Source organism: Lacerta agilis, chromosome Z, assembly GCF_009819535.1.
Source record: "Lacerta agilis isolate rLacAgi1 chromosome Z, rLacAgi1.pri, whole genome shotgun sequence".
Lineage (NCBI taxonomy): Eukaryota > Metazoa > Chordata > Lepidosauria > Squamata > Lacertidae > Lacerta > Lacerta agilis.
The window spans coordinates 45,968,759-46,112,937 of record NC_046331.1 but is presented as its reverse complement, the minus strand read 5'-3'; the positions used below and the strand labels follow the sequence as shown (position 1 = coordinate 46,112,937).

General features: G+C 45.3%; 1 protein-coding gene across 1 annotated transcript; it reads left to right on the top strand.

The window, feature by feature from the left end:
• Nucleotides 1-28,193: 28,193 nt before the first annotated feature.
• GPC4 (glypican 4) lies at nt 28,194-130,914 on the top strand. Its single transcript, XM_033137336.1, has 9 exons — nt 28,194-28,584; nt 90,976-91,134; nt 105,376-105,767; nt 118,902-119,067; nt 126,180-126,310; nt 126,796-126,942; nt 128,178-128,314; nt 129,071-129,246; nt 130,626-130,914. The coding sequence occupies exons 1-9, from the start codon at nt 28,383-28,385 to the stop codon at nt 130,838-130,840; spliced, it is 1,725 nt and encodes a 574-aa protein (XP_032993227.1). The 5' UTR covers nt 28,194-28,382; the 3' UTR covers nt 130,841-130,914.
• Nucleotides 130,915-144,179: the final 13,265 nt, after the last annotated feature.

Genomic DNA, 144,179 nt, shown 5'->3' with positions numbered 1-144,179 from the left:
ATTATGAAAATGTTATATAGATGGTATCTAACACCTGTTAAAATTGCTAAGATGAATCCTACAAGCTCTGATACGTGTTGGAAATGTAAATCTGCAAAAGGTACCTTTTTTCATATGTGGTGGTCATGCCCGGGGGTAAAGGCCTTCTGGGATAAGATTTATAATGAATTAAAGAAGGTAATGAAAATTACCTTTTGTAAGAAACCAGAGACATTTCTTCTGAGCATGACCAATGGAGAGATACCCAGTCAAGATAGAGTGTTTTTTATGTATGCCACAACAGCTGCTAGAATATTGCTTGCAAGAAACTGGAAAGGTGAAGAGATTCCGACAGTGGAAGAATGGCAGATGAAATTAATGGACTTTATGGAACTCGCCGAACTGACCGCGAGAATCCGAGACCAGAGGGAGGAGAAGGTGTCGCAGGACTGGAAGAAGTTCAAGGATTATTTGATTAAAAGTGTAAAATTGGACATTTAAAGCAGAGTTAGCTAGTAGAATTGGCTTAAGCTTGTTAAGATTTGTTAAAATTGGGTAGATGATTTAAGTATGAAGGATATAAATAGCTAAGAATGTTAATATAAAATGGAGATGGAAATGGAGTTGAAGTTTATAAATATATTCGTTTGATTGATTTGAAGTTTGAGATATGGTAAATGTTATGGGAAAAGATACAAAACTACCCAGAGTCCATAGATAATTTATGAATGCAGTGGGGGGAACGGGGGAAGTCACAATGTTTGAAATAAGATAAGTTTGAATCAAGAATAAGATAGAGATGTATGTTTGAGGTTTGTATATGTTTTATTTCTATTTATGTTTATTGTTATTGTTATGATTGTTGTTCAATGTTTGCGTGTTATTATGTATTTTGTGTTATTTTTTGTTTTTGTTTATAAAAGGGAAAATTAATAAAATCTCAAAAAAAAAAAAAGATATTGCTGATGCCCTATCCTGTTTTCAGATGGAGTGCTTCAGATCCCTGGTGCCAACTGCCCAGCAGCTTCCAGAATATTTTCCACTCCAACTTTGGAACCTTGGCAACTGATAGTGATGCAGGGAGTAGTAGCATCTATTTCACCTTCCACTTTGAGGTCTTATAAAAAGGCCTGGATGGACTTTCTAAACTTTAGGGCACAGCTCATGCTCAGCTCAACCACAGGTGTTGCAGTATTTGGCACACCTGTGCCTTATGGGTCGTGCTGTAAAGTCCATCTGAATTCAGTTGCTGGCCATTTCATTTTTCTGCAAGTCCCTTTATTCCAGGGAACCTTGCTCAAAATTCGTGGTGCGTAAGGCCCTTGAGGGCTGGGCCATGCTTCAGCCTCCTAGAGTGCCAGGCAGGAGGCCAGTCACTTTTGACATTCATCACGGGACAAGGTTTCCAGGGGCTTGCTTTGGCAGGACATTCAGTTGTTTGATGCTGAGCTGGTGTTCACTATTCGCAACTCAAAGACTGACCAGATGGGCAGAGGTGCCTTAATGAGGCTGCCTGCCACTTGTAAGCCGGGCCCTTGTTCAGTTAAGGATACCAAGAGATATTTGTCCCTTTGCCTGCCTGGGGATGGTCCCTTCCTGGTTCACGAGGATGGGTCTTTGCTAAAGAGCCATCAATTTGCTGCAGTAATGCGTAAGGCAATCACAGCATGCGGCCTGTCGGCCAGCAAGTTTGCACCTCATTCATTTCACATTGGGGCCTGTCCGTCAACAGGATTAAGGATCTGGGCCAATGGAAATCCGAAGCCTACACAGGTTACGTTCAGAAACGGTGCTGAGGTGCAGTTGCTAACATTATTTTGTTCATTCCTAGGTCTGCCTCCCTTGCACATTTGGATAGTCGAGCACAGCATTGTCCACTGGGCCAGCAAACGGGTGGCAGAGTCTGGATTTGGGTGGCAGCTTGGGCTCCCTGACCACATGAGGCTGTCCTGGATATCCAGACGAGGAATGCGTTGGGAGGAGCTTCTTCCAACAGTGTGGGCAAAGGTGTCTGCGGGAGGCACGCCTTTGGCGATGGTGGTGCAGCTGGGCGAGAATGACCTGTCGGAAGCTCCCGGCTTGCGCCTGCGGACCTGCACGCAGGAGGACTTGGAGGAGTTGAATGCAGCTCTTCCTGGACTCAAAATATTCTGGTCACAACTTCTGCTGTGATGTGAATGGAGGGGGAGTAATTGCCCAGCTGCTACAGAGAGGGCCAGGAGGCATGTCCAGAGTGCAGTGGCCAAGAAGGTTCCGGCTTTGGGTGGGGCGGTCATCCGCCACATTGGCATTACCTCCCGCAATGCGTCCCTTTACATCTGTGCCTGGGAATGATTTGTGGCTGACCGCCATGTCAGCGGGGTTAAGGGATTGGTTACAGGAGTGAGTGGTTGGTGGAGAGCACTCGCACTCATGTGGTGGATAGGCTCTGGTTTGGGTGATAGGGGTGGCAGAACGCTCTAGCCATCCCTATGTGAAGGGTATTCCATTAAAGGAATCCAGGGACTCAATGATTTGGTAAACCCTGAGAGGGGGTTGTGCCCCATGCCTGTGTCCAGGGGAACATCTGGATGATGGACTAGTATGACTCCACTTTCCGCTGTTCCGGGTGTTCACCCTAGGCTGACCTATGCTGGTGCCCTGGGTCAGTGCTACCTGCCATGGTGCAGGGAGCTAGTCGAACCAGAGCCTATGCAACCACTCACTTGCTGTAATCAATAAAGTTGTGGCCTAAATTCTGCCAAAAACCAAACCAAAAATTTGAGTCTTGTCTGAATTTATTTAAGGGGGAGGTTAAAGGTCTAAACATGCAAAAGCCATTCCATTTGAACCTGCTATTTACATGAGCAGAGAGCCCCCCATGATTTCTTCACATGGGAATAGCAGCTTCAAATGAGGGTTTCAACTCAGATAGTTATCTGCACCTTCCACCAGAGACTGCTATCTGTCATACCCTCTGTTGGGCTTTTGGTTTTAACTGGAAAAGCCTCAAAACCAGTTTAGCACTTGGAGTGGTGTCCAGCTACGCTTCCTCTGTGTTTTCCTGCTTCTCCAGTGCTTCTGCAGAGTTTTTCAAACTTCAGACTTCTTCTTTTTGCGCAATGGTATGTGTACCTTTCTTGCTGGCAAATAAACTCCCACAACATCTGGGTTGTTTCAAAGCAAGTACACTTTATTTACAAGCATATAAATCACGGAGCTTCTCCAGGAGATTCGGACGACATCTCCACTCTGGTTCAGTCAAAAGTGAAAGTAAGACTGACCAGGAAATAAACGGTGCGTCACATAAATCACAAAGACATTGCATACAGCAGATACCCCGGATGTATGACACACATATTCCCTGTGGGAGGGGCGTACTGTTGAACTTCTTTAACCCTGAAAGCTCCAAACCTCACACCCTCCTACATTTCTCCCATGAAAATAGGGACATCCTTTTTCCCATCAGAATTTATTAAATTTTTACTATAAAACATACACAAAATACAAAATACAACAAAACACTACAAAAAACAAACTACAAAACTACAAAAAATACAAAATCTTAACAAACAAACATTTAGTTATCCATATCTTATTCCTAACATTATTTTGGGACCTCCTCGCATCCTCTCTTCTGCATTCATTCCTAATCTTCTTTAGTAACTTTATAACATTATAAAATCCTCCTTCTCATCTAATCTTAATCTTTATAAACAATACACATCATTTATCTCTAATCTTAATCCTAATAAAAATAAACATAACATATTTCTAACTACTTCTTATAGCCTATCTTAATCTAACTTCTGGCATTCCTGTAGCCTTATATGTCCTCTGATTTTAATTTCAAATGTCTACCTTTTCACGTCGTTTCAAATACTCTTTAAATTTATTCCAATCCTCCTGCACCGTTTCTTCCCTCTGGTCTCGGAGTTTCGCGGTCAGTTCTGCGAGTTCCATGTATTCAATCAACTTCATCTGCCAATCTTCCACTGTTGGTAGCTCTTCAGTTTTCCAGTTTTTAGCTATTAAAATCCCAGCAGCTGTTGTGGCATACATAAAGAACGTTCTATCTTTGTTGGAAATTTCATAGTTGGTCATGCCCAGCAGAAAGGCCTCTGGTTTCTTACTAAATGTGTTTTTCAACACCTTTTTAAGCTCATTATAAATCTTCTCTCAGAAGTCCTTTACCTTTGGGCACGTCCACCACATATGAAAGAAGGTACCTTCTACTTGCTTACACTTCCAGCATTTATTACACAAACCATGATACATCTTAGCTAACTTAACTGGAGTTAAATACCATAAGTAAATCATTTTCATGCTATTTTCCCTTAACACATTACATGCAGTAAACTTAGTACCCTCCTTCCACAACCTGCTTAAAACATTTTTATGTAGGCAAGCCTACCCATTTTTCATTTCATTTCAGATAGATAGCACTTTGATAAGTGTTTTAATTTATTGTTCATTTTAACATTTTCAGTGCTTTTAAATAGTTGTTTTAAACTATTTTTACCTCTAACATCATTTCACTCATTTTGTAAACCACTTTGAGGGGTTTTTTATATAATCAAGCAAAGTATAAATTTTATGAAATAAATAAATTGAATAGACCGCACCAAGTTCATCCAGTGAGCTCGGTGGCTAGGTAGGATTGGAACATGGATCTGTTTGGTTCTAGTCTAAGACTGTATGCCATTGGTTCCCAAAGGAGGTGGTACCACTACCTGGGGGGCTGTAGGGTGACCATGGGGGGCATTAAGAGGCAAGGGGATAGCAGTGGGGAGCTGGAGTTCTAAATGGCTATCAGACTTTGAAAAGTTGGTATAATTGAAGTTCATCAGTTTTGTTCAATTAATTAAACCAAATAACTTTAACTGGATTTCGAATAAATGTGCAATAAACTGCTACTGTTTTGAATTTTACTGTGTTGTTATTTTCCTTAAAGAGGTCATGCAAACAACTATTGCGAATCATGATTTTTATAGAGTAGGGTAGAGTAGCAGGCACTGGGGATCAGTTTATGAACCAAGGGAGCAGTGCCCTGAAAATGTTCAGGAACTTCTGCTCTAAACACTAAACACCAAAGTGTCTCTCTACTCCAACCCTGCATTGTCTGAAGACAAGAGTGTGGTCAAAATAAAGGGCCACAATGAAACAGGTTCAGGGACAAAAAGACATGGATACATAGCTGTAACAAAGAGTGGTGACATTTCTTCTTGTTTTGCATTCCTCTTACACTTTCAGGGTGCAGAAGAATCCACCGCCTTTCCCCCTCTCCATTTTCCTCCTCTGAACATTGCTCCTTTTGATCTGTGGCTAGACGAGGTAGATGAAAATTGATCTTGCTTGCCGTGGAAAAATAGATCAAAGCCTTCACCCGGGTTCCACGTGCTTTAAAACTGGCACTTTCTCTTGCAGTGGGGGTGGGGGCTAGAGAAAGGGCGAAGGGCCTTCTGGAGTATGCCATCATGATTCCCGCATTCATCTACACAAGTGATGACTGCCTGGGAGTGCTTCAGAGGCTGCTGATCTTCCCAGCTGAGTTCCTAAGATTACCCTCTGAGCAGCTGCCAGGTGTGAAACCAGGCCTCTGTGGGGAATGGATCTCCCTTTCCTAGCGAGGGTGCCTGCTGCCTGGAAGAGGATTCTCAGGCATGCACACACTGCCTGTTTTCTCCAACAGACAGATTTCAGAACCATGCAGGGTAAGGCAAGCACAAGTGAATAAAAAACATGCTAGGCAATTGGTGTTGCTTCTTCCATGCCTTGCATTGCAGAAGCATCCTTGCACCAGGAAGCCAACTGCTGCATTGCATGCCTGGGAAGAATGCAATGCAAGACAGGAAAGAAGATCCCTTCCACTTCTGTTGGCGATAAAGAATGCCCTGCTGCGGCGGCTTTCTGCTTGACTCCAAAGCTTCCCATAATCTTCCGACAACAAAAGTTGGCCCAGTAAAGGGTATCACTTTACCAATATGCTGCTGCCTCTCCAAATTCACTAGCTGCCCCCTCGGCCATGTCATCCTAGTTGGCCCCCAGATCTTAAAAGGTGCCAGGCATTCACCTCCATTGCCTGCTGCTCTGTAAGCCCTTCGGTCATTTTCTTCCCCCCACCTTTTTTCTTTTTGCTCAACCTAAAAAGCAAAATCTGGAATGATAAGGAAAAGAGAGGCAGGGGGAATTGAGGGAAATGGGCCCAAAATTTTAGAAACCAAAGAGCTTGCAATGGCTTGTAACTTTGATAAAGGTTACGGTCCAGTTCCGCACTTTGCCGTGCAGTTACCTGGTTCAGTCTAATTGTAGGGCTGGCCCTCCTCATGCAGCTTGTATTGTTCTTAGGTTGGGTTGCCAGGTCAGGAGCATCCCAGACCTTGAGATTTCATGGCCCAAACCTGAAACCTAGGGCTAACCCCTGATGGTGTCATGAGGTGGGCCCTGCTGATTGTTCTTCTGTGTTCCTTACCAGTGCTGAGCCCTGGAGACAGAAGAGGGAGTGGAGAGGAGGGAGGCAGGGGGAGCTTACCTGGAGATTCAGGCCCTCCCTCTGCCACCTTTTGGGCCCAGGAAGTCCTAGAGTTCTTATGAATTACTATTCATAAAATCTGGAGACACATCCAGATTGCAATGGAACCTGTCCTGCAGGCACAAATTCCTGCCTTCATCTATCCTGCCACCCCCAACCTCATGGTGATGGCTGAAGCAGGTCACTGTCACCTAAATGAGACTGCCAGGCCAGCCTCCCTGCCTCCCAAAGAACCCTGTAACTTGTAGTTTTATTAGGGTGGTGTGTAGACTGCTGTTAGGAGTAACTAACTATAGTTCCTTCCTACGGCTTCTGTGTGGGAGCTAAAGAAGGTTATTCATCCCTCTGCCTGCCTGCCTGCCTGCCTGCCTCCAAGGACCTCCACCATTTGATGTGAACCCTTACACACAGTGTTCCCCCACACCTCACTCCCAAATGGCCAACACTTCCAGATTTAAAGAAGCACCAGCTGCTTTGTGAGGTACAGTTTCCGAAACTGTCTGCTGTGTGACTAGGGTTGCAGCTTTTGCCACTGGTACCAAAACAGTTGGTTTGGAAAGCAGAAGAGAGGGCGGGGGGTTCCAGATGACCTGCTTATGGGCATTCATCCTCATTTGTTTGCAGGAAGGTTAGATGATGTTGGCTACTTAATGAGCATTGTTTCTGATTTGTTTGTTAGAAAGGAAAATGAACTTGCATCAAAGCAACATTCTAGGTTGTTTTCACATTCCTTTCATTACTGCAAGAAGTCCAATCTTTTGGGGACTTGGGTTTGCTGTGCAAGAGCTTCCAATCAGCTATAATTGCATAACAAAAGAAATAACTTCTTCATGCAGTACATACTTAAACTGTGGAACGCACTCTCACAGGAGACAGCAATGGCCTCCAACTTAGATGGCTTTAAAAGAGGATTAGACATATTCATGGATGAGCGGGTTATTGGTGGCTAAGAGCCAGTGTGGTGTAGTGGTTAAGAGCGGTGGACTTGTAATCTGGTGAACCGGGTTTGCATCTCCGCTCCTCCACATGCAGCTGCTGGGTGACCTTGGGCTGGTCACACTTCTCTGAAGTCTCTCAGCCTCACTCACCTCACAGAGTGTTTGTTGTGGGGGAGGAAGGGAAAGGAGAATGTGAGCCGCTTTGAGACTCCTTCGGGTAGTGATAAAGCAGGATATCAAATCCAAACTCCTCCTCCTCCTCCTCCTCCTCCTCCTCCTCCTCCTCCTCCTCTTCTTCTTCTTCTTCTTCTTCTTCTTCTTCTTCTTCTTCTTCTTCTTCTCTGCCTCCATGGTCAGAGGCAGCAATATTTCTAAATATCAGCTGCTGGAAACTGCAGGAGGGGAGACAGTGCTCTTGTGTTGGGGTCCTGCTCTCAGGCTTCCCATAATGGGCATCTGATCAGCTACTGTGAGAACGGATGTTGGACTATGTGGGCCACTGTCCTGATGCAACAGGCTCCTCTTGTGTTCTTAACCTGAATTTACCAGTATGTGACTGAATTTAAGCCAGTTGGCATCCACCTGTCTCTTGGGTGACAATAGAGGAGTGCACCTTTGGAGGTAAAGTCAAACCATTGGAGAGTCGCAGCGCCTGCTGTGGCTGTAGAGACTGATAGGGGAGAGACTTGTTTTGTTGCAGCTGGGGCAGAGGAAGGTGTCCCGTTTTGCTGCTGCAAATGCACCATGGGGTTTCTTCTCTCTTTGCTCCTCCTAGCAGTCACTCCTCCTCTGACCACTGCTGTGGATGCACAACCTGACTGAATTCCATGTGAAAATTGCATGTCTGGAAGGGGGGGGAGGGAGAGAGAGAGAGAGAGAGAGAGAGAGAGAGAGAGAGAGAGAGAGAGAGCGCAACTGAGAGATCACTCCTGACTGGCAAAAAGACCCAAGGAAAAGTTAGATATTGGAGGGAGGTTATTACCCAGCAACACTGTGACTGGCCTGCCTTGGATCAACTTGCTGTCATGGGCTGTGAGGTGGGTGGGGGGACAATCTGTGGCCACCCAGTAGCAGCAGGAGAAGCCTGAGAGCAGCTGCTTGGCATGGCACAATCCTCTAACAAAATGGCACAAGCCGGATTGTTGAGAATGGCCATAATCGTTCATGCTGAATGAGCCAGCATTGTTTTCTGCAGAACCTCAGTGGAGGAGGAATGCAAGAGCATAGCTAGCAGTTGAAAATGCAGGGGGGGTGGTGGGAAGGAGAAGAAAGACAGAACCTGGAGAGGACCAATACTTCCCTGGTCCCAGTTTTGTTCCCCACACTTGCAAGGTTTAAGTTCAGCTTCCATTCAAAAGCCCTCCAGTCCTCTCTTTCTGACCACACTCCTTTGCAGACTTCTGAGTGTTTCTGCTCAGCTGTAAGGTCTCTTTAAACCAGAATGGAGGGTGGAAAATGGGGTGTGGAAAGTAGCTTCTCAATACCAAGTGCTGGAACATCCTCTGGAAGAGGGGCTGCAGCCTAGGGGCTCTGCTTCTCAGAGGCATCTGGTTGGCTCCTGAGCAGAGCAGAGCAGAGATTCCCAGCTTGGCCGGGCCTCTTGCAAAGTTCCATTCCAGCAGGGCTTTTCTGTTTGACGACCCAGAGCTGAATCAGCCACAAGAGCTAGGATGGAGCCCCGGCATCCACTTTGCTTGGCTCATGGGGAGCCCATCCTGTTTCTCCTGGAGCCACCAATATCTCACTTCAGCTGGCTCTCTCTCACCCTTGATTTGGTGATCTGCTCAGCTCAACCCCTTTGTGTTATTCAGTATTCAGGTTTTCTGGTAATCCTCTCTCTCTCTCTCTCTCTCTCTCTCTCTCTCTCTCTCTCTCTCTCTCTCTCTCTCTCGTTGTATCAAGCCACAAATGGCAAGCTGCCTTGCATGATTCTCTCCCCCCCCCCTTGTCAACACCCCACCCCTTCCTCTCGCCCTCCCTTTTTATCTCCTCCTCTCTTTGGAATGAAAAATGTACTACACCCTGCTGGGCAGTCTTTAAAATTCACATTGTCCCTGGGAAGAAAGGCTGGGATGGTTGTAGAGCTGAGAAAGCAGGGCTCACTCAAAGTTGGCAGGCCAACAGTCTGAAAGGCTTTGCTCTTTCTCTCTCTCTGAAGGGCTTTGCAGCCTTAACTTCATGAGAACTTGGAGCTCGGTTTCTCCCCACACAGGAGTGTAAAAGCTGCCAATGAAGCAGAGAAGGGCTTTTGAGCAGGATTGGGGAAAACAATAAGCAGTCCACCCACCAGTCCAGCCTTTAAACACACACACACACACACCCCGAGAAGCAACAAACCTTCAGACCCCCTGCTACAGGCTATGCTTCTCACTGAAAACTTAAATGAATTTAACTGAAAGGAGGGTGGGGGGTTAGGCCTTGGGAATCTTCATTATCTGCAGATGACAGAGAAGCAAAAATATCTGACATTCTGAAAGGAGATGGCTTACAGCAGCCTTCCTTAAACTGGTACCCTTGGGATGGCTTGGACTTCAGCTTTCCCATCAATAGTGACCTTGGGAGTTGTAGTTGTAACCATGTGTGTAACCATGTGTAGTTGTAACCATATGTAAGATAACCAAGCAAGTGCTAGAAATCACCCCAGAATTGGTCTTACTAAAAATCTTCCAAGACAATAATGCCCACTCACACCACAAAGAACTCATAACCCACCTACTCTCAGCAGCCAGAAACATCATAACCAGACACTGGAAAGACCTGTTAGGAGTAAGCATGGACCAATGCTACCAAGTAGTATGGGAAACAGCCCTACTAGAAAAAACTAACCAGTAAGTTGAAACTGACACGGGGACAAACAGAAGAAGACGACTTCACCCTGGTATGGCCCCCCTTCATCACACACACAGCCCAACAAGAGAATGACAAAAATATACCGACAGCATACAAATCAATATGGCTAGCCTGATCAAAAACATCCACCAACCACACTCACACAGGAAACCAAAAATCACCACAGCCAACCACAAATGAACAATCACACCGTACGCCAACCCCAACCTCTCTCATCGCCAAAGAAACACAAGCGAACAACAGAGAACCTACACAAACAACACTTGACACCAAACCCTACATATATTAAGTAAAATAGAAACATCGTCACCACACCACACCCACCTCTTTCCCCCTTTTCTTCCTAATGTCTCTACAACCAAAACTGATTTGTAAAAATGTTACATGGAAAAAATACAAGAGAGACATTGCACGACCTTTGTAAATCAAGAAAATCCTTAATAAAAAAAATACTTTAAAAAATGGGTTCAGAATATGTATGCACTGGGTGGTATTCAAAGCTGTGCAGGATGGAAATTTTTCTATGCAGGGTTGCCAACTTACATGGGGGGAAAATCAGGCCTAACTTGCTCTTGTGCCTTAACAGCCAACTGAACAGTGGCAAGGAACAGGTGGCCATGCTTGTGGCCATGGTGTGAAAGGGCTTGCTTGCTGATTTCTGCAGAGTTGTTGTCTGCTATAAAGGAACAGCTAATGAGGATTGTTTACCAAAACAGCTATTTTGACATATTATAAAATTAATATTTGTTCTAGTGAAGTTTTGTTTCCTCCTTGGCAGTTCCCTCTGGGATGATTTAGATGTGTATCGAATTGCTTCGTTGTTTTTAGTTCCTTTTTTCTTTTAAAGAAAGATTTGTTATCATTTTCTGAATTATTGCTTGCTTTCTTTCTTTAAAAGTTGTACACTACTTCAGGTGCTCTTCTGACACCAGGTACTATGCCTAATAATAATAATAATAATAATAATAATAATAATAATTTATTTGTACCCCGCCCATCTGGCTGGGTCTCCCCAGATATTTTATTATCAGTAAATAACACATGATCATTGTTCAGAGACCTTCGTATGCATTGATCTCAATAATCCTCGCAACAACTCTGTAAGGTCCTTTGTTGTAATTATCCCAATTTTGCAGGTGGGGGACTGAGACTGAGAGAAATCTCAAAGGCCATGCAGTAAATTCAGCCCAGAGCGAAGTCCAAGTCTTCCTAGGATGACTTTGGTCAGAGGTCTCCCAGTGCATGTATCCTCAAGGAGGCTCCAGTTCAAAGAAGGTGAGCTGCGTTTTATACCTATTGAAAACAAATGCATCACAACTCACTTAAGACCCCTTAGTATCAGTGGGGTTGAAGTATCCTGTTGCCCACCACCCCAGTCTCTGAGTGGTGCAAGATTCCGGGGCTTCCAGGCACTCACCCAGGGTCATGTTTCCGTTTGGAAATGAGGGACAGCAGAGCCTGTGGAGTCTTTATGATATATGGTTTATTTACACATATATGCAACCTGAGCCTATGATGGAGGGGCTCCATAGCTGTCAAGTATCCTGTATTGGCCGGGATTCCCCTGTTTTTACACGTGTTTCCCGCTCCTCTCCTGGATGCCTCAAAAACCCGTATATTCCCGGGTTGTGTGGAGGTGGAGGAGGGCCGGGAATGCCCAGGGGGAGGAGAGACAAGCCGTCAGTGCTTCCCTCAGCTGCAAGCGGAGCAGGAGAGCCAGGAGAGCAAGCAAAAAGCTGCTGGGGGGAGCGCTCCGTCGGCAGCCCGGCCAAGCGCTCTCTCTCTCTCTCTCCTCCCTGGCTGGCTGCTACGCCGGAACTGGCAGTGCTTCCAGGGGCCGGGTGTGCCTCTCGCCCAGCGGGCGGGCGAGCTGGCCTGCTTCGCCCTCCTCTGCTCGCCGGAGGGACTGCTTGCTTGCCTGCCTACCTGCCTGCCTGCCTGCCTGCCTGCGGTGACCGCCACAAGCCCAGCCCAGTGCAGGGCGCAACGGGGCAGGCGGGCGGCGCTTGGAGCATTCCGCTGAGCCAGCCGGGCGAGGGAGCGGCGAGCAGACGGGACGGGCGCAGAGCCGACGCTGGAGCGCCAGCCCGCCACACAAAAGCGACAGCCAAGGCACGTTCTAGCTGCTCCGCCCACTTTTGCTTCTGGCTCCGCCCACCACTGCCATGTGACTGTCAGGTGAGGCTGCTGATCCCTTATTTTCAGATCTGAAAGTTGACAGCTATGAGGGGCTCACAGCATCAAAACCCCAAAAGGTTCTTGTGTATCCTTTGCTGCAGCCTTGGATTCAAATTGAAATCTGTCTGGCCCTCTGCTCCAGCTTACTGCATTTTACATCCCAGCAGAAACACTAAAACTCTCCTTCAAAGGGCTTTGTCTTTGTAACTACGGTAACTTTGAGTTGAGGGAGGGGCCCCTCCCATTTGCTGTCTGACACAGAGTCTATCCCTTTGTCACCCTAATGACCCATCTTCAGCAGGCTGGCTCCTGGGTTGGATTTTAATATGCTAAATCCAGCATCTGACACCCAGAAATTAGAAGGAGAGTCCTAGAACCCCATAAATTCTTGGTCATACCTGCAGAGGCATTCTGAGGTATCACCATGCTGAGCAAAACAGGCCAGCGCCACTATGGGTTCCAGGGGAGGGGGGTGACACTTGGGCCAGCCCCGCCCTGCCAGCGGGCCGCGAGCAAGCCGCGGAGCGAAGCCACTCTGCGCTGCAGCCTGTCCGGGGTCCGCCTGCCGGCGCCGCTATGGGGCTGCCCCGTGCGATCGGGACGGGGAAGCCCCAGGAGCTGGCACTTGCTCGGCGGTTTGCCGCTGGAGCAGCAGCGCCGGCAGGATGGACTGCGTAGTCCATCTCAGCTGGCGCTGCTGCTCCAGCAGCGATTGAGCGCTGGCTCCTGGGGCTTCCCCCTCTCTGTGCTGCATAGTTTATCTCAGCCGGCACTGCTGCTCCAGTGGTGACCGAGAGCTGGCTCCTGGGGCTTCCAGAATCCCCAGGAGCCGGCACTCGCTCGGTGGGTCACCACTGGAACAGCAGTGCCAGCGGGATGGACTGTGCATGCCCAGATTTCCGTGCATGCACAGTCTGTCACGACGCATACGTCAGGCCAGGGAGTGCCGTGGTGTGGCAACACCACCCTGGGCACCCGAGAGGCTTCCTTCGCCTCTGTCCTGAGCTACAGCCCGTCCACAACCTAGAGTAAGTCCAATTCAACTTAATGGGTGCTTCTCAGTAAGCATGCATAGGTCTGGGTTGTAACTAATTGTGCTTTGTAGTTGCCTGAAGGGAAAAAGAATGTGCTGTCCACTGGACAGAGGCTGCTTCTTTGTTCTTTCGGACAGGCAGCCTGGTGCCAATTTCATCTCCATCTGATGAAAGGGTGGTCAAGAGACTGGCATGTCCTCTTCACAAATGCTTCGCTGGATCATACCAAGTGAAAGTCCATCTTTTGCAAAGCTCACAAATGGAATGAAGACAGCCACCCTTTCATGTTGTTTATTCTTACAACTTGGTACACAAGAGCACTTCAGTGTTTCTGTAGGTGGAACTTCCAGAAAGGATTCAATGGCAGGTCTACTTGTAGCAAAAACAACGAAGAGGGGTGTGCAGGCTGGTTTTGTTTGTTTGTTTGTTTGTTTGTTTTGCATCTTAAAGACCAACATGGCACAATAAACTTCCACAGACTATAGTCCACTTCATCAGATGCACAAAGTGTTGTCCTGAATCGCAAGTATATCTTCCTATATACATAGAAATGTAATGTTCTCAGCACATTCTGCATTTGTGTGGCTGCTGATAGGCCATACCAACCACAGTGTGATGAACAGCAGGCAAACAGGCAGAGAAGCAAGGAAGCAGCACGGGGCAGGCGCCACAGGCAAGCTGCTTAACAGGGGGAGGACACACTTTACAAGGCAGCTTAGCAAACTGCTCCCCCCCTTTAAAAATGGGTGGGACTTTGGGCAAGTTGTTAGGGCTTGGTTGGGTGTGGAGGAAGGGTGGTTTGAAAGGGGGTAAGTGGGGTGGGTGAGTGGAGCAAGCAGTGGCCAGACGTGTGTGTGTGTGTGTGTGGGTGTGTGTGTGGGTGGGTGTGTGTAATAGCTGCTATAAGTACCTATCCTCTGATAATCATCAGATTCACTGAAAGGTACATTTGGCATATGCACCATAGCTCAGCGGTAGGGTCTCCTTTTGCTTTCCTTCCCCAGAAGCATCTCCAGCTGAGGCTGAAAATGACTCCAGTTGAAACCCTGGGGAGCCACTGCCAGTCAGAGTACAGCATAATGAGCCAGATGGGCAAGTGTTCCAACTTGGTATATACTTCCTATGCATTGCCTATAAGAATATTCTCTTCAGCATCCTGTTCTCACAGTGGCCACCCAGATCCTTGTGGGAAACTGGCAACTGGCACCTGAAGACAAAAGCCCTCTCCCCTCCTGCGGTTTCCAGCAACTGGCAATCAGAAGCATTGCTGCCTCCAATCACTGTGGCTAGTAGCCATTGACGGCCTCCATTATCTTCTCTAATCCTCTTTAAAGCCATCCAAGTTTGTTGCTATCACTGCCTCCAGTGGGAGTGAGTTCCAAAGTTTAAACATGCACTGTGCGGAGAAGGACTTTCTTTTCCTTGTCCTGAGACTTTCAACATTCAGCTTCATTGGATGCCCATGAGTTCTATCTGATCCCAGAAGCAGCGCCCCATTTCATACATGCATCTGGACTCTGGCACTGAAAACAGAAGCAAGCTTTGCTTGATGAAACCTGCTCTCTCCACCTAACCCATCCTTGTCCCTTTGTCTCCTCAACCCACCAGGATACAGAGGCCATACTGAGAAACCTGTTTATCCCAATCCTAATTGTATGACACATTCTGCAGGAAGATCAGTTTACTTTGTTAATTCCAAAATGGGGAGGAGTGGCGCGGGGGGGGGGGGAGAGAGAGAGAGAAACCAAGTGTTGTTCTGGTGACATGAAAACCAGCTTTTTGTAGCCCTGGCAGAACCTGACATAAGGTAAATACTGCTCTCAGTTTAGGTTTGCTAGTGACTGCTGCTCTCTCTCTTTCTCCCCACTTCCTGCCAAATTGCACATAGGTTTTAATATCATCTGATCACTTGGGGCAGAAAAGACAAAAGTATCTTGTTCATTTAGGAGGTCACTGACAGGTAACAACAATGCTTGTACTGTGGCACCAGTTCAAGTCAGTCAGATGAATGGGGAGGATTTCAACTTCTGATCCAATCTGAGGCATTGTTTTATTTTTAAAGCCTTTCACACATCTTATGTTTCACAAACAGAGTTTAAAAGCACCAGTGGACTTGGAGGACAAATGGGATACCCCCCCTCTCACCCATTTTGTTCAGAATATTTGTGTGTGTTATACCTGAAAAGATATCAAATGGGCACCATCACTTCCCTGTAATAATGAAAAGAAAATACTGAGAATCAGCAGCGACAACCAGAGAACCTGCAGATTCACCAGCAAGGTATGTGAGTTTCTAGGATGTTTAACAGCAAAGAGACTTGACATCAGGGACCAGTGCCCGGTATCTTTGGAATTCTCTGCTGCTTCATTGGGAGCCTGTGAAGAGAAGCAGAACAACCAGACCTTTGTTTTACATTTTGTTAGCTTTTATTTTGTTATGTTGTTCTGGTCCAGAAATTTTTCTCATGTTACTGCTCTTATGATTTGCATTCTGGTCTTTTTCTGAAAATAATATTTTTTTTTAAAAAAAAAAATCAGTATCACTCAGAGCTCAGTGAATAGTCTGTGAAAAATAGCAGCTGTTCCAAAGCAAAACAGGTGCAGACCTGATCAGTAAACTGTAAGACACAATGTGTAGCTACAATGAGGAAACTTTTCCAAGTCTCTGTCGCTTTGTAAAAAATTCCCCAGATACATAAGTCATTGTTTCAACATCACAACGACCCTGTGAGACAAGTCAGTTTGCCCAGCCACTCTCGGCGGCTTCCAACAAAATATTAAAATACAATAGTCCATCGAACTTTAAAAGCTTCCCTAAACAGGACTGCCTTCAGATGCCTTCTAAAAGTCTGGTAGTTGTTTTTCTCTTTCACATCTGGTGGGAGGGCGTTCCACAGGATGGGTGCCACTACCAGGCCCTTGCAGAGCCAGGCAGAGGCCCAGGCCAGATAGATAATGTGGCCCATTTAAAAAATATATATTTCAAGGCTTGAACCGTATCTGCATATAAAGACAAAATGGAAATTATAGATATACAATGCCCCCCCTCCCGGTTTGAGCCTGGCCACTACCGAGAAGGCCCTCTGCCTGGTTCCCTGTAACTTGGCTTCTCGTAGTGAGGGAACCACCAGAAGGCCCTCGTGTGGTGAGAGCCAGTGTGGTGTAGTGGTTAAGAGTGGTATACTCGTAATCTGGGGAACCGGGTTCGTGTCTCCGCTCCTCCACATGCAGCTGCTGGGTGACCTTGGGCTAGTCCCACTTCTCTGAAGTCTCTCAGCCCCACTCACCTCACAGAGTGTTTGTTGTGGGGGAGGAAGGGAAAGGAGAATGTGAGCCACTTTGAGACTCCTTCGGGTAGTGAAAAGCGGGATATCAAATCCAAACTCTTCTTCTCTTCTTCTTCTCGGCAGTGGACCTCAGTGTCTGGGCAGAATGATGGGGGTGGAGATGCTCCTTCAGGTATACTGGACCGAGGCCGTTTAGGGCTTTCAAGGTCAGCACCAACACTTTGAATTGTGCTTGGAAACGTACTGGGAACCAATGTAGGTCTTTCAAGACCGGTGTTATGTGGTCTCGGTGGCTGCTCCCAGTCACCAGTCTAGCTGCCACATTCTGGATTAGTTGAAGCTTCCGGGTCACCTTCAAAGGTAGCCCCATGTAGGGCACATTGCAGTAGTCCAAGCGGGAGATAACTAGAGCATGCACCACTCTGGCGAGACAGTCCGCAGTCAGATAGGGTCTCAGTCAGTGTACCAGATGGAGCTGGGAAACACCTGCCCTGGACACAGAATTGACCTGCATTTCCAAGGACGGCTGTGAGTCCAAAATGACTCCCAGGCTACGCACCTGGTTCTTCAGGGGCACAGTTACTCCATTCATCACCAGGGAGTTCTCCACACTTGCCCACCTCCTGTCCCCCCAAAACAGTGCTTCTGTGTTGTCAGGATTCAACCTCATTCTATTAGTTGCCATCCATCCTCCAGTCGCCTCCACTCACACTAGACCTTCACCGCCTTCACTGGTTCTGATTTGAAAGAGAGGTAGAGCTGGGTATCATCCGCATATTGATGAACACCCAGCCCCAACCCCCTGATGATCTCTCCCAGCGGCTTCATGTAGATGTTAAAAAGCATGGGGGAGAGGACAGAACCCCGAGGCACCCCACAAGTGAGAGCCCAGGGGTCTGAACACTCATCCCCTACCACCACTTTCTGAACACGGCCCAGGAGGAAAGAGCGGAACCACTGTATAACAGTGCCCCCAGCTCCTGAGAGATCCAGCAGAACTAGGAAACAGGTCTCACCTTTGTCCCGTTTCAGTCCCATGATGAGGCCAGAATCCCGACTGGAAGGGATCGAAATGGTCCGCTTCTTCCAGGTGTGCCTGGAGTTGTTCAGCAACCACTCGCTCAATCACCTTGCCCAAGAATGGAAGATTTGAGACTGGGCGATAGTTGGCCATATTGGCCGCATCTAAAGATGGTTTTTAAAAAGCAGTTTGCTAACTGCCTTTCAGTGGGTCTGGGAAAGCTCTCTCACAGAGAGAAGCATTCACCACACCGCAAAGCCCATCACCCAGCCCTTTCTGGCTAGCTTTTATAAGCCAGAATGGGCAAGGATCAAGGAGACAGGTGGTTGGTTTCACTCATCCAAGCAGCCTGTCCACATAACAGAGGTAACAGATTAGAATTGATCCCATGAAACTTGACTAGACAGGACTCTAACACTCTCCCACCCTGGCCCTGCTCCCACAGTGGAGTCTACCTCTTCCCGAATCTGAGCAACTTTATCTGCAAAAATCATTGCAGGAGATCATGTGGCCCATACTGGGCCCCAATGGAGCAGGTGGTTCCACTAAATTGTGCACCACCTGAGTCTCCTGCTGCTGTTTTCTGCAGATGCAATAGAGGCGGTGAAGAACGTCTTCTTCACTGTCACTATCACCACTTGGTAGGCTCAACATTGAGCTCTAACCCAGGGGTCCCAAAACTAAGGCCCAGGGGCCGGATGTGGCCCAATTGCCTTCTAAATGCGGCCTGCGGACTGTCTGGGAATCAGCGTGTTCCTACATGAGTATAATGTGTCTTTTTATTTAAAATGCATCTCTGGGTTATTTGTGGGGCCTGCCTGGTGTTTTTACATAAGTAGAATGTGCCCTTTTATTTAAAATGCATCTCTGGGTTATTTGTGGGGCATAGGAACTCGTTCATTTTTTTACCAAAATATAATCTGCCCCCCCACAAGGTCTGAGGGACAGTGGACCGGCCCCCTGCTGAAAATTTACATACACCCCCCCCCCCCCCGACCTTAGCCGACACCAAGACCAAGCGCAGAAGCAGAAGCAGAGGGAGGGAAGGAAGCCCGAGCCCCACTGCTTCTGCCTTCACCGCCGCCAGCGCAGGTGGCGGAGGGAAACTGGGGTGCCCGGTGCGCACACCGAGAGAGCCGCAGCCCCCCCTCCCCCCCCACAACCCAATGGAGCCCCGAGGCCGGAGGGACCATGGAGCCAAAGAAACAGGGAAAGAGAGGGGGGAAGATAAAAGAAGAAGAAAGGAAGGAGAAGAAAGAAAGAAAGAGAAGAACCCTGACCTTTGCCGCTGTGGAAGAAAGAAGAGGCTAGGTAGGAGAGAACTGAGAGGGCGGGGGAGGCCGCACAGGAGCGCATGCAGCCGAGCCCAGGCTCAACCGAAACCTACCTCCCGGACGGCTGGCGTGCTGGGAACAGGCCGAAAGCCAAAGAGGAGAAAGGGGAAAATACCCTTTCTTTGAAAGCACTACCGCGCCAAGACCACCACCGCCACCGTGCGAGGGTTGGGGGTGCCTGCGGGATCAATCGGGGAGCCACCAGACCCCCCCCCCCATGACCCTGCCAGATCGGAACCGAGGACATCCAGCCGGAGACCAGGCAGAACTCAGAGGGAAGAAGAGGAGGCCCTAGCCCTTCCACCCTGCCGCTAGACTGACGCCACAGCTGCCGAGGAAAAGATATCGCCCCAAAACCCTTTTCCAGACACTCAGCCTCCTTTACACTTACTCTTCACCCCCATCTTTGTTTTACACCTTTTTGTCCTTAAAAAAAAGCATTTCTTGCTTTCTTTTCCCTTCTCAACCCTAAACCTACACACATACACCTCCCCACCCACTTTCAAAACAACCCCCATCCCTTAACTCATACCATAATCAGAACCTCCACTACAATATATTATCATTGTTACAACTTCACTCTATCTCTTCCCCCTCCCTCCCTCCCTTCCTCTCTCTCCCTCCCTCCTTCTCTCTCTCTCTATCCCTCCTTTTCTCTCTTTCCTACCTTATTCCCTAATCCAGTGTTTTTCAACCTTTTTTGGGCAAAGGCACACTTGTTTCATGAAAAAAATAACGAGGCACACCACCATTAGAAAATGTTAAAAAATTTAACTCTGTGCCTATATTGACTATATATAAAGTAATTCTCTTGAATTTTTCAATTTTTCCCACGGCACACCAGGCAACATCTCGCGGCACACTAGTGTGCCACGGAACAGTGGTTGAAAAACACTGCCCTAATCTCCCTTCCTTCCCCTCTTCTCCAAAAACCCCTTCTTCCCCCTTTTACCCACCTTTTGCCCCCTTAATTGCTTTGTTCGGTTCTGTCCTAAACACACCCTTGCCTGGATTAATGAGCTGTATAAAAAATGGATAAGAAATATGGTTTTCAATTAGAGAAATCAAAGTTGGAAACAGAATTGATAGAACCAAAGACTAAAAATTTGTCTAGAATGTATAATTTGCTGCTGGAGTGTAATACAAAAGATGAAATGGTCAAATCAGTGATGATTGATTGGGCAAAAGATATAGGGCACAATATTATGTTGGAAGATTGGGAAAGATTGTGGAAGACGGGTATAAAATTTTCAGCATGTAATAGCCTGAGAGAAAATGTTATGAAAATGATGTATAGATGGTATTTAACTCCGGTTAAGTTGGCAAAAATGTATCATGGACAGTGTAACAAATGCTGGAAATGCAAACAAATAGAAGGGACATTCTTTCATATGTGGTGGACGTGCCCGAAAATAAAAGTCTTCTGGGAGAAGATTTATAATGAATTGAAAAAAGTGTTGAAAAACACATTTAGTAAAAAACCAGAAGCCTTTTTACTGGGTATTGTAAACCATGAAATTCCAAGAGAAGATAGAATAGTTTTTATGTATGCCACAACAGCAGCAAGAATTCCACTGGCAAAAAATTGGAAGACAGAAGAAATACCAACGATTGAAGAATGGCAGATGAAAATGATAGACTATATGGAACTCGCTGAACTGACTGGGAAACAACGAGACCAGAGGGAAGACGCGGTGGAGAAAGATTGGACTAAATTTAAAGTTTATTTGAAGAAACATGCTAAAATTATTATGTAAAGCAGACAGGTTTAAATAGTTAGGCTACAGAGGTAGAAGATAGATAAGGATTAGTAATATAGGAAGTAATGTGTAAGGTTATTAATGGTGAGGTATAATAGGCACGCCATTTTTTGCCTTTATTCTATATTTTAGGCATGACAGGTGTGGTTTTTTTTATTTTTATGCTACCAGATCCTTCCTTGATGGTCATGTTACGCTTTGTACTAATTTGATGAGATTTGGTCCAGTGGTTACAGAGCAAGGTGGTGTCACGCACGCACACAATGGGAACATTTTTAAATATATAGATGAATTACAAAGAAAGCAGTCGTGAGGAAGTCAACTTACAATGAATTATAGAATAATAGTTAGGTTTAGATAAGTATTTTGGTGGGGTAGTGGGGTATGATGTTTTTTCTTTTTATTGTTTGTTGTCTTTGTGTTAGGTTTGTGTTTTGTTGGTGTTATGATAAAATTAATAAACAAATTGGGGGGGAAAACACCCTTGCCAGCCTTATATTCCTTAACTATTAGCTACAAACCCCTAACTATTAGCTACAAACCCCTAACCCCACCTACCACCCCTAGCTGGACCCCAATACCTCTTCTGAGTTTATGAGTGCACACAGCTGAGACAACCACGGAAACCCCAGAGAAGTTATTATAACACAGCCAAGAAGAGACACAAATGGCCGCCTAACCTGAATGCTCTGTAAAAGCCACCAGCCAACAATGCCTGATCAACTCAACAACTCAGCAACACCCAGGAACCACAAATGCCACAACTCCTAACTGAAACACACCACACTCCAAGAGGACGCCAAACAGACCTCAAACCGAAACCACCAGGGAAATTGAGATGACACCAACCAAGGAGATGGCGAACAACACTGACACCGCAACCCCCCTTCAAGATGCCAGCCACCCAATAACACTGTGAGATATGATCGATATGGAAGCAAGACTAAAAGCATCATTGGAGGCCACAGTGGAGACTGCAATGGCTCCCCTGAAGGCACTGATCAACGAACTAACCACCAAAGTGGAAGCTCTAGAAAACAAGAACCAAATGCAAGAAATAACAATAAAACAATACCGGGAGGAGAACACACAAATGAGGAAAGAACTGGAGGAACTGTCAAACCACCTGGAAACAGAAATCGCAGAGATGAAAATCAAACAAGCAGACCTCGAAGACTGAAATAGACGCTGCAACATCCGCTTCCGCAACTTTCCTGAAAAGCAGAGAAAAGCCCAGCAAATCTAATTGTAAGCTGGCTGAAATATACAATCCCAGGTCTGACACTCAAGAAGACGACCTGGAGAGAGCTCACAGAGCCCTAAAAGCTGTGCCGAAATTCAACGCCCCCGCAAGGGACATCGTGTGCTTCGCATGCTACATAAAGAAGGAAGAGGTATGGAACAAACTGACACCACAACAACCCATCAAGATGTCAACGGCCCAATAATATTGCGAGATATGATGGAAATGGAAGCAAGACTAAAAGCAACACTGGAGGCCACAGTGGAGACCACAATGGCTCCCCTGATCTGACACTCGAGACAGATGACCTGGAGAGGGCTCCTAAAAGCTGTGTTGAAGCCCAACACCCTCCTAAGGGACAACATCATGTGCTCCGCACACTACAAAAAGAAGAAAGGGGTATGGAACAAACTCAGAATCTCAACCGACCTTCAATACAAAGACAACTCTGTACTGGTCTTACAGGATTTATCCCAGGACACCCTGAATCAGAGAAAAACCAGACTGGCAGCATTCTGCTCACACAGGGTCTGATCCCTTCAGTGGAATCAACAAACATAGGCAACATCAAAATCACAGATCACGCCCCAGTAGAAGTCACTGTTAAAATAGGAGAGGGAACGCAAACCACCCCATCATGGTCCTTCAGCCCCATCCTACCACAAACAAACAAATTAGAGAGAGGCTCACAAAAACTCTCCAAAACTACTTCAAAGAAAATGATGTAGACAATATAACAACCCCCCTCTTATGGGACGCATGAAAGCGGTCATCAGAGGAGCTTGCATAAAAGAGAAAGCACTCCTTAAAAAAACAAACCTCCTCAAAAATTAACAAGATAGAACAAGACATCACCACCCTCTCATCACGCTACAAACAAACAGTATCTAAAAAACTCCTTCAAGTCATAGAACAAAAAAGAAGAGAAATAGACTCCCTATAAATCAACAAAACAATGATCAACATTTTATATTCTAAACAGCGCTTCTATGAATATGGAGGGGAGAACTCTAGACTATTAGCAAATAGATGTAGGAAAAAAGCACTCAAAGCAAGAATCCACTGCATCACCAAAAAAGATGGCAACATAACATTCTCCCCCAAAGAAATAACTTCAGAATTTGCAGAATTCTACGCCAACCTATACACCTCCCATAACCCATCAGAGAATTCCTAGCAGGACTGACCATGCCTACCTTAACCGATGAGGAACAGAAATTCATGGACAGACCTATCACCCCAGAGGAAATAGACACGGTCCTCAAAAACTTGAAACCACACAAACCTCCAGGCCCAGACGGCTTCACAGCAGAATTCTATAAGAAATTCAAAGAACCCCTGATGCCCTACATGACATGCCTATTTAATGACATCATGAAAGGGGGGGGCATCCCCAAAACCTGGACCCACTCCAAAATAGTCTCCATCCCATGAAGGACAGCCTCAAAGTAGAATCATGCCGCCCAATCTCATTAATAAACCAAGACTACAAGATATTCACATCAATCTTGGCCAACCGCCTAAAAATCTTCTTATGCAAGTTAATAGCTCCAGATCAGACTGGCTTCATCCCTGGTCACAATATTACAGACCCCATCAGGAAACTACTGAACCTCCACTGACAATTATGTCCCTAGACATCCTCAAAGCTTTTGATTGCTTAGAGTGGAAATACCTATTAGCAGTACTAACTATCATGAAATTCGGCCCTCAAACAAATATACTCCTAAGCCTCAGCAAAATGCAGAATTAACAATATGGACTCAAATGCCATAGCAATCCAAAGAGGCACAAAACAAGGATGACCACTGTCTCCCTTCCTATTTATCCTGGCTCTGGAACCCCTAGCAATCCGAATCCGAGCAGCCACAGACATCAAGGGGGTGGAAATAAAAGGCAGGACCTATAAATTAGGGCTCTTTGCAGATGACCTAATGGTCACAACACCAGACCCCATAAGCACAGCAACCTCCCTAATCAGAGAACTCAACACATTTGCATTGGTGTCGGGCCTACAAGTAAATTTTGCAAAGTCAGAAGCCATGTGCTTCAACAGCCCTCCTCACATCCAAAGAGAACACACTAATATCACCAAGATAAAACTCTGTCATACCAAGTTCAGATATCTAGGAGTACAAATAACCAAAAACCTCAATAAATTATACTTCCACAACTACAAGCCCCTGTGGCAACAAATAAACAAAGACCTAAGGAGATGGAACAACATGAATTCCACTCTCTCAGACAAAATAGCCATGATCAAAATGATCACCCTCTCGAAACTAACCTACCTGTTCCAAACCCTCCCAATCTGGATTCCCCCAGCCCACCTCCGCAAATGGCAGAGAAAACCACACACAAAAAACAAAGAATAAGCACCAACTACCTGTACCTCCCCACTTCAGAAGGAGGATGGGGAACCCCCAACATAGAAGCATATTACACTGCCAACCAAATATGCCACATAATCCCATATATACTAGAAGATCAGACAAAATAATGGATACACCTAGAGAGGGACACGATTGAAAATATCTGCACCACAGCATACCCACTCCCCCCAAACAAATTAAGTAAAATCCCCACAACACTTAACAGGTACACACAAACCATGTTCAAAGCATGGAAAACAGAAACAGGCAAACTATCCCCAACCCCAATCCCACTAACTCCCCTGGCCCACCACCCATTATTCCACCATGCAGCACAAAACCTCCAAATAAAAACCTGGCAAACCAAAGGGCTATACTGTATCGCCTAACAGACTTTTATAAAAATAACAAACCTCTGTCAACACAAGAAATACAGGACAAACTAGAAGACACCCAAATGCCCTGGTTAGCACAACACCAATTACCGGTACATGCCCTCTTAAACAATCCAGCAGTAAAATCAGCAGCAACTAGGCCCCGGACAACCTTCAAAAACCTCATCCTAATGACAAAGGGACACAGCAAAGGGATGGTATCCGCAATATACAAAATACTACTCCAAAAAACCCCGAACTCCTTAGACGCAATCAAAAAACAATGGGAGGATGACATAGGATATGAAATCAACCCCACCCAATGGACCAGAATGTGGTCTAAACCCCCCTTTAAATCCATATCAATGAAAAAAACTCACCCTGAAACTAACCTACAGGTGGTATCTAACGTCAAGAAAATTAGTGCTAATACGCCCAGGAACCTCACCAAAATGCTGGAGAGGGTGAACCTCCACAGGCACATACCTCCACATGTGGTGGGAGTGCCCCATAATCCAACCATTCTGGACAACAACCATGCAAGTAATATGAAAGATAACCAAGCAAGTGCTATAAATCACCCCAGAATTGGTCTTACTAAACACCTTCCAAGAAAATAATGCCCACTCACACCACAAAGAACTCATAATTCATCTACTCTCAGCAGCCAGAAACATCATAACCAGACACTGGAAAGACCTGACAGGAGCAAACATGGACCAATGGTACCAAGTAGTATGGGAAACAGCCCTACTAGAAAAACTAACCAGTAAGCTGAAACTGACATGGGGACAAACAGAAGAAGACACCTTCACCCCGGTATGGCTCCCCTTCATCACACACACAGCCCAACAAGACAATGACAAAAATATACTGACAGCATACAAATCAATATGGCTAACCTGATAAAAAACACTCACCCACCCCACTCACAAGGAAACCAAAGATCACCACAGCCAACCACAAATGAATAATCGCACCCTACGCCAACCCCAACCTCTCTCACCGCCAAAGGAACACAAGTGAACAACAGAGAACCTGCAAAAACAACACTGACACCAAACCCTACATATATTAAGTAAAATAGAAACATCGTCACCCCACCCCACCCATCTCCCCACACCACACCACACCACACCACACCACACCACTCACCTCTTTCCCCCTTTTCTTCCTAATGTCTCAACATACAAAATTGATTTGTGAAAATGTTATATGGAAAAAATACGAGAGACATTGCACTACCTTTGTAAATCAAGAAAATCTTCAATTAAAAATACCTTAAAAAAGACAAGAAAAAAGACAGCCTTTCACCTGGTAAAAATGTGTGTGTTTTGTCCCCATGGCTTGGAAAAATCCCTACTGCTTAATTCTAAAAATGTAAGGAAATAGATCATAGAATCATAGGGCTGTAGCAACTTTAAAGTGAAGGAAAATGTGTTTAGGCATGACTGGAGATTGTCTTTTAAAATTGCTATAGGTAAGTTTACATCTATTTCTTTTTTTAAAATGGGCATGGCCAATTATGGGAGGGGTGTGGTTAAAGACAGAGAGGCGGGGCTCCAGGAGATACTTTGTGCAAGCACATGTGCGAAGACAACCAATTAACTTGAATTGGTTTACCTGCCAATCAGAAATCGCCACACGGAAAAGATCTGCATCAAAATCCATTTGGGTCACTGACTTTTAACCCAGGCCTGCAGGAAAACAAAGAATGTTGGGAATACCAGGAATCTCCCCCTCCCTCTTAATAAGCCTCCAATAGAAGGAGTGTAGAAATTGCAAAACTGATGGAGTTAGTAAATAACAGACAAGACACACCACTGAGAATAACACCTGTTTATTATTGTAAAGGCATCTGGTTCCTTAGCTGTTGTGTCAGCACCACAGAAATGTCAAAGTTGCCAGTAAAACACACACACACACAAGAGGGTAAAGATGAGGCCAAATCTGTTTGAAAAACAAATGAACTTGTTACAAAACACAGCTGAGTTAAAAACAGCTGAGTTAATAAATTTGAACTACCGGTAAATAGTGTACAGCCCTGTGCACTATGTGTTTCCACAGAAGTACTGTAAGTCCAAAGGGATGCAATAAAACTTATTTTCCAGCTACCTGTAGTCTGAAATGTGTGTTTTCAGGGCTCACCTTATTTCTGGGACTGAACTCTGTTTTAACTGTGCTTAATTCTGGATATATTATTGTAATCTGCTCTGGGATGTACTAGTGAAGGCTGGATGGTAATAATAATGGTAATTTTTTTTATTGCATTTATAGCTCCTCCTCCTCATTCTATCCTCACAACAACCCTGTGAGGTAGGTTAGGCTGAGACACTGGCCCAAGGTCACCCAGTGAGCTTCCTGGTTGAGCAGGGATTTGAACTCTGGTCTTCCAGGTTCTATAATGTCACTTAGCTGTAATGAAGTAAGCCTGGGTCTGATTGGTACCTGGATGGTAGCCTGCCATGGAACCACCACCGAAAGGAAATAAACAGAATTGTAACCTAAACATGTTGCAGGATACATATCTAGCTGCTGGTGGTGTCAATAAATGCTCTTTTTCTTTTCTGTCATTGTATAACAGTGCCCCATCCATTCTCCCCTCGCACGTCTGCTCAAAAGTAAGACCAGTTGCTTTCAACGGCACTTGCCTCCAGGTGAGAAACGACAGGCTTTTCTCCGCCTCCGTCAGAGCCATTCTATGCACGTGGCTTCGGAAACAAGTCCCAGGAAGGTTACGCGCGAGGAAGCGCATGTAATATTTTTGCAGCCTACGGCGCGCCCGCGAACACCCACCCACGCACCCCTCACCTGTTCCTTAGGCTCTCATTGAACTCAATGGGTCTCCCTTCTGGCGCAGACGGAGGGGGAGGGGCGTACGGCTTGCCAGGATCGTAGAGGCGGCCAAAAATCTGCTTTTGGAAGGGGGGCACCCTAGGGAATGGAAGGGAGACCCGCACAATCTATTTTATTTTTTAAAAAGAGCCCCTGCGAACTCTCAGCCGCTTTTCACTTATCTTCTTTATGGGTAGGGTCGGACTGTAGGGCCTAGAGGGAGGGAGGAAGAAAGATTCGCGATTGGGGCCAGCCCACCCATTCACTGCCCCCTCTCCGCACTCCCACTCCCGCCCCCGAGCGCGCCTGCCGGGTTCCCCCGCGCGGAGGGAGGCGCGCGCGCGCTTGGAGAGGCGGAGGCGGAGGCGAAGGCAGGGCTCCAGCTCCACTCCGCCCCGCCCCGCCGGGCTGACCCTGCTTTTCCTGGGGGCCGCCGCCGCTGCCTGTCCCGACTGGTGTTTCTGCTCCCGCCGCGCCGCCGCCGCCGCCGCCGCCGCGTCTTTCCCTCCGAGGCGCCTAAAGTTTCTTCTCCCCAGCGGAGCCGCCGGGGACTCGGCCGCGGTGGGGAGCCTCGCCGCGCGCGGCAGGGCGCCCTCGCCGTCCTCCGCCGGGCCGTGTGGCCAACGGCGCCCTCTCCTCTCCGGAGCCCGCGCGCCTTCGTCCAGCATGCTGGCCCGCCCACGGCTCCGGCCCCCGGCCACCGCCGCCTGGGGCCGGCCGCTCCTTTGGCTGCTTCTTGTCGCAGCTGCCGCCGCAGCCGCCGCCTCGTCGTCAGCCGAGCCCCGCTCGCGAAGTTGTTCCGAAGTCAAGAAGCTCTACGTGGCCAAAGGTTTCAGCCAGAGCGAGGCGCCCAGTCACGAAATCAATGGTGAGGGGCAGCGGGGAGTTAGGGGGTGGAGTAACCGTGGGGGACCGGCTTTGGGTCACTTTCTGCGGGGTGGGGGAAATAGAAGCCTTCTTTGTCGTAAGTTCTGGAGAGCTCGGAGTTTAATTTTATTATATTCCACGACTCTTTCTCGTTCTATCAAGACTTTTCCAGGGAGGCTGTCGCTTTTCTCTGTCTTCTCCCCGAGGTTTTGCCAAGAGCTTTCAGCCGGCAACTGGTATCCTTGGACACTCCCGGGGCTTTACTCGGCCCCCCCAAAAAAACTACGTCCAAAAAAAGTTCTGATTTGGCATTCCCTGCTGTCTGAACTGCCTTGGAAAGCAGGGCCTCGTTGGGGTGGGTGCGGGAAATGGACCCCATACTCCTCGATCCCGGCCCCCTCCCCCTTTACAAACTGAGGACAAGGCTTGCAAGACCTGCGCCGTTCTTCTGTGGTTTGGAAATTCGATTTGGAGCTCAACCTCAGGAGCGTCTACTCGCATGTAAGCCTCCTGGAGCTCAGTGGGACTTACTTCTAGGTAGGCGCGTGTATCCCCAAAGAAAGAATTGGGGAATGGGGATTTGTGTGAAGGAGAAAGATTTCTCTCTCTCTCTCATTCTTTGTCAAGTTGTTGCTTGTGTAAGGCTGGGGGCGTGCGGCGGCGGCCGTGCGGGGAGAAAGTCTCCAGTGAACAAATTGGCAAAAAGCTGTAGCGTTTTATTGCAACCCCCCAACACACACACCATTACAATTTAATTGTAATCTGGGTTCCTGAGTTTTCCAAACACACTTTGCAACAGAGTCCTGGATTGCAGACATCTCATTCTTTCTTTAAACAACTTCATTTTCGGAGCAGTTGAAAAGTGGAGGGGGTGAATAGAGATTATTTGGTGAGGAAATCACCTCCCATCTCTCTCCCCCAGCCCCCCTTCGAAGCTACTAAATGAATTCAGGCAAACCGTGGAGGAATTTGCTGATGGAATTCGCAACAATTGATGCCTCCCAAACCATGTGGCTGATGCTCTCTTCTCTACCTCCCCCCTTGCAGTGGGGTGGAGTTTCTAGCAAGGGAGCTGAACTCAGGATTGGTGGGAAAGAAGGTAGACTGCATTTACATTTCCTTGGCAATTGAGAAGCCTCTGCCATTGAGAAGGCCACACAGTATTCCTACCCCCCCCCCCGCCTGCTTTTTTTTCATAGCAAGAAGAAAGAATTCAGTAACTCCTAAGTAGTTTTGGGAGGCAAACCACAAAGTGGAAACGTGGCTGGTCACCTTTGCCATTGCCTTGACCCGCGTTTCAGGCAATTGATGAAAACTGATAATGGCCCGGAATAGCCAGGATGCCAAGAAGGATGGTGAAGAAAAACTTACAAAGAGCCTGGCCAACATGGTCAGGCCAAAGGGGGCCCAACTAGGCTAGCACCCTGCCCTCACAGTAGCCAAGCAGATGACCCTGTGGGAAATAGCCTCTAAGCAGGACCCAAGGGAAACCGCCTTCTTCCCACAAGCAGCCCCCAGCAACTGGGATTCAGAAGAAATACTGCCTCCAACAGTGGAGTGGAGACTCTACCGGTAACCACTGACACTAAGCCACAAATTGCCTCCTCTACCTCCTCCAGGAACTTGTCCAATCCTCTTTTAAAACCATTGAAGTTGGTGGTCATCATAGGAGCCAACTCCTGGGGGGTGAGTGGTCTCCCCCCGTAAAATGTTTGCCCCCCATCAATAGGCATTGCCATTCAAATGGTGTGTATGTGCTCCGTCACGTGAACAATTATATGGGGCAGGGCCTACCTGCCCCCCCCCAGTATTTTATTCAAGTTGGCATCTCTGGTGCCCATTGCTACATCTTGCGGGAGGGAGTTCTAGAGTATAACTGTATTGTGAAGGAGTCTTCTGACATTCAGCTTCGTTGGATGGCACCTGGGGATACTCAAACAGCCCTGCATGCTCTGCCCCCCCCCGATATATTTATCTATTAAATGAAAGCAATTAACATGCCCTCTTTCGTCACATTGCGAAAGCCACATTTAACTTGTTTGCTGCTTGCCAGATTGTGCAGCTAGGTAGCCCCCCATACGCCATGTTGCTGTCACCCCCTTGGGATAGCATCACCTTAACTGGCCGATGAATTTTGGCGGACTTCTTGTTGAAATGTGAGACACTCTCTGCAGGAAGTTCTTGGCCTTTCTCCGGGTTTACATTTGGACCCCAGTGCCCACTAGGCTTTATAAATAGGCATCCTGACTTTTGCCTCTTGCCCTTTAGAAGAGAGTTATTAGCAACACTTCTTAGAGAGGAGGGGTGGGAAAGAGAGGTGTTGATTCCTTCCCCCCTTAAGAATCAAGAGAGGCTGCATGCATTGTTCCGAACTTTTAAAGCTCATTCAAAACAAATCCTATTCCTAAAAAGAATTATGGGCAGTGTAGTTTTGCCTCACACAGTTACTGTTCCCAGCAACTTTTAACAAGTTGCAGTGCCCAGGATTCTTGTGAGGAGGCAAAAATGTGTATTGAATGTGGTTTAAAGGTATAGTGTATGCCCAGCCAGCTGTACTAAGGGATGGCCTTCTGCATAAAGGACCCCGTTTTAGCTGTCCCATCAAGCCCAGGACTGTGTGTGCCAGCCTCCCTTCTCTCCAGATTGCACCTCCATTCAACCCCAGGTCAAGGATGATGGGAGTTTTAGCATACCAATATCTGGATGACACCTGATTGGTCTTTGCTGACTGGTGGCAGCTAATCAGCAACTCTCCAGGATCTCTGCCAGAAAGGGGTCTTCCCCAGCCGATATTCTGCAAGATTGACCCTGGGAAGATGTGCATGCAGTGTTGGCCCTCTGAAGGGTGAATGAAAGAAGAGGCCTTACACAGGGTCAGCCTGCTATTTAGCTCTCCCACACTGTCCAGCCTTCTTTGACTGGCAGTGACCCTGCTTACAGCCCAGTTCCTTTAAAGCTGATGAACTTTGGGTCAGTCTCTGTGCATTCCATTCTTGTTCTGTGTCAGTAAATGGGTGGCGGCAGCAAAAACCTACTTTTTAGGGGTGTTAGAAGCTGATGTCTGTGGAGTTTGGTCATTTGGCATTTGGTCATTACTGTCTGCATGCTGAAGGGCAGCCCATAGAGTCTTATTCCATCCCTACAAAGAGATGCCAAGGGCTGAACCTGGGACCTTTTGCTCTGCTGCTGAGCTGAGGCATCTGTGGGAATAAAATGGATTGTAAGGCACTGCGTAAGATCAGTACAGTCCTGCTATAGAATAAGAATGACAAATCTCTGAGGTGCATTGGATACCCTGTGTCTTATCCTTACAATGACCTTGTGAGGTAGGCCAGTGTTCTTATACCTGCCCCCCCATTAGCATTTTGGACAGCTTCCCCCAACATATAAATGGAACAGTCCTCTGTACAGAGGTTGAATCCCACCACAGGGCTTTCTTTCAGGTGGGTGCTCCTTGGGTCTCAGCTTTTCCAAGTTTATAATGGAGGTGAGGCTTGAATGGATCCTTCTGGATTCACAGCTCAGTCTCACTGTGATGTTTCTCAAGACTACCTTAGAATGGGCCACATAAGCTTAGTGGCAGAACATTTGTTTTGCATGCAGAAGGTGTCAAGTTCACATCCCAGCATCTCCAGGTAGGATCTGCTGCTTGAAACCCTGGAGAGCTGCTGCCAGTCAGTGTAGACAGTACTGTGGTAGATGAACCAATGGCTGCTGATTCAATATGAAGCACTACTGGCAAAGAAGGGTGCTTTCTTTTTCTAGAGTTCAGAATTGCTGTGCCCTTCCAGATGTTGCTCGAAGATAGCTCCCATCTTCTGTGGCCTTTGGAGGGCCACTGATGTTCTTCTCCACCACAACCTTTGAGCCAGTGCCAAAACCAAGGAGGCAACTTTACTCCACCAAAATGCACCACTGGGAATGTTCTGGATGGCATTTGTGCAAATCATATGCTCGCAGGTGACTTTGAACAGGCTGCTCCTGTTGCTGTTGTTGTTATATTTAGTTATATCCTGCCTCTTTCCCTGACAGGTGACTTACTGCTAAAATAGAAGCAGCTAAAAATACAGGGAAAAGCATTTTTTTATTATTAAAAAAAACACATTTAAACATCAATAGACTATGGATACTTTAGTTGAGATTACTGAATTGCAGGGGGTTGGACTAGATGATCCTCATGGATTTCTTACAGCTGTACAATTCTATGATTCTATACCCACCCACACCCAACTATCCATCATTACAATAAAAAGTCTGGGAGCAGCCACCAAGAAGGCCCTGTCCCATGTCCCCACCAAGTAGAACTGTGAGGGTGGTGGGACAAAAGCCTCCCAAAAATCTCAGAACCTGGGCATGTTCATATGAGTGAATATGCTCTATCAGATAGCCTGGACCTAGGCTGTATAGTGCTTAATAGATCATAGCCAGCACAGTTTGAATTGTGCCTGGAAACAGACCGGCAGCCAGTGGAGCTTTTCTAGCCAGGGAGTCGTCTGCTGCCATGCTGCAGTTGTCCGTCTCCCATTATCCAAGAGCCAAGCTTCTCGTTGCTGTTTCAAAACTGCAGAACACCCCCTTTGCAGCTTTGCCTTGGTGCATTTGTGTGTCAAAGGTACCTTGCACACTTTAAGCAAGCAAAACTGTCGCCACTGCGCTTGCACCAAAACGTTTTATTTCTCAACACAACAAGCCTCTTTTTCACAGTTGGTTGTTTCAAGGTTTTCTCCCCCCACCCCACTCCAAAAAGAGAGAGACTGCTGCCTTTATTTTCCCTTCTGAATGACCTACTGGACTGCATTCTCCCAAGGAACAAAGGATGTGCCTTTTTAGCCGGGCCTTTGAGAGACCACCAAGGACTGTCACCCTGGTGGTGCCATTTTGCACTACCCCCCACAATAACAAAAATGCATGACTGAATGACTAAAAAATGTGGAGGGTTCAAGGCATTCATCGAAGTCTAGGACACTGTCACAACACAGACAGCCCCTAAGTAAATACCTTTACACAGCAGGAAGTAGGGAGTGGGAGTAAATCTTCACTGTTGCAGGTGCTCTCCAGGTAGCTGTGGCATATCCCCTTTCCTTGCCATGAACAAATACAGTTTTTTTTGTCAGGGTATGTGTGCCAGAGTTCAGAGGTAGAGCATCTGCTGGAAGACCCAAGGTTCAAACTCCACCCCCCCTGCATTTCCAGATAAGCTGGGAGGGAGGACTGCCTGAAACCCTGGAATGCCAGACTCTGCAGACAGTACAGAATGAGATGACTCTGTGCCTTTTATTTATTTCTCTTTAATAATAATAATAATAATAATAATAATAATAATAATAATAATAATAATAACTTCAATCTGACTTCCCACTCCCCTCAAGGAGCTCAAGGTGACATATGTGGTTCTCCCCTTCATTTAATCCCCACAGTGTAGGGGTAGGCTGAGAGGCAGCGGCTGGCTCAAGGTCACCCAGTGAGTTTCATGGACAAGTGGGGATTTGAACCCTGGCCTCCCAGGCCCTGGTTCAATGCTTTATTTTTTTTTTTTTTATAAGAATTTATTGACCTTTTTCTTATAACAACATATACCCACACCCACACCTACAATTAAACATATACAAAACGAATACATTGATAAAACAAATACAAACAGTGTCAAGTTTTCTTGTTGCATCTTTTCTTTAAAAAGAAAATTTCTATTTCCATATCTTGACCATTGACTTCCCCTGCCCTTTCTCCTTCGAGTTCATATCCTTAATCTATTTTATAACCATTTCTCCTGAAATTCAAATTCAATTATATAGTTACACACAATTATATATTCAACATTTAACTAACAATGCATCCTCGTAGTAATATCTCATCATAATTCTTCTTCCATTGAAATCTTCACCAATCATTTATATCATATCTATCTCTTCTATCCTTTAAACTGCTGCTAATAACATAGTAACTCAAAATATCTCCTTTCATATTCAACCAAAAAATAAAACAGAAAGATTGTTGACAGTATTCACCCTCCGATTTCAAAATTCCATGACAGGCTACTTCAAATTTTACTTAGTGTTTCACCCCACACCCCCTCTGTCCATTATTCTTCTCCTGGTGGCATCAACACTGAATTTCCCTGTGGCTTCCCTCTCCAAGCGTCCACAGATCCAGGCACAGTCCAAAACTCTCCTTGCCACGAGCTCCAGGATGTCCATCTCGTCGTCTCTCAGCTTCTCCGGTTCTTTGTAGCATTCCTTTTCTTCTTGTAAAAACCATAATTCTCTGTCCCTGGCCCCCGAGCTCACACCTCGGGGACTGGATATAACAAATCTTACCGTCGCCTTGGGACTGCCACCCCCAAAAGGCGAGTTTCTTCTCCGAAGTAGCTCACTCATTTCTCTCCATCTTCCCAGACATCCTCTCAGCTCTTTGGCAAGACTTTCTTCCAAAGTGTTAAAAGTTTTAAAAGCCTCCTCTGTGGGCAATTGGTTCTCTTTCAAACCCCCACACAAGACTTTGACTTTCCTGTACAGCAGTTCCACCTTCAAAGCAGTGAGCCTCTGTTCGTCCGTTAGTCCAGAGTTCAGTACCAGTTCAAGGACGAAGCCCAGCATACTGGTAGAGGGGGAGGAAGTGGGTATCAAATTTCTACTCCTGCCTCTCTGTTCATCGCCATTTTCCTAAACTGGAGCGCAGATACCGCAACTTTAAATGGAGATATTTTCCACTAATTTACTTCCCAAGAAAAAAGTTTGCCAGTCTCATGTATCAATTTTAAGCACATTGTAGCAGTCCTGTAGCAGCAGTTGCTCAAATTGGTTAGCTTCTTTAACTCGAAGGGAAGAAGGCAGGCTGCCTTTCTCCTTCCCCCCGGATCGTTCCAAAAGCTCGATTTCTGGTCAAATTAGTTACTCACGACCACCGGGTTCCTTTGGCTCCATTCTTCAAAGGTAGAACTAAGACGCTCACCGCGGGCTTTGTCGCCGCATTTGCATCCCGGTTGGGGCATATCCCCGTAAGCCCGGCTCCGTTGTCCCTTCACCCCCACTCCCCCTTTACAGGGGGGGCAAGGGAAGGGTTCGGAGCCTCCGTGGGCGCAGCCGGGGAGCCCAGGGTGCGGGACGCTCTTCCCGCACCCCACTGGTTCAATGCTTTAAAGTGCTACACCACAGGGGCTCTGTCTCATTCATTCAGCAGCATGGAATGTTGGAAGGTGACCACTGCAAGGGCAGGCATCCTATCTTTCTGTGTCTTAAAGGAAGGGCCATAGATCAGGGATGGAGCCCAAGCTTTGTGTGACAAAGACTACAACATTCAAGGCCTGGCATCACAATTTAGCAGGACCAAGTAGGTGGAGAGAGGCAAGTTGCACAGAGCGCCAGACAGACAGTAACTGAACTAGATTCATTTATTTCATTCAATTATTAAACTTCTCACCCAAAGGTCTCCAAGTGACTTACAGCAAAAAAAGAAAGGGATATACAATACATAAAGCCATGGGGAAGGGGGGGGGGGGCAGGCGGGCGGGCAGGGAAATCCTATACCACATGAATATAAAATAACATGGAAATAAATATGCCAGCCGTATAGGTAGTGGCGAACAACATTAACAATGTTCAAAAAATAATCAAAGCAATTTTCTGACCACAAATTAGCAAATAAACTAAACCTCAACCTCTCCCTAGTCCAAAAATCATTCACATTGAACCAATATCCTGCCCCCATTTAATCTCCTCACTCAGATGTCTGGTGCCAAAGCCAGCTGTTACAAATCAGTGGTGGGTGGGGGTGTCCAGTGTCCTCCAGGAATGGTCTGCAAAGCAGGAAAATGGCAACAAAACTGCTTTGCAGTTGACCCGGCTCCTCCTCCTCTCCTCCTGCTGGTGGGGTTGCAGATCAGTATAGTTAAGAAGTAGATCAGCATAGTTCAACTTTGGAACTCTGTGCCCCAGGAAGCTGCTACAACTTGCACGGCTTTCAAAGAGCTTTAGACAAATCCTCCCTGTAGTGAGTGCTGTGGAGACGTATTGGAAGAACTTGAGGCTGATGATCCTGCGGAGGGGCCCAGTGGGGTGGGATGAACCAAGCTGGGCCCTGGGAAACATCAGAGTTGTCTACAGAGGATGTGGCAGGTGAGGAAACCGATTCAGGGGAGGGTCCCAGTAAGCCAGCCTTTCTCAACCCTGGGTTCCCAGATGTTGCCCAGTTCCACCTTGCCATATGATGAAGTGGCAGAACCAGTGCACACAACGTCGCTACAGAGGGCTGGCTGGCTATCAAGGCAGGGGGGCAAAACTGCCTTGGAGAAGCAGACTTTGTGATATATCATTAAATCGTGATGTTTACCTGCTGATATATCATGATGTTGAAAACCAGATATCGTCCACCCTAGTGGCAGGAAGTGAACAAGGAACCTTCTGAATGCCAAGCAGGTTCTCTGCCACTGAGCTATGGTCCTTCCCTGCTGGCATCCCCCCCCCCCGGTATCTTTTTTTCTTCACCCTGATGCTGCTTCTCTCTGTTCCTTGGGATCTCCTCGCCTCGCTTCCTAATAAGAACATAAGAAGCACCCATCTCAATCAGTATCCTGCTCTCATTATATCCAACCAAATCCATGTAGGAAAGTCACAAGCAAGGCCCAAGGGCAAGAGCACTCTGCCCACACTGTGGTTTTCAGTTATTGGTTTCTGGAAGCAGGGCACAACCATGGATTGGTCCTGTCCATGTTGAAAACCATCCAAGCTGGTGGACATCACTGCCACTTGTGGGAGTGAGTTCCATAGTTCAACTGTGCGCTGTGTCTAATGCTCCTTCCTGCAGTTGTCATTCATTGGCAATACCAGTCATTGCAGCGTCGGTGCTTGTTGATTTACACATTTGTCATTGCAGCCTTGGCTTCTTGCCGTTTGCTTCCAGGCCTGTTGGGCAAAACTTTGACCCTTTCTGTTCCATTGCTAGGCATCCAAATCAGTTGTCCTTGTTTTCCAAGCTTTATCTGCATTTCGGAGATGCTTGGTGGTGGGTCAGGTCAGTCAATATGAAGCTCAGAATCTTTCCTGAAGGGAAATTAAGCAAACGCCTGAGAATGTTATCTGGGGAATCCAGCTTTATTTCAGAAATGCATTTGATTATCCTTGTTCCTCTGAAGTCAGGGCTGCAGCCGCAGATTAATCTTCCACTAGCGTCAGTGGCATTTCTGCAGAGGTGGCTCAATCCTGGTGCAAGCGCATAAAATAACGAGAGTCCTAGTGGATCAGACCAAAATCCTATTTGTCCCATGATTGCATTGCCCACAGTATCCAGCTAGCTCTGGGAGCTCATAGGCAGGGCATGTGAGCAATCTCTCCCTCTCCCTCTCCCTCTCCCTCTCCCTCTCCCACTCTCACTCTTGTCCCCCAGTTTATATGAAGAGCACTGAGGGATCAGACCAATTGCTCATCTAATCCACCATCTTGTTCTTACAGTGGTCAACCTGATGCTCATTATGGGAATCATACAATGCACAGAAAGCTTTTAACATGTCTATAGAATTATATTGAACAGATACTAATTATTGCTTCATGTGTTTGGCCTTACAAACAATATACATAGACACTGATGAAGAATGTATTTGGAAACAGATGATTTATGCTAGCTACTCCATTTGTTTTTTCTCCTCAGCATCTGATGCTGAACACATGACTATTCACATAAATTGAATTTTCAGATCAGCCTTTTTGTGCACGTTTTGGTTTTCTTTTGCGTTGTGGGAAGCCTGCAAGCAGGAACTGAGCAAAATGGTAGCCTCCCTTGACTTGTGGTTCCTTCATTGAGTGCTCAGCTGTTGATAGTGTTGTCCTCCAGGAATTTGTCCAATCCCCTTTTAAAGCCATCCAAGTTGATGGCTATCATACATCTCCTGGGAGCAAGTTGCATGCCCTGTGCATAGAAGTACTTCCTTCTAGACACCTTTGTCCTGCACCTTCCAACATTCAGCTTTATTGGATGGTCCAGAGTTCTAATACTGGGAGAAAGAAAAGCTTATCGCTATCTGCTTTCTGTGTGTAATTTTATACACCTCCATCTTGTTCTTGGCTGGTCACGAGACTCCAAGAGCATAGATTTGAAACTGGCATTCAGACTTTGTGGCATTTCCAGGACGTCTCTTCGTTGTCAAATTTTGCAGGGTGAGCTATGTGTCTGTCTGGGCCCTGTGTGAGGGTCAGGGTAGATGCCTGGAGTTCTGGGGTCTGAGAAGGGAGGTATGTTAGTAGGAGAAGTAATTGATGTTGTTATATATTTATTAACAATTTATATTACTGTAGCATCCATGCATGCAACACTGTATTTTTGTAACGTTCCCTTATGTTATCATTGTTTTAGATACTTTTACATGTTAAGCAGTATGGAAATCGTCAAAATAAGAAAATAACATAGGTGACACTTGTTCCCCCCACCCCAAGTGTATATCAGTACATGTGAAAAGGATAAAAGGGCCTTAGATCCTTGTGACACGGAAGCAAGAAGCCTAATGCAATTATTTGTTGTTCAGTCATTCAGTCGTGTCCGACTCTTCGTGACCCCATGGACCAGAGCACGCCAGGCACGCCTATCCTTCACTGCCTCCCGCAGTTTGGCCAAACTCATGTTAGTAGCTTCGAGAACACTGTCCAACCATCTAATGCAATTATAGGCTGCAATAACTGAAGTATATTGTCCCAATCAAGGTCATGGTCATATCACACCTGGAGTCCTGTGTCCACTTTTGGGCACCACAGTTCTAAAAGGGTATTGGCAAACTGGAACGCATGCAGAGGAGGGCGACCAATATGATCAATAGTCTGGAAACCAAGCCTTATGGGGAACGGTTGAGGGAGCTGGGCATGTTTAGCCTGGAAACAAGGAGACTGAGAAGGAGATATGATAGACAAATATCTAAAGGATTATTACACACAGGGTGCAGGAAACTACTTTTCTCCTGCTCTGCAGGGTAGGTCTCAAACCAATGGCTTCAAGAAAGGAGATTCCAACTAAACATTAGGAAGAACTTCATGATGGTAAAAGCTGTTTGATAGTTGAACAGTCTTCCACTTCCATGTTTCTATGGTCACTACATGAAATAGTGAACACTATTTCATTTCAAAGCATAACATGACAAATCAAACAATGTGTTTTGATAGTACTAACACCATAGCCATTTAAATTTATTATGAAATTTCAGTCATTAAGACACATACCCATTGATCTTACTTGTGTTGAAACGTACAGGCCTGGCATGACACAATATAACTTTGCAGTGCAATTGGGCATTAATAAATAAGATAACCAGCAACTTGTTCCTCAAAAGTGCCAGATCCAGGAAACAGCAGCCAGATTATTTGGAGCCTGCAGCAGAAGACCTCCCCCGCCCCAATATATTCTAGTGCAGTTATTTAAGGGTCCGTCAGTAGCAGAGAAAGGGTAGGGGTGCCATACGTCTCTTCCCCTATACTCTGGGAGTCCTGCTACTTTTGGCTGCAGTGACGAGAATTGTCCAAAGTGAAACAGGAAGGCAGCTCTGCCTGCAGAGCCACCAGAGCCACTGGACTGGGAGCTCTGTCTTTTCCATTCCCTTGCGCCCTATGGACATCTTCCTCGGGGCCTTAAGGCTAAGACACAGCTGCCACTGCTCTGTCATAAGAAGATGCCTTACACTGAATCAGGCTGTTGGTCCAGCATTGTCTACACCAGAGCTTTTCAAACTTTCCCTGTTGGTGACACACTTTTTGGACATGCATCATTTTGCGACACAGTAACTCAGTTTTACAGTGGTACCTCTGGTTGCGAACAGGATCCATTCCGGAGCCCCATCCGCAACATGAGCAACACGTAACATGAAGCACCGAATCTGCGCATGTGCGTGATGCAATATGGTACTTCTGCACATGCGCAATGCGCCGAACCCAGAAGTAACCCGTTCCGGTACTTCTGGGTTCGGCGCGTTCGTAACCCGTGCCGAACGCAACCTGCAGCTATCGTAACCCGAGGTATGACTGTACTAGGAAACCAGAGGTTAAACTAACCCCTTTCCAGCCCCGGGAGGAGCGCGGGGAGCGTTCATGTGACACACCTACACACTGCAGCTGACACACTAACGTGTCACAACACATAGTTTGGAAACCTCTGGTTTACACTGATTTCCATCAGGGGAACATTCTCAGCACCATTTGGCAATGATGGGATTGAACCTGGGACCTTCTGCCTGCAAGGCAGGGTGGATTTGATTTAAATCACTAGTCAGTAAGGCTCAGGATGGATTTAAATCAAAAATATCCGATTTAAAGCAAAAAAAAAAAAATCCGATTTTTTAAAATTTAAATTGGATTTTTTAAAATTTAAATCCACCCTGAGCCTTACTGACTAGTGATTTAAATTGTGATTTAAATCAGTTTGATTTAAACCAGTTTGATTTAAATCAAATCCACCCTGCTGCAAGGCAGACACTTCCCACTGAGGTGTGGCCCTTCCTCTGTGGGAGCAAAGGAAACTGCTCAGTTCAGTTCAACCACTGATCCATCTAGCTCAGCAGTGTCTACACTGACTGGCAGCAGCTCTCCAGGGTCCTGTGCATGTGCACATGTGCATTCCTTGAGCTGCTTTTCCAGAGGTTGAAAGGGATAGGTTCACTTTTGAAGAGAAGGGGCAGCAAGACGTGTTGAAGTTGGTAGCTCCTCTCCCCCACAGCCCTGCCCAGATTTCCTTGAACAGGAGTGTGAGCCTCCCTCTTTGCTCTCCCAGCTGCTCATCTTTGCCTTGCTTCCTCGAAAGCTCCAAGAATAGGGTTTTGTTTGGCTGCAGCCGGGACGTTGGGTCTGGGCAATCTGCAGCATTAAGCATGCAGTTAGCCAGAGCTGCTTAGCGATGGCCCAGTGTGAGTGGGAGGACCGTTTTGCTTGGCATCCACTTCACACAGAGCCCCGCTTGATGTGCCAGAATAAGCAGTCATTACATTCCACGTCATTTACAGTCAAATTATTATCTATTGTTGAAATTGCCTCAATTAGCAGATGGCTGTCTTCAGAAATGCAGAAGACTACAATCTCCCCTCCCCACTCACCACCCAGATCATTGTGGAAGACTAAAGTCATTCCCAAAGGCAGATAGGAATCACATTTTAAAGTATGTTTGGACAATGCAAGGAACATCTCTGTGTGTGAGTGTGATACTTGCAACCAGGGTGGATAAAAATCCATGATTATTTTTTTTAAAAATCGGATTTTTTTTAATTTAAATTGGATTTTTTTAAAAATAAAATGCTTTTTGAGGAAAATATATTGCCATCCAAAGGTTATTCAATCATGAAATAAAGATTAGTTTTTTAATTATGTAGAATAAGGCTGTATATGTTTATTTTTTTTGGTAAATAAATTCCATTAATCCATTCACAATGTCATTTATGCTCTTCCAGAGGTTTTTGTATCGGGCAGTTTCTCTGCCTACAAGATATTATCACAGATGCTTGGTTTACTTTTGCAGTTCTCAAAACTGAATTTGACTCAGCAGAGATCACATGCCTTTTCTTCACAGCAAAAATGTTATAACATGAACAGAGTTGAGAAAAAGACCTTAATCCTATTGTTCTACAAACCTATGAATACAGAATCAACCCCTTCAGTGTTAAGTTTCAAGAAGTTCAGTGAATAGAATAGAAACAATATTTTTCTGATTGTTTGGAGTGGAATGGATCTAATAAATCTATTTAAATTGCTATTATTAAGGTAATGATTATTTTTCTCCTTCCTAAGTACAACAGAAAAGTTGTCCAAATATGAATGATTAACCTATTGAACTGGGGATAAAAAAACTAATATGAAAAGTTGTTATTCTAAAAATCTTCATCTACTTGCATATTAAAGTTATACCAGCAAGCATTAGTCTTTATGTAGAAAACTGTGATTTAAATCAAGCCTTACTGACTAGTGATTTAAATTGTGATTTAAATCAGTTTGATTTAAATCAAATCCCCCCTGCTTGCAACACTGTGTTGGCAGTTCCTTTCCTTCGAAATCCTTTTTTTTTTTTACAAATCATATTTATTGTGGTTTCCAATAAAACAATATCATATGAAACATTCCAAATTACATTCCAAATTACTTCTCCAATTATAAAACAAAAAGAAAGGTTCCAAATTGTCCAGATTATTACTTTAAATTTTGTTTTAGGGTTCCCATGCTTCAAATTCCAGAGGCTATATTATCATAACTATTACTTTGCTTTCACTTCCAAAATATTTTCACAGTCACTGATATATCCAACAAGTAAGATAAGTCCAAACAAACAGTATCGCTGTGTGATTATAAGTCTGTACTCCACATTCCTTCTTTCGCCCTTGCTGGTTGAAGTCCAAAAGTCACATTTTGATGGTCGCCATCTTCTTCTTTATTATTTTTCATATATTTTTCCACTTTTAAAAGCCCCGATCTGCACCAGCTTATAAATCTTCGGAGGGTTAGCCATCTCACTTATAAATCATCACGTAAAAGAAAGGAATGCGGCAAAATCCCCCTTCGATCTCACTTTGCAGTCCGGGCATAATTCTAGCTGCGTCATTTCTGGGCAGTCAACCAAATTCTTCCAATTAAAGTCCGTCAATGTCCAAGGGGTTCATCTTTTGCCAAAAATTACAGATAAGAACGCTCTTCCCTCTTTCAAATGTTGACAAAAACTTTCCACTCGAAGGGGGTAGCGTCTCTTTTTCATATTCACACATTTATAGATTAATACTTCAAATATTTTCCTCCATATTCAATTTTTCAGTCCTTCAAATCTCACTTGTTATATAAACATTGGGTCTTCTGGGGGGGGGGGGGTATTTGCCCAGTATAGAATCATACAATCACATAGTCCAAGGCTCCTCCCCCCCTTCTGTCCCGTTTCACATACCGATACAGTCGTAAATTCTCATCCTCTTCTTTTCAAACAGTGGCTGGATTCTTTAGCAAAATGCTTTCTCCTCTTTCGTTTGAAGCATGCCCAAGGCTACTCACTAATTTATATTTCTTAGCGTTGGGAATCTCGGACGGACAGGCCGGTCGCAGGAGTGCCGAACCAAAAAACCCATGGGGGCTTTCTGCCCAGACTCCCCTGCTCTTTTTCCCAAAGGGTCAGAGCAGGTTTTGGAGCACCGCGGGCAAGCTGCCCTTCCCACATTCCTGGGAAGGTAGGGAGGCTGCATACTCCCAAAACAGCCTCAAATTTCCCCATGGGGGTCGGGGGCAGATGGAATTCCGACCATACCAGTCCGTAACCGGAACCGGAACCCTCGAAATCCTTTTTTTAAAAAGAAGTGTTCCTCAAATGAGGCAGGTCTCCCTGAGAGGCAGGCAGAGCTGGCCTCAAGAGTCAATCCTCCTTCCTGATCCTCCTGTGAGGGTCCACTGTACGGAGAGGAGCATTGCTTTGTCTGTTCTGCCATTTCAGTACATTCTGAAAGCCAGATGGAAAGAGTTTTGGAGTTGACTTCAACCCTCTCTGGCGGCCTGTTTTTATGACATCAGACAAGGGCGTGGACTCTGAAAGGCACACTTGTGTTTCACAGCGAGGCCTGCTCAGCTGGATGGTTTTACAGCACACAGACCTGGATTCAAAAATCCTAAGCAGCAGCTGCAGAATTTGGAAGGCCTTTAGCGAAAAGGTGTGAGTGAGTGACCTTAATTTGGAAGTGGCGAGTGGCACCAATTTGATCTCTGGCTGCTGGGATGCCTATATCAAACCAAGGGTGCTTTGGGCTGCTGGGTCCCTTTATCCATCTGTTTTGGTCTTGTCACCCTCTGGAACCACCCTCTGGAACCAACTTTAGATAGTCCAGACCCACCCCTCTGAGTCTAAACTTGCTTTTTGTTCCTTGCAGGATATTAAATAAAGAAATGTTAATTTTTGTACATTTGGCCTTGGTTCAGGTATGTTTGAGAGAGATTCCAATGTGCACAGCAGTACATTTTCAGGTATATTTCCTGATAGCCTTCTAAGCCCGCTTCACCAGCCTGGTGCTCTCCAGATGTTCTGGGTCAGTGGGAGTTGTCCAAAGCAAGTTGGTGAAGGTGGCTATAAAGAGCCTGATTAGTCCAAGGACCATCTAGCTGGGCATCGTGTTCTAACAGTGGCCAACCAGATTTCCCAGTGGGAAGCCCATAAGCAGGACCTGAGTGCACTCTCCACTTGTTATCCTCTGCAACTTGCATTCAGGGGCTACTGCTTCTGGCAGTGGAGATGAAGCATAGCCATTGTGGCTGGCAGCCATTGACAGCCTTTCCCATGGATTTGTCTTTTAAAACTGCCCACGTTGGTGGCCATCACTGCCTCTTGGGGCAGAGAGTTCCATAGTATAACTGCACTGCATGAAGAAGTCCAACTTCATTGCACACCCACAAGTTCTAGTGTTAATGAGATACAGAGAAAAATGTTTCTTAATCCACTTGCTCTGTGCAGTGGCCCACAAACACCTGCAACATTTGCTTCTTTTATCAACATTTTATCAACATTTGCTAGAGTAACAGAACTGGAGGCCCCTTGACTGTCCTCAGGTCCAGTATTGGACCACTTCGATCAGATACTCCTTGCCGATATAGACAGATTCCTCTGAGCTGGAAGGCCCACCACTTGCCCCCTTGACCTGTGCCCTTTCTGGCTGATTAGATGTGCGGCCTCCCTGGGTGAGATCATCAACCTGTCCCTTGGCATGGGGACTTTCCCAGGGGAATTGAAGGAAGCAGTGGTGTGTCCTCTCTTAAAAAAAAACATCTCTAGATCCTTTAGATCTATCCAATTGCTGCCCAGTTTTGAATCTTCTGTACCTGGAGAGAGTGGTTGCTGAACAGCTTGGTAGGTTTCTGGATGAAACATCGGCTCTGGATCCATTTCAGTCCGGCTTTCTCCATAGACAGCTGGATTGAGGTGGGTCGGGACTGCTGATTCTTTTAGATTTGTCAGCAGCCTTCGATATGCTCGATCATGAACTTTTGGACCACTGCCATGCCGATGTGGGGATTCAGGGCACAGTCTGACAGTGGCTGCTCTCCTTTATCTCAAGTCGGGGACAGAGGGTGGCGCTAGGGAAGGAGTTGTTGCCACGGCACTCCTTGGTGTGTGGAGTCCCGCAGGGCGCAATCCTTTCCCCAATGCTTTTCAATATCTTTATGCGCCCTCTCGCCCAGATTGTCTGGAGTTGTTTATTGCTGAAGTTGGTGCTCGTAACGCACAGTTGTGAGTCCATGGTTTCCGGATTATGCTGAAGATGTTCCAGTTGTCCTGCCTAGGAAAAGGGACTCAAGATGTGGACAGATCCTGGCATAAATCCACAGGCTGCCCTGACTCTGCCCCAGACACACTGACCAGATGCTTGGAAGCTGTGGCTGGATGGCTGCGTGGGAGCCGGTTGAAGTTAAATCCTTTGAAGACAGATGTACTCTGGCTGGGTCGGGACGACATGGGGTTGGGGGGCCAACTCCCATCTCTTGGGGGGCTCCATTGGTGCCAGTGCCTTCTGTCAAGAGCTTGGTTGTAACCATTGATGCCTCCCTTTCCACGGAGGTGCAGGTTGCAGCCACAGCAAAGGTGGTATTTTCCCATCTCCGCTGTATCAAGCAGTTGGTCCCTTACCTTTCTTGCCCTGATCTGGCCACAGTGAGCCATGTGACAATCACCTCCAGGCTTGATTATTGTAACTCGCTCTACGCGGGGCTGCCCTTGAAGCTGACCCAGAAACTCCAGCGGGTGCAGAATGCTGCGGTGAGGCTCCACATTCATCCAGTGCTTTACCAGCTGCACTGGCTCCCGGTGGAGTATAGGGTCAGGTTTAAGGTGCTGGTTTTGACCTTTAAAGCCCTATGCAGCCTAGAACCCTCGTACCTATGGAACTGCCTCTCCTGGTATGCCCCGTGGAGGACCTTAAGGTCCACAAATAACAATACTTTGGAGGTCCTGAGCCGCAAAGTGGTTAGATTGGTCTTAACTAGGGCCAGGGCCTTTTCAGTACAGGCCCTGACTTGGTGGAACGCTGTGTCACAAGAGACCAGGGGCCCTGCGGGATTTGACATCTTTCCGCAGGGCCTGCAAGACGGAGCTGTTCTGGCTGGCCTTTGGTTTGGACTCAGTCTGACCCTTATGTTTCCCTCCCCTTATGGTTTTGATTTATGGGTTACTACTAAAATGAGGCTGCATTTTAAACTGTATTTTAACCTGTATTTTAATTAACTTTTTTCCCTATTACATTTTATTCTAATTTTATTGGTGTTAGCCGCCCTGAGCCCGGTTCTGGCCAGGAAGGGTGGGGTATAAATAAATTATTTATTATTATTTATTATTATTCTTTGGTGGCACCCGTTTCCTACGTACGCATCCTTAAGCGCTGTCATTAATATGAAGACACCATCATGCCCCCTCCTCCCAAATTAGAAGCTTGCTGAAGTTTCTTGTCATTTTCCAAGCTGCTAAAAATAATTCGTGGAACTTTAAGTGTACCTAAAAGCTGATGCACTTGTGTGTTTTTAAAACTGCATGCTTTATTTCAGCCCGTAAGTAGCAATAACCCAGGATCCCAACTTGCAACTCTTTTCTCTGTGGCAGTTGATTTTAGCTGAACTGTAAACGAATGCTGAGACCTGCACAAAAGTAAGGGTGGGGTTCCAATCAGAAACTGCCAGCTGACTGCTTTATGAATTGACTCTGTTTATATATTCAGTTGTTTCACTGTGGGCAGTAATGCCTGGAATTGTAAATGAAACTTGGGTTCATCTTGCAGATTCTAATAACAGCATTCAAAAGGGATCATGGGGATTTACCCTGTGAAATTCTCACTATAATGCCCCCACTGTGGAAGGACGTGTGGATCTGGAATTGGCCTCCACAGTCACTTATGGACTCACTGTTAAGACCGTGTTTATGGAAGACAATCTTACTCAGCTACGAGGGATCGCCAAAGAAGAAGAAGAAGAATTTATATGTGCCTTTTCAAAATAGTGGGGGTTCTATGAAAGTCAGCATTCCTGTACTGCTGTATAGCGTTATATATACTACACAGTAATGTCATTTGAAGGAAAAAATGCAAGCTTGGAATGCGATTTCAACTAAAAGCACGGAAATCTAATTTGAATCTGTAGAATTAGTTGCCTGAAAATGTTAGAGGGTGTGTGTGTATGTGTGTGTGTCTCACAATTGCAAACCTATTTGATTAATGGGAAAATGGAGCTCTCCCTCCTTCCCTGAAGTCTATATATTCAGATTTTTTTAAGCGCATGGTGTGGTCTTTGGTGCAGACTTCTTTAAAATAACACTTTTATGATTGTGGGGGAAGTAGAAGAATTTTCAACTCAGTGCAAAGCAGTTAAAACAACAACAACAACAACAACAACAACAACAACAACAACAACAACAACACAGTTGCATGCTAGAAAGCACCGCCACACATAGCCAGTGATATTTTGTTCTTCACTTTGTGTGCACTTTTGTCAGTTTTTACACACACACACACACACACACACACACAATATTATGGTGCAGGGGGGATAATGAAATGAATGTCTCAGCTTTCTAGTATATGTGTTTGGCAGGAGTGGCAAGTCTTCCACCTGAGGCCTTTTCACTCAGCTCCACAGTAGAAGCTTAGTTCTCGCCGAAGTGGCATATCCATGGTCCTTGGCTGTACCATTCCAAGCAGCATGGGAGAACCCAGAGGACTGCATGCTCCTTGGAGGGGGGGGGCAAATAAAAAAGCCTTGCATATATAAAAATAGTGTGTCACAGAGAAGGGTTTTGGCATCTCTGCCTCCATTATATGGTAGTTTTACTTATGCAGAGACTTATTTTGCTTGTAAGGAAGAGCACCAAGATCTATAGTGGTAGAGCCCAGACACAGGATTACTATATCTATAAAAACGTAAGCAGCAATGGGGATCTTGCAGCCCTCCTGATGTTGGTGTACTCTCAACACCCATCAGCCCCTGCTAGCACGGGCGTCGCGAGGGGGGGAGGTGGGGGGCGGCTGCCCCAGGTTCCAGGGGAGGGGGGTGACACTTGGGCTAGCCCTGCCCCACTGGCAAACCTGAGCAAGCCGCGGAGCGAAGCTGCTCTGCGCCGCAGCCTGTCCGGGAGTCCGCCCGCCGGCGCCGCTATAACTGCTGAACAAGGTGTGGTACATCACCAGGAGGTTTTCTTTGTGTATGTCATTTTTAAGATTCCATAAATTGGCTCTAATTTTAGGGGGAACCAGGGACATTGACTATTCCATATCATAATGACAGTGCGATTTTGTGTTTTGGAGCTGAGATGAGCACCTGTTTTCTGAGCCAATGGGGCACATTGCTAGAGGCTGGTAGTGTGTTCAGATAGTCTGCTGGTGACTAGACTGCAGAGTAATGCTTTTGTAGCCTGCTGAGTCAGCAGAAAAGGCTGTGCTTTGTTTGCGTGCTACATCCCTGGCTTGAGGCAAACGAATTATGTTTCTGGGTGTGCATCGCTTAAGAGTGTGTGCAGCCAGCTTTAACACACCTGTTACTAGCCTCTGGGCAAAATCTTTGATCCCAGCAATAACTATCGCTTCACTTGAGCCATTTGTCATAGAGTTAATGAGTTGAGGCTTGTAGAGTGCTTTGCACATTAACAGTTACTGTGTAAATGGTTAAGAACGAATGGCACTTACCAAGGTATCTATTTCCTTCAGAGTAATGCTTGATTGATTTTTCATTTTTTTAAAAAGAGAGCTTTATTGGTTATTCTTTGTGTCTACAGTTACAGATCCCTGGGAGCAGAAGCAAGTTTTGGACTGTGGTAATCCTGTTTTAATTTTAAGCCGCTAGCAAAACTCCCATTGTTTTTGTTATTTTGCAGGAATTCAAGCAAAAATGAATAGCCACAAATCTAAATGATACTGTGTTTGTGACTGTTTGTGTTTAACGGGTTTGCCTGAGCAAATGTTCTCCATGAGCCTCTGATCAATGTTTATACCTGCCCTCTAGACTTCTCACAGACTTCTAAGAGTTCGATGACTTTTAATCAGTTGGAGGAAGTCAGAAAAGGGGGAAATGCAATTTTTTTATTAGGTTGCTTGAAAAATAATTTGGCAGGATTATGACTTGAAGCAAAGCAACTTTGCATTTTTGTCCCATACAATGAATGACTTGGTGCTGACTCATCTCCCCCCACACACAGGGGGAGGGGAGGGGTAGAAAGTGGGTGGAAGTCTCTCCCTTTTAAATGAATCACACACACTCCTATTGTTGATTAGGAGGCTGTTCTATAACTTCTAAGTCTGGATGTGCCAGAGTGCTTTGTCTTATGACAGTTGAAAATGCTTTTGACTGTCTGGAATTGGTTTGGTTAATTTTCCATTAGTCTGGGATGTGCGTTTTCCCATAGCACAGGTGTGAGGGATTTTTGCACTTTTGGATGTTGCTGAACTATAGTTCCCATCAGCCTCAGCAAGCATGACCAATGGCCAGGGACAATATGAGCTGCTGTTAGGAACATCTGGAGGGCTAAATGTTCCCCACACCTAGTGTAGCGGCCGCACCCTGATGGCTGTAGGGCCTAGGCAGAGTGCGCTTTCTCATGCTCAGAATAAGCCTGTGTAGACCACAACTCTCGACCCCTCGGACAGTTCCCTTCTGGTCTAACCTTGTATTTATACTAGACCTCCCCAATCTGGAGGATTCATACTATCAGCCAATCAAAGGAGCTGATATTGATTGGCTGATCAGCCAATCAAAGGACGCGCTTATTCAGGCACACAGAGAAACAGAGCAGTGCTTTACCGGACCTTTTGATTGGCAGATAGTATGAAGCCTGGTATGAACTGGTCAGGTGTGGTATTAATAAAAGGCAGGGTTGGACCCACATTGGCTAAATTAGGCTATGCTCTGTCTGGAGATTTCAAGCCTTTGCTTGCATGTATTGTTATGATTTATTGAATTTACAGTCTGCCCTTCATCCCAAGAAAGGTGTTTAGGACAGGAAAAGGATATACAATTTAAAAACAAAGAAAAATCGGATCAAAACATTATGAGAAAGTTAAAGTTAAAAACATCCAAAAGCAGTTACAGTTAAAAACATTTTTAAAGGCAATTACAACTAAAAACACACTTCTTCTATCCAGTAACCTCAAGGTTTCCAGAAAAAGTATTCTTCTGCCTCCAAATGCCTGGGTAAAAAGGAATTCCTCCTGAAAGTTAGTAGTGATGGAGACAGGCACACCTTGTTAGGGAGGGAGGGCGTTCCACAGCCAGGGAGCAACAACTCTTTCTCTTTCCCTCTCTCTCTCTCTGGGTCATTGCAGTTTAGGGCCAAAATGGTTGTTTCAAAGGAGAGTTGAGATTGGATCTTTTCTAATATATATTCCTTTTGCTAAAAGTGTCCCCTTGAGGAACCAGTTTGGATCAATGCAGGGGCAGGGGACAGGCAGGGGGGGCCCTAATACCCATACTTTCCTCTGGTGCCAGTGCCTTGACTTCGCTGATAAGAGTGAGGAGATTACTGGGGACTAGTTTCTGACTCTTTGTTTGGTTTTTGTGTGGGTGTTTGCTTTTGTTTTCCAAGGATTTAGAAGGGCAGCAATGAGCTGAAACAAAGAAGTGAGATATAGGTTTTGGAAATTCACTGTAAGAAAAGGTTGAAAGCTTTTCTGAGAGAGACATTTTAGCCCAGCTCAGAAGATGGGTTGGGTCAGCTATCTGACTCAAGCTGGGGGCAAGTTTCTTAAAATGCAAGGAGCCCCTGTCTGTAGATTCGAGAATAGCTGTTATGTGGACTGCATAGGAATGTGTAGATTCACAGAAGTTGCCTTGGGCTCTGTCTCCATGGTACAGCTAAATGCCACTCTCCTGAACTGTTTCGAACTCATTCAGACCAAGACCAGTGTTCTTAGAGAAAATCTCTTCCAGTTGCTAATGTAATTAGTTAAGTTTCGTTTATTTAATGAGTCACATTGAATGCAAGTCAAACACAAATAGTTTATTGAAATTTATTGAAATAAATTTATTGAAATAAATTTATCTCAGTGGGTCTTCTCTGGCCATGTTGGGATGCCACCCATGACTTTTATATATAAGTTTATTTTATAATAAGCTTATTTTACAATAAACTTAAAAAGCTAACAGTTTCTATGAATAATAATCTCAGTAAAAAGAATATAAACTTACAACAGTGAAATAAGACAGTGAAAGAAAACACCCATAAAACAACAATAGTTAAAACTTCCAAAGGCAACTGAATTAAAAATCAGGAAAAAGCATCATGAAACAACAAGCCCATTTGAAAGTGTGCCTGAGTTAGAATAAGAACCAATTGAGAAGGAACCTGGCATTGACTGTTAGATGAAAAACAACTCCAGATAAGATACAAGGAGGGCCCTGTATGTATAGTAGAAAAAAGTCAAGTCAGCATTTCCAAGGACTGTGGTTAGAGGAAGAGATACCGGTAGGCAATGGGCTAACAAAAGGTGGTTCGCCATAGGATGGTATGTATTTCCTATATAGTCAGAGGCATACCTAGGGGTTGGCAATACCCCAAAAATTCGTCTACAGTTAACTGTGAAATTCGTGAGTTTAGGCTTGAGCTGGAAGTGGAGCGGTGGGAGAAATGACAAGGCGGGGTGAAGGTAGATTGCTGGACATATGTTGCCCAGGACATATGCATGTGCAGCAATGCACTGCAGCTGTGCTGGTGAGACCAAACGCGGGAGAAGCTTCCTATCATTGCTCTAAGGCACAAAGGCGTGAACATTTTTTTCACTTATCCTCCCTGCTTCACACACACTCTGGATACTTTGAGTACTTTGGTTTCATAAAATATAGTAATTTCTAATGTAGTTATTGCTGTAAACGAAATTTGTTTTGGAAGGGGGCAAGAGACCCTTGGCACACATATGTATATAGCTTGGATTCTAATGGAAAGTGCTAGCAAGAATCTCTGTTAAGCATTACTGAACAAAGTCTGAGCAATTGGGAAGCCTCTGTACTGAACCCCACAGGCTCCCAACGAATGTGATAATGGAATCATAGAATTGGAGAGCTGGAAGGGATACTGAGGGTCATCTAGTCCAACTCCCCCACAATGCAGGAATCTTAACTAAAGCATCCCTGACAGATGGCAGCATCCAACCACTGCTCAAAAACCTTCAAGGAAGGAGAGACGACAACTTCATGGGAAGTCCATTCCACTCATCCTGAATGAGTTGTACTGCTGCATCAAGAACTAAAAGAGAGGGACAGCATGCTCCGTTTATTATGACTAGTAGCCTACAAGGATCCACCGCTCCTCCAAGAGCTTGTAATTAGCAGCCATGGGACTCCTAAATCTTGTCTGCAGACTGAGCAGACTGAGAGCTTAATTCAGGTGGCCTGTGGTTGCCTCTGAAGGACAGAAGCAGGAGGAAGCAACTTGAAGGGGGCGAAGAGAAAGTTAGGAGGCAGAAGAAAGAAAATGATGAGAAAGGGAGGTGAATAGGTTCCTCCCAGTAAATCACTTTAAAAGTGAAAAAGGCATCTTTATTTTGTGAACTGATTTGCTAGAAAGGATGGAGGAATGGTGGTAAACGAGAAGAACGGGGAGCAGGAAGGTATCTTTTATAGAAGAGAAGAGGTCAAGCAGTTGCAAATGACAAAATTGCCCATGGCAAAGTATTTCCCCATGGGGGAGGGGACCTTTCTGGTCTTGTCAGGCCAGGTCCTTTATCTCCCCACACTCCGCAGACTAACTGACAGGTGGGTGGGATCACACACGTCAGTGTGTCATAATGATGTCAAGCGCTTGATAACTGGGTTTTCCCATTCACCTGTCAAAGTTGGCCTGTTGCAGGGAGATAGCGACCATAGGGAATGAAAACTCTGCCATTCAACTGTGTTTCTATACACACACCTCTTGTGTGGCAGGTGAAGAAACCAAGGTTGGCAACCACCATTTAAAAACCTCTGTGTTAGTCCATAGTTATTACCATTTCCATTTCAAATGTGTGTGTTTCTCCTCTCCTTGCATTCTGGAACAAGTGACTTGTAAGAGGAAGCTGCAGTCAAACAATGTAGCTGAGATCACAGAATCATAGAATTGTAGTATTGGAAGGGATCCTGAGCGCCATCTACTCCAACTTCCTGGTGAATTGACAGTCTGCTATGGCAACTGTAGCCTAGGTTTAAGGTTACAGGTAGGTAGCCATGTTGGTCTGCCATAGTCAAAACAAAATAAAAAATTTTAAAATTCCTTCCAGTAGCACCTTAGAGACCAACTAAGTGGCTTCTATGTCTGAGTTTCTAACACTGGTTCCAAAGTATGAGTCTGGTGGGTGCCATTTGAGTGATGGTCCATTGTGTGTGTAATAAAAGGATAATTTTATCTCCCTCTCCTTTTCTGGCTAATGCCTTGAATTCCTTAGTTAGCGTAATTTTTCAGTGTGCTAATATCCATACTTTCTGTTTCCACTGTGATAATTGCAAATGTTGTAAAGATTTCCAGTTTCGAGGAATGAGTTATTTAGCAGCAGGAAGGTGAATCGTGTATTATAGCTCAAGTTAACATTACCATCTTAAATTCTTAGTAACACTAAGGTTGGGGTGCAAGTATCATTTTGGTTGATAATCAAGCTTATTTCATTAACATTCTTCCAAAATGGGTAACAGTATTTTTTAAAATGTTCTTTATCTTTGGTTCATTTCATTTCATTTCATTTCATTTCTTATTTATTTACTACTACTACTACTACTACTACTACTACTACTAATTTTATTTTAAAAATACCAGCCCGGCCAGTGGTCCGGGGTGATGAGCATTGGAGTCAAGGGGCCTGGAGGGCATCAGGCTGATGGAGAGGGGCTGCTGTGTGCCCCCATTGCACCCACTGCTGCTGCAAGACAGGCAGCCTGCCCCTTTCTCCACAGATCTCCTGCTGCTTGCTGCCCTTGCATATTTTGCATGCACATTCTTAGGGCTTCAGTGCAAAGATTGCTGGATAGTTTCAGAGCACATAGTTTATTTCCAGTACTAAAAGCAGGAGCTGGGCTTTGTAGAGGCCAAATACACTTCAGCAGCCCTGGGGATAATGAGGGAGCTGACAGACTGGAATGCAGATCTAGGGGGGGGGGGGGAGGCCTGGCAGAATTCCTCATTCTTCTTTCAGAAATAGCCCTTTCACGCTCTGGGCTGGCTGCAGCGGGCCACTGGTTTCATCCCTCCCCCCTTCCAAGTGTCTGTTTGTTTCAAATACAGCATTTAATTAGAAATGGCAACACAACCTAATAGGTTTCTCTTTTTAAAAAAAGAAACGGTTGCGCTCTAATGTGAAATATTCAAGGCAAGCTGATCTGATTCCCAGTTCCATAAGGGGAAAAAATAAATAAGACTGTCATGTTCTAAAGATTAGGCCCCTGCATTGGATTCCTGTGGCAGTGAGTCCTAAATTTCCAAATTGGATTAAAAAAAATACTTAAAAGCCAGTTGTTTGACTTCCGGCGGCGACGCCATCGCCGGGTGGTCGAAGGCTGCCTCGGTCTCGAGGCGCCTTGTCCATCCCGGGGGTCAGGAGCCGCGCTACCGCAGCGCGCGGCTCCGTTTGGGGTGCGGGAAGAGCGTCCCGCACCCTGGGCTCCCCGGCTGTGCCCGCGGAGGCTCCGAACCCTTCCCCTGCCCCCCCTGTAAAGGGGGAGTGGGGGTGAAGGGACAACCGGAGCCGGGCTTCAGGGGACATGCCCCAACCGGGATGCAAATGCGGCGACAAAGCCCGCGGTGAGCGTCCAAGTTCTACCTGCGAAGAATGGAGCTAAAAACCCGGTGGTCGTGAGTAAAGATTTGGATTAAAAATCGCGTTTTTGGAACGATCCGGGGGGAAGGGGAAAGGTAGCCTGCCTCCCTCCCTTCGAGCCGAAGAATGTAACCAAATGAGGGTTTACTGCTACAGAACTGGTTTCAATGTAGCTAAAATTGACACATGAGACTGGCAAACTCTTTTTTCGGGCAGTTAATTAGAGGAAAATATCTCCATTTAAAGTTGCGGTGTTTGCGCTTCAGCACAGAAAAATGGCGTTGAACAAAGAGGAGAGCAGAAATACAACACCCACTTCCTCCTCCTCTGCCAGTATGCTGGGTTTTGTCCTTGAACTGGTATTGAACTCTGGACTAACAGATGAACAGAGACTCATTGCCTTGAAGGTGGAACTTGTTTATAGAAAAGTCAAAGTCTTGTGTGGGGATCTGAAAGGGAACCAATTGCCCACAGAGGAGGCTTTTAAAACTTTTGACACTTATGAAGAATGTCTTGCTAATGAGCTGAGAGAGTGGATGGAAAGATGGAGAGAACTGAGTGAGCAACTTCGGAGAAGAAATTCGCTTTTTGGGGGTGGCAGCCCCAAGGCGACGTTAAGATTTGTTATATCCAGTCCCCGGGGTGTGAGCTCGGGGGCCAGGGACAGAGAATTAAGGTATTTACAAGAAGAAAAGGAACGTTACAAAGAACCGAAGAAGCAGGGAGATGATGAGATGGACACCTCTGAACTCGTGGCAAGAAGAGACATGGACTGTGCCTGGATCTGTGGACGTTGGGAGAGAGAAGTTACACGGATGTTCAGTGCCGATGCCACCAGGAGAAGAATAATGGACAGAGGGGGTGTGGGGTGAAGTCTTAAACAAAATTTAAAGTAGTCTAACACGGCAAATCGAAAGTGGAGGGTGAATACTGTCAACAATACTCTGTTATATTTTTGTTTGTATATGAAAGGAGATATTTCAAGTTTTTATGTTATTAGCAGTAATCTTAAGGATAGAAGAATTAGATTTGATGCGAGGAGCAAGATTAAGACTTAGATTAAGTTAAGAAATTGATAAGATTGAATTAAGAAGAACTAGGATGAGGTATTATTATGGTGATGTATTTACTAGTAAGGTGTTGAAAAGATAATTTGATGTAATTAATTTTTTTTTTTTTTTTTTTTTTTATTTAATAAGAAATGGTTATAAAATAGATTAAGGATATAAAATCGAAGGTGAAAAGGCAGGGGAAGTCAATGGTCAAGATATGGAAAAAGAAATTTTTCTTTTTAGAAAGATACTATAAGAATCTTGACACTGTTTGTATTTGTCATATTTGTTTTGTATTTGTGGGTGTGGGTGAGGGTATATGTTGTTTGGAAAAATGCCAATAAATTCTTATAAAAAAAAAAAAAAAGCCAGTTGTTTGCCTGCCATTACAAAAGAATCTGTTGCGGCAGCCTGCCACTGTCCTTGGGGAGTTTGGGGTGGGGTGGGGTGGGTTGCATCTGAATGGCAGTGTCTCTGGTTTCAGCCCAGTGAGGTTACCTGTACCATCATTCAGCCTGCCATCCTGTACACCTTTACTTGGGAGTAAGCTGCATAGAGAAGGGACCCAGGTGGCGCTGTGGGTTAAACCACAGAGTCTAGGGCTTGCTGATCAGAAGGGTGGTTCGAATCCCTGCCATGGGGTGAGCTCCGGTTGCTCAGTCCCAGCTCCTGCCAACCTAGCAGTTCGAAAGCACGTCAAAGTGCAAGTAGATAAATAGGTACCGCTCCAGCAGGAAGGTAAACAGCGTTTCCGTGCGCTGCTCTGGTTCGCCAGAAGTGGCTTTGTCATGCTGGCCACATGACCCGGAAGCTGTCTGCAGACAAACGCCGGCTCCCTCGGCCTATAGAGTGAGATGAGCGTCGCAACCCCAGAATCGGACATGACTGGACCTGATGGTCAGGGGTCCCTTTACCTTTACCTAAGCTGCATAGAGGTCAGTAGCCCTTGCTACACACATGTTTAGGCTTCCATTGCAGAGATAATAATGTGCAAGATTGTTGTTAAGGCTGAAACCCATCAATTTGTGCAGCCTCTACCAACATTGAAAACACCTCTTCCATGTCGTTTGATTCCAGCTCCCATCAGCCCCAGTCAGCCCAACCAGTAGCCAGGAATAATGGAACTGGTGTCAAAGAAAATGATTGCCAGGTTGGAGAAGATAAGAATGGAGAGAGCCCAGGCATGGCAATGGTGTGGTTTACTAGAGTGTCTGGAGTAGGTATAGGGACGCCCAAATGTGAATCCCTTCATATCCATGAAGTTCATTGGGTGACGGTGGACCAGTCACTACTTCTCAGTTTAGTCTGCCTCACAAAGTTGCTGGGAGGGTAAAAAATTGGGGAGGATAATACATGCTGGCCTGTCCCCTTTGGAGAAAAGGTGAGAGATTTGTCATGTGGTTAGATTATGACATGGTTATAATGGACCCAAGTCTGGTTGGCTAACTCTTTATTTTAGAAGAAAAGGCAGAGAGCCAATCTGTGTTTCGACTCCTTCTAGGTTCAAAGGAAATGTTCCACGGAGCATTGTACAATGCCACAATCTGCACTCTCCAAATAACCCTTTTGCAAACAATTCATAGGAAAGGTTGTGTGAGGAAGATTTTCTTCAAACTCTTGGAGCCAGGTAAATGCCTCCCTTCTCTAAGTTGCTAAACTTTGTCTGCTAAGCTTCTTTGATGACTCTATAGAGAGGTGGCCAGATGGCACCAGTCCTAATCTTCTATAGCAGGGTGGACAGACCTCAGGCTTATAGGATCTACCGTACTTCATTTTTTACTAACCCTCAACAACCACCAGTCAGCACCATTTGCAAAATACTGGTTTTCAAGTAACACTAAGCCATGGTTAACTGGTTTATTAACTGTGGCTTAGCATTATAGCTGTGCCCAGCGTAGCAGATTAACTGTGGGTTTTTAACTATGGTTAAAGGTCACTCATTAACCAAGGTGTGTAGTTGTTTTGTAAACCTTAGTTAAATTTAGCATTATGTGTGAACATGGTCCTCCCCCATCACCACCCAAAAACTACAGAGCTGTGAGTGAAGATCAACACAAAATTAAAACCATGCTCAAGTCTTGTCTCCTTCACTGGAGCTTTTAACTGTTGGGTGATCTAAGGTTTAAGCAACCATTTGCCAGGTGCCTCAGCCTTAAGAATGGTTTACTAACTGTGGCTAATGTTAACCATGGTTTAGTGTTATCCGCAAACCAGGCCAGTGGCTTGGCTGGGTAGATGTATCCTAAGAATAAAAGAATGTGCCCAGCCCAGGAATCAGTATCAGAAGCAAACTCACAAGTCCTTACACATGAAAATTGACCCCCCCCCCAAAAAAAAATCTCTTTTTCAACAACCAGATTTAGGAAGGCTAGAAGTTGTGTGTGTTTTTGTTTAGTTATTGCTATTGTGAGAGCCTTGGGAGCAAGAAACCCCTTGCCATTTTATTGCTGACCAGCCAGAGATCCCTAAATAGATCCTGTTCTAGCTTCTGTGCACTCCTGATCTAGAGCCAGGGTAGGCACCTTTGGTCAGGAAGAGCTGGATTCACTGTAGCTCCTTTTCATGGCTTCATTCTGCACATTCCAAGGGTCTTGCTGGAAATTTCCTTGGGTTGTTTTGCTGGCACTTTTCGGTCTCTTCCTCTACTGGTGTCATTGGCCTTCTCACAAAAGTGCTTCTGTGCTGGAGATAATTGTCTTCACCCTACTGTGTGGTCCTTTGTTGCCTGCTTGGGTGGGAGTCAGCAAAGGTAAACACAGTACTGTAAGTACTTCCAGGGACCGACCTTCCAGACAGCCTCCCCAGCTCAAGACAGTGGGATGCAACCACTCTTCTGCCATGATGTTCTTTCTGAATGTCAGGGCTCCCACTGAGGGTTGGATAATCTGCAACACGGAATTTAACTTACAGGTAGGTAGCCGTGTTGGTCTGCCATAGTCAAAACAAAACAAAAACAAAAATCCTTCCAGTAGCACCTTAGAGACCAACTAAGTTTGTTCTTGGTATGAACTCATACCAAGAACAAACTCAGTTGGTCTCTAAGGTGCTACTGGAATGTTTTTTTGTTTTTTTGTTTTTGTTCTGACAGAATTTAAGGATTGTCATGAGATGCAGCCAATGCCTCTAGAAGGTCTGTCAGACAGATGTGCGACAAAGGGAGTCTGGTGGCTCCAAACCTATAATAAAATAAGATACTTTCTCTTGACCCTCTTGCCGGCTTCTCTTCAGGCCAGGGTATTTGCAAAACATAAATATGTTTACCTTAGAATTACTAGCCCATGCTGAGGCTAGAACAGCGGTTCTCAAACTTTTTCCTCTGGGCCACACTTTCAGAATAAAAATGTGTTTGCGCCACAAATATTTTTTTTTATTTAAAACAAAAAGAAACAACAACTAGCAGAGGATTGATTTATATATAACAAAGCACAACTACTGCATAATATGATCATGGGTAAAACAGTTTTTATACTATACTATACTATAATACACTGAAATGTTGAAATGTTTTATGGCTTGTTCTTGAATCTTTCTGCCGCACTCGCCACCCTCTCCTGCCACACCTTTTGAGAACCACTGGGTTAGAATTATAGTTTAAAGGGGGGTGTAGCTTAAATAGCTTAGTTTGCTGTTTATATTCTGCTTTCTTCTGTTAAGGAAACTACATCAGAATTAAACAGCAACAACTGAATGCATCAGAATAAAAGCTAAGAGTAATGTATCAATAACACCACAGAATTCAACCACAGTCAGCATATGTCAACAGGCAGTCAGAATCTCTAGTCTAGTAGGTAGTTTTAAAGCAACAGACCACATGTTGAAAGCCAGGTGGAAGAAGAAAGCTAGACATCTAAAGATAGGCAAACAGCAAATTCAGCAGATCTCAATAAAAAGGATTTCCACAATCTTTGAGCCACCACTGAGAAAGCCCTGCTTCTCATAACTGCTCACCTGGCTTTGTGAGCAGACAGGAGAAATAGCAGGGCCTCTGAGGCTGTTTGCAAAGGCCATTTCAAAACAAAATTTGGGAGACTTTCAGGTACTAACCAATGCTTTGACATAAAATGCTTCCTTCTTTACACCTGAACTTCTGTTAAATTTCAGCAGTTGAGTGTTTGGGGGCTCACACCCACCTCTTTTAGTTCAGGTTTGATCAAGATTGTTGTGAACCTTTTTAGATTGCTCTCAAAAAGCACTTCTAGTCCCACGTATCAGTCTTCTGAAGTTTCTCTGAGACCCAGATGATAGTTGGAGATGAAGTGTGGGGTGCTGTATTACACAGTAGTCAGGCCATTGGGTCTGACTGGCTCAGTAATTCCTGCTCTAGGGTTTTGAATTCAGGTCATTCCCAGCCTTACCTTGAGATTCTGCCGAGGATTGAACCTGAGACCTTCTGCATGCAAGGTTCTGCCGCTGAGCTACAGTCCTGAGATTGAGAAGAACCCCTATTGTCTTTACATACAAGAGCTCCATATGGAGGGGCAGCCCAGCCAGTTCCTTATCACTGCTACTACTGCGGCTTTGCAGAGTATAGTTGCTAGATGGACTTCAGGCACTGGGGTTAAATTAAGCTTTTGAAGGAGGAGAGGTGGTATCAGAAAGCAGAATTGACATCTTTTCTGCTCTTAACCTGCTGTTCATCATCATCATCATCATCATCATCATCATCATCATCATTATTAAAACCTCATTCATCACTTCTTACCTTAAAGGTCTTCAAATGACCAACATTGATAAACAAGACTACATTTTAGCATTGTGGTGTGTGGGTATGTAAATTCATATACAGGCATACCTTGGAGATCATAGAACCGTAGAGTTGGAAGGGACCCTGAGGGTCATCTAGTCCAACCCCGTGCAATGCAGGAATCCTGCCCAAAGCCATCCCTGGCTGGGCTTGAGCCACCAGCCTTCAGGTTAACAGCCAGACACACTGACTCATTGCACCACAGATATTGCAGGTTCAGTTCCAGATCACTGCAGTAAAGCGAATATTGCAATAAAGCAAGCTACACACAAAAATGTTTTGTTTCCTGGCCAACTCCACTGCTGTGGCCAGAAGAGGGGCAGGGGGGAGGGGGGCTTCCTTCCTTTGGAAGTGACTGGGCTGCCTGCAGCTGCACCCTTGTCCTCACAAGAAGCAGTATCTGTGAAGTGCAATAAAGTGAGGTGTGCCTGGACAACAGTTTCTGTAAACGCTTTTGAGGTTTTCTACAACCAAGGGAGATGTGCATTTTATAGAATGAATGAATGAATGAACGAATGAAAGAACATAGAACACTTCTTCATGCAATATCCAAAAATCAGAGCCTCTCACACTATCTATAAAAGGAGCAGCATGCCTCCTCCAGTTCTTTAAAAGCAGAAATGGCAATCAGGGCAAACACCATAATTCTGCAACTTGCACCCCCTGTGTTTTGACTGTCCTCTGGTCATCTCTGTAGCTCCCCTTTCATTTGCAGCCTGGGAAAGGTATTTCCACTTTGGGCAAAGAGGCAAGCATTCTACAGGTGCTGCTCAGTCACACATACGTGCTAGAAATATTCATGCTGCAGTATACAGGTGAAACTCAAAAAATTAGAATATCATGGAAAAGTCCATTTATGTAAGCAATTGTTTTCATTAGCTACTGGAGTTTAATATATGAGATAGACTCATGACATGTAAAGTGAGATAGGTCAAGCCTTTGTTTGTAATAATTGTGATAATTATGGTGTACAGCTGATGAAAACCCCAAAGTTGAAATTGTTAAGATGGGGTTCTCACCACATCACAATTATAACAATAAAGGCTCGACACATATCTCGCTTTGCATGTCATGAGTCTATCTCATATATTAGTCTCACCTTTTAAGTTGAATTACTGAAAGAAATGAACCTTTCCACGATACTCTAATTTTTCGAGTTTCACCTGTATGTCTGTCACTCTGGGATTATTATTATTTTTTAAAACTTATTTTTCCACTCGCCTAAGCTCCAGCACCACCAGCATTCTTGACCCTTTCAGGTCTTCTGGCTTCCCCAAGTTCCAAAGAGCAAAGAAGGATGTTGTCTCCACTGGATCCTTCTGAAGGATGGGACATTACTTCAGCTCTCTGAACACCTCCCAGGGCCCTCACACTGTCTTATGCAGATCATTAAAAGTGCTTCCTGCTGGGTCTTTCTTCAGCGCCCCCTCCCTGCAGTTGGTCTGACCTCCTCCACTTTAATAGCCGAGGAGCTGAAAACCTTAAAATGAGGAAAATCTGGTGCCCCAGGGGTGGAATTCCATTTCAAGAAGAGGGTAGCCTCCCCCCTTTATACATCAAGATTGGGTTTCCATATTCCAAAAAGTGAAAATCCAGACAGAGTTGTTGAGTTTCTTTCTTTCTTTGTTTCTTTTTTTTGGTCAAAGTTGATGAGCCTTTTTTGGGAACATATCAGAAAACCCCCACAACCCCCCCATTCATTTGAGGGCTTTTCTTAGATTTATAAAAATAAATAAAAATAGCCCTACTTGCCATAGGTCTGGGTTTTCGCAAACATTTTTGCTGATTCAGCAAAAATCTGCCTGGATGCCATTTTTCTGAGTGATTCCCAGATTTATGGCAGCCCTAATTAAGCAGCCTGGCAAGAGGCAAACCAAACGAACATAAGGCAACTAAATACCTGATGTTCTACAGCGGGGGGGGGAACCCTTCCTGGACCAGTGGGTGCATTTTGGATTTTGAGAGAGTCACAAAACAGCTGCTACCAGGGTTTGGCATAATACAACAATTAGAGTAGCTGGGAAAAAGACTTTGTGGGTGCCATAGCTCCTCCAGTAACTGGGTTGGCAGCCCTTGTTCTGCAGCCTGATGCAGTCTATTTGATGATGACGACTGTAATATTTTTAAAATTAACTTTCTCCTTTGTTTTAATGTTCCAAAAATGTTTCTGCATTGCTTTCCGTTCAGACAAGCAAATGTTTAAGTGTTGAGACCCCAAGATCATAGGATCATAGAATCTTAAGAGTTGGAAGGTACCCCAAGGGTCATCTGTTCCAAACTTGTCCAATGCAGAATGGGAACTTGGTGGTATAGGACATCTTTTTAAAAACAGACAGCCGTTGCCAATCTTGCTTCAGACAGCAGGTGAGATGCAGAAGAAGCAGGGGGCTCTGCTGTTGATCAGCCAATCTGCACAGGGCATCCTGCTTTCAGGCTGGCACCTCCAGCTGCTTTGAACTCCAAGAACTGTACTGGCTTGAGGGGATGATGGCCTTCCAAAACAGCTAGAGGGCAGACACCAGATTGGGGCAGACTGTCAAATAGCTGGGTTGATCGAGTGTGGTTTGCACCCAAGGTGGTGGTGCCCTGATTCCAGAATGCTTTCTCCAGACCTGCCTGCTAGGAGGTGCCTTTGATGCCTTTTTGGGCTCAGGCAGAGGCCATTTTACTTCCCCTCCCCATCCTGATGGCCTTTTGTGAGTCCGCAAAAGCTTAGGACATAAGTGTGCTAGTCTCTAAGGTGTGACAATACACCTTGTTGTTGCTGTCTTCAAAAGGCTGCTGTTCTGTTTTATCCTGCTTTTTAGTTGTTGCTCAGGTTTTATTTTGGATGTCGTCTATGCCAGGGGTGGCCAACTCCCAAGAGACTGCAATCTACTCATAGAGTTAAAAACTGGCAGTGATCTACCCCCAATTTTGAGGTTCAGGTCAAAGTTGTTGAGCTTTTATTAGGAAGGAGGAAGGCCCATGGGGGGGGGGTTCGGGTCAAAGTGGTTGAGTTTTTTCAGGGAGGAGGTGAAATGTTGAGGTTTTTCAGGGGAGCCACAGATGTTCAGCTACTTTGGGGGGAGCCAATGATCAACTAGTGATCTACTGCAGACGTCCAGTGATCTACCAGTAGATCACGATATACCTGTTGGACATGCCTGGTCTATGCTATTCTATTTGTCCTGAGAACACTTATATTGAGGGGCTGCATGTCCATTCTCCAATCAGTCAGTCAGTCAGTCAGTCAGTCAGTCAGTCAATGCCCATTATCTTTCTGCTCCTTGAAAACAAGCTCCATCTGCCACTTCCAAATCTCTGGAAGAGGTTTGCCTTCTCCAGCTTTGTCAAAAGCATTCTTCAAGATCATATTTTCTCCCAGCAGTACTTTGATATGCTTCTCCTCTGCTGCTTACAGTAGAATGCCATTTGGCTGATGTTCCTCTTTATTGGTAGATTTCTTTTTAACGGTGCTGAGATTTTATATTTACTGTTATGAGCCACCCTGAGTTAGTTTCACCATAGAACATGCAGGATATAAATGTCCAAATAAATCATAACGAAGCAAGTATGATGTGTAAATTGCCACAAGGCTGCTTTGGGTAGAGTTGCTGTAGAGAAGTAGAAATTCTGGTTTTCTTGGGCCTCCAAGGAGCAGCTGTGAGCAAGACTCCACCCTTCATCTCTAAGTTGTGCTGGCATGTGCAGGGCCGTCTCGTCATAGATGCTGGGTGGCGCAGCGCGCCAGGGTGCCGGCCCCCCCAGGGTCGCCCCCGCGAGCCCGCCGGCATACCGGGCGCCCCCTCCCCAACCCGCCCCCGCCCCCACGGGCAGGCAGGCGGGCAGGCGCTCGCGCGCCGGCGGGCAAGCTGCAAGCCGGCCGCCCTCCGGAGCCCCAGCTGGAGCGCTGGGAAGGGCACACAAAGCCCCGTGCCGCTCCAGCGCCGCGCCCCTCATCCCCCACTCGCCCACCCCCCTCCCGAGGGGCGGCCAGCGCGGGAGGGAGGCGGGCGGAGAGGCGGCACGCTGGGGGCGCCGAGGGATCGTTGCGCCACGGCGGCCGATCCCTTTAAGACAGCCCTGGGCACATGTTCTGGAGGTGGAAGAAAAGATGGTGGTCTTAAAAAGAATAATAATACAGATGTTCAGAGAAGGCCTAGGGAGCTACCTTAAACTGAGTCATTCCTTTGGTCCATCTAGCTCAGTATTGTCTGCACTGAGTGGCAGCAGCTGGCCAGGGTTTCAGGCAGGGAGTCAGCCTCAGACTTACCTGGATAGATGATTCAACCTGGGAACTTTCACCTGTAAAGCAGATGTTCTATCCCTGTCCTATTTTTGTTCAAGGGCTTTTGAATAACTCCCTATGCACAGGCCAAGGAGCAATGGCACAAACAGGGTGCAGGGTTGTCTTTTAATCTGGAGGCATGCTGGCAGAGCACTGGCCACCCAGATTTTGTTGGAACTCCAGTCATATCTTGGACTGATAGAAGTTGGGAGTCTGACAACTTCTGGAGGGTCACAGATTCCCCTCGGCCTTGGCAGCAAGCAGGGATGGGGATTCTGGCCCTCCAGAACCCGCTGGACCCCAGCTTCCATAATCTCTGATCACTGGATAGCTCACTTGGTTAGAGCATGGTGCTGATAATGCCAGGGTTGCAGGTTCTACCCCCATACAGAACAGCTGCACATTCCTGCATTGCAGTGGGTTGGACTAGATGATCCTTAGGTGATCCTAGATGATCCTTCCAACTCTACCATTTTGATTCCATGGTCATGGGCTGGGGCTGATGGGACTCTGAGTCCAGCAACATCTGGAGGGCTACAAGACCCCTAGTATAAAGGATACAGCACTCATTGATATCAACTGTGGTTAATGCTGTCCACGGTGCACTCACAACTACCATTTGAAACCAGGATTAGCAAACCTCAATTGAGAAGGAATCTGTTTGCTTTATTCAGCATGCATCAATCCCACCCTTCAGTTTGAAAACTCCCAGAGCAGACATTAAAGCAATGCACATAAAAACCCAACATCAAATCAGCAACAAATACAATCATACCTCTTGTTACGAATGCTTCAGGATGCGTGCAACACGGGTTACGAACGCGCCGAACCTGGAAATAACGGAACACGTTACTTCTGGGTTCGGCAGTTCGCACATGTGCAGACACGTCAAATGACGTCATGCGCATGTGCAGAAGCGTCGAATCGTGTCGCGCAATGCGCAGACGTGGCACTTCAGGTTACGCACGTCACGGGTTACGAACGGGGCTCCAGAACGGATCCCGTTCGTAACCAGAGGTACCACTGTAACTTAAAGCAGCAAGGCAGTAATAAAACTAATTTACTGATGAAATCAAAGTTCTGGCTGATTATTAAAAAAAACAACAACCCAAAACCCATGTCTTTGCCAGGCACCAGAATGAGACAAGATTTGGCAGCAGGCAGCCCTCCTTGGGTGGGTGGAGTGTTCTCTAGGCAGGTGGCACCACTGAAAAGGCCCCTTTCCTGGTTGCCACCTTATGGTTCCTACCCCTTTTGAAGAGAACATTGCTTCAAGGAAAATCAGTTGGAGAGAGTGTGTTGGAGGTGGCTAGCAGTTGACGGGGCTTCCTTTTCTCTCTTTTTCTGCCACCGTCACCCTTTTTCTGGCTGCATACACTTGGCAGTTTATACCATTTCCTTAATGAAATTTAACATGCCATGCTGGTATATCAGTGCAAAGGCCACAGTTCCATATTGCAGCAGGTACTGCAGGGTAAAAGGAATGTTCAAAAATGGAATACAGTGGATGCTCGGGTCGCGAATGTGATGCGTGCGGGAGGCACATTCTCAACCCGCAGTGTTCTCAACCTGAGGTATGACTGTAGAGGTGCTGGCATTATAGTCCAGCAAGCTAATGCAGTATTCCCCATGTCTGAATGCACCCTCTCTCTGCACCCCTCTTCTGACCTGCTCAGTGGGCTGCCAAGGAAAGGGACACAGAGCACCCCTGCCAGAGGTCTGAACTGATTGCTTGTGTTGGGCTCTCCCCCCTCCTCCTTCCATTGCTCCATCTCCCCACCACCACCGCTTCCTTGGTTCCCCCATCCTGCATGAAAGGAGACTGAGAGCCCACAGATTAATCTTTGAAGCAGGGGTGGGCAATGCAAGCACTTTGGATTGCCCTTACAAATAAGACCAGTAACCTCTTTGGGAACCAACAAAGTGTGTTCCCAGTCAGCTGGCTAGTGGTTGTCTTTTGGACCAGTTGCTGCTTCTGGCTGCACTTCAATGGCAGCTCCACATGCATTGCATTGCATTAGCCTAGCCTGAATGCTAGCAGAGGATGCGCAACAGTGAGCAGGCTTATCGTGGTGCCATCGTAATCCTTAACTGCTGTAGAAGTGGATGGAGGTTGGCACCCACAAGGAAAGTGAGGGGGTGGAGATTTTTGACCTGCTCCTGATCTCATTCACTGTAGGTAAGAGACCCCCAGGAAGGGGAGAAACTACGAAGAGCCTAGTGTGGGGCACCTTGTTTGCTGGTGAAGTTTGTTGTGCAGCCGTATTGTTCTGGGATTAATAGCTTGGTTGCTTTGAATTGAACAGCGGAGGCCTTAGGTTGCAGCCATGACTCCTAGGATACCTGCCTTCTGACTGGGCTTCCCCTTGCTTTGCTCAGCCTGAATAAACTCTGCCTTTACTTTCCCAGCAGAAGTGCTTTTGGTTGGGGCCAGAGAGAATACTTTGCCGGATAAGGGTTGGTCTTTCCGACAGAGGTTACATTATGCAGTGGCTCATACAGTACAGTGAGCAATTTGTGTGTGAGAGTTGGATGGCTTGCTTGGCTGACGTGCGGAAGCAGTGTTCAGAGCGGCTGGCTGGCTGGCTAGTGAGAGACCGGCAGGAATTTAAACACAAATAGTCACTTCAGCACAACTCCTGTTAAGGATGACCTGGCTCATGTGGATAGGAGCTGGCAGATGAAATGAGGGAGCAGAGGCTTTTGGGGAAGGGCTCTGTGCGCGCGCACTGGAATGCACAGTTTGGGTACAAAGCCTTTTAGGGATCTTGTTCAGGTTGGGGAACATTTATGAAGCCAAGGGCCATATTCCTTTCTGGGCAGCCTTTTGGGGGCCACATGCTAGGTGCAGGCAGGGCAAAAGGCAAAAGTAAATACAGCAGTTGATGTGAAGTTTTTCTCTGTGTTGTCAATTCTACACTCCCATTTCCACGACCCTCTTTAACCCCCCACTCAGGCAAGCCATAGTAAGAGAGGCATGTCACTTTTATTCGCCTGAGGCAAAATTGGAAGGTGCTGTCCTGCACATATGCCCCCTTTGCCACCCCTGCCGAAGCCTTGCTTACCAGGGTTGTGCGGCTGAGGCTACCAGCAAGATCTTTCAGAGGCCTCACACAAGTTTCCCAACACCCCAGTAAGTGAGGCACGCTGGCAGGAACCCACTGCATCTGCTTTTTGCTTCTCTGACAGCGGGGGGGGGGGGGATTCCCTGAGACACTGCTTGGATTCTGCTGCCTGAGATGGCTGCCTCAGTCTGCCTAATGGACAGGCTAGCCCTGAGCAAGAGGCATAATATGAGTTCAAGAGTATATTCCAGTTAGGTGAAAGCACTCAAGGAGGGTGCAAATCTGGTGAGTGTATGTGACCTGGGGGAGAGGGGGGGACATGGCTTCCCAGGGGCCAGTTAGAGAGACCTGGAGGGCTGCATTTGGCCCATGGTTCATGAGGTCTTTCTATTCCTGATCTGCCCAATCTTTTCAAAGTTTAGTCCAGTGTTTTCTGCTCTCTGGGTTCTCTGGCCAAGAAAGTTCTTTCCCAGCCTCTGCTACTGGAGATGGAAGGGATGGAACCTGGAGCCTTCCCCAAGCAAATCATGTGCTGTGCCAAGGTTGGAAGGTACCTTAAGGGTCATCTAAGTTCAGGCATGTCCAACAGGTAGATCGCGATCTACTGATAGATCACTGGTAGATCACAGGCTCCCCCCCAAAATGGTCAACAACATTGCCCTTAAAACAGGGCTTTCCACCTCCCTAAAAAAGCTGAACAACTTTGACCTGAACCCCCCAAAAGGGGGTAGATCACTGCCAGTTTTAAAGTCTGTGAGTAGATCACAGTCTCTTGGGAGTTGGCCACCCCTGAATTAGTTTAACCCCCTGCATGGCAGGAATTACAGCTAAGGGATCCCAGATAGATGACCATCCAAACTCTGTTTAAAAACCTCCCAGTGGATGGAGGTTCAGCATCTTCCAGGGCCATTCATTCCACTGTCAAATAGTTCTTATTGTCAGAAAATTATTCCTGATGTTGAGTCAGAATCTCCTTCCTTGGCATTTGAATCCATTGGTTCTGGTCCTGTCCTCTGGAGCAGCAGAAAACAAGCTTGCTCCCTTCAGATATTCGCAGTTGTCTATCGTATCACCTATCGGTCTTCTCTTATCCAGACTAAGCATACCCAACACTCTCAGCCATTCCTTGTAAGGCTTGTTTTCCAGACCCTTGATCATCCTGGTCACCCTCCTCTGCACATGTTCCAGCTTGTCAATAGCATCCTTAAACTGTGTTGCCCAGAACAGGACACAAGACTCCAGTATTCTTGATTTCTAGGACTTTATGGCTGCAAAGAATCGCTTGTCTGAGTGTGGGCAACCCCTTCAGAAATCTTTGAAGTCAGAAGGGCACCTAGAACAAGGTTTTCCAGTGCCCTTCATAGCCCAGTCCCATCACTACTGAAACCATAATATATTTATGTGCATTTATGTTTAGCCCTTAACAACTCGAGGCCCATTTACCTGTGAGATGACCTTACCTCATAGATGCCCACTAACTGCTTTGATCTGCAGAACTGTCACTGTTATAGGTGCAGCATAATACTCACTCCACATCTGTAAGAAATCTATCTTTTGGTTTGGCAGCCCCTGCATTTTGGAACTCCATCCTGTTGACATCAGGCAGATACCTTCACAAGACGCTTTTCAGTGCCTGCTTAAAAAAACACCCATATTTTTTAAGGCCAGGCTATCCAGACCTCTATTTTAACCCGGCTTTTTAGCTTACCGTTGCTTTTTATTAGTTTATAGGACATTTAAAATAATTGTTTTTAACTGTTTTTATTTATAGTTTCATTGTTTTATTCCTTTTGTAAACAGTGGGTGGCTAAACCACAGAGCCTAGGGCTTGCTGATCAGAAGGTCAGCAGTTTGAATCCCCTCGACGGGGTGAGCTCCCGTTGCTCGGTCCCAGCTCCTGCCCACCTAGCAGTTCAAAAGCACACCCCAAAGTGCAAGTAGATAAGTAGGTACTGCTGTGGCGGGAAGGTAAATGGCATTTCCGTGCGCTGCTCTGGTTTCGCCAGAAGCGGCTTAGTCATGCTGGCCACATGACCTGGAAAAACTGTCTGCGGACAAACGGCGGCTCCCTCAGCCAGTAAAGCGAGATGAGCACCACAACCCCAGAGTTGTTCGCGACTGGACTTAACTGTCAGGGGTCCTTTACCTTTACCCTTTTTAACTACTTTGAGGGTTTTTTTTTAAAAGAATCAAGCAGTGTATAAATTTTATGAAATAGATAAATTTGCAGTCGTTGTTGTTGTTGTTGTTGCTGCTGCTGTTGTTTCTGTATTTTTGTTGAAAGCCCCCCCACAAGTGGCTGGGACAACCTAGTCAGAAGGGCAGGATTAAATCAATCAATCAACAAACAATATGGCAATTGCAAAATAAATTACATTTACTTGGCTAGTTTGCATAATTTTGGCAGGCTGCAGAATCTAGCTGCTGTTGGTGCAGAATTTGCATTACCCAGACGAATCTTTTTTTAAGCATGGAGCATGTGCCGGCTCTGGATTCTATGTCTACAATAGTGCACTGGTGCTATTTTTTGACTTCAGAGTGGAATTTTGTTGCCCTAAGAGTCAAGGGCACTTTTGAGTTTCCATCTGTCACATAGTCTCCCTCCTTGTTGCCTGACGGTGGTCTTTTTTAACATTTGTGGCCTGTGTCTTTTGTTTTAATTTATGTCTTTAGTGCTTGTGAAGGGTCTATTTTTAAAAGGGAGCTTGTGCATGAAGGCCTTACCAAATTGGGCACTGGTGCCCCTAAAATGTTGCCTCTACCCTGTGCACAGTCAGGCTGGTTCTGAATCCAGGATGCCTCCAGATTGTCGCTGTTCAGTCCATACTGGAAATTTAGGTTTCATGAAGTTAAACTGGGTTAAAGAGCACTGTTGCAACAAATCTGCTTTAAAAACACACAGCTCTTTTGTAGTTAGGAAAGTGAAGTGAGGAAGAATGATCAGTTGACAGGAAGACGTATGATGTCCCTGCAAACAACTGAGAACAAATGCTCAGTAAAGACTAGGCATTGTATAACCTCTTTGTGGAAGCAAATTGGGATGGAATCTCAATAAACAGGATGCTTGGAGGAGGCCACAGTTAGACCCAAGTCAGGTGAGAGCAAGCAGGCGTACCACTCCCCCTTATAAAATACCTCCTTTCTTCCTGCAAAGGACACCTCTAGGGCTGTTGCCCAGTTCAAGATATCTTAGTGGATTCATTGATTGAATCTGCATATGTTTGCATACAAGGGGGAAAGAATTAAAAAGAAAAGAAAGTGCTTGCATGCATCATCTTAAAAGAGGCATCTCTTCCCATGTGAGGGAGGAGCAGGAATGCTTAAAGAAAAATAATATTTTTCTTTAAAATCTACAGCAGCTTTGTGTTTGCTCTGACCAGTTACTAATTGGCTAATCACTGCAGCCCTTCAGAAGTTGTGATGATTCTTGCTGATGGAACACTGACCACCCCCAGCTGCAGGGGCATGTGTCAGTGGACTAGGAGGACTGGGCTACTCTGTAAATCAGGGTTCACCAAACTTTTTCAGCCATGGGCCTGTCCACTGTCCCTCAGACCATGTGGTGGGCTGGACTATATTTTGAAAAAAAATATGAACGAATTCCTGTGCCCCGCAAATAACCACCACTACACGCCTCCTTCCATGTACTGTCCCTTCCAAGGTCCCTTGCACATTCCAGGAGGACTATGCTGCTCGTCTTCATATTCCTCATCAACTGTGATGAGGGAGAGATCTTCCCTGATGGAGCAAGTGGTTCCGCTAGATTGCGAGCCACCTGAAAAAGTCTCCTGCTGCTGTTTTCTGCAGATGCAATAGAGGCGGTGAAGAAAGTCTTCTTTGCCGTCGCTACCGCCACTTGGTAGGCTCGACATTGAGCTCTAACCTGTGTTTGGTCAGCTTCAGAATGAGTTATCCGCCACCGGCGCTCTAGCCGTCTCAGCGATTGTTTCATTGCCCTCAGATCCGGGAAAAACCATGGGGCTGTCTGGGTTCCATGCAATCAGAGAGGGTGCTTCGGCGCCAAACAGTCAATAGCCCTAGTTAACTCCACATTCCAGCGGGTCACCAGGGAATCAGCTGAAAGGCCATCAACATGGGATAAAGCATCCCCTACCACTATCTGGAAGCCATTTGGATTCATTAAATGGCGGGGGTGGACCATCCAAATTGGTCCCACCTCCCTGCAGAGGGGAAGGGTCACAGAGAAGTCCAGTTGCACCAGGAAGTGATCTGACCATGGCACTTCTTTAATTTCGCTTTTTTTAAATGTCAGATCACCAACATCCGTAGAGGTGAATACCAGGTCTAAGGCATGTCCTTAGCTATGAGTTGGGCCAGACTTATTCAGGGACAGCCCCATGGAGGCCATGCTTTCCACGAAGTCCCGAGCAGCCCCTTGTAAGGTCGTGTCGGCATGGATGTTAAAATCCCCCAGGACAACCAAACTAGGTGTCTCCAGGAGAACATCCGCCACGACCTGAAGCAGCTTGGGCAGGGAATCCTTGGTGCAGCAGGGAGGTCGGTACACCAAGAGGAATCCTGTACTGCCCCTACTGCCCAACTTCCAGAACATGCACTCAGAGAACTGGGTCTTCCCAATAGGACACCTGGTGCAAACTAATGACTTCCTAAAAATCACTGCAACCCCCCCCCCTTCCCGCCCACAAGACCTGGGTTGCTGTGCGCAAGAGAAACCTGGTGGGCAAGCAGCAGCAAGGATATGCCCACCTGCTTCATCCAACCAAGTCTCTGTTACACATGCCAGGTGAACTCCTTCATCCACAATCAGGTCGTGGATGGCAGTGGTCTTATTCATCCTTGACCTGGCATTGCACAACAGCACCTTCAGGTCATGTGGGTCTCCATTGCTGATTCCAGTATCCGTCCGGTCAGGACCAGATCCAGAGGCAGGGATAGTCCTCAAACAACGACTAAATCTGCCTCCTCGGCAATGACATGGTCTGGTCCTAGCGTAACTCCTCCTCCTACTTGTGATCACTGAGATCAGTTGTTCCAGTGCATCCCTCCCTGTGGAACCTGCCCCAGCCATTTTGTTGGCTGGGACCCCCTCCCAGGCAGCCCTGACCCCTCCCCTTAAGAACAAAATAAACCCTCTATAAAAAACAGCAAAAAACAAAACAATAAAACAATACAAACCAAAAACAGTAAAAATTACAAATATACCAAAAGTAAACAAATTCCCAAACCCAACTAAACATCCATACCACCCACCACACCAAAAAGAATTTAAAAAGGAAAAAAGAAAATTTAAAAAACATTTTAAAAATAACACTGCGCTTTTCTAAGTTCTCCTGGGCAGCAACAGCAGCGATGGCAACTGTCCTAATGAGGCCCATCAGGCCCCACCCTGGGCCAGATGGTGAGAGGCAGGGACAGGACCTGTAGGCACTCATGGCATTCTTCTTCTTCTTCTTCTTCTTCTTCTTCCCTTTCACTGTAAGGTTACTGGGTTGGTTATAGCAATGTAAAAATACAGTATTAAAATCAAGTGAAACAATTTGAAATCAGAAGAACAAGCTGAATCCTAACATGTGTGTCTCTCAGGTGTCAAAGGCAAAAAAGTGCATCTTCAGCTTGTGATGAAGTATTTATAATGAAGGTAGCAAGTACACCTTTATGGGGAGGGAATCCCCCAAAATACTAAAATCATGGATCAAAGATTCCATTTGCTTAATGCATTGGAGCACTCAAAGCTTCTTAGGTGGTTCAGGAAGAGCAGATCCTGATCTCGTTCTTCCAGGGCTTTAAGGATTTCCCTGTGATACCTGTACCCCCTTTGGTGGGGGGGGGGGGACAAAGCTCACATTCGGACATAGAATTTGTTTTAACTTAGGTCGGCTCACAAGCCCATTCTACTTTGGAGGCTGCAGTTTGAAACAGGTTGGGAAACAATGGTTTTCCCAGCTCTGTTTTGCCATTTTGCCTGAATTCAGAGACTTAACTAACCTTAACCTTGATGGGAGGTGTGTAGCCATGGTTAGCACAAACCAAGGCTACATCATCTGTTGCTTGAAGTGAGCCTTAAAACAAAATCCTCAGGCAAATAGCCTTTTTTAGCGAGATTTCCTGCACTCTGAACACATGTAATTTCTGCTGAGTATAATAAAATGCAAGGAGTTTCCATCTAGGTGCTTTTTGCTAAATTTAGGAGCCTATTTAGGAATAAATATTCATATATTTATTCAAAATAGTTCTAACCCACCCTATATCATCTGATCTCAGGGCAGGGTGCATATTTCATTTAAACCACCAATTCAGCATGTGAAACAAAAATAGGAGTAATATTTAAAAAGCAAAGTGAAGAATCCTTAAACTAAGCAGAAAAAATTGACTATATCCAGATCTTCATGTGCTGTTGAAACATTGGCCATTGCATCCTGCCCATCACAGGACACCAGCGCCCCCCAACAAAATTCCCCACACAATTTATAGCTCTGAAAGAGGGTGTGTGGAGGAAACCCTCCATGGCAGAGGAGAGCCAGTGTGGGGCTATGGTCAGAGTGTTGAACTAGGATCTTGGGAGACAGAGGATCAGATCCCCACTCAGCCATGAAACCCACTGGGTGACCTTGGGCCACTAATTGACTTTCAGGATATCCTATCTCACAGGGTAGTTGCGAGGATGCTACAGAAAGGATGAGTACAGCCATCTATGCCATCCTCGAGCTTTTTGGAGGAAATGTGAGTTAAAAGTTTAATAATAAAAATAAAATATTAACGCTCAGGTAGGACATTGTAGGAAGAGATGCGCCAAGATGCTCCAAGATCTTGAGGGCTTTGCAAGTCACCATTGGCACTAATCACTTACCATGTCTATGCAGGGGGCATTTTTGTGTCAGCTAACCTTCACAGGTGTACCTAGAACATCACCAAAAACCCCAGTTCAGATTTTTAGGACAGCATAAGGAAACTTGATATTTATTGAAATTATATACCACCCTTCTTCCTGAAGGAGCCCAGATATGTGGTGTGATATAAATTATATGTGATATAAAATTATTCTCATTTTGAACAGCTAGAGGCTGTTTTTGCTTTCTTTAGGCACCTGGGCAAGGGGTTATTTGCAGATGGTTTTTAGTGTGTGTTTTGAAACTTAGGAAATTCTTTCCAGTAGCACCTTAGAGACCAACTGAGTTTGTTCTTGGTATGAGCTTTTGTGTGCATGCACACTAAGTTTTGAAACTTAGTTCCTTCTCCCTGATGCAGAAAGAGAGGGACACCCCGAATCTTTAGCTCCTTAAGAATCTTTGGAGTGCAGTTTCATTTAAGTGTTAATACAGTTTGCCTTTTTAAATTGTAGAGTGTATTTTGAAAAATAAAAAGGCCCTTCATGTTTAAATGTTGCTTATTTTATGTGCCTCGGAAGAAACTCCTAGAAAGTTATTTGACACACAAAGGAAACCAAAGTCCTGCCCTTCTCCTTGTCATCCCTAATAAAGTTTGCTTAGATCTTAATTTTTCTACTTCACTTCACAAAGTAATTGAAACTTCCTTTTCGCTGTGAGCTCCACCCCCCCAACCCCAATGCTGAAAAAGCACATGTTTTGGTCAGTGAGTTTATGGAATGTCACCAAGATATGTAGGAAAGGTGTTTTGCCCACCAGATTTGCACTTGGGACTTGGGTTGGAGGTGTGGGAGGTATATATTGGTCGACAAGCAATTCCCTGACACTGCAAACCATCCTAGACGTAAAGTGCCTGTTCTTTTCTCCAGAGATGTCTGAACATGCAAGCAGAGCTTTAGGAAGTGAAGCAGATCCTGAGAGAGCCTCAATACCTGCAAACGTTGGACAGATCAAGTTGAGGTGGACAGAACTGCATCTGGAAGATGGTTTGCATGCTTTGTCTACCTGGAAGGTGTCACAGGCAAGAGACCCTATTTTTAGAGACCCTTGAGCAGCGCCTGTGAATTTTTGCTGACCAAGGGCATGAAGGAATCAAAAAGTCTGCCCCCAAATTAATGTCCCATGTTATAGGGGGGGGGAGGGACGCTGGCATTTCTCATTAGTGGACAAAACCAAGCATTGTTTTCCCTGAAGCTGCAATAATTTGTAAATCCAAAGGCTGTTAAGGGCCTTTTGTCCATAAAACAAGATTTTAATCTCACTTACAAAAGTCACATACCAAGTTAATATTCCCCCCCCTCCCATTAGACTGCCAGTGATGTATAAGGTATAGGGAATGGAGAGCAAATGTTAAAAAATAAATGCTTGGAATAGATTATCAGTGCAAAACAAAAGTTGAGTTCAACACAAATTTAAGGGATGTAGGTGAGGGGAGGGAGGAATGGAAATTCAAAGAGTTGCCCACTTAAATGTGTCACAGTTAACCAGGTGGAAAGCATTGTTAATACTAGAACTGTTCCTTTTTTGGCATTTGTGTGAAGTTATCTGGTTGGCTTGCAGTAAATAAGCGGGGTGGGTGGGGAATTGAAATACAAAGTAAAATGCAAGACCATTAAAATATCAACAAACAAACAAAAGCAAGAAACGAATAAAAGCAGAGCTCAATGCAAGACATACATGCACCCAAATTAAAGCAGAGGCTACAACTACTTTGGGCAAATGACATGCTAAACACACCCCATGCATCATGGTCTTAAGAAAACAAGTGCTTTTGCCTTGATTTACAGTTAGGGAATTCCGAGACCTGGAAGTGCACGTGTAAGAAGGCACCTATTGGCTGAGCCACCTGGGCCAGCATCCTGCTTTGATGGTGGCCAAACAGATGCCTCTGTGATGCCTTCAAGCAGAGGAATGAGCCCCATGGAACACAGTAGAGCTTACCTAGGGAAGGGCTGCTTTGCATGCAGAAGATCCAAGGGTAAAGCCCTGGCATCTCCAGGTAGGGTTGGTCCAGAGACACATTTGAAGCCCTGGAGAGCTGCTGCCAGTCAGTGTAGACAATACTGAGCAAGAGCAGGGGTAGGCAACCTAAGTCCCATGGGCCACAGGGGTTGTTTAACCAGCCCATGAGCCGCCCCCAACCGAGCCTCCCGCTCGGCGAGTCCCTGCGCACTGCGCTAAACCGGCGAAGTGCAGGGACTCGCTTCTGCGGTGCCGGAAATCGCGTCTGCGCATGCTCAGATGCTGAAAATTGTGTCTGTGCAGACGCTGAAAAATGCAGCTGCGCGCACTCATGTGCATACGCGGTCTGGCCCACGGAGGGATCTCCTCTGGAGTGAACCGGCCCAGGTGAGGTAAATCTTGCTAACCCCTGAGCTAGAAGGACCAAGGGTCCGACTTGGTGTAAGCAGCTTCCTGTGCACTTAAACAGAGAGGCATGCTTCTGAGTAGATGTGCACAGGATTGCACTGTTGGAAGACATGAGATACTACTGTGAATTTCAACTGTTTAGTGTGTGTTTGGGTCCACCGAGGAAGCTTGTTGAGTATTTTCTGCCCCCCCCCCATTTTCATACACTTCTGTTTTCAGACACTTTCACCCTGCCATTGCCAATTTTCAGCCATGGTCCGCTGATTATAAAGCAGTCTGTTGAGAGGTAAGTTTGCAAAGCTGGAGGGACAGGGACAGGAACCAGAGGTCAGGAGGCCGTAGGCAGTCAGGTCATAACCTTTTGAGCAGGAGACAGGCATAAGGGGGCGCTGGGATTTGTCTCTCCATTAAAAAAAAAAGCACAGTTGATTGCATGAAGGAATGTGGTAACAGGATTCAAAGGAAACATACAGAGCTAACAAGGATTAACCTTAATTATTTGCCCTGGTTCTTGGAGAAGGGGCAGGAAGTGGGTTTACATAGGAAACCCAGAATTAACTCCTATCCTGCCTCTTTTATCAGAGTGGTGTGGAATGTGACAATTTTTTTTAGAAACACAACTATATTAAACAGAAAACACCAATCACTTCTGATGGTGGTTTTTTTAAAACAACAACACACACACCAAAAAACCCATGCTTTTGAAGCAGCAAGTTATCTTGGTGTTGCCTTCATTTGTTCAAACAATGCCCTAAAGAAGACTTACGGTTGGAATATTCTGCTTTATTAGGGTGGTGGTGGGATTGTGTGCATTTTAATAAATTGAACAGTGGGACTGGGGAACAGGTATGCCAAGTCTGCTGCACCCCTCGCAGGCGTAAAAAGTAAAATGCTATGTTGGACATGATGCTCAACATTCTCTTTCAGTGTTGTGTGCATGTAAATAGTTCCATGTAAATGGTGGTGAGCTTGTCAGTGTTGGGGCTGGGTGGGGAGTTCAAAACCACCACCACCCCAGACTGTAGTCTGGAGGAAACCCACCCACCAAGCTTTTCCTTCCTTACACATCTCTTATTGGCTTCTGTGGGAGATGCCCTCCAGGTGCAAATAGTTTTCATCAGGATGCTAGCTGCAGGGGGAACACCTTCTCCTTCCTGCCACACCCCCAGTTCTAAGTCTGATCAGGCACCCCAGGCAGCTGCCTGCATTCCTGCAAATGTTTGTGCAATGCAAAGAGGTACATGTTTAGTCTCACGTGAAGTTTGGGGCTGAAGATAGGTTAATATGTGCCACTTCTGGAGAGGGCAAGGGGAGAAAAGGTGGAATCCTTGCAGTTCCATATGATGGAACGTGATAAATTTATACAAATAGGAACATAAGAAGCTGTCTTATATGGTGCCAAGTCAGACCACTGGCCCACCTAGTATCGCCTACATTGACTGCAGGAGTCTTCCCAATCCTGCTCAGAGCTGCCACCTGGGACTGAACCTGGGAAGAGGTGAAGTGCTGCTGAGCTATAGCATTTTCCCTGGATGATCCATGGCTTGCCAGTTCCTTGCTAGGAACTTCTGCAGCAGAAAGACTAGTTTTAATGGCTACTCCTGGACCAGCATAGGCGTCCTCCTCCAAAGCAGAGTGTCTTCCAAAAGAGCCAGTGAGGACAATACACTTGGAAGCTAGATGGAGTGGCTGTAGAACAAGTCACTAAGTTCCAATATTTAGGCATACTGTTCCAACAAAACATGAGGTGGACAGCGCAGATCCAGTACCTTCTTAATAAGGCTAAATCCCTGGTGTATGCATTACTTCAGTTCTACTTCACAGATGGTGCCCTGCATGTGCCTTCAGGGCTGATGGTCTATAAGTCGAGAATAGTAAACACGCTAAGATATGCAGCACCACTATGGGCTGCTCTGGCAAATCTCTCCTCTCTTGAATCCCTACAAAGCCAATTCCTTCATTGTCTCCTGAAAGTCCCCACCTGTGTGAGCAATGCGGCCATACGCGTGGAACTGAGGACGCCTTCCTTGGAGACGCTCCTGTGGAAGCGTGTTTTTATCTATTGGTTAACGCTCTGGCACAGATTGCCTGAATATTATCTGGCCCAATGCTTATGGCGCAATGAGTTCACGAGCCCTTTTGCTTATTGGAATTTCACCCTTGGAGATTCTGAATCGAGATCTATATACAGCAAAAAAAGACCATCTCCCAAAGATTGGATGATATTGAGCTGCATCACAATATTATGCTGGGCGGGGGGACATGCTCACCGAGATCCCTGGCCATTGTACCCCCACTTCAAGTACCAGCCTATCTATCAGCTCTTTCTATTGCTAGCCATCATTTCACTTTTATTAAAGCACGGTTTAATGTCTTCCCCTCAAACATTCTTTATCACAGATTTTCTGGGGGCCAAGTTTCAGTCTTATGTGCCTGTGATAACTGTTTGATTGAATCCTTGCATCACATAGTGTTTGTCTGCCCCTTGTATTCTGATGCCCGAAAGACTTTATTACTCCCATTAATTCAAAAATTACCGGGGTATTTGGAAGAGACTTAGCTTGCTCTTTTGTTGCAAGATACAGACTCAATTGTAACCCTACATACGGCAAAATTTCTGACCTCAGTCCTGACACTTAAGAAACACAATGGATTGTTATATACAGTTTGAAATTTTAATTTATCATATTCTATTCAGCTGAGCACTTTTAAAAATCTAATTTATTGTTAGTAATTGTAAACCAGACTGTGCTGTTCTGTTTCTGTTTTTGGTTGTTATGTATATGGGCTTAAAGCCAAAATAAAATGAGTTGAGTTGAGCCAGTGAGATGTTACAGGTTTGAGTGTTGAGCTTTAGCTGAAGAGATCTAGAAATACAATAATGGTTCAGGACTGGGGAGAACCAGTGGTATTCCCAATGTTGCTGGACTCCCCAACTCCCATCAGCCCCATCCAGCTTGACAAATAGTCAGAAAAGATGGGAGTTTATAGTTCAAGAGCAACAGGTGTAGCTTTATCTCAATCTGGAATCGTTCATGCTCGTCCTCATCATGCGGCTTTCCATCTGGGTGGTTGTGGTTGCTTGATGTGTGCTTGAAAACCCTCCCCTTGGTTAGGTGGCCCATGCCATTTTCTCTTTGCACATGCCCTAGGGCCTAGGTGAATGAAGAAGGAAGTGGCAAGTGCAGTCTTGGAATATGCCTACCCACAATGCCGTTGGGCAGGTGTGAATATGTCTCCCATTGCAGGGGTTGCCAGCATCTGCTTTCAAAATGACATAATGCAGAATCAATCTGCAATGAGCTTTTCTTTTCAAAATGAAACTGGCTTCTCAAGAAGCACTTTTTAGTCACAAAAATATACACAATGAATTTAGATGGTGTGTGGCATATGTAGAAAAAAACTAAGTACTCTGTCTCCATTGAATAGAATAAAATCCTCTGTGTTCACAGTGACAGTTGCTTTATTCTAGAGAAAAGCAAAGAGAAGAGCTGGGTAGTTTTTATAAGCCAAGTTTGGTGTATGTCACAATTTTGTAGGAGCAGAATGTAGTTGTGCGTGTCTTTGTGTTCCTTTTTTAAAAAAACAGGAAATTTTTGGGCCTTCTGGCTCGAAAGATAAACTTGGAAGTGGTTTGTGGGTGATATGATGATGTTTCAGACATTGGAGATGCAGTTGAATGATACTTCTCAGTCTTTTTTGTGGGAAGGGAGTTGCATTGGTGTCCTTGCCACTCCCATACCTAAAGAAGCCAGGATTTTAAAAAAATGCAAGAGAAAAGTCTTGCAAATCTTGCTGCTAGAGAAGGTAGAGAGCAAATGTAGTTTGGATTGCAAAATCTTGAGAGATGCAAATCCTGTTGTGCTGCGGAGGATGATGCCCCAGGCACCTCTAGCTAAATGGGTTGGGGGTGGGAACCTCTGGCCCAAGGGCCAGATGTGGACCTCAGAGTGTCTCTCCCTGGCCCTTGGGATTCTTTCCACACCAAACCTTCTCTGCTGGCCACATCCTTCACTGACCCTGCTTTGCACTATGCTTGAATGTTTTGCCAAGCTGGACCTCTGATAATGGTCACACCCATACATATTATAGAATAACAGGATCATAGAACTGCAGAGTTGGAAGAGACACTGTGGGTCATCTAGTCCAGCCCCCTGCAATGCAGGAATCTTTTGCCCAACGTGGACCTTGAACCCACGATCCTGAGATTAAGAATCTCATGCTTTGTTGACTGAGCTAACAGCAGTGGGTATCCTTCTCTTGTCTTCCTTATTTTTCTCTGTTTTTCCTTATTATTTCCAGGTATTTCTTAATTTATTGAGGTAAGGCTATCAGTGGCTGCTAACCATGATGGCTGTGTCTTACCTCCATTGTTGGAGGCCGTTCCTGTGAATTACAAGTAGGGGGAGGGCTATTGCTTGCAGGCTTCGCATTGAGGCATCTGGTTGGTCACCAGGAGAACAGGATGCCTGGCTATGATGGGTCTTTGGCCTGAGCCAGCAGACAGGCTCTTCTGATGCCCTCATGTTTTTTGGGGGCCTGCTATGCATTGTAAGAAAATAGGACATGCATTACACACATGAAAAGGGACATATTTGCATAACATTTGCATATCTCACCATAGCATGGAAGTAGAGGGCTGTCCTCTGATAGCAGAATGTTAAAAGATTCAGGACAGAGAAAAAGAAAATCCAGCACAGAGGGAACTCTTCCTCCAGGAGGCAGTGATGGGCACTGACTTGGATGGTTTTAAAAGAGGATTGGACAGATTCATGGAAGATGGGAATATCCTTGGCAGCTAACCATGATGGCTATTCCACTGCATCTATGGAGGCAGTATTGCTTCTGAGCACCAGATGTTGGAAGCTGCAGGAGGGGAGGGGGCTCTTGTGCTCCAATTCTGCTTGCGAGCTTCCCATTGGGGTATCTGGTTGGTCACCAGGAGAACAGGATGCTGGACTAGATGGGCCACTGGCATGTAGTCAGGCTCTTCTTTCATTCTTACAACAAGTAGAGAACTGTCTCCTATAAAGTACATGGCAACCCCAAGTCTTTGTTGAGGACCAGACTCTATTGATATTTAAGTGTCGCACAATGACTTGATATAGCATTCATTCTCTCTCTCTCTCTCTCTCTCTCTCTCTCTCTCTCTCTCTCTCTCTGTGTGTGTGTGTGTGTGTGTGTGTCTGTATCCATCCACTTTAATGTGGACTGGCTCCATCTAGCAGCAGCTATTTTATTTAAGTTGTTCATATGGCAGCTGCATTTGCAGGACTGGACCCTGGGGTTGTAAAACAAGTATTTGTAGAGGGAAATTTGGGAATGAATGAATGGGAAGGCAAGGTCTGTCCCCCCCTTCCAGAACAGAATTAAGTTTCCTAATGTGCCTTTTGGCTCCTTGGCTTGTATAGAGAGGGGCATAAATCTTTCTCATTCTTTTCCTCCTTAAAAAAAGGGGGTTCTCTGTGTAGTAAATCCACAGGCCCTAAGCTGTCAGCAAGCAAAGTGAAAAAAAAGTTGGGGGGGGGGGAGTGGAAATTGAAATCCAGACAGCCTTTGGTTGGATAGGGTATTTTAAGTGCATGCCACATAAATAATTAGAATTTCTTGTTTTTGAGGTGGGGAACTTGTAGCATGGAAGGGAACCGTATATTCTTTAGACCCAGGTGACCAGCCAGCAGCTGAGGACACAGACAGCAAAAGGCTTGCTGAAAATAGCCCCCCCCCCCCAGCACCTGGGCACTGAACTCATCTAGAGGGCCAGTTTCTTAGCTGCTTGGCAAATTTTTGCAAGGGTCTGGTTCCACATTGTAGGCCATTGTAACATACTGGGTGAGGCTTTTGTTGTGAAAGCTGCCCAAGAACACCTCCCACTCCAAATTTAACTTTTGTGTGCTCAGAATACCTTGTGACCATCCCATAAGGCTTACGAAAAGTATAACGGCTGGTTTTCTTCCCTGCTCCATCTAATTACAGCCAGCCCCCAATGAACATTGCATTAGGAAGTGTGCTGCATGTCGTTCACTCTTGTAAACAGCCCCTTAGTTACTTCCCTGTGGTGAGTTAAGTATTTGCTCCCAGCGACCAGAAAGAGAAACTCTTATAAAGTAGAAGCAGGTTCGCTCCCTTTTTCTTTCAGACCCACACATGTGCCTGGAATGATTCGTGAAAGTTCATATCAGGGGTTACCAAGCTTTTTAAGCATGTGGGCACAGCTGGAGTTTTGAACGAGTGCTGTGAGCATGCCCCTTCCCCGATTATGTCTCTCTTGCCCCCTTCCCATTTAGACTGAAAGAAAATGGACACACACACACACACACACACAAACTTTGCTTTTCTAAGGGATCTGGGTAAAAGTTGGATCCAGTAGAATATATATGGGTTTGGAAAAAAAAATGGAGCTGAAAGATAAAGTGGAAAAGAGACTCACTCATCTAGCTTCCTCCATCAGCTCTATGTACTTTACAAGTGTGTGTGTGTGTGTGTGTGTGTGTGTGTGTGTGTGTGTGTCGGGGAGAAGTTAACCATCTTCACCACTTCATGGCCAAGGAGACAGTGAGTGAGGTGGGCTCAGAGGTTTCATGGGCAGCAAGGGAAGACATGAAAGACACCATGCTGGTCACCCCTAGTTTATACACCTGGGGCTTGTTGGAGCAGTAGAAATTGGGTCAGAAGTCCTAGATCGGTAACCCTGAGTAGAATCCTAGAGCAGCATGCTCAGTTTAGATCTGGGAAATTGCCTTCTGAATTGGAATGATAGTTGGTGCAATGGATGTTCCACTTCGGTGGTGGTGGTAAGTGGTTGGTGAATTAAGGCATTTTGTTTGGACCCTCTCTTGCACTGACTGACTTAGTGAAGCTTTGATAGTCTGGTTAGTGAAATATTTGCGGATTAACAACTTATTTGCAAGGCTACCTTATTTCTACTATAATTTAATACTACAATATTTATTTTATCTTTCATATTTGTGTACATCCCTTTACAAAACATATTTGATTCATTGCATACAGCACAATAATTATATAAAGGAAAATATGGGTCCCTACTCAAATAGACTTGAATTCTAAAAATCAAGCTATGTGAAAGGAAAGTAGGAGTGGGGCTAATAGAATTGATATGAACAAACACAACTACACATGATTACTTTTCCCTTCTGTTGGATGAGAAGTAATGCATTTGGATTTGGAAGTGACAATATGTTTTGTTGGCATGGAAATCAATAGTATTTAGCACCTCAAATAGCAGAATTATTCTTAGTTTCAAATTTATAATTAATAGTGGTGGTTGGTAGAATGGACTCTGCACCTTCTGGTAGCAGTGGAAATGGAATGTGGTTACAGCCAGTTTGCACAAGAGCCCATGCAAGGCTGTCTTAATCATATCCAGCACCATGGTGCAAAGGTCCCTCCAGCACACCCCACCCCGTTTCCCAGAGTTGTCGACCTTTTTAAGGGGGGGACCCCGAAGTTGTTGACCTTTTAAGGAAAGGTTCCCCAGAGAAAGAAAACAGGAAACATAAACAAACTTTTTTTAGTTGCTCGTTTATTAACATTGCATTATTAAGTATGCACCACCACCACATTGTTTTGCTTTTTCTTGTTTTTTTGAAGATTTAAGACAATTTATCTTACTATGTAACACCTTGTTTTTAACAATGTTGATTCCTTTTTAAATTCAGAATATCTGCATTATTCATGTAAAATAGTTTGATACAATACATTATATGGTATAGTTTTTCCTCACAGTCTAAAGTTCTGCTAACACCTTAATCCTTTGCTTTAATAAGGGAGACCTTAAAACAAAGTGTGAACATATTTTAAACATACCGGTATTTTGAAATTTGAAATCCATCACATCAAGCCAGCTCTCAAAAAATAATGACAAAAAAAAAATCTGAATTAATGCTCCGCTGCTTTTTTGCTTGCAGGGAACGTCACTCATGCTTATTTTAAATTCCAAGCATGCTCACAAATCAGTTAACACCAAAAGGAAAAACAAAGCCCTGTCCATGACAATCATTTTAGTTGCTTGCTGAACCAAACAGGTTTATCTCAGTAACACACTCATTTACTATCAAATAGCAGCTTTAATACCAGTAAAATCATAGATTTGAGAACAAAATAAACATATGCTGAAAATTAATCTTGGGGAGGCTTGTAAATCTGCTAGAAAAATGCTCGTTTTTTGTTTCTTAAAAATATATATCTCTAGCAAATTTGTTAGTCATAAAACATTGATCAATGTGGAAAATGAATCAACCCACAAAAAATTCACTTAAAGTCAATGTGTATCAAACATTTTCTCAATTGGAGCCTCTATTAGTTTGCTTTCATTTCATTTACACATACTGTATGCTTCAAATAACTAATCTAATGCCCACAAATAACTAATCTAATGCCCACAAAAACCTACTTTCCGAGCCCTTCTATTAGCAAAATCCTTAATATTGTCGTTGGAATCTAGTGAAGTCAAATGGGCCTTAGAAAGCACTGCTAATAACAAGACTAGTGGAAGTGATGATATTCCGGCTGAACTATTTAAAATTTTAAAAGATGATGCTGTTAAGGTGCTACACTCAATATGCCAGCAAGTTTGGAAAACTCAGCAGTGGCCAGAGGATTGGAGAAGATCAGTCTACACCCCAATCCCAAAGAAGGGCAGTGCCAAAGAATGCCCCAACTACCGCACAATTGCGTTCATGTCACACGCTAGCAAGGTTATGCTTAAAATTCTACAAGGCAGGCTTAACCAGTATGTGGACAGAGAACCCCCAGAAGTGCAAGCTGGATTTCGAAGGGGCAGAGGAACCAGAGACCAAATTGCAAACATGCGTTGGATTATGGAGAAAGCCAGAGAGTTACAGAAAAACATCTACTTCTGCTTCATTGACTACGCAAAAGCATTTGACTGTGTCGACCACAGCAAACTATGGCAAGTTCTTAAAGAAATGGGAGTGCCGGATCACCTCATCTGTCTCCTGAGAAATCTCTATGTGGGACAAGAAGCTACAGTTAGAACTGGATATGGAACAACTGATTGGTTCAAAATTGGGAAAGGAGTACGACAAGGCTGTATATTGTCTCCCTGCTTATTTAACTTATATGCAGAATTCATCATGTGAAAGGCTGGACTGGATGAATCCCAAACTGGAATTAAGATTGCCGGAAGGAATAGTAACAACCTCAGATATGCTAATGACACAACTTTGATGGCAGAAAATGAGGAGGAATGAAAGAACCTCTTAGTGAGGGTGAAAGAGGAGAGCGCAAAATACGGTCTGAAGCTCAACATAAAAAAAGATCATGACCACTGGTCCCATCACCTCCTAGTAAATAGAAGGGGAAGAAATGGAGGCAGTGACAGATTTTACCTTCTTGTGCTCCATGATCACTGCAGATGGTGACAGCAGTCACGAAATTAAAAAGCAGAGACAACACCTTGCCAACAAAGGTCCGTATACTTAAAGCTATGGTTTTCCCAGTAGTGATGTATGGAAGTGAGAGCTGGACCATAAAGAAGGCTGATTGCCGAAGAATTGATGCTTTTGAATTGTGGTGCTGGAGGAGACTCTTGAGCAGGGGTCATCAAACTTTTTTAGCAGGGGGCCGGTCCACTGTCCCTCAGACCTTGTGGGGGGCTGGACAATATTTTGAAAAACAAAAAACACATTCCTATGCCCCACAAATAACCCAGTGATGAATTTTAAATAAAAGCACACATTCTACTCATGTAAAAACACCAGGAAGGCCCCACAAATAACCCAGAGATGCATTTTAAATAAAAAGACACATTCTACTCATGTAAAAACACACAGATTCCCGGACCGTCTGCGAGCCGGATTTAGAAGGTGTTTGGGCCGCATCTGGCCCCCGGGCCTTAGTTTGGGGACCCCTGCTCTTGAGAGTCCCATGGACTGCAAAAGATCAGACCTATCCATTCTGAAGGAAATCAGGCCTGAGTGCTCATTGGAAGGACTCTCCTCCTTCTCCCCCTCCTCCCCCCCCTCCTCCTCCTCCTCCTCCTTCTCCTCCTCCTCAGCGGTGCTCTGGGACTGGGGAGGGGGAGAAGCTCACCAGCCCACTCCTCATTCGAACATGCTCTGCTCTCCGCGGATTCCAACTCTCCTTCCCAGACACTCAGCTTGGCACCCATCAGACCTTGGTGCCCTGGCTCCCCGTGCCACTTGCACCACCGGGTAGAGACGGGTCTGAGCCCATGAAGAAGAAGAAGAGTTTGGATATGATATCCCACTTTATCACTACCCGAAGGAGTCTCAAAGCAGCTGACATTCTCCTTTCCCTTCCTCCCCCGCAACAAACACTCTGTGGGGTGAGTGGGGCTGAGAGACTTCAGAGAAGTGTGACTAGCCCAAGGTCACCCAGCAGCTGCATGTGGAGGAGCAGAGACGCGAACCCAGTTCCCCAGATTACGAGTTTACCGCTCTTAACCACTACACCACACTGGCTCTCAACAAGCCTCCTTGATGTAGGAAGCCTCTGGGTGGCATTAGCAGCTTCTCAGTACTTAGCAGTTACACCCACCTGTGGAGAGCCCCCTTCCATCTCCCTCAGCCACTTACTCCAGCACCACACCTTTGTGGTAGTGTGCTGCAAATTCTCCTGAGCTGATGAAAGTGGGGAAAACACTCTCTGGCTGTCTGTAGCAATTTGGGAACTGAGAACTGCTACAGTCACCTGGAGCCTTCCTCTTTAGTTCCAGTGTTAAAACAAGCCCATAATATGACTGAAGCTTAAATTTTCTTTATATGACCCATGAAGAGGGTGACGAAGGACTCATAGCTATTTTTTCTGTTTCATATTTGCATATCAAGAGCCTACAGGATCAGGCCAGTGCACCATGTAATCCAGCATCATGTTCTCACAGTGGCTTACTGAATACCCCAAAGGGCAGCCCTCAAGCAGAACCTGAATGCAGTGTTTCCTGTGCATTTCATTAAATCTGTATTCTTACACACCCACCAATTTTTCCAGTTCATGTCATGAATCTGACAAAGCCCGTCGTAAGTTGATGGTAGAATAAAGTTGTTAGTCTCATTTAAGATGCTCTGGGACTCTGCACTGTCCTCTCCCAAATACTGGACTAACAGGGCTTCCATTATGGAAACACTTGTTAATTAGCAATGATAAGAGGGACCCTAATGCCCTTGATAAGGAGAACACTAGTGTGAAATTGGATTGGCTCTGGGTTCTTTTTATAGCTGATTCTAAAGGAAGTCATAAACCATGAAGGAGGATGATACAAGCTGGTGGTTGAGAGATGAGGATAATATTTTGAGTTGGAAATCCCAGCAAGTGTTTCCAGGAAGGAAGGAAGGAAGGAAGGAAGGAAGGAAGGAAGGAAGGAAGGAAGGGCTGACTGAGCTTTCAGCACCAGGCCACGAACCAGTCAGTTGGGGCAACAGCTGCCCTGCCTGCAGAAGTCTGTTTCACTTGGCAATCTTCCCATGCTTACTTGAATCACCTGCTGTATCACTGAACCCAACCTTGCAAACCATTTCTGCTCTTCTTCATAATGGAAAATAATAACAACCACAGCATGTCTTACTCAACCTTCACCAGTAGTAGTAAATTTTATTACGGCCATTGGCCCATATCAAAACAAAACAGACAAAGCAAACAGAAAATACAATTTGGAGCAACTCGACATAAAACGAGGCAGCAACTGCTGCAATTTGAACAATATCAATTCTAAACAGTCCTTCAAGAATAACATTTTAACACAATTTGGTTAATACATATGCAGGATAGGGATTCAGCTAAAACTTTATTTAATTAATAGCTTAATTCCCTCTTAATAATACTGGGTATTAGTTAAACTATCAAAACTATGCAGTGACCCATTTCTCTTTTTCTGGGATAGGACATTTATCAAAAATCTAGCGTCTGTAAGAGATCTACTCGGTTCCTCATCATTCAATAAATGAATTAATTTAGCCTCATGGGTTCCGTCTGCCTGTCCTATCAGAAGGGGGGACAGAAATCTAGACCGGGCTGCCGAATAAGCTGGGCAGCAAAAAAGTATATGTTGTAATGTTTCTACGGAACCACTATTACAGTCACATAGCAATGAAATCTGGCCATTTGAGAGTCTGTTGCCCATGACATTTGATGGGAAGGCATTGAATCTGGCCTTGATAAAGGCATACCTATGCGCCGCAACAGAAATAGATAAGTAAGATGGTAATTTTGTTATTGGTGCTAACCCCAGGTTTGTTGGTGAACAAGTGCCACCTCCTGTCAAAATGTTATGCTGGAGATCAACCTCCTTTAGCCTTCTATTAACAGCACTCTTGGCAGGGCCTAGCCCTAGATCCATTCCCAGTAATTCAGATGGTGATAATCCAAGGGACACAAGTTTAGGATGTAAAATTTTCGCCCAAGGGCTGGGAAAGTTACCTCTCCAGAGACACTGCAGCAAATAAAGGTTAGGGAGTCTATGCCATACTGACAATCAGTAACTGAACATGCGTTTCCATAGGGTGCTTCCCAGTGATGTTACATTCAATTCCAGGTGTATCGCCGAATTGCTTACGCATCGGGGTAGTTTTAATATCCATCTCAGGAACTGGTTTTGGATTGTCTCCAAAGGGACAACCTTCACCAGAAGGCCACAGGTCAAGTTGCAGCATACAAAAATGTGATGCAGTTTTTAAAACTGTACAGCAACAACCCCACCTATAGCCAGAAAACAATACTTCCACACGACATATTACAGGTAGGGTACAAAAACAAGTTCTTCAGTTTTCAAAGGCCAGGAGACAGAGGTGTGTCTTCATCAGCCAACTGCCACATCCCATAATACCATTGGCTATGCCAACTGGCACTGATGGGAGTTGTACTTGAAAATTTCTGGAAGGGTACCAGTTTGGCAAAGGCTGCTGCAAAGAGATGATGCCAGGCACACCTCTTGGGGAAAGGAGACCTGCGCTCTTGGAGGCATCAGCAAGGAGGTGGGAAGTGCTATGTGAACTGTGTGCTTCACAACTGAAGTAATGCACACATCTAAAGTACATGCACAAACACAAATACACATATCCCATAAGACTGCTACCTGCTATAACTGATCCCAATACTTACTTGATTAAACAGCTGGGTGTTCCTTAAATGGTTATGAGGATCCTGCCCATTCTGCATTAGTGCTTTGTGTCCAGAGTAATTGCCACCTTTCTGTGTATCTGCGCACAGCTGCTGCTGCTGCAGCAGTAAGCTCAGCCTCCACCCTGCCCCCCCCTGATTGTCATAGATTGATGTACTCGTGTGTAAAGCTTTTTCACCTTTGTGCTTCCAGGTGATCACTTGAAAGTCTGCCCTCAAGGCTACACATGCTGCTCTCAAGAGATGGAAGAAAAATACAGCCAGCAGAGCAAACAGGACTTCAGAAATGCTGTGGTGGAACTTAGTAATAACTTGCAAGCAACCTTCAGTTCCCGGTTCAAAAAGTTTGATGGTGAGTCCTACTAGCCCCTGGGTTGCCCAGATGAGAAGTGCTGCAATATATTTATGGACTTTGTTTATACCAACCTTTGTTAGCCTGGTGGGAAGTGATAGATTAGAGCATCAGTAGAAGGTCCCAGGTTCAGTCCCAAACATCTCTGAATTGGTCTTTATGCAGCACATAGTGAAACCATGGGACTTGCTCCCACTGGAGGTAGTGATGGCATCAACCCTGATGGCTTTGAAAGAGGATTAGACAAAATTCAGGGAGGAGGAGAAGTCTATTGATGGCTATTAAATGCTTCTGAACACCAGATGTTGGAAGCCACAGGAGAGGAGAGTGCTCTTGTGCTCTAATCCTGCTTGTTTTAGATTACAATTCCCATCAGCCCATCCAACTGGAGGGCACCAGGTTGGTTTAGACAGACAAGGTTTTGTTGTGTTTTGTCATTATTTTTGTTTGTTTTTTCTACAACTCTCTCCTTTCCAGAGTTGTGCTTGAATGACTCAAGACTTTGGTACCACAAGTTCAGAGGGCTGCTTATTTTGCCAACCGGTTTGATAGAAATATTTGCTGATTGCATCTCTTTAGTTACACACAAGGGGTGTGTGTCTGTCTTTCCAATTTGATTCATGAACAGCAAACTCTGCAATAAAGCAGGGCACTTGGGTTTTCTTTTGCTGTTCCCAGATGGGCATGATTCGCAAGAGTCCACCCAAACTCTTTTTAGACCTTACTGCTTACTTGTAGCTCTAATGAACACCTCCTCAACATTAAGTCTTTAACACCCTCTTGCAGAATCCAGTTAGCAGGATTGGGCACAGAGTGGATGTGAAATGCAGTTGTAACTTCTCTAGCCCCCTCCTTGCTTTTGCCCTTGGTGATGAGGGGTTTTACCTTCACTGCTCAGCTTCTGGTTGACACAGGCTGTAGGGGTCTTGCAACTCCTAAAACTTTACAGTGAACAGAAGGGAAGCTGCTTGAGATTAGGAATCTTCCCCACTTTTTGAAAATGTGCCTGAGGATTGTACCTTGCTTACCTGAAAGTGCTGATCTCTGGCCTAGTGCACAGGGTAGAAAATACCCACGTTCAGTGACAGAAAATGCTGGATTTGTCTTATCCCCACCCCACCCGCAAGATTTACATACTGCTTGGTTGCAATTCTATTGCTTGCCAACAGAAAAGTTTATTGGAAGAGAGTACTATTAATGGCTACTAGCCATGACGAAGAATGCTCTGCCTCCATGGTTGAAAACAGTAATGCTTCTGGATACCAGTTACCAGAAACCGCAGGGAGGGAGAGGGCTGCTCTTGTCCTGGGGTCCTGCTTGCTGGCTTCCCACAGGCATCTGGTTGGCCACTGTGAGGACAGGATGTTGGCCTCATCCAGCAGTGCTTGTCTTAGGTTCTCCTACAGCTGGCATCTCCTACAGCCAAACATTGGGTTTTTGCAACCTCCCAAGCACCACACAGTCTAAACAGGTTTCTTAATGAAACACTTCCTTTTTGTGGAGTAGGGATGGTGGGCAGGCCACAGGACATTCCAACCCTGATGCCTGCTTTAGCGGGAGCCGGGGGGTGGTGTAGGGGGCAAGCAGCACCTCTCCGCTACAGCGGAGAAGCTGCTGCTAGCCCCCCCCCCCGCCCAAGCCTGGCCAGCGCCCCCTCCATTTTGGCGCCCTAGGCAATTGCCTAGTTCACCTTAATGGACGCGCCGGCCCTGGTTCTAAGGATACAGGATTGCATTAGAAAAAGTGCAGAATCCTTTGGGGGAGGGAGCAGGAGGCCTGAGGGTGGTAGACATCTGCATTCCACCATCTTCATGATCCTCAGATCACCCTAGTAGCTGTGAGAATTCACACACCCACACCCACAAATATGGAAACTTTTAAGAGTGTTATATGTGAAACAAACAGGACAATTCTGAGAAACACCAGCAATGGGGAAATTCATGTTCTCTCAAGAGGCCCCTGCTTTAAAAACCAAAAAACATCCTTCGCCAACTTGGTGCCCTCCAAATGTTTTTGACTACAGCTCCCATCAGGAGCTTCCACAGCATCTGACGGGAGCTGTAGCCCAAAAATATGTGCAAGGCACCAGCTTGGCAAAGGCTGATGTTTAAAGGCTCTAGTCTTGTTCTCGTTGCCCCAAGTCCTTGTCATTCATGATGTGAATTCCACTGGGTTATCTTTTCTTTAACAACAACAACAACAGGAATTCTGCCTTTTTCTTGGCTCTTTAAAGGATTACTCTGCTCCCTCCATGCCCCAGGCTGCTGCCCTGATACAGGGTGTAACGTCTTAGGTTTAAGTTTCTTCACGCTGTGTGAGTGAACTCTCTTCCTGTGTGCATAAGTGCTAACACATGTTTTGCAAAGTCAAACAGCTCCAAAAGCTTTTGTGTTTTCTCCTTTGCCTCTTCTCTCCTTGGCTCCAGATTCTGTAAGTGCCTGTGAACCCTCTGTGTATGTGCTTCAGCCCTTTCTCAGGGCTTTCTGGTGCTTGGGGAGAGGGATGTGTATGGACCATTTAAAAGTAGTAGTAGTAGAATAAGAAGTGGGGTAAGTTAGAAAGTAGAATTCACGTGGACCAGCCTACCATTGGCTCTGCTAGGAGAAACTGATGGGAGTTGGAGTTCACTGACAACCAGAGGGCAGCAGCTTGGGGGAACTTGCCATAAAACTGTTGGCTGGGTGCAGTGATGATTGGCCAGAGTTTGTGTGCACTCCATGAAAGCTCTGCTCTGTCTTCACGGTTGTAGGCAGCAATGCTTCTGAAGGCCAGCTGCTGGAAGCCACAGGAGGTGAGAGGGCTCTTGTGCGTATTAAATAAAAGGACACATTCTACTCATGTAAAAACATGCTGATTCCTGGACCGTCTGCGGGCCCGATTTAGAAGGCAATTGGGTTGGATCCAGACCCTGGGCCTTAGTTTGCCTACCTATGGGCTAGATGACCCTTGGGGTCCCTCTCAACTCTACCATTCTATAATTCTACAAGGGAATTGTGACATTCTAGGCAGGGCCAGCGCGTCCATTTAGGCAAACTAGGCAGTTGCCTAGAGCGCCAAAATGAAGGGGGCGCTGGCAGAGCCGTCCTTCTCATTGGGCTGACTGCGCCCCCACCAGCTCAGCAAGCCCAGCCGCCCGACACCGTGCGCTCCTCGGGGCAGAGATTGCTGCGCCTCTGACAAAGCCGCCTTGAAGGCGGGGAGGGGCGCCAGGGAGGTAGCTGGGATAGTGCCGCTGCCCGCCGGGTTCTCCATGGGGCAAAAGCTAGTGACTGCTCTGCTCCCAGGGAAGGCAGCGCCTCAGGGGACAAAGGAGGGAGGGAGGCTCACCCCCCCCCCAACAAAACAAACTTAAACACCGTGCCGGAGGTGGGGGAAGAGAGATGAAACAGCTGGCGACGCTTTTCTCCTGTCAGCGCGGCTCACCTCGAGTGCAGGAAAGCTGCCCGCTCCGCCGCCTCGTCCCTGAAAGCCCCTGTTTGCCTTTGTAATTATTATCGCCATTCATTGTGGTTTACCTTATTTGTCTCAAGCCTTGCGTGCCGATGAGGCGCAGAAGCCCCGCGTGCGAGCAGGCAGGACCCTGCCCGCCTCTCCCCTGCCCTCCGTCCCGCCCAACTCTCTCCTGATTTCTCCTTTTTTCACTTTCCCCTCTTCACCTCTCCTCCTCTTTATGGTTTACCTGTTTTCCCCATCCCCCTTTTCCCTCCCTTTCCCCCCTCGGCCACATCTTTTTCCAGCCTTCCTTTTTCTCTTCCCCACTTTCCCCACTTACCAAATTCTATTTTCCTCTCCTCTCTTTTCCACATCCTTCCTTCCCTCTCTTTCTTTCTTTCTTTCTTTTTCCCCTCCCTCGTTCTTATTCTTTCTCTCCCTCTCCTTCTTTCTTTCTTTCTTTCTTTCTTTCTTTCTTTCTTTCTTTCTTTCTTCTCTCCCTCTTTCTTTTTCTTTCCTTCTTTATTCCCTTCCTTCTTTCCTACTCTTCTTTCTCTCCCCTCTTTCCTCCCTCTCTCCCTCCCTCTCCCTCTCCCTCTTTCCTTCCTCCCTTCCTCCTCTCCCCTCCCTCCCTCTTTCCTCAGAAACACAGTGTGCTGCTTTATACTGAAAGCAGACCATCTATCTCAGTGCTCCCTACACTGACTGGCAGCAATGGCTTTCCATAGTTTCAGGCTGAGGTCTCTGTCCTGCCACCCCTACCCGGGCCCTGGAACTGGAATTGTTAACAAAATTTGCAAAGGAAAAGACACATAAAATAAGATTTTGATTTGCTTGAAATTGAAACATTAAAGAGACTTAAATTTCAGCATCACATTTAACATTTTTCAAAGTGATTTCTGTGCTAAAACTGTGTTCTGTTTGAGAAAATAAATCAGAAATTGTTTTATGACTTGTTTTCACAATTTTTAAAAAATAAATTAGCAATTTCAAATTCTGTGCTTTTCATTCTTCCTAGAATACATCTGTGTTTGAAATGTAATTGGCGGGCGGGGGGCGCCAGAAGGTGATCTCGCCTAGGGCGCAAAAAACCCTAGCACCGGCCCTGATTCTAGGTTTTACTGTGACATTCTAGGTTTTTTATTTATTGTGACATTCTAGGTTTTGAGAGCCAGTGTGGTGTAGTGGTTAAGAGTGGTAGACTCATAAACTGGGGAACCGGGTTCGCGTCTCCGCTCCTCCACATGCAGCTGCTGAGTGACCTTGGGCTAGTCACACTTCTCTGAAGTCTCTCAGCCCCACTCACCTCACAGAGCGTTTGTTGTGGGGGAGGAAGGGAAAGGAGATTGTGAGCCGCTTTGAGACTCCTTTGGGTAGTGATAAAGCGGGAGATCAAATCCAAACTCCTCTTCTTCTTACTGGACAGCAGTTCTCTTCATCACCAACCATTGACCCTGCTGGCTGATAGGAGTTGGGAGTCCAACAAGGGTAGTCACTGTTCACGCTTCCTGGACACTGCAGGCTCAGAGTAGAGATCTGTTTTTCTCCATTGACCTTGTAGAATGTCAAGCAGGGTGACTTTTTGTTCTTCTAAACTAAACTTAAACATTTAGTACAGGTTGTAAATAGTTCAGGGTATCAATGGAAGCCCACCTTTAAGCTGCGGCAGAGAAAACATCGTTTGCATTTGTCTCCCTCACCCAGAGCACCCACTGCAGCGCTGATCACGCCTTTACAACCCTTTACAAGAAAAATAAAACAAGAAAAGTAATCGCTTAAAGCACAACTTTTGTTTGAGAACAAGCCCAACTTCCAAGACAAACGAATGGTGTTAATTCATTTTGCCCTTCAAACTGTCAAGATAGCAGACCAGCCTCCCAACCCCCACCTCCATTCTCTCCCTCCCCTCAAGGTCAGAGGGGTTATTCCTGGGCCACATTGTGGCTCATTAATCAGCCAACAAACCATGAGCGGGAGAGAATTTATATCTAACCAGGAGAAACAGTAGCAAAATCTTGCCTTTCAGGAAGAACCAATGCTGCTATTTGCATCAGGCAGAACTTCCTGACAGCAAGAGCTGTTTGAGAGTGGGATGGAAGGTGGTGGACTCTCCTTCCTTGGAGGTTTTTAAGCAGAGCTTGGATGGACATCTGTCCGGGATGTTTGAGCTAAGATTCCTGCATTGCAGGAAGGTCCCTGCCAAATCTACAATTCTATGCTTCCAACAAGGATGCAACTTATGCCAGTTTCTCCCAACCCAATGCTATTTGGGTTCGGTCTGTCAACCAGGCAAAAATCCACCTAACAGGAACATTGTCTATGCAGAAGGTTCCAGGTTCAAACCCTGGCATCTCCAGGTATGGCTGGGAGAGACTCCTGCTTGATATGCAACAGAACTGCTGCCAGTCAGTTTAGACTTGCCTTTGTCAACCTGGTGCCCCCCAACTCCCATCCTCCACATGCAGCACCACATTTGCAGACAACACTGGACCAATGGCTTGACTGTGTGTAAGGTATTGGATTACCCACTTCAGGGTTTGACCACCTGTAGTCCAACTTGGGAGGACTACAACTCCCATCATCCTTCACTTTTAGGCTAAGCTGGCGTGGATGATGGCGTGGAACATCTGAAGAACACTGTTGTGGTGCACCAATTCCACATCCTGTCTTTGTCCTTATGGTTTGCCCCTTCAGTCTTCAAGCAATTAGCAGCTGTATTCTTTCTGGCATGTTTTCGTGTGGCAGAACCCACACTTTGGAACTCCCTGCCTATTGACGTCAGGCAAGTGCCTTCGCTGTACTCTTTTCAACACATGCCAAAGACGCATTTTGTACAGGCCAACCTATCCAGATATTTCTTAGTGTATATATATATCCCACTTTCCCTCCAAGTAAAGGTAAAAGGTAAAGGGACCCCTGACCGTTAGGTCCAGTCACGGACGACTCTGGGGTTGCGGCGCTCATCTCGCGTTACTGGCCGAGGGATCCAGCGTACAGCTTCCGGGTCATGTGGCCAGCATGACAAAGCCGCTTCTGACGAACCAGAGCAGCGCACGGAAACGCCGTTTACCTTCCCGCCAGAGCAGTACCTATTTATCTCCTTGCACTTTGACGTGCTTTCGAACTGCTAGGTGGGCAGGAGCTGGGACCGAGCAATGGGAGCTCACCCTGTATCCGGGATTCGAACTGCTGACCTTCTGATCAGCAAGCCCTAGACTCTGTAGTTTAACCCACAGTGCCACCTATGTCCCTTCCTCCAAGTAAAGTACCTCAAAGTGGCACACAAAGTTGAAACAGACTTATAGCACAAAACCAATCTATGTAAGTAAATCGCTTTGAGTTGTTGTCATTGTTATTGTTGTTTTTGCAGTTGAGCGGTGTATATGTTTTATTACATATATAGATGTTTCGTTTCGTTATTTCTTAACACTGATGCAAATAACTGAGTTCTGTCCATGATGCCAGAAATCTCTTGAGTAACCCAGGCTTCTGCCCTTTGGATTAGCAGATGGAGGTGTTATAACAGCATCATTTTCAAAACCAGTTTTGTCTTAAACCTTTTCCAGCTATGCTTCCAAGGGTGTAACTTCCCTGGCCTTCCTATTCCTATTAAAAATTCTGCGGGGGGTGGGAGGTAGAAAAGAGAAAGAAACACAGAGGTGAAGGAGGTGAGCTTTCAGAATGATTAAGTGAATTAGAAGTTAATACATACCACCCAGCCATTCTCTATAGTATATATTAAATGCGCACAAGAGTGAGAGAGAAAATTGTAGACAGGAAATGCCAGGCATGGGAACCAGCAGAGAAGTTCGTGCTGGAACTGGACAGAGGATGTGTTGGGATGCAAGTGTCGAAATAAAATGCTTTCCCCCCTAGGGGTCGTTTCCCTCTTCCTGCACTCTGAAAGTTGCTGTGCTTTCTGCTGCTCAGTCAAGCTCCAAGCCCAGAATTGTGTTAATAAAGAACACCTTTTAAAAAATGCATTTCAGTGACCCCCCCCTTTAACGCCCACCCCATCCTGAAAATGTTCTGAGTTAGACTTTGTTTGTACTGGAGCACTTTGAAGACAAAAAATCTGAACTCCGGCATACTTCATACATTTCAACAAGGCTTAAATTCAAACTGGGCCAAAGACACTCACTCTCTCTCTCTCTCTCTCTCTCTCTCTCTCACTCTCTCTCTTTCCTGCTCCTGCTTCTAACAACTTTTTAAGTCTAAACACTGCCTCCTTTGAGGACCCCAGAACAGAGGTGTGTTTTATTAAAATTTTATTTATTGAACATGAGTCACAAGAAGGCACATGACAGAATGCCAGATATCCAGTGTCCTGGAGGAAATTGTGTGTGGGGTGTGTGTGTTCTACCATCCTTCCCAGGGGGGCTTTTATTTTTGAGGGGTGCAGTAGTCTGTGCAACAGGGAACCATCAGGACTGCACACAAGAAGTCTGGGAATTCCAAACCTATTGACCTTCCTTCTTCAACCCATCCGTCCTTTTGAACAATATTAAATCAAAAAGTAATTACATATAGGACAGATGGGAAAAGGTAACATTGCATTGAAACTCTGGGACACAGAATCATGCTTTCTGTTACAGACATCTGTCACACATTAGACACTTTTTAAGATTATTACACTGCTGGTATTATGATGGTATTATTGTTACTTGTTGAGTTTTTGGGGGGTCTCGTATGAACTCCTCCCCAAAATAAACCCCGCTGTGCCTTCTGACCACAGAGCTGGGGCTGTGGAAATGTCACACCTTTCATCTCATTTTTGGAATGAGGATAGCAGTTTTGCTACGTTGCATTTTCTAGGCATGATGTGGGACACTCCCAAGAGCAATATTAATATTAAAAATAAATAAATAAATAATTTGTACCCCGCCCATCTGGCTGGGCTTCCCCAGCCACTCTGGGCGGCTTCCAACAAATATCAAAATACATTAAAATGTCACAGATCAAAAACTTCCCTAAACAGGGCTGCCTTCAGGTGTTTTCTAAATGTCAGGTAGTTGTTTATCTCTTTGACATCTGATGGGAGGGCATCCCTAGGTCTGAATTCCTTTATCAGTTTGAATCAGCGGATCTGGTTATTTGTGGATGAAGTTGCACCTTTTAAACATTTAAGGTTTTCTGTGTCCAGGAATCTGTATGTAGCACTCCTGGGCATCTGCTGGCACCCTAGACAGTGCCCACCCTTGGCATCTGCCCTCGGTTCCCCTCTAACAGGTGATGGTGTTAAGGCGGGGGTTGGGAGCAAGTCGGCAATAACTCACAAGGTGTCAGTGAAGTTAACCCTGTATTCAAGGAAACAAAACATCCCAGGCCTAGTGAGCACAGAAACTCTTCCCAGTATAACTTGCCCCCATGAGGCTGTCGTGGGGACGTCCTTGCCTTCCTGCAGCTCTCTATGTCTCCTCCTCCCCTGGGTCCATCCCAAATGATCTGAGACTCCAATGCCCTGTTTGTCTCTGCTCTGCCCTCTTCGTACCTCTGTGGATTCTGGGAGACCAGAGCGGAGGGGAGCTGGTCACAGCAGGAAGGGGAAATTCCCTGGCTACTTCACCAGCCTGTCTCATATCTGCCTCTTGGCCTCTCTAGCCTCCACTTCTGCCTCTTTATCTGCTCTGCACTCTGCCATAGCCTCTTTCTGCTTCCAACACCTCACACCCTCCCTCCCCCCTGTCTTCTCCCTGCGGCCACTCACTGTCGTCCCACCACCACTCCCAGGGTCTTGAGCCTTCTTTCCTTGGGGGTTCACCAGCTGCTTACTCACACTACTCCTCTGCATCCAGCCAGTCCATGGCAAGTGATCAGCAAGAATCTGGGTCTAGGGTTGTGCTGAAGAATTACCCCTCCCCCCAATGTGTTCTACGCCAGAGAGAAAATGCATTCAAAAATGATCAGGGGGGAGGAAATTGTGGTGCATTGAACAATAAGAACACAAGAAGAGCCCTTGTGGATCAGGCCCCAACGGTCCATCTGGTCCAGTATTCTGCAGTCATAATGGACGAACAGCTGCCTTTGGGAAACCATCAAGAAAGACCCGAGCACCTCTGCCCTCCCATGGTTTCCAGCAACTCGTATTCAGAAGTATTTCTGCCTCCAGCTGTGGAGGCAGAGCATGGCCACCCTGGCTAGTAGCCACCAATAGCCCGCCCCCCCCTTCAAGAATTTGTCCTCTTTTAAAGCCATCCAAGTGGGTTTCCATCACTGTCTCCTGGGGGAGAGAGTTCCATACCTTAACTATCCATTGCACGGAGGACTTTCTTTTAGACTGGGTGACCTCCAAGTTCCCTTGCATATCTGAAGTTCTGTAACAGTTTGCTTTTTAGACCATCTTCCTAGTTTGGGCAGAGTCTCCCTCCTTCCTTTCCAATCCCCTTCACCTTTCATCTTGTATTCTTTATGACGGTCAGGTAGGCATGTGTGTGTCCCATTGTTGCATCACTCCTGGATATTGGGTGCTGCAGAAATGCAATGGTAATAACTTGCAAGAGAGCATAAATCTTCCCATAATGGAAGGCAGCTTCTGCCTCTCCACCCTGAGGGTCTGGTATTTCGTTTTTCGGAAACTTTGCTCTGTCCCACCTTTTGATTTCTGGGCTGAGGGAAGGCCACATTTGGTAGAGAACACCCATCACCTTGCTGCATCTCTGGGAGTTTGCAGTACCTAAAATTGATTAGAGGGAAGATGATCAAGTCCAACTCCCAGAAACATCATATGTTTACCTTTTTGCACTATTGGAGGAAGGGTATGATATGCATGCTGGCTCTGGGCAGATAGAATTCTTACCCATATTTAATGCAAACTGTGGTTTGCAAATTGTGGATGGAATCATAACCTTGCTTTCAGCCAGTCTTTAAGTCTAGCTGAAGTATTCAGATGACAGATGTTCTCCTTCACATTCAGATGTGAAGGAGAAACGATGGCTAAGGATGACATCTGCAGTGGCCTGTTATCCAGAGGAAGAGCAAACTTTAATTCAGAGGAGAGATGCAAAGAGCTTCTCTGTGAATAAAGTATATCAGTGGCTGATGAAGGTACCTCCCTCCACCATTGATGGTGAGTGGGAGGTGGGGGGGGTATGCCTGCACCATTTTGTGGCTGTGTCTCTATCCGCTCTTTATGATGCTGCAGTCATTTTGTGTCTTCTGAGGCCTCCACAGCAAAAGAGGCCCAAAAGAGGCTTCTGACCCTTACCCTAAACAGTCCCCCCTCTGCCCAGACCTTTCAAAATAAAAATGTTGTTTATTACACCCAAAGCTTTGGAGACACATTGGAAGCTTTCCCCCTTGTGTATAGTCAACTGGGGTTCTTCGGCTGTGATTCCTGCATTGCAGGGAGCTGGGCTAGGCGACCCTATGATCCCGTGACCCTTTCTAACCCTACAATTCCATGATTCTATGAACCGTCTGGGAGGCAAGTAAAGCCATCCTCAGAGGTTTTTTTATCCAACAAAATTCATATCAGAAAAAATGAAAAGAAGAAAATAGAACTATGGGAAAGGATAAAAAACCATGAAAGAGAACCATTTAAGGATCCAGAAAATGAGACCATTAAAGAAAAAATAAAGTTTCTTCAAATTCAATACGAAATGATAATAAGTGACAAGTTAGAATGGAAAATCAAGTATATGAGGCAAAGATTTTTTGAATACAGGAACAGGCCAGGCAGACTTCTAGTCTGGCAGTTGAAGGAAAGGAAAAACCAACGCATTATAAATAGAATCAAAATAGGAGAGAAATGGATAATGGATCAAACAAAAATCAATAAATGTTTTATAGAATATTACACAGACTTGTATAAAAAGGAAAAAGAAGCTATCGAAAAAATCTGTATATTTTAAAAAAAAATTGAAGGAGATACCAAAGGGATAATTGGAAAATCCAAATCTACCGATATCCGTATTGGAAATACATCAGGCCATTAAAAAAACTGCAACAAGGGAAATTACCGGGCCCGGATGGCCTTATGGCCCTTTATTATAAAAAAAATTGAAGAAATGATAGCCTTATCATTAAAAGATACAATGAACGAGATCCTGTTTAGTGGAGAACTACCTAACACATGGAGAGATAGCTATATCACGTTAATTCCAAAAGCAGATATGGACCCTACTTCTATGGCTAGCTACAGACCCATCGCATTATTAAACACTGGCTATAAAATATTTGCTGACATAATGGCACAAAGATTCAAAGTAGTGCTTCAGGAAACTATAAATAAAGACCAAACAGGGTTTTTGCCCAAACGTCATTTAAATAATAATGTGAGGCACATTATCAACATTATTGAATATTTAGACTACAAAATAAACAAACTGGCGGCACTTATGCTCCTTGATGCTGAAAAGGCGTTCGATAAAATATCATGGGCCTTCATGAAAGAATTAATGACGCAGATGGACCTTGGAGAAACCTTCTGTGAAGGGATAAGTGCTATTTATAAGGAACAAAGAGCCAACCTAATAATCAACAGGGCCATAACCGGGAGCCTCCCAATATGTAAAGGTACACGGCAGGGATGTCCCCCCCCCTAATTTTCATAACAGTGATGGAAGTCCTCAACAATCAACTAAGAGAGGACCCAGGTATCACGGGGATAAAGAAACAAGGAAGATCTTATAAAATAAAAGCATTTGCGGATGACCTAATCCTCACAACAGAAAACCCACATAAAAGTATTATACAGGCTATAGAAATTATTGAAGAATATAGGAACCTGGCGGGATTTAAACTAAATAAAATCAAAACAAAAATGTTAGTTAAGAACATGATGGAGAAAGATATAGAGCAGCTGGGGGGAAAAACACAGGTTTAAAGGTCTGTCATAAAGCCAGGTATTTAGGAGTTTGGATTAGTCCAAAGAACATAAACCTATTTCAGGACAACTATGCTCCAACTTGGAATAATATAAAATGCAGTATGGAGAAATGGAACAACCTTAATCTGTCTTTATTGGGAAGGGTGGCAACAGTTAAAATGATGGTGTTCCCTAAACTCTTGTTTTTATTTCAAACGATACCAATTTTAAGGGGGGAGGACAGGCTGAAGTAATGGCAGAGATATATATCGAGATATATATGGCAGGGTCAATGCCCTCGAATAAAACATCTCAATATGATTGATATAAAATCACGAGGAGGACTAGCCATGCCAGACATAATATTGTATTATGATGCTGCCTGCCTTACTTGGCTTGCTGAGTGGTGCCGACTAGAAAACTTGGAATTATTGGATCTTGAAGGGTTCAATCTAAGGTTCGGCTGGCACGCATATCTAAACTACAAAAAAACATAAAGTGCACAAGGATTTCTCCAACCACATTATAAGAGGCTCTTTATTGAAAGTTTGGCTGAAACACAAACATCTGTTGGAACAGTGCGTGCCTTGGTGGAACTCCCCCTTGGAGGCCCAAGCAATGAGACGTGGTAACTCAGAGTCCGGCTGGCTGACATATCGAGCACTGCTGGAGGACAAAAACGATAGGTTAGAATTAAAATCTTATGAAAATCTAAAAAACATGGTAAATGACTGGTTTACATACTACCAACTCTTTGAGAGGTATAAAATCGATAGCAAAATAGGTTTTGAGAAAGGGCAGTCTAAATTTCAATTGGAAGTGGTAAACTCCAAGGTAAAAACCCTCTCAAAGGCATACTGGTTATTACTAGATTGGACAGTAATGGAAGAACAAATTAAATCCACAATGACGCATTGGGCACAGGATATAGGTCATGATATAATGATGACAAGGTGGGAAAACTTATGGAGAACAAGCTGGAGTTTCACCACATGTAATTCGATTAGAGAAAATTTAATAAAGATGTTTTATAGGTGGCACATCACCCCCCACAAACTCTCAAAAATGTATAAGAACGCGAGTAGCATCTGTTGGAGATGTGAGGAGTTGGGAAGTTGGTACCACATCTGGTGGGAATGTAGCAAGATAGAAATATTCTGGAATGAAATACATTCAGAAATGGAAAAAATCTTCAGAATCGAATTCTCCAAAACACCAGAAGCTTACCTTGTAGGCATAACAACTCCAGATATACCCCAAAAGATGAGGAACTTTTTTCTATACGCCTCAGCTGCTGCAAAAACCCTGGTAGGGTTGAATTGGAAAAGTGCAATAATATCTAGCAAAAAAGAATGGTTTTATAAAATTATAGAATATACGGAGTTGGCTTATCTTTCAGAAAAGATAAAGGAAAATCCAAGGAAAAAATTCATTGAGGAATGGAACAGCTTTCTGTACTATCTAAAGAAGCGGTGCAACATCAATACAGATTTCGCTTTAGAATAACTCTTGTTCGCTCTAGAAATGATATAGTAATAAAATGATATAAAAAATTAAAAGAATGAGGAAATAAAGACAAGGTAATTGAGGTCAGTGTCATACTTTTACGTGTTTTCTTTATATTGATTAACAATTTATTAGAATTTAATGAAGAGATGGATTAGGGAAGTCAAAGAATAAGATTATTTAATAATTTAGCCTTACTGTTATGAACGGATGGCTGAAAAGTATTAGTATATGTTTCTGAATTATTGTTACAATAAGATATTTTGCCAAAAATGAATATGGAAGATATGGATGTATTTTTGTAAGTGTATTGTAGGTATATTGTGTATGTAAGTTTTTTTCTTTCCTTTTTCTTTGTTTTCCCCCCCTTTGCATTTGTATTGCTTTTTGTATTGTAGGTCAGTATGTTTGTATGTAGGTTGGTTTGTATGTTTATATTTGCGTATAATAAAATAAATAAATAAATAAACATGAACCGATTCTCCCCTTCCCTGCAGAATTCTTCAGAGAGCTTCTCGAGAATGCCGAGAAATCCTTGAACGACATGTTTGTAAGGACTTACGGTCTCCTGTACATGCAGAATTCAGAAATGTTTAAGGACCTCTTTGTGGAGCTGAAGCGCTACTACACGGGCGGCAGCGTCAACCTGGAGGAGATGCTCAATGACTTCTGGGCCCGGCTGCTGGAGCGCATGTTCCGCCTGGTCAACCCCCAGTACCACTTCTCCGATGAGTACCTGGAGTGTGTCAGCAAGTACACGGAGCAGCTCAAGCCCTTTGGGGACGTGCCCCGCAAGCTGAAGCTCCAGGTGACGCGGGCGTTCGTGGCGGCACGCACCTTCGCACAAGGCCTGGCTGTGGCAAGGGATGTGGTCGGCAAGGTGTCTGTGGTGAGTTGTTGTTGTTGTTGTTGTTGTTAGAATTTAGTAAGTAAGTAAAATTTATTACGGCCATTGGCCCATATCAAGAACAAATCAGACAAGCGAACGAAACAGAATTTAAAACAACTCAACCTAAGACAATTAAAAAAAACACGAGACAGCAGCTGCTGCAATTTAACAATATCAAATCTAAACAACCCATCAAGAACAACATTTTACCTCAATTTAGTTAATACATATACAGCATAGGGATTCAGCTAAAACTTAATTTAAGAGTTGATTAATAACTTAATTTCCTCTTAATGATATTTGGTATTAGTTAAAGTATCAAAACTATGCAGTGACCCATTTCTCTTTTTCTGGGATAGGACATTTATCAAAAATCTAGCGTCTGTAAGAGATCTACTCGGTTCCTCGTCGTTCAATAAATGGATTAATTTAGCCTCCTGGGTTCCGTCTGCCTGTCCTATCAGAAGGGGGGACAGAAATCTAGACCGGGCTGCCGAATAAGCTGGGCAGCAAAAAAGTATATGTTGTAATGTTTCTACGGAACCACTATTACAGTCACATAGCAATGAGATCTGGCCATTTGAGAGTCTGTTGCCCATGACATTAGAAGGAAAAGCATTGAATCTGGCCTTGATAAAGGCATACCTATGCGCTGCAACAGAAATAGAAGATAAGTAAGATGGTAATTTTGTTATTGGTGCTAACCCCAGGTTTGTTGGTGAACAAGTGCCACCTCCTGTCAAAATTTATATACCACCCTATACCCAAAGGTCTCAGGGTGGTTCACATTAAAAGATCACAGTATAGAAAATAAAAACAGGGTGAAAAAAAATCAAAAAATAAATTCAAAAAATGGATTTTTTAATTATTTAAATCGGATTTTTTTGCTTTAAACTGGATTTTTAAAATAAAATGCTTTTGGAGGAAAAATCTTTCTAAATATTGTTTTCTATTTAAGTTACATTATACTCCAAAGGCTATTCGTCAGGAAATAAGGATTTGTTTAAGTTTTTCATTTGTGCTAAAACTCAGTCTTTTTTTAATGATTTAAATCAAGTCTTACTGACTAGTGATTTAAATAATGATTTAAATTGATTTGATTAAACCAAATCCACCCTGAATAAAAGTTAAAAACAATAACCAGTAATACACCCCCCCCCCCCAAAAAAGAGCCACGTTTTAAAAGGGTGTGGGATGTTGATCAGGTCAGCCAAAGGCCTAGTTAAAAAGGAACATTTTGAATTATATTTATTTACTAGTCACTTTTCATCCAAGGCTCTCCAAGCAACTTACGTTAAAAAAAATATGTGCACATGCATAATAACATTCGTCAAGGTAGGCGGGCGGGGTGGAAAAATCATATAATACTTTAGCAGTTATCTGATATACAACTTATGGAGAAACAAAAACGACACACCAGCTCTGTAAGCAGTAACAAGCAACGTTAGCAATAGTCAAACAGTAAGCAAAGCAACACTTTCACCACTGATTAGCAGATAAACGAAACCTCGGTCCCCCCTCCCCCAGAACAAAAACCATTCACAGCAACCAACAATTCCCCCTCCTTAACCTGCCCACCCCAAAGTCTGGCATTAGTGAATCCAGGGTCCTCCTCCAGGGAGCATCCAGCATCTCTCCTCTCCTTTTGGTGGGGAGCAGTAAAACACCAACCATCTCCCTTCCTGATGCTCCCAGGAACTGGTATCCAGAAGCATTATTGCCTCTGACCATGGAAGCAGAGCAGAGCCGTTGTGCCTAGTAGCTTATCTACCATGTGAAGAAGAGTTTGGATTTGATATCCCGCTTTATCACTACCCTAAGGAGTCTCAAAATGGCTAACAATCTCCTTTTCCCTTCCTCCCCCCCCCAACAAACACTCTGTGAGGTGAGTGAGGCTGAGAGACTTCAGAGAAGTGTGACTAGCCCAAAGTCACCCAGCAGCTGCATGTGGAGGAGCGGAGACGCGAACCCGGTTCACCAGATTACGAGTCCACCGCTCTTAACCACTACACCATGCTGGCTCACGAGCTTGTCCAATCAATCCTCTGCTGAAACCATCCTAGGTGGTGGTCATTGCTGCCTCCAGTGGTAGCAGGTTCCATAAACGTCTACCAACTCTGAGAAAGGTAGCAGATCATGGGAAGCACCTTTTATGCCTGAAGAAGTTCTGGAGAGGCACTGCTAGTCAGTGCATAGAATATTGGTCCAAGATTCCTCAACATGGTGCCTGTGTGTTGTGGCCCTGTCTGAGTCCCGTTGCTGAGCAAGCAGGGGCCAGGAGTCTCTGAGGAACACTTCCTTGAGAGCAGAATCCACATATGAAGTCAGACACTTCAGAGGTCAGGGAATCCAGATGAACACAGAGTAAAGGGTCCAGATGGAGAGCAGAAAGCAGCAAAGTAGGGCTGGGAACCACAGGCGTTGTTTCCAGCATCTGACTGCTGCTGAGAGTTCTGTTTAAGAAGACCAGAGCCAACTAGTTCTCACCAGTGCCTTCTCCTCTCTGTCACTGAAGGCTGATCAGCTGCAGGTAGAGTCACTCTGCCTTCTTGTCCCTCGGGCTGCTGTTCAGAAGGTGAAGCTGACTCCTGGCCCATGATACTATGGGCATCACAGCTTCTGCTGATACCCTCCTTAGTTCTCTGACAAGGCCTCCTGCTCATCCCAGTTTTTAGTTTTACAGTGGTACCTTGGGTTACAAACACCTTGGGTTACAGGCTCTGCTAACCCGGAAGTAGTACCTCGGGTTAAGAACTTTGCTTCAGGATGAGAACAGAAATCGCACGGCGGCAGTGGGAGGCCCCATTAGCTAAAGTGGTACCTCAGGTTAAGAATGGTTTCAGGTTAAGAACGGACCTCCAGAACAAATTAAGTTCGTAACCTGAGGTACCACTATATTTAAAATTGAGTTGTTTTGCTTTAGTTAAGGGGGTTTCCTTTGGAGTAGGAGAAGTGCTTGGTCAAGGTGTTTTGGGGGGGGGGTGTAGTGCATAGTTAAACTACAGAATGTAGTTGGTGGTGACCACCAACTTATATGGCTTTAAAAGAGGATAAGATAAAATCAAGGATAAGGCTACCCGGTATTTATTGGATAGCCATGTTGGCTAGTCATAGGCAGTTGTTGACACCCATCTGTCTTGAGAGAAACTGGAGTGCACTTCTGTGGGTGATGTAAAACTGCTGAGTTAGCAGCACTGAAGTGACCTCCCCTGGGCCCAAGCCTGGGCAGTGTGTATGGAGGTTCTTGGCAGGCCAGATGACAAGCCCCCTGCCTCTTGGCCTGGCTGATGTGCTCCAAAGGAAAGTAGAGCAGTACATTTGGCAACAGCTTGGCTGCAGGAGTTGCTAGAAGGAGGTGTGCAAGGCACTATCCAACTAGGGACTCCACTCCACATTTGTTTACAGTTTACTCCTTGGCCCTTTCCCCCCTGAAGATATTTTACAAGGCAGTTGAGGTTTAGGATCAGAGTTTTCCTTCTCCTAAATGGGCTACCTTCCTAGGTGGACAAGCTCCATCTGCCCCTCACTTCCCTCTACAGCATGAGCAGAAACCGCCTTCTTGGCTGTTGGACCTACTATTGGTCTCATCCACTCAATCTGCCGGAGCCTGTCTTTGCATGCAAAACCCTCTAACTCAATGATGGTTTGAGACCCATCAGCTGCTCTCATCCAGCTTAGCCAGCCAGTCAAAGCCATTCCCAGGTGTGGCCGCTGTCACATGCTGACAGCTTCTAGGAGCCACAGGTGAGAGTTGAGTGCAGGGTGGGGATCAAAGGTGGCAAACTACCCAGAAGGAGCATAACGTCCCCCACCAGATGTATTACTGTATTGGCCCGAATATAAGCATCATTCCCCCCCCCTTCAAATTCTGGCTGTGTGACTTACATTTGGAACCAAGCACCAGCCACCCCCTCCCCCCATTCATGGTGGTAGTGCCAGGAGGTGGGCTACACCCGCAAATAAGCCGTCAATTTTAAAGGTGCGGCTTATTTGTGGATGCATCTTAAATTCGGGCCAATATGGTACCACTCCCCTAACACCACATACACCCCTTGTATATCACGATTGCATGATATCACAGTTTTGTGATATAATGATTTCGTGATACAATATCACAAAATCATATCACAGAATTGTGGTGTCATACAGTCATGAAATCATGATACCACAGAATCATGGTTTCACAAATCATGATATCACACAGTCATATCTTTTTTTGCGCTGTGATTTCACCCAGTCATGATATTGTGACTGCGTGATATGATATCACAAAATCATATCACACAATCATTACAATTTCATGCAATCATGATACCCAAGCAGGAGCATGACACGACCCCCACCAAAGGTACTACCTCTACTCTAACACCCTATACACCCTATACTGGATGCTGGCAATTGCAAGGGGCAATGGGAGAGAGCTGTAGTCACACTCAGATCCTGCTTGCTGATTTCCCCACAATGGGCATCTGGTTGGCCACTGGGAGAACAGGATGCTGGACTGGATAGTCCATTGGCTGGCAGGTCTTCTTCTGTTCTTAGGAGCTTTGCTTGTTGTTGTTTCAGGGAGGGGAAGGGTTTCTGAGCATTGCCAATTTTTCTTCTGTGAAGTGGGTGTTTCACAGGCAACTTCTTAGATTTCCGAATGTGCCCCCAGCCCAGCCCCAAAAGGGTTGGGGAGCCTCTGGGCAAGATGGAGAAATACTCCAACCTTGTAGTAGGCAGCTTCCAGTATAACCTTTGCCATTGGAACACTTATTGTAATGATCCCCCTTTAGCGATGTTTGTCGTTTCTGTCTCCTAATGATGCAGTTGACGTCTGTGTACAAGTCAGCTTCCTACGTAAATGCAGATCAAAAGGATGCTCTTAGATTGGCTGTGCAAACTATGGATTACTATAGCAGACCATTCAGAACAAAATACAAATCTGCTGCTCTTGTGCTGCAAGAAGCAGCCTTTGAAATGTTACTCATGTTTTAAGTTTTCTGTGGAGCCCTGCAATGTAAACCCTCTCAGGGCAACTTACTCAGTAGAAAACAAGCATCATAGCAAAACAATACCAAGATAAAAGTAAAATTCAATCATGGAAAAAAGGCCTGGCAGCAATAAAATCTTGAGGTTTTGTTTTTAATAATTATAAAGTGGGGGGCGGGGATTAAAATGTTTTCATTGACTGAACTTGAAAATATAGCAAAGGAAGAAGCAGACTAGGCTCTCTGGGGAGAGAATTCCACAAATTCCTGTAAAATGCTGACTTTTCTCATTGTCTGATTTCCTTCCCTATCATTGTCTCCCAGCCTCATAATCCTCTGCCTTCTCTCCCCGCACCCTACCCACCCCCGACTGAATTGCCTTAGCCCCCACGGAGATGTAACATTCATGATGGTTAGGAAATTGGGACCCCCTACTCCTTACCCACCCAGCACCTTTCCCCTCTTTTGGAGCAGCAGCCCCTTGGCAGGCCCAATTCAGATGTCATAGTGCCCACTTACCTAACTGTGTACCACGTGAATTTATTTCAGTTTTGCAGATCTACGGGAATTCTGTGTAGCCAAATTCCTTGGCCTTAATTTTCAGCCCACTCCTGAGGAACCTGAATTTCTTACCCAACACCACCTCATTTTGCAATAATAATAATAATAATAATAATAATAATAATAATAATAATAATCACTGTCAAGTGTTTCAAGTGCTCCTGTGCTGGTGGATGGGTGAGTTTTAATGTTGGCCAACAGAGGAATTCAGTGCAGCAGCTGCACTAATGGAAATTTGTTGTGTTAAAGACTGTGCAGCAACAAAGTCACCAGCAAACAGCTTATGCATTCTCTTGCACGGGGAAAAAATATTTTGCCAGCAGGACACATATAATGCTGAGTCACTTTAGCTTAGCGCTACATTGGATATAGCTTATTATCATTACAGTTATTTGCACTTTTTAATTTATAAAAATATATATTGCAATTCATAAAAAATATATATATAACAGCAGCTCTTCTTATTTTCACAAACAGAAAGTAGTGCATCCAATAGGAACTTTCACCATGTAAAAGTGATCTGCAGCAGGGCCTCCTTTTCCTGTGGCTTTGATAGAACCAAATCTAATATGAGCGTTGTTCAAGCAGAACCTATCCGCTACTCCTCCAAATGTTACTTTGCCCTTTGATGACAGGGCTGTGGGGTTCCCCCCACCCCCACCCGAGCAGAATTGTTCTTGTTCCTGCCCTTGGGATGGTTGGGGCTATAAATTTTACTTAATTATAGGACATAGGCCAGTGGGTGCCAAGGGGGTAAATTTGAGCAGAGCCCGTTCAAGTGTAGGTGAAATGTATTAATTTGCAATATGATTTCTCTCTCTTCCTCCCACCCTGGGCTGCTCTTTTCAACCAGTGTGAATGCCTTTTTGGCTTTTTTTTAAGTATGGGAACTTTCTCTTTCACATGTTCTCTCCCTCACCCCCCCCCCCAACAAAACTGTGACAGAGAGGGCAGAGGAATTGGGCTATTATTGAACCCTTGACACACATTAAAATCAACGGGTTTAAATTGCTGCCAAGCATGGACATTTCCTGCCTAAGCCTCAAGGGCACTTAAAAAAAAAGTATTTGGTGGGGGCAGGAATATGTAAGCCAGATCCCTCAGTGACTCAAGGTGGAGGGGAACTTGATATTTTGCAATTCATAGACTTCAGAAATATCCTCATAATGAACAACACATGGCTAAATTATATGTCATTTAAAATTGGGGTAAGCTGAAAAGTGGTTAGGAAGAGGGGCAGAATGTGACATTTCTGTGAGCCATTTCTGGCATCATCAGATGCCCCTCTTGAGTCTTGACAGTTCATTTCTGATGCTCCAAAAGAGACCAGAATTCTTTGTTTATGCAGGACTCATTGCCTTCAGTTGACAATACAGCCACGTTGCCAAATCCAATTGGCTACCTACCAACGTTGTACTGATGCATAGCTTGACAACTGTTAAAATTTCAAGCAACGCTTTTAAAAAATAGCATGTTTAACCAAAGAAAAAAGTGTGTGTGTGTGTGTGTGTGTGTGTGTGTGTGAGAGAGAGAGAGAGAGAGAGAGAGAAATGAATGTGCTTGAGTCTACTCAGAGCAAGACTAATACTAGATGTATCTGAAGAAGTGTGCATGCACACGAAAGCTCATACCAAGAACTAACTTAGTTGGTCTCTAAGGTGCTACTGGAAGGAATTTTTTATTTTATTTTGTTTTGACTATGGCAGACCAACACGGCTACCTACCTGTAACTAGATGTCACAGTTATGTTTTAGACACAATGTTGTTGTTGTTGTTGTGTGTGTGTGTGTGTGTGTGTGTGTATATATATGCTAACATGTGACAAATTGAAACAAATGGCTTTCTAAAGCCAAGCCAATGGTTCCAGAAGTAGCAAACCTCTGCATGGAAGAGGAAGATAATAGTTTCTTTTCTCTTTTTGTATTCGTTTTGGCTTCTGTCTGCCTGCCCCCGCCCCCACCCAAGCCTCACTTGCTTCTTGATCTTTTTAACTGGAGATATTGGGGATTTAACTTTGGGACCCTCTGCATGTAGAACATGTGTCCTTATCACTGACCTATGGCCTCCTTCCCTGCTTATTGTACGGGCAAAGCTGTGTGTGCCACGTTGTCCTCTGTTTCTTAATAACAACACCCCACCTGGCTTGGGTTTTTACTTAAAACCAAGTTTGCAGCCCACAGGATGCAAAGCCAGGCAGTGTGGACTCTTTAAAGCCAGGTGCAATTTTTTTGCAAAGATTTCCAATCCAAGGTGCCAACCAACCAGACTTTGTTTCCTGGTCACCAGAATCCTCAGTTAATGGCTCTTAATTGTTGTGTGAGAGAAAGATATGAAATACAATTGGAGAATGGCACTATTTGCTTTAAGAATGCAGTATAAAGGAGAGACATTGTTTGCAAAAGATCAACAGCAGATGGTGGCTTTATTTAAATATGTGGCATTGCAGTTGCCAAAGGACTTTAAGGAGACTCCTGACTTGGAAGAAGAAAATGACTTAAGAGAAGAATGTGAACAAGTCCAGAGGCAGCAGAAGAAGAAGGAAAGGAAGAATGAGAAAAAATCCTGGGACTTTAGAGACAGAGTTAAATATAAGAAGGAAGGAAGAATTAAAAAAAGAAGGAAGGCAGGAGGAAAGAGAACCAAGCAGCTTGATGGGGCTGTTTTTTCTTTCTTCAGACTAGGGGAACTTGCAAGCTCCCTTCCAACGCCCCCCCCCCCCAATATAGGAGTGAGTGTTGGCTGGATGCGTGATTGTGGAAAGGTTTTGGGTGTTATGTTGTATTGTATGGGGTGGGAAGGGGAGTTATGAATCTGTTTATAATGTGTTGGGTGTGTGTGGATATGGATGGTCTGGAAGCAGTGATAAAACAGAGGAGAGGAGTTATGGGAAGAATAAGTGTGAGGATGTATGGAAGCATATTGGGTTGTGCTCCAGGTGCAAGAGGTGTGCCTAGTATTGCGGCACACAGTTACTTTCTTGATCCTTTTGCCTGGACTTTTTTGTGGGGGTGGAAGTGTAGGGCTCACAAGTAGGGTGAGTTGGGAAGGTGGTTGGGGCTGGGTTTATCTCCAGGCGGGTATTGTACAAAAGGAGGGGAAATGAGTAGTGTGATGGTTGGGAAAGACATAATAAAGAATGTGAATATTACGTGTACAACTCTTAATGTTAGAGGTTTGGGTAATCAGGTGAAGTGAGTGAGGATTGGGAAGTATATTCAAGAACTGAAGGTTGGTGCTGTTTTTGCAAGAAACATATAATGGAGGGGAGAGGGAGGTTAATTTCCCTGGCTTTGGAAAAGGGGAAAAAATTATGGCTACCGGAACTTTGAAAAGTAGAGGGGTGGGAATAGTAATTAAATCCAAGGTGGACTTTGTGGAGAATAAAGTGTTACGAGATAAGAACGGAAGGTTCGTTTTTGTTCAAGGTTGCTTGGAGGGAGAGCCGGTGGCATGAGCGTCAATTTATCTCCCTAACAAGCACCAGCCGGATTTTCTTTATAGGTGTTTACAGAAGCTTGAGAAATTGTCGCCTCATACAAAAGTAGTGTGTGTGTGTGGGGGGGGAACTTTACTGTTAATCTGCAAGGGGGAAATAGTTCCCAAAAGGGAAAGGTTGTGAAGTTTAAAAAAATTATGTGGAAAGTTTGGATTATTGGAACTATGGATGGAGTTGTTCCTCAAGGATTACTCATATTCATTTTATTCTAGCCCACATGGAACATTTTCAAGACTGGATGGTATTTTAATATCGCAGGAGGCAAGGAAATGGGTGAAAGGAATGGATATTGGAATTATTAAGATCACTGACCATGCCCCCATATCTGCTTTCCTTCAAATAGGTCACATTAATAGGTCTTACTCTTGGAGGTTTAACCCTTGGTTGGTTGCTGATGAGCATAGTAAATTAAAAATTAAAATAGTGGTAGAAAGGTATTTTGAGGAGAATCAAGACCCAGATATCCCATTAACAACAAAATGGGAAGCAATGAAGGCAGTGATTATTGGAGAATGTATTCAGAGTTTGTCAATGTTAAAAAAGGGGAAAGATAGAAGGATTAAGGAGGTAGAAGAGGAAGTTAGGTTATTGGAAGAGAAATTTAGGATGTCTAAGGAAAAGAAGGATAGGGAAAAATTAGACCAAAAGAGAGAAGAGTTGAAAGTTTTAGATATAAATAGAACCACATTAAAGTTATGGTATAGCAAACAAAAATATGAAGAATTTGAAGGGAAAGGAGGGAATTAGGACTTATCAGGTGAGGAAAAATATTAGAGCTATTAGAGATAATAAAGGGGGATTGGAAACAGACCCTAAGAAGATATTGGAACCCTTCTTAGGGTTTTATAATAGATTATATGCAAATAAAGGAATTAAGGATGAAGAGGTGGATCAATTTTGTGAAGGATTGGAGCTCCCAGAATTAAGTGAAGAAAATAGAATGGAATTGGATAAGGATATATCAGACGAGGAAGTCAGATCAGCAATCGACTCTATGAATGTGCAATTGGCACCAGGATTGGATGGGTTCAATGTGGTGTATTATAAGCATTTTAAGGATATATTGGTGCCACATATGACTGTACTGTACCAAGGAATTTTGAATGGAGCTTCAACTCCACCTATCTGGTTGGAGTCATGGTTGGTATTAATTCCCAAACCGGGGAAAGATCAAACCCTGCCAGATTCTTATAGGCCAATATCTATTGCTATTATGGATTATAGAATATTTACCAAAGTTACGGCAATAAGGCTAAACAAATGTATTGTACATTTGGTGGGGAAAGAACAATTTGGGTTTATGCCTCAGAGGTATTTGGTGGAGGCAGTTAGGAAGGTGATGGGTATGATGTATTTAGCAAAAAATGAGGACCTGCCTCTTACTCTCCTGTCATTGGATATATATAAAGCATTTGATTTGGTGGATTGGAATTGTTTGAAAAAGATATTGCAAGAATATAAATTTGGAGTGAAATTTCAAAATGTGGTTGAGGCAATATATACGGAGTACAAAGCAATGGTAAGAATTGGTGGGTTGGCAGGGGGGTATGCCCAAGTGCTAAGTGGTACAAAGCAAGGATGTCCACTTTCTCCCATGCTCTTTATTTTAGCATTGGAACCATTAGAAATTAAACTCAAAAATAATAATGATATTAAAGGATTCGAAATCCCCAGGAAAGGGAGAGCAGAGGGGAAGTTAATGACAATGTATGCGGATGGTATGATGGTGACTGTCAAGGACCTGGGGACCACAACGGTGCCATTAAAAGGAATTTTTCAAGGATTTTCAAAAGTATCATGGTTAAAAGTTACTTTTTCTAAATCATCAATGATTTGTTTAAATGTGAAACCTAAAATTCAGAAGCCTCTAAATTATTGGGCATTCCTATAGCAAATAAGATGGGAAAGTATTTAGGAGTAAGGGTAACTAAAAATGTGAAGAAAATATTTGAATATAATTATAAAAAACATGGAGTGGTATTCAGTCGAAGTAGAGAATACAGGAGAAAAGGAAGGAATAAATTAGTACAAGAATTGCATTAGTTAAAATGTTATTTGTTACCCAGATTAACATACAGTGGAATTACGTGTGCAATTTATCGGTAACATAGTCTTTTAAATAAGCTGGGCGCTTGGGAACCCTACCTGACCGCCAAAGGCCTGTATCAGAGTCCGGTTGGCTGCCCGAGTCCTGCTGCGACTGCAGTGCGACCAACAGTGGCGTTGAGCCAGAGTTCCCTGGCTCCACTGCTGTTGAAGGAACTGCCGCGAGCGGACTCAGCAGAAGGTCAGGCAAGGCATTGGTCCGAGTCTCAGGGGAGTCAGGCAGAACCACTGCAGCAGCTTGGCTCAGTTCCATGTCCGCAGTTTCTGAGGGAGATGTAGGTGGAGCCTCGCCTTCTGTTAGCGTCTGCTCCGGAGCTGAGGCCGCAGTTGGGAACACAGCGGTATTGTCCAAATTCCCAATTCTGCACCTTAGCTGGTCTATGTGTCGGTGCCACAAGCATCCGTTCTCGAGTGCCACCTGGTATGAGCGGGGCCCAGTGACTCCCACTATCGTGGCCAGCACCCAAGGAATGTCCCCCACAAAGTTCCGGGCAAAAGCCCTATCTCCTGGAATAAAAGACCGTGGTGCGTTAGCACAGCCCGGGGGCTCGGCCACCCCAAAGCCCAGGTGCAACTGGTCAAGCAAAGACCTCAGGCAGCAGCCCATTAGCAGTTCAGCCGGACACCACCCTGTGGCTGCATGAGGGGTGATGTGCTGCACGAGCAAGTATTCCTTGACCTGCTCATGCCAGTCCCTCTTGTCCAGGTGCGCCAGTGCCTCTTTTGCTGAGCGCACCATTCTCTCCACCTGTCCATTGCTGGCCGGGTGGAATGGTGCCGTTAGGGCATGGCGGATGCCCAGCCCCAAGAGTTACCTTTGAAAGGTGCCTGATGTGAACTGAGGTCCGTTGTCAGAGACGAGGACATCAGGACATCCATGAGTTGCAAACAGGCCACGCAGTACCCGGATGATGGCTTCACTAGTGGTGGAGGGCATCTGGGCCACCTCCAGCCATTTTGAATAGGCGTCCACCACTACCATAAAGGTCCTGCCGTGTAAGGGGCCGGCAAGATCGATGTGCACTCTTGACCAGGGTGCCTTGGGTGTCTCCCAGGTGTTGCCCTTAGCTGCTGGCAGTACAGGTCTCGACTCTTGACACGCTTGACAGGAGGCAACCCAAGAGGTGATGGATGGCATCGTCCATGTTAGGCCACCAGACGTAACACCGAACCAACGGCACTCTCAATCCTTCATTTGCATGTTGTGGACCTGAGTGAGAACTGCAGTCACGGTGGGCAGAGTGAAACTATATACAAAACACCCCTAGTGGCCTAGAGTGAGAACTTCAATACATAACACTAGGGACTTCAATACATAACGCTAGGGATTATGGGCAGGCATCCAGGTCTTGTAGAGCTTCCTTGGGCTCCCCACATCATCTGCACTGCATGCAGCCAGTTCCAGGCTACAGTTGGTTTGGTGAAATTCCCAGGGGTCCCAGAGATGACAAATAGGATTACAGTGGTACCTCTGGTTACGAACTTAATTTGTTTCAGAGGTCCATTCTTAACCTGAAACTGTTCTTAACTAGAGGCGTGTTTTCGCTAATGGGGCCTCTTGCTGCACACAATTTCCATTCTCATCCTGGGGCAAAGTTCTCAACTTGAGGTAACTCTTCCAGGTTATTGGAATTTGTAACCTGAGGTGGTTGTAACTTGAGATACCACTGTACTCCTTCCTTCACAGTCCTTTCTCCAGCCTCTGCACACCTTCCCTCCAGCTGCTTTTCTTCATGGCCAGGGGTGGGGGAGACCAGTGTGGCCCCATCCATGGGCTGATGAAGGAGCAGCTCGTCCTGCTCTTGCTTTCCTTGTCCCACCCTGTTCCTTTTTACTTTTGTGCTGTGTCTATTAGATAGTGAGTCTGCTGTATCTTTTGGTATCAGTGCTTAGAAAATAGTAGGCACTTTATAAATGTTAAAGACAATAATAATAGTTCTGTCTGTGGTTCTCCTCCCGGCCTCTCTGCCCATGCTTTCATTTTTGTTCTCTGCAAAGGTCAACCCCACACCGCAGGCGGTTCAAGCCTTGCTGAAGATGATGTACTGTCCGTACTGCGAAGGCCTAGTTGCTGTCAAGCCGTGTTACAACTACTGTTTCAATGTCATGAGGGGCTGCCTCGCCAACCAAGGCGAGCTGGACACGGAGTGGAATAACTTCATAGGTGAGTGGCTTTTGTTTGTTCAGTTTATTTAAACCAGGCGATGGAGAATTAACAAAATGAAACAAACCCCCATGTGATTTGTTCCAATTTAATTATTTATTTAGAAAAGTGTATATAGGCTGCTTAATAAAAACAGAACAACGTGGCTGGCATAAATTGATAAGATGTTGCCCAAGAATAGGGATCCCAGGAAGGTTGTCAGCTGGGGAAAGGACAAGAGATAAGGTTAATAAGGTTAAGATACAAAGAAGTCAGACCCCTCTAGATTTACACCAAACCACCAAATTAAGACTAGTTGCTTAGTTCTTTAGCTAGTTCTTTAACTAGTAATGGACCCAAATATACCAGTAAGCATTTTGAAGCATAGAAGGCTACGCTTACATTATGACACTGAACTTCGATGTTGAAAGTCTTTATTTGTTAGTTCAGTGTGCTGCAGACAACAGGGGCTGCGGCAGAGGACTCGCAAGGAGAAAGGAGAGAAGAGGAGGCTGAGGGAACACACCACAAGGGAGGATGTTTGAAAAGGGGTGAGGGGCTGCTGGCTCTGCGGGCAAGGGGGGACATAACTGGGCTCCTGACCCCACAGGGGTGCTGCAGAAAGAAGGTAGTTGGTCAAGGGAGCTGTGGACTCAAAAAGATCGAAAACCTCTGTATTAGTGGATCTCCCCCCCCCCCCATTTAATTTAATTATATTATTTTTCTCTCGGTTTCCGCCATTCCCCTTACCTTTTAAGAGCCATGCTATATAAAGTGTTATATAGCACCTGGCTGAATTTTCTGACAGCATTTTACTGAACAGCTCTAAGCACTGTACCCAAAACAATGTAAAGTAATGATCCACAATACTTATAAGGTTCCTTACCTCTTCCTTAGGCCTTTTGAATACTTTTAGTTCCATTGGGATGCAACTGAAATTTTCTGTTCCAGGCATCTAAATAGCTGGCCCTGTTATCAGTGGAGCAAGGAGAGGACTTCTGAGCCTTCTGGGAAATCCACCCTATGTAGCTCTGGGACTACAATTCCCAGGGTCCTTTGGGGAAATCCTGAGAACAGGGGTGGACAAATATGTCAATTTTGGTTTCTCCCACTTCCTAACTTTTCTAGTATAAGTTCATTTTGCTACTCTCCTACATCAGTCTGGATCTCTCTTTATAAAAGTCCTTGTGAAAATTCACTAGCATTTTAGTACTTGTTTATCGTAAGGGACACATGTTTGTGTGCAATTTTCCCTTATACATTGCATTGTTTTATGTTTCTGTTCTTATTACCATTGTTCATCTTATCATTAGTATCATTAAATGTGTTGCCTGCTCTTCATCCAGGGCAGGTTGCAAACATTTACATTTTGTTGTTGGAAACAGTTAAAACCATTTACAGTCACAGAAACAGAGCCGGTCCTGTTGTTTTCCCACTAATGCATGCAGATGTGTTTAAGTGTGTGTGTTTGCTTGTTTGTTTTATAACCAGATATACACATTTTGATAGATAGCTGCATCTTGGACAAAAGTAGAGGTTCATGTTAAAAGGTGATCTGAACTGAATTTCTCACCCCACCCCCATCATTACCTGAGAACTTGGTAGCAGAGATGACAAGACTTGCAGATGCTGTAGTAGGAACTTCTTCCAGGTAGCCAAGACACAGTTACACTCTAGCAATGGCCCTTTTCATGGGCTAAAAATCTTTCTAAATTCCCTTGCCAGGCTGTTCTAGCCATGTCTCCGGATGATTCTCTCTCTCTTTGTGTGTATGTGTAGGGGTGTTATTTGGCATAGAGGCTTGATATCCCTTCCTGCTGGGGCTTGTTACAGAGGCTTGCCTTGTCCTGCACCTCTGCACTGAGCCTTCAGAAGCCCAGTTTCACCAGAGAGGATGTGAGCACACTAGCTAATTCATCCAAGACCATAACCAGAAGAGCTCAGGGCTGAAAAGAGTTGCAGCAAAAAAGTGCAGAATGTTTCAAAGGAGAAGGGCTGAGTGCCAGGAAGCTTGACAAAGGAGGATAGTCTGCTAATTGTAGGAGCCTCTGCACCACTCACAATGGCTCAAGAGGCAAAGCTCCTTGTGAAGAGGGAAGGCAGGAGCACTGGCAAAACAAGAGAGCCAGTGTTGTGTAGTGGTTAGAGTGCCTGCCTAGGACTTGAGGGTCCTCTGTTCAAATCCCCGCTGGGTGGCTTTGGGCCAGTCGCTGCTTCACAGGGCTGCTGTTATGGGTAGGAGTGTCAGGAGCCAGTCAGGACCAGGTCAGAATGAAAAACACTGGTGTCAGTGAAGTTAACTCTTTATTGAAAGAAACCAAAGCAGTGCAGGCCTAGCAACTTTCCCCAGTAAGTCATGCCCCAATGGGGCAGTTACAGGGACGGAAGGAGAGATTCCCTGGCTTCTTCACCAGCCTGCTTCCTCTCTGCATCTTGGCCCTCCTCCTCTGCAGCCTCTGCTTCTGCCTCAATGTTTTCATGCTCTCTGCACTGCTCTCTGCCCCAGCCTCTTCCTGCTCACTAAACCCTGTTGCCTCTTCAGCTTACGACACCTTCTCATAGAATCATCGAGTTGGAAGAGACCACAAGGGCCATCCAGTCCAACCCCCTGCCAAGCACCTTCTCCTCCCAGTCTGGTCCTTCTGACCACACATCATTGTCCCACCACCAGTCCGCTGGCTCTGATCCTTCTTCCCTTGAGGGTTCCCCAGCTAGTGCCTCCCACCACTCCTCTGCACCCAGCCTGTCCATGGGACTCGGCTATTGAGAGCTTGTTGCTGGTCAAAGCCAATGAAACTGAGTCAACAGACAAACATTCTGACTTGCTGCTAGAAGGCAGCTTCCACTGCTCAGGTGTTCAGCAAATGCCTGATGAAACAGGTGGGGGGGATGAGTGAGTTCACCACCTTGTGGAAGAGAGTCTATAGATCTGGTGCCACAGCCAAGAATGTTCTGCCTCCAAGTCACAGCAGACCAGTGTCCAAGTCATAAAGCCACCCGTCCCAACATTGCATCCCCAGATGTTGCCAGGGTTGCCTGCCCCTGAGCATTGTCCATGCAAGCTGGAGGTTTGGGGGGGGGTATTGCACTGCAACATCTGGGGATGACCCAAGGCTGAAGAAGGCTGCCTTAAAAGGAATCCAGCAGGTGCCAGGTCTTAATTGTGGGGGGAGGGGGAGGGAGGGAATGTACACATGAGAGGAGGCATTTCCCCCACCCCCAGGTAAACAAGTATGCAGCTTTTACTGCTGTTCCAAACCATTATCAGCTTTGCCCTGGGGCACATTGATTCCTCCTCTACCCAGCCTCCGCCCATCTCCTCGGTTGTGTAATGCTAAAGCTCCGTTGTCCTGAACCACAGCCCAATGCTGTTGCAGGCGGGAGAGGGGAGGGATTTACCATTCATCATGATTTGTTGGCAGCACGCCAGCCAGATCTTAGCGGGAGCTAGGATGTAGCCATTTCCATGCACCTTTAATGCATCTCCCTGGCAAATCCTTGCATTTAAAAAGTGAGAACTTCACCCTCCTTCAAAAATGCATTCCTTCTCTCACCTGATTTGTTATGGGTGGGGGTTGCAATAAAATGTATTTCTTCTTGGTCCATCCCTTTCAGCCCCCTGCCAGCACAGAGTTTCCATCTGTATCCTTCCTCTGAGAGCAGAAGTGTGGATTTGCTTACCTCCGAATGCTTTGCGCTGGCAACTTGGATTGCTCTTCCACCCCTCTCCCTCCCTCCTCCACTCTCTTCTGCCCCCACCCCCACTCTCCCCCTCTCCCCTCCCAGCCTGAATAAGGATTGCATGCCTGAGTGGCGATTTGTGTGCTGCCATGACAATTGCAGGTCACAAAGGCCCCGATTCAGGAATGCTCTGCTTAGCCACGAGGATGGACAAAGACACCACATAACCCAAAGATCCATTCTCTCTTCTCTTCTTCTGTCCCCACCCACCCCAAGTCTCTCTTTCAAAGTTATTGATTATTTTGAAAAACAAACCAACAAGAATACCTCCTTTTTGTGTTTCAGTGTTTCCTTCCGTGTGCATGCACACAAAAGCTCGCTTTTGTGTGTGTATCTCCCCCCCCCCCCCGTGTACAGGACCAGTGCTAGGGCTTCTTGCGCCCTAGGCGAGACCACCTTCTGGCACCCCACACCCCCCCATGCCAAAGCCTGCTTTAGCAAGAGGTGGGGGTGGTGGAGAGGCAAGCAGCAGTTTCTCTGCTGTAGCGGAGAAGCTGCTGCTCGCCTGCCCCGCCGCCCGCCCCCCTGCCAAAGCCTGCTTTAGTGGGAGCCGGGGTGGTGGTGTAGGGGGCAAGCAGCGCCTCTCTGCTACAGCGGAGAAGCTGCTGCTAGCCCGCCCCGCCCCCGCCCAAGCCTGGCCAGCGCCCCCTCCATTTTGGCGCCCTAGGCAATTGCCTAGTTCGCCTTAATGGACACGCCGGCCCTGCCCGTGTGTGTGTGTGTGTGTGTGTGTGTGTGTGTGTGTGTGTATGTATGTAAACCAAGACATTTCCTCTTGGCTGTAACAGGGGCAGCCTTCTTGGCTCACTGAGGCAGTTCTGAGCATCGCTCTAAGTCATGCTCTTTTTTCCTGTGGAATGCTTCCATTTTGATGTCACATCAAAAGCCATTTCCCCCTCTCTTCACCCCCAGTACAATGAGGGATATTCATGGGTGCAGTCATTGCTCAAAAAGGCTGAAAGCTGAGCGTTATGGGAGCTGGCAGCAGTTTCATCTCAGGCTATGCCTTTCCCAACTGTCCCATCTTTTGCTCTGCATTTGGTAGAGGTGCATTTACTGAAGTTCTTTGGTAGGTCCATTTGCCCTTCCTGGGCGGCCAGCTGGCTTTGCAGGTTGGCACCACATCTCCCCTATGAACTGGCCTATTGCTGGCCAGATTGTACTCCTGCCGCCAAATTGGCTAATAGCAGGTATGTGGGGGGGGGGCATCAGTGACATGCGCCATTGCTTACCTCAGCGCCTATGGCCAAACATTTCACATCTGCAACCAATAAAGTTGTGGCATTATTTGATCCCAAAAATCCAATAAGCTATGTGTTGTCTAGTTATTTGCAGCTTTGGGAATACGGTTGTCTCAGGGCCTCGCCATGCAAATAGAGCCATGGAGTGAGGATGAGCATGGTTTGCATTGGTGCTTAGCAGGCACTCCTGGGTAATGCAGAAGGTCTGTGCCATGGAAGGGAGGGGCTTCCTCTTCCCTTGCAAATATCCATTTTTCACAGGCCTTTTCTGAAATCACCCAGGTGGAGTTTGGCACTTCAGTTGGCCTGCGACTACAAAGAGTCTTCTTTCAGCTTTAGGAGCAGTTGTGGCACGGCAAATTCAGATGTGCAGGGTCCCTTCATGATAGTTACGGGCTTGTCCACAAGCACTCTCCTAAGATTATACAGATGTCTTACAACTATGCAGCAACACTAACTAGAGATGCATTGCAATGATCAGTGCACATCTCCATGCATGGCCTTTCTGCTAGATCTACTGTGTTCATTGCATGTACACAGGTAAATGATTTGGAGTGCCCCAATATCTTATTAAGAAGTTCCATTGTGCATAAAAGGGCTTGCGCACCACTTTCTTGAAACAGAAGCATCTTGTGTTCCCAGTGTTTTCAAATGCTTCTTGGAGCATACAGAACAACTCTCCTTTAGAGTTTGTCCCACGCCCCTTTTCCAGAGTGACCCTGGGAATCAATCCTCAGTGTCTGATGGGCTCCAATCAGCACAAGGAGTGAGAAGACTCCTTCTCCATGGCTAGAAAGCTCCCCTTCCATGCAGATCGGGCGGCTGCAGGGTGCTGGAGACAGGAACCCTGCTGCAAGGAAAGAAATGGGTCTTCAACCACTACACCTCTACTTGGGATCGCAATAACAGCCTGGCTGCTGGATCAGGTCAATTTAGTCCAACACCCTGAGGCTGACCAGATGGCACTTTTGGAAGCCTGGAAGCAGAACTTGAGCCCTATCCCCCAATTTTGCTCCTCAGCAACCAGTATTCAGAGCCATAAAACACTCAAATTTCCTTAATGTTCCTCAGCGGATTCCTGCCACCAATAAGCTAACAATGTAATTATATACAAGGATGGAAGCCCTTCAGCGGAGAGGGTGTGTGCATGGGTGTTATTGTGTGTGTGTGTGTGTGTGTGTGTGTGTGTGTGTGTGTGTAACAGGAAAACTTGAAATGCAGCATGAATAAACAAGGCAGATGGTATTATTTATTTTAGACAATCTGCTCTGATTGCAAAATTTCAGGGGAGGGTGCAGTTTGAAGAGCCTGGAATCTCTCTCCCCCCCGGGGGGGCCTTAGAAGGCAAATGGGAAGGGGGAGGCAAGCAGGAAGCCCATATGGGAACTGGTGTGAGGAAATGCAAAGCTGAGCGAAAAGCAGACGCCTAGCTGCCTTCCTTGCTTTCTGAAACGATGGGATGCCTGCCTAGGGAATGTTCCAGATTTCTACATTGTTTACTCTCCTTGTTTCATCAGCATGAGCAAGAGAGGTGCTATTGGGAAGCTGATGTGGGGTGTGTGTGTGTGTGTGTGTGTGTGCAGTCTAATAGATTGTAACTGGTTATCCAGTGACTCACAAATTGCCATTCCCTGCCCCCTTGCAAGCAACCCTGTCATTAAGTAGTGGGTGGACATAGCAGACAAGACAGTGATTCTCCAAGCAGCTCTCTTTATTCTCAGGCTGGAACAGAACTGAACTGGAGGCTCAGCCAGCCTGCTTATATAGTACTAGGTAACATGCAACAGTAACAACTCTCTCTAGCTAGCCAATCCGTGAATGGCACTCTCAATCCTTCATTTGCATGTGCAGACCTGAGTGAGAACTGCAGCCGCGTTAGGCAGAGTGAAACTATATACACAACACCCCTAGTGGCCTAGGGTGGGAACTTCAATACATAACACCTGTAATGTGAAAAAGTACAGCAAGACCAGAAGAGTAAGCAGGCCTTTCGGTAGTTTTGTGACATCAGTGGCCAATATAGTTATGCTGGCTGGGATTGCAATGCTGTCCGAAACATCTGGAGGTTACTCAGGTGGTGAAGATTGACTCATTGCATCTGCCACAACCACTCACAACCCTCCATCCCACTTTTCCTGTATTCTGCCTCAGATTCCATGCTCATGGTGGCAGAGAGGCTGGAGGGCCCTTTCAACATTGAATCCGTCATGGACCCGATTGATGTGAAGATCTCTGATGCCATAATGAACATGCAGGAGAACAGCATGCAGGTCTCCCAAAAGGTATGGTGAGGGCATTTTGCATTTGTAGAAAGATAGAGATAGAGACTTAAGGTGCTTCTCATCTTAATGGAACCAAGGTTTCCAAGCCACGGGGCACCATGACCTCACTATAATTATGAATTATTTATTTTTCATCTCTTGACTTTTTAAAATGTAATTACATTAGTTTGGTTGGATTGCATGACTGGAGTTGTCAAATTACCTGGATTTTTTTAAAAAAAATAATGGGTGAATGAACGCTTGTTTTTAAGGCAGGAGTAGAAACTGAAAGCTCAAGGGATAAAGTTGTCTACTTTTCAAGGTTAAACCATCCCTTTAAAGAGTCAGGATGCTGAGCTGGTCAGCTAGCAGTTGTTATGCTAAATTGCAGTCTAGCATGTTAACTTCAAACTACTGGTACAATGGCTGCAAGAAGTGGGTAGGAGGTAAGAACAAAGATGCACAAAATCAAATTTCTGATGCTGGTGTGTCTCCCGTTGGTTTAGGTTTTCCAAGGGTGTGGGCAGCCCAAGACACTTGCGCAGAGCCGGACGTCTCGCTCCATCTCAGAAAGCAGTTTCAGTGCCCGTTTCAGACCCTACAACCCAGAGGAGAGGCCGACCACAGCAGCTGGGACCAGCTTAGATAGACTGGTGGGTATACAGAGATCTGCGATGTGTGGTTCAACAGGACTAGGAATGGGGGTCTTCACTCCCCTGCCAATATATTGCATAGAGCAGCACTGCCGAGCTGGTGGCCCTCAGGCCTGAAGGCTCATTATTGTTGTTATTATTTATTACATTTCTACACCACCCGTCATCGGTGGAGCACAGGGCGATTTACAGTATAAAACCTCAGTGGTACTTAACATAGTAACGAACAAAACAACACCCCCACACACTTTAAAAGGCCATAGTTTGTTTAATTAGCCCAAGGCCTGGGAGAAGAGGAATGTTTTGCCTGACGCCAAAATATATGTAATGAAGGCACCAGGCAAGCCTCCCTGGGGAGAGCATGCCACAAACAAGGAGCCACCACAGAAAACGTCTGTTCTCTTGTTGCTGCTCACTGGACCTCTCATGGAGGAGGCTCCAATCCTGAGCCATGATCTGGCCTAACAAGCCTTTTTGGCTGGCCTGTCAATGGCTTCAGCAGCAGCACTGAACAAAGTGACGCTGACATTGATTGGATCAAAATGCGATGCTGTGAAAAAATGAAGGAGCTCTTCAGTCTGTTTCAAAGTTTCCCAAGGAGCAGCTGCAGACATCAGAGGTTGTAAAAGCTGCTTTTAAGAAACATTTCCTCTTCAATCCCTGTTTGTGGGCTTCCTAGGAGCATCTGGTTGACCGCTAGGCTTGGTCCTGCTCTAGATGAACCTTTCGGCTGATCCGCTTTTCTCGCAGTGGCCACTCAGATGACTTTGGAAAGCCTGGAATTGGGACCTGAGCAAAACAGCAACTCTCCTCAGTTCAGTTCCCAGCTATTGGTATTCAGAGGAACACTGCCTCCAACTGTGGAGGCAGAACATAGCTATCATGGCTGGTAACCATGGGTAGCCTTATCCTTCACAGATTTCTCTAATCCTCTTTTTAAAGCCATCCAAGTTGGGTGCCCTTTTGGCAGCACAAAAGCTGTTTGCCTGCCAACTTCATTAAGAGACACCAAGTTCCAGCGCTGTGAGAGAGGGAAGGGGAATAGCTCAATGGCAGAGCATCTTCTCTGCATGCAAAAGGTCCCAGATTCCCCAGGTAGGGCTGGGGGGGGGGGGACTCCAGCCTGTCAGTGCAGACAATGCTGAACTAGATGGAGAAGAAGCCAGCTTCTTCTTTCTGGGGTTGTTTTGCTGAGCAAAATAAGAGTGACTTTGATTATACTCTTTGACCAACAGGTGACAGATGTGAAGGAAAAGCTGAAGCAAGCCAAGAAATTCTGGTCCTCCCTTCCCAGCAATATCTGTAGCAATGAGAAGATGGCTGCTGACAGCATCAATGAAGAAGAGTGCTGGAACGGAAGTGACAAAAGCAGGTTTGGAAGAAGCCCAATTCCTCCTTTCATAGAATCATAGAATTGTAGGGTTGAAAGGGACCACAAGGGTCATCTAGTCCAACCACCTGACAATGCAGGAATCATAGCTACATAATCCCTGGCAGGTGGCCATCCAACCTCTCTTTAAAAACCTCAAATGAAACCTCAAACCTTTCAAGGTAGTCTGTTCCATTGTCAAGCAGCTCATACCCTCAGATTGTTCTTCCTAATGTTTAGGTGGAATCGCCTTTCTTTTAATTGGAATGCATTGGTTCAGGATTCAGATTCCAGACAGGCAGCTGTGTTAGGTAGGTGTGTTAGTCAGGTGGAAAAATAAAATAACAGACTGCCTCATAAAGCTAAGCCGTGGCTTGCTAACAAACCATGAGTTGTCCCAGAGGAGATTAAACAAGCTGTGATATGTGTTTCCAAAACAGTTCATTTCCCAGCTGCTCTTGCCGCGTGCCTTTGTGGCTTGGTGGGCATTTGGAGTGGCCAAATGAACCATGGTTAATGCCAATGTAATGTCAAACCATAGTTTAAAAATCCAAGAACTTGCAAGCCTACAACAAACCATGGCTTCAGATCATGGTTTGCTGGCAGTAAGCACACCATAGTTATAAGGCAACTTCCTATGTTCTTGAGCAGACAAGAGGGGTGTGAAGTCAACGTCACCTCTCCCACTGTCTGTTCCATTCATCCCTCATCATGACCATTGACTGAGTGGCTTCTTTTTCTGAATGCTGTTTCTCACAGGTATGTCTACGCAGTGACAGCGAACGGCTTAGCCAACCAGGCAACCAATCCTGAAGTGCAAGTTGACACCTTGAAGCCAGACATGGTGATTCGCCGGCAAATAATGGCTCTCCGCGTAATGACCAGTAAGATGAAGAATGCCTACAACGGGAATGACGTTGACTTCATTGATATAAGTAAGTGCAGATGAGTCTTCCCAAGGCAAGGAGAGGGAACCTGAGGCTTGCCAGATGTTGCTGGATTCCAGCACCCATCATTCCTGACCACTGACCACGCTGATGGGAGCTGGAGGCCATCAACTTTTGGAGAACGCCTATATCTAGAGCCGATTGTGGTTCTAGGAAGCCTGGGGGGCCTGTTTCTGCAAAATGGAGGGGTGCGTAAGATTCTTCTGCATTTCTCTGATTTTCCTAGAGATCTGACTGGTTGCTGGAAGCGTGGAAAGAATTTACCAATTTACCGTGTGGCAAAATGATGCGAGCCTGACTAGTGGTAGAATGCAGAGCATGGGAGTGAGCACTTGGTGAACAGCCTTTCATTCTGACCATAGGTCACTTGGGCGTTGGAGGCAACTGGAAGCCAGTTCCATAAACTTGGGCCCACAGAGCTCCTTGCAGATATGAGCCATACATTCAGGTTGTGGGGAACCACTAACAGTGACTCCCCAGAAGGCCTCAGTGATCAGTCAGGGATATAATGAATCAAATTGTTAAGGATCCTTGTCAACAGAATACAAAAACCGTAGGCCTGGCCCTTGAGCTTATTTGGCAGCCTGGGTAGACTTTTGAGCCCTGGAGTTATGTGCTGGCAAGTGTCTGTCCCCGTCAACAGTCTAGCCGCAGTGTTTTGCACCTGCTGGAGCACCGAACCAGGCTCAAAGGTGAATTGCATTTTTTGTGTCTGGAGTTGATGGGCTTCCTTAACAAAAAGAGTGGGGAGGTGCTGGCCCAGTCAGCATGATATTTGTTCTGCACTGCATATGTTGGGAGGGCATGTTGAAGTTTAAAACTTAAAAATTCCAAAAACGAGAGGGTGTTAAAAAGTTGTAGTAAGGCTTAAGAATTCAAAAGGTATTTTGATTAAATAAACATAATTTGATTTTGCTTGGTAAGTAAAATGTGTGTAGAATTGCATAGAATATATATATGTGTGTGTGTGTGTGTGTGTGTTGTTGTTGTTGTTCAGTCATTCATATATATCATTATCTGACATTTTCAAAAGGCAATATTAAAACTCTTTGGTTTTCCTAAAGCAGTTTATGTGCCTCACAAAAATATTAGTAGATTCAAATTCCTCATACCCAAAATCGTATTTTTAAATACTCCCTCACTGAAGAAATTTGCAAAAATTATATTCCCCCATCTAAAATGACACACCCTGAATTGCACTTGTTGCTTGCAGCTGACTCTTGTCCAAATTTTGCCTCTTGCATGGGGTGAGGAGTTGGTAGGTGGGTTTTGCTCCCTGTTCAGGCTCCTCCAAACTCACAATATGGTGAATCTGAATAGAATTCTAGAACTATAGAGCTAACAAACTGTCTGTGCAATTCTTCCAGGTGATGAAAGTAGCGGAGAAGGCAGTGGAAGTGGCTGCGACATGCAGCAGTGCTCTCCCGAATTCATGTTCAACGCAACAGAAGTCAAACAGAACACCAACAAAATGAACAAAAATGCCAGCCCTGGCAGCGCCTCCCCCAGGGTGGCGTTCTTAGAAGCACCTCTCCTCTTCAGCACCCTCTTTTTCCTAGCCATGCAGAGACAGTGGAGATAACTGTGCCACTCCTTTCTTTCTTTTATTTTTGAGGGTGGAAATTGACTGCTATTAAAACGAAACAGGCACCCGAATAGGCACCCGATTTCACTTTTGTACCATCTAGTGACTTGGGGGGGGCAGGGAGGAGGGGTGTGTGATTTGTAAGTTAATTGGACAGCAGTGTACAGTTTTTACTATGTTGCCACTGGGTTTCATGAGTTTTTCCAAGATCTCTCTCTCTCTCTGTGTGTGTGTGTGTGTGTGTGTGTGTGTCTCAATTTTTGGGAAGGGGAAGATGAACGTGAGGATTTGGACCAGTTAGTCTGACCTGTTGACTGAGAAACCACAATAGATGTGGTGAACTAAGTTGTATATACAGGCCTGTAGGTAGCATTGCTTTTGTGTTGTTTTTGTTGTTTTTAAATAGCCCAATTCTCTCTTGCCTCGCCACAACCCCTTTCCTTTTATTTTATTTTAGCCTGTTCCCTGCAAAACAAATGGCTGAACCAGAGTCCTATCTTGGCATGTATCAAGGATGATCTCTCTTCCCTCCTTCAAAAAAAAAAACAACCCAACCCACATGAAATTATGTGTACAGAAGCAAACTTTTTTTTTAAAAAAAATTATCATATTTCGTGGGCAGCGAAAGAAGCTGCCTGTCAAGCAAACAGACGCTGCTTTGTATAATGTTGAGTTCCCACATGTATCCATTACGCTCAGATGCCTTACCTAGGAGAGGAAAGAGGCTAATTTCTTGGTGGGGTGGGGTGTTCCAATCTTTAGAACAGAACGTTAATGGTTAGCTTTAGCACACCTTGTTCCCAGCTGTGGAAAGCAAATCATCATCTTCTCCGCCAGCTCTTCCCCAAGAAATCACCCAGATGCATTTATGGCAGTGGTTCCCAGTTGGTGTTCTGCAGACCCCAGGGTGTCTGGCACCATTTTCATAACAAAAACTACCATAAGAGATATCAACCATTTTCAAAAGTAAGGGGTCTATGGCTTGGCTTTTGAAAACAGGGGGGTCTGCAGCTAATTGGGAACCATTGATATATGGGGTTCTGCCCCTTCCTCAGCTTAGAAGAGATTCCACACCCTTCCAGCACCCAATTTTTACTGGAGGCAAACATCTGGCATCCAGAACCCCTTCCTAGTTTTGACAGTGTGGTCCCTAGGTACAATATCTGTTATGCTTCCTTGGTGTCAACCTGGGACTTCTGCTCTGCAAGCTGTTTCACACATGGGAATAGATTTAGGTCCCATCTGCTCTATACTTTTAAAGCAGTATCATATCACTTTATGACTTCAGTCACGGCTTCTTCCAAAGAATCATTGGATCCATAGTTCATTAAGCATGCTGAAAGTTGTTAGGAGACCCCTGCTCCCCTCCCAGAGCTACAATTCCCAGAGTGGTTTAACAGCTGATCCCTCTTCCCACAGAGTTCTGGGAATTGTAGCTCTGTTGAGGGGAACAGGGGGTCTCCTAACAACTATCGGCACCCTTAGCGAACTGCAACTCCCAGGATTCTTTGGAGGAAGCCATGACTTGAAGCCATAAAATGGTATGATAATGGTTGGAATGTATACTGCTTTTCTCACCAAATGTGATGTGTTTAGACCTCTTCCAGATGTTTTGGATCACAGTTCCAGCCTTCATGGCCGATGGTTAGGGAAGATGGTTGTCACAGTCAACAGCGACTGAGGGGCAATACACTGGGAAAAGACCGTATTAACAGCTGGTGGTTTTTAATGGGTTTCCAGGAACAGACTTTTAGGTGACAGGTGAGGCTGAGAGGGAAAGGAAGGAGGCTGATGTGAGGCAAGTTTTGCAACCTTCTTTCTTGGAAGATCCCACTTACCTCTAACCTCAGAGGGGGCTATATTGAGGCAACGGGAAACTCCTGGATAAATGTATATATTTTTTATATTTTGGGGGGAAGGGGGAAAATCAAATCACTTTAAATAGAATGATACATGTGAAGTCTGCAGGAAGACTAAAAACTTTTCTGGAAGTTTCTCCCTAGTTCAGCCATTGTTGTGTCCCTCTGACTCTGAAAACAATTGGCTGAGGGTAAAAGAGAAAGAATGAACAAGGAACATCATGAGAGGGGGATTTATTGCTTTCCTGTGTTGTATTGTAAGCGGGTGTGTGTGTGTGTGTGTGTGTGTGTGTGTGTTCAGGTTGTTCCTTTTTTATACAGAAACATTAATTGCTTGGTAGACCAGGGTTGGGATTTTTTTTCACATCCCCCACCCCCCGCACTGAACCCCCCCCCCCAAAAAAATAAGAACTTTTATATAAAAGATAGAATTGTATTGGCTGAGATACTACAATAAATTGCTCCTGAGAGGCATAATATTTCCAGAAGTAGCCAGTTTATTTATTAAAACACCATGTTACTAAGCCAGACATAATTCTGACTAGATGTTTGGTGTTTCTATTGGTTGGGGTTTTTTGCGGGGGGTGGAGGGGTCCTGTTGCTAAAAGCTGGTCACAGAAAACCTGAGAAAGGTTATAAATTTATGCATGGGAAGGAGGGGGGGTGTGAATTGTAAATAACTGTTGCTTTTTGCAAGGAGTTGTGGGGGGAAATGTGCCAGTGACTAAGAAACTACCTCATATCTGAGGAATTTCCCTCCCAAAGTTTTCTGTTTTGTTTTTAGTGCTATTACACTGAAGAAGAAGAAAACCGGCCACCAGGGCCTACAGCACACAACCAAAGGAGTGATCCCCTACAGATCTTGTTAGATTGCTTTTAATTCTGAGCCTCAAACTAAGCCCAGCTGTTTCCCTTTTCAGTTCTTGGGCCGGACAAAAGGATTTCAGACGAGCCTTTTCCGCCAAGGGTTTCCATGGCTCCTAATGAACTGGATTTGGATGTATTACTTCCCAACCCCTTGTTTTCCTCTTTTCAAAGAAAATTATAATTATAATTAAAGGGGGATTGTTATATGCATTTCAGTCATGAAATAACACAAATCAACCTTATGTTCTCGGGCTTTCTTGTGATTATGTCCCAATAAGATCTAGGCGGATAACTCCTTCGTTTTATTTTGCTGGCTGGTGGCTAATGAGCTTGCTAGCATGATTTAAATGGGCTGCAATGAAACATGGAGTTTCTTGGAGCCTCCGCCAGCCAGCCAGGCGAGTTGTGAGAAATAAAATTGAGTAGAGCTCAGAAGACAAAACGAGCTATGAGGGAGCTTGGTCTACATACAGAATAATAGGACTTTACTGGATCCTCAACATGGGGTCTATGTAAAGGGCCTGTTCACACAAGCATCTTCCTCGCTTGACTCCCACAACGTTGTGTGTGGATGGTTTGGCACTGGGTTAACGTCACCGAAAGAACTTCTGATATCCTCCTGAACTCATCAAGCTCCTGTGAAGTTTACATATGTCGAAATGTGTGTGCACTTGTGAGAAGTTGGGCCACAGAGTATTCCTGGGTTGTTTTTAAAGGCTTGTAAATTATCCTCTTAAAAGGAGGGGGAATAGCCCATTTGGTGTACCCAACAACAACCCCCCTGCCCTCAGAATTTCCATTAATCCTTTTTTATATATAACTAATGGGCTACTAATTATTATTCATTAAGTTGTTTTGATGCAGATGGGGCTCCACCATTGTAAAGCACCAAAGCAATTCCTGGAACTTGTGTTATTTGAATGGGCTTTCCCCCAAAACCAATAAAAGGAATGGGGGGTGTCCTCCATTTTATATAATAAAATAAAATGACATGGTGTCATCTAAGAGGCTACAGAAGCCAAAGTAAGCATAGAATGATGAAATTTGCATTTCCTGCTTCTCTTTGCATGCTGTGCCCTAAATGTGAAATTTCTATTTAACTGTGAATACAGAAACACAGTGGTTGTAGAAGTTCAGTCAGGATCACTGCACACTAATGGTGGCTAAATACTTTAAAATTATGAATCTCAGCCTTGTTTTTGTTATGTGATTGAATGAGTGTCTAGTCCTCATGGAATCTTCAAAGCCACCCAGATTGCAATGTTTGCAAAAGTGTCAAGAAACAGAGGTCTTGTGTCTGTATTATCCTGTTAGTGCTTTTGCTCTACTGGTGCAAGATTACACCAACAACACATCTACATTGCCTGCAAGTCATCCACAGACCTCAGAGCAGATTCCAACTGAGCAGATCTCAAGCAAAGTTTTTTGCGGGGAAGATGATTTTGTGAGAGGCCCTACAGACTTTCCAGTATCCCCATAAGTGTGAAGCTAGTGCACACTAGGGGAAATGCCTCTGAACTCTCTGCAATGCACAAGCGTTCCTTGGCATCAAAGTGGACATGGAAGAGGCAGAAAGCCTGAAACCTCAGGCTCTGGGAGGCTGCTTTCTTCAAAGGATCTGAAGAGAATGATGCAAGATGTTGGCCAGGAGGTAATTTTATGCACGTCTGAAACCATCACTCCCACCACTGAAGCCGGACTGTCTGGGAGCTCATCTGGTGGGGCTTTGCTTCACTTGGAAGGGGGTCTGTCTGCATTGTGCCCACTCCTTAGGGGGCCCTATGGGGGATGGAGGTGGTTGCTGCTCATGACTACATCCCCACACACGTTTGTCAGCTGGCTGGCTGCAACATATGCCCAGGCGCCTTGCTTTTGAAGTTCCACTTTACTGCTGCCTTACACAACAAGTTAAAAAACAGTGGGGCATTTGGGGTGAACATGAGCCACCACTGGTCAAAGTAATCCAGGAATCTTCCAATTATTGAAATTTAATTTCAAATGCAGTAGGAGGGGGGGCATGTGGAGGCCATTCTAGGTTTCCCAACATCAGTTTTCCTTCTCTCTTTGGGGCAAGTGGTGGGTAAATTGTTCCAGCCCACTCCCTGCTTGCCACTTTGACCTGCATGTCAAGTGATCCAACTTTAGGAATGAGGTGCGTGTGCCATGATTCTTCCTTTGAAGCCCAGTTCAAATTGAAGCTGTTGGTCTGAAAAGGGGGGTGGGGTTCCCAGGTCAGACATCATAGAAGGCCTAGGAAAGGTGGGTATGGTTAGTCCAAAATAAGCCAGGATTGTGGACTAGAGGCTGCCCACCACTGATTCAGGTTTGGCCAGTGCAAAAGGTTTGAAGAGTTGCATTTCTAACTGTGTAGGAAGCAGAAGATTTGCACTGCAGATGCTCAGAACTAAACATAACCCACTGCAATTACCGAAGAGGTATGCAGAAGCAAAATGATCAAGGGACTGAAGCAATTCCCCTTGAGGAAATGTTGCAATGTTTGGGGCTTTTTAGTTTAGAGAAGAAAATTCTTCAAAAAGGCAGGTAAGTGGGGGGCATGATAAAGGGATATAAAATTCTGCAGGGCACGGGTAAAGTAAAGGTAAAGGGACCCCTGACCGTTATGTCCAGTCATGTCCGACTCTAGGGTTGCGGCGCTCATCTCGCTTTACTGGCCGAGGGAGCTGGCGTACAGCTTCCGGGTCATGTGGCCAGCATGACTAAGCCGCTTCTGGCGAACCAGAGCAGTGCACGTAAAACGCTGTTGACCTTCCCGCTGGAGCGGTACCTATTTATCTACTTGCACTTTGACGTGCTTTGGAACTGCTAGGTGGGCAGGAGCAGGGACCGAGCAACGGGCGCTCACCCCGTCACGGGGATTCGAACTGACGACCTTCTAATCGGCAAGTCCTAGGCTCTGTGGGTTAGACCACAGTGCCACCCACATCCCTGTACCTGCTTGTAATTTTTTCCCGAGTGCCTCTGTTACAAGTAGTTTGTTCCTTTTTTTGTAAGTGCCTGACTAATTGAGATAGTCCATTAAAGGGTGCAGCCTTAGCTATCAAAATATATTCCATGCAACTGTTAAAAGAACTACGCTCACTTGCATTTGATTCTCCCTCCCCTCACCCAGACTCCTTCCTTTTCTCTCCCTCTCTCAGCTGTTCTCTTCAAAAAGAACCACAGAATTGTGGTGACCCCCACAGTGATACACCTTATGTCAGGCCACAAAGTCCTTGTGGGTTTCAGGTCACTGGATGAAGATCAGGTTTGGAGGCAGTATTCTGGGAATCACAGGTGGGGAGAAGACTCGTGATCATGTCCTGCTTCCATGTTTCTCCAAGGCATCTGGTTGGTGACTGTGAGAACAGGATGATGGATGGGTCTTTGGCCTGATCAAAGAGTCAGGTGCTTTGTTCTCACTGGTCCAACACTGTTTTCTGCCTCTGCAATGTGGTAAGGACCTTTCTGCCCATTTCATTCCTTGATCTAGCATGTGTGGGATGACCTCCCATCAAGGAGACTTTAGTTACATCTCTCCACTTTGGAGTGTGTGTGGTTGCAGAGTGTGTAACTTTGCAGTCACTCCAGCATGCCAGTCTGTGCACATGAACTTGGAAGAAGAGCGCATCTGGCCACAGTTTTGCTTTACAAAGAGAAATGCTTCTGCTTAAGTGCAATACTGTAGAATAATTTGCTTCTTAAAAGTCTGGGGTGGGAAATCATAAGGCTGAGTGAAAACAAGCTTTCAAAATATTAAAAAAGTCAAAACTGCTCCCCCTAACATAGCTTTGTTCTGTGGGCTTTGCAGACACCATGTGATTTAAGGAAGTGTGCATGTGTTTATTGGAGGCTGCAGGGATGGCTCTCTATTACCCAGACTGGAGCAGCTGCCTCAGGCAGGAACATTAGGGAGCAAAAAGCAGCAATGAGGTGCTGAAGGAGAGAGCTGCGTCTTGACACCCACAGCTTCCTAAGTTCTTGGGCTACACCAAAACATTCTGGAGGATCCCGATCTGTTGCCAACATTACAGTAAGATTCAACTCCTGCCCTGATCGATGTCTGCATACAAAATTTAGAGAGAGCACAATGGTCATCTCATGTAGCAAAAATTTTGTGTCTTGTTTTTTCCCACTCTAGTTTTGCTAGCCCCAAGGGTGGGCTCTTCTCAAGATGCCAAAGTCCCTTTCCTGGTTGTTGTTGTTGTTGTTGTTGTTGTTGTTGTTGTTGTTGTTGTTGGCATCCATCTGTCTCTAGAGACAATGGAGTGTGTCTCCGTGGTGAAGCCAAACCACTGTATTAGCACCAAAGTGACCTCCCCAAGGTGCAAGCCTGGGCAATGTGTATGGAGATCCTGAGCTGCCCAGAGGACAAGAACTCCCACCCTTCTTGGTCTTGCTGATGTGGTTCAAAGGAAAGCAGAGCAAGACGTTTGGCAGCAACTTGGATGCAGGAGTTGCCGGAATGAGGTGCACAAGACACCATCCAACCGTCCTAGGGACTCCACTTTGGATTTGTGTATGACCTACTCCTTAGCCTTTTCTTTTCCTGAAGATATCCCACAAGGCAGTGGAGATTTGGGATCAGAGTTTTCCTTCTAGATGGGCTCCATCTGCTCCTCATTTCCATCTACAGAAACAGTCTTCATGACCATTGAACCCACTCTTGATCTTGTCTGTTCTATCCACCAAAACCTGCATTTGCATGCAAAGGAAGCCTCTAACCCACCCAGGGTTTGATATCCATCGACTACCCTTACCTAGTTTAGCCAGACAGTTCAATTTGTTCCCAGGGTGTGACCACTGTCATGAGCAAACTACCTCAGAAGAAGCATGGCGTGTCCCACCCAAGAGGTACTACCCTTCCCGTAACACCCTATACATCCTTTCCTAGTCACTGCAAATAATATTCAGCAACTGTTCTTGGGTGGGAGATTTCAGTGTGTGCCATCCACACACTTCCATGAAACCTTTGCAGTGATCAGGGCTAGAAACACTGGGTTTTATTTTTGTTTTTTTATAACTGCACTGGGTTTTGGACTTGGAGGGCTGGGGAGGAATATGCCTTTTAATGCAGAAGGTCCCTGGTTCTATCTATCCCCAGTGGAATCTCTATCTAGGGCTGGTAAAGAGACCCCCTGCCTGAAACCCTGGAGAGCTGATGTCAGTTAGTGTAGACAATATTGAGCTAGATGGAACACAACAGCCTGACTCTGCATAAGGCAGCTCCGTAAGTTCCTCTGGCCATCCTGCATTTGGACTGCAGTTTTGCTGGAGATGGAGCAGAAAGCTAGTGATGATTGGATGTGTATTAATAGTGCCATCAATATAATTTTTTTTGTCTAGCTGTGCAGCGCCCAATCCCAGCAAACCCAAATATTGTGCTCTCCATCTGGCTTGTGGCTGCTTCTTCAGCAAAGGAAGCTTTGAGGAATTGTTTGGAAAGAACACTGTACAGCACGTTCTGCCGAGGAGAAAAACCAGATAATTGCCCATTGGTTTTTCATCCAGAAAAAAAAAAGGTTTTCTGCCTTCTTGCATGGTGATGTGGATGTAGGCCAATTCATTACTAGGAGTGACCCAGCCCACAGCAGTTGGAAGGCTGGTGCCCTCCTTCTGAAGAGGCATGTGGGTGGAGAGGGGCTTAGTCAGCCTTTTTCATGGCTGTTGGTTGGCTATATCCTTCAAGTCCTGGGCTGGGTTAACGTTGTGCCAAGAATGCAATAGTGTTACTGGTGATGCTTTTGCACACAGGAAGGGAATCTTTAACATCTTTTTTCTGGACTCCTTGTGGAAGTTGCCCCTGAAGAAAGGTGGTTTTCTTAATTAGAGGTGCTGCCTTCATTGTAGTTTCTTTATTTTCTCAAGGTTTGCAACAAAAATCCCTGTGATCCTCTCAAAGTGGACACATATCTCAGGAACAGGTGGAGCATGAAGCCCTATAGACAGATGTTTCTGGACTTCACCATTCTTGACTGCTGGCCATGCTGCCCCCCAGCACAATATTTTCTCAGTCCTGACATTTGGTTATTACATTAGATGTGTTTATTTATCTGCTCCTGTTCCTAGGAAAAACACCGAGGTAATGAGTGCTGAGGAAGATGGTAGTTCATTGACTTCTGATATGACTTTCAAGACACACTAATCAGAGTTTTTATGGAAAATGTCCATTTTGGTTCCCAAAGTCCTAGCTCTGACCAGGGAATACAGGTGACTCTCAACTTATGCAGAGGTTACGTTCCGTTAGCCTAAAGCTAAAATCATGTATAGTCAAAGCACACTTTCCCTGCACCTCTGAATGCTCTCCCAAGGCGAAGGCAATGGTGGGTGGAATAGTGTGCACACACTATTTCCAGCGCACATCCGGGTTGGAGGAGTGCCCATGCGCATGCACACAGGCACCATCAACCCGGAAGTCAGTCCCCGGCCGTGCTGCACTGTGCCATGCTGTGCCGCCACGCCAATAAGAGTGGGAGGGGGCAGCAGCAGGGGTCATCATGGGCCGGATAGATGAGCCCTGTGGGCCTTAGGTTGCCGACCCCTGATCTAAACCAATCTAGAGAGTATCCAGATTGCTTTTCAGTTTCACCAGATGTCCACCCCCATATTTAGCCTGGCTTGGTGAGTAATCCAAAGGAAACACTATTAATTTCAAAGGAATGCAGTCAGTTCGTACAAGGTTCAGGGCTGGCTCCAGGTGGAACTGCTAACTATTTGCTTTTGAATCAGTGGTTCTGTCGGGTATGAATCAAATGGCTGCCAGAATTGGGTGCCATTTCCCAAGGAACAGCCCAGTTAATCTTTTGCAGTAAAAGCAACCAAGAATCTTGTGTAACCTTGAAGACTAACAAATAAGCTCTCTTGGGCTACAGTTCAATTCAGCAGATGCATGAAGTGTTATCCTGAGCTGGGGGGGTGGGGTTGTAAAAAGTTGAGGTCAGGGGAGTGAAATGCAGACAGTGATAATTATATAATTAACTATAGTAGTATGTTTTTTTTTAAACAACAAGTTTTTGATGACACAGTTGTCCTGGAATTGGTAAACCAATTAACTGATATGATATGATATGATATGATATGATATGATATGATAAAAATCTTTCAGTCCAGTTCATTCCACAAGTGCTAGCTTTGAATCTCTTGGTGTATTGTAACTCAGCAGTTTCATGTTGAAGTCTCCCTCTAAAGTCCATGGCAGAGTATCCTGGAAGTCTGAAGTCTGCCCTTGATGGGTTTTGAATATTCTGACCTGTAAAATCAGAAGAGCATTGCTGGTAGATGGGTGGCATTTATCACCCTGGAAGAAGAACAGGTGAATAAACCCCTGATGTGCCACTACACCACCCTGGCTCTCCCTGGGTCTGGTGATTTCTGTTTCAGTGTATCTGAAGAAGTGTGCATGCACACGAAAGCTCATACCAAGAACAAACTTACTTGGTCTCTAAGGTGCTACTGGAAGGATTTTTTAATTATTATTTTATTTTGTTTTGACTATGGCAGACCAACATGGCTACCTACCTGTAACTGAATCCAAATTCAGTGTACACACAAACATGGGTGGATTTGGCCAAGCAGAGGAATGCATTATCTTCCAAATTTCCTAGGCTGCTGTACAGCATTTCCAGGGCTGTTGTCAGGGAATCCAATATGACAAAGTCTTAAGAGACATTTTTGCATATAACAGGTTACTTTCCTGTGCACAAAAAAGGAACAGCATGCACACATGTGTGAAGATAATGCATTCCTCTGCTTGGCCAAATCCACCCATGTTTGTGTGTACACTTGTGGCAGTGTAAGAAGAGTTTTGCTGCTGGATCGGGCCAGTGGCCCCTCTAGCCCAGCATCCTGATCTCACAGTGCCAACCAGATGCCTCTGGGAAATACACAAGCAGGACCCGATTGCAACAGTACCCCCCCCCTTGTGATTTACAAAGGAATACAGTGGTACCTCTGTTTGCGAACGGGATCCGTTCCGGAGGCCCATTGGCAACATGAAAAGACCACAACCTGAAGTGTTGTATCTGCACATGTGCACAGCACGATTTAACGTTTCTGTGCATGCACGAGCGCCAAAACCCAGAAGTAACCCATTATGGTAATTCCGGGTTCAGTGCGTTCGTATCCCACAGCGAACGCAACCCAAGGTATGACTGTACTGCTTCTGATACTAGAGGCAGACCATAGACATCCTGGCTAGTAGCCATTGATGGCCTTCTCCTCCAATCCTCTTTTAAAGCCATTTAAGTTGATGGCCACCACTGCCTCTTGTGGGAGGGAGTTCCACAGTTTCACTATGTGTTGAGCAGGGGCCTAGCAAGGTAAATTGGTACCCGGGGGCAAAAATATTTTTTGTTACACCCCCCCCCCAGAGGCGTAGGAAGGTCAGGTGGTACCCGATGTGGAAAATTTCTTGTCACCACCCCCATTGATCCCCCCCCTGCAAAAATGGTTTTACATTATTTCAAATTTTCTTACAAAGGAATAATAACAAGTAATAATAAAAAACTTTTATTTATATCCCACCCCAGCCAAAGTCTGGCTCAGGGTGGCTAACACCAGATACATAACATTGGTATAAAATCAAACAATCATTAAATTACCTCCTAAAAATATCTCAAAATCAAATTGAAGTCTAATTAGATGGCTTTCCATAGGGTTAGCGATGGGAACAATAAGTGCTCCACTGAACTGAAATTTCAGCCTTCATGACATAGGAAAACAGCCGAGTGAACAGCTATTTTGGTGGAGGAGCGTCAAGATATTAACCGATATGCATGAAATTTCATATATGGCTATATAATCCCTAGTATAGTAAGATAAGACCTTTGGAGCAGGCTTTTTTTAAAAAGTTTTTTATGAACCGCCCTAGTAGGGCAGCAATTGTTCCTTGATAATTTCTCACCCCTCCATTATGGAACGTGGGGCAGACCACCCCCTATGCCCCCCTTGCTACGCCCCTGGTGTTGAGTGAAGACAGCCTTTCTTTTATCTTCATTGAATGCCTGTGAGTTTTAATGTTACAAGAGGGGAGGACTTTTCTCTGTCCACTTTTCCCATGCCATGCATCTTCTTATAAACTTCTCTACTATCTTGCCACTCACCCACCTTTTCTCTGAATCAAAAGGCCTCCGATGCGGGCAATTTTGTTCCTCTTCAAGCCCAGTGCTCCTGCTGGGATCACATCTAGTGCAGCTTGCTCCCATTCCACTGCCAGGGGAGGAAAGTTATTGTTGTACTCCTATCTCTGTTCTGCCCTTCAACATTTCTGTTTCCAGAGATGCTTACAGCATGCAACATTAGCACCAATAAAATGCAACATCCAATAAAATGCAATTGCTAAAACCAACCCCCTAAAATTCCAACTATCTTTATGAACTGAGCAGGCAGACTCCCTGTTTAGTTTGCAACTGGCCAGATAAAATAAAGCCCCTGTAAAATGCCTTGACAGCATTTTCAACTGGGCACAGAAAGGTAACCTGATTCTACATGGACTCAGAAGTCTCTAGACTCTGCTTGGGCAGGCAAGGGGTACAATCAGGGTTCAAGGACAAGGAGGATGTGCAGTGGGGTTGGGGAGATGTGTGGCCTGGGGAGAATCCCAAAGGCCTGAGAAAAAGACACAGACGGTAGCATTCAGACCCTGATGATTTGGTTGCCCACCCCTATTCTACACCCTGTTTCCCCTGTTTTAGATTGTAAGTGTAATGGGGCAGAGACCTGTCCTCTTGTACTATGAACCTGGGGCTGGTGGGAATCACATTTGTCAACATCTGGAGGGCACCATACCCCGGCGGCTGGTAAAGGGTAATGCGCCCTGATGCTGCTGTAAAAATAATTAAGAGCCCCATGACACTGGTCCACAGTGAAGGACTGGTGCCACCTTCACACCAAGGGTTGTGAGTTTGCCATTCCCCAACTTGTGTTTGCTCCTTGTCCTCAAGCAGTTCACCCCACACCACTTGGGGATATGAGAGGCTTGCAGGCAAGTGGGAGAGGAAGGCTGGCTCAGTGGGGCTTCCTATTGAGGAATGCCTTCTGCCTGTATTTCTGCACAAATAGTTGGCCACACAAAAAGGGGATGAGTGGAATTCCTGTTATGAACTGAATAAACATTATGTCACAGGCCATTTAGATTGAATGAATTCTGACTCAGTTTAGATGGCTTAGGCACAGTTAGTTTCCAAGGCACAAAAGATCATGTGAGTTTTTCCTATAGCAAAAGCAGATTGAAAACCATAATTACCAAATAATAAGGATTTCCACCAGAGCACTGATAAATGTTACAGCAGAGTTGGCCAAGAAATCCATTTTAAATTATTAATTTTTCAGAAAAGAGGTTTTTGGGTTTTGTTTTCTTTATTTAAAAAGCCACTTTAAAAGTCTTGTGAAAATGTTTCAATTAGTTCAGTAATTTTTCAAAAGGCACATGCCCACCTCTCTGCGCTTTGAAGAGAAGCACATAAAGTGAGCAATCATAAATATGCAGTGAGTGACTGAGGGCCAGGTCAACAGGTGTAGATGCTAAACAGTTGTAATGAAAATAAATTAAGGATTTAAAACAAAACAAGACCCCCGCCACACTGAAGCAATTACAGTGCATTACAAGGCCTTTT

Bases quoted from the DNA above. Each gene is read 5' to 3' on its own strand.
- GPC4 (XM_033137336.1), top strand. From the start codon at position 28,383: ATGCTGGCCCGCCCACGGCTCCGGCCCCCGGCCACCGCCGCCTGGGGC. The intron at 28,585-90,975 runs GTGAGGGGCAGC...TTGTGCTTCCAG, and splicing joins GCCCAGTCACGAAATCAATG to GTGATCACTTGAAAGTCTGC. The intron at 105,768-118,901 runs GTGAGTTGTTGT...TTCTCTGCAAAG, and splicing joins TGGTCGGCAAGGTGTCTGTG to GTCAACCCCACACCGCAGGC.